The 144,179-nt window shown below is 43.8% G+C and overlaps 2 protein-coding genes and 1 pseudogene across 6 annotated transcripts; all 3 read right to left on the bottom strand.

Annotated features, from left to right (window-relative positions):
* Positions 1 to 20,831: 20,831 nt before the first annotated feature.
* LOC311242307 (CCR4-NOT transcription complex subunit 6) lies at positions 20,832 to 61,540 on the bottom strand. Of its 2 annotated transcripts, XM_084331250.1 has the most exons (14): positions 61,405 to 61,540; positions 60,140 to 60,261; positions 59,350 to 59,536; positions 56,280 to 56,365; positions 55,936 to 56,040; positions 53,821 to 53,865; positions 53,311 to 53,379; positions 52,410 to 52,567; positions 45,051 to 45,205; positions 37,498 to 37,652; positions 34,910 to 35,143; positions 30,541 to 30,743; positions 26,412 to 26,594; positions 20,832 to 26,337 (listed from the first exon to the last, which is right to left on the bottom strand). In XM_084331250.1, the coding sequence occupies exons 2-14, from the start codon at positions 60,249 to 60,251 to the stop codon at positions 26,125 to 26,127; spliced, it is 1,905 nt and encodes a 634-aa protein (XP_084187376.1). In that variant the 5' UTR covers positions 60,252 to 60,261; positions 61,405 to 61,540; the 3' UTR covers positions 20,832 to 26,124. The 2 variants fall into 2 exon arrangements, with proteins under 2 accessions (XP_084187376.1, XP_084187377.1); XM_084331251.1 differs by lacking the exon at positions 53,821 to 53,865.
* A 16,772-nt stretch (positions 61,541 to 78,312) lies between these two features.
* On the bottom strand, positions 78,313 to 88,663 carry LOC311242894 (cilia- and flagella-associated protein 58-like; annotated as a pseudogene). Its single transcript has 4 exons — positions 88,599 to 88,663; positions 82,573 to 84,359; positions 81,646 to 81,998; positions 78,313 to 78,803 (listed from the first exon to the last, which is right to left on the bottom strand). The product of its transcript is annotated as a cilia- and flagella-associated protein 58-like (transcript).
* On the bottom strand, positions 88,229 to 139,495 carry simc1 (SUMO interacting motifs containing 1). Of its 3 annotated transcripts, XM_084332388.1 has the most exons (12): positions 139,351 to 139,495; positions 135,886 to 136,035; positions 134,190 to 135,428; positions 113,482 to 114,810; positions 112,389 to 112,633; positions 109,006 to 109,075; positions 106,389 to 106,549; positions 105,630 to 105,716; positions 102,603 to 102,734; positions 99,442 to 99,598; positions 93,273 to 93,357; positions 88,229 to 91,059 (listed from the first exon to the last, which is right to left on the bottom strand). In XM_084332388.1, the coding sequence occupies exons 2-12, from the start codon at positions 136,027 to 136,029 to the stop codon at positions 90,851 to 90,853; spliced, it is 3,858 nt and encodes a 1,285-aa protein (XP_084188514.1). In that variant the 5' UTR covers positions 136,030 to 136,035; positions 139,351 to 139,495; the 3' UTR covers positions 88,229 to 90,850. The 3 variants fall into 3 exon arrangements, with proteins under 3 accessions (XP_084188514.1, XP_084188516.1, XP_084188515.1); XM_084332390.1 differs by lacking the exons at positions 134,190 to 135,428; positions 135,886 to 136,035; positions 139,351 to 139,495 and adding an exon at positions 138,778 to 138,844; XM_084332389.1 differs by lacking the exons at positions 88,229 to 91,059; positions 93,273 to 93,357; positions 99,442 to 99,598 and having other exon boundaries at positions 102,606 to 102,734; positions 106,394 to 106,549.
* Between the last annotated feature and the right edge of the window lie 4,684 nt (positions 139,496 to 144,179).

Below are 144,179 nucleotides of genomic sequence, written 5' to 3'. Positions count from 1 at the left end.
CACAGCATCCATACTCTACCAACACAGTGCAATAGCATTGTTGTCGTTGTTAACCTCTTATCAAGCGGGCAGAAAAGTGGCCATTTTTTAACTTGAAATGAGGACTGCATACTTTTCTTGCAAACCTGAGCCTGGTCTCTTTTGAAAGATGACATTCTGAAGTCTCTGATTCCAGCAAAATATTTCACTTTTAGTGCTACCGTAATAGAGTAACATAGGTCTGAACTTGAGTTGTAGAAAAACTTGTTACTCAAGTTTTTCTGTAGTAGTTAGTAGTCCAGATGTAGTATTTCCCCAGAAGGTGGTATGGCTTACAAATCCAGACGGAGCCATAGCCTGAAGCCTTATGTAGTACATATCCAAATTTCATAAAGATCCATTCAGAAATGAGTGATTAGGAGTGATTTTGGTAAACTGTGTACAAAGAAAAACTCAGTTTCCTCATAGACTTCAATTAATTCTGCTGTTTTTCTCTTCCTGTTTTCGTTTTTTTTTTGTGGGGGGTATCATTGGAAAGCCACACTCATTGGCTACAACGATCCACAATCATTTTGGAGATCGGATCTAGATATAATATTGTATTACAAAATATGCACACCCAAGCCACTAGGGGTCGCCAAAGTGCCGGTTGCAAAAAGTCCGAAAAACTTCCCACATATGGGCTGTTGCAGGCTAAGAGGTTTTAATGTCCTCATGCCATGTACTGTTTTAAAGGGTCACTCTACGATCCAAATGTTAAGACCACAAGAAAATAGAAAAACAAGTATGTGTTTTTAATTGTATTTACAGTATTTTGGGCCTGTTTTCGCTTCCCCAATAGGAATGATTGTAAATATGGGGGGGAGGACATAATGATATTTGGGTTTACAACCTTTTTTGATTTCATAAAGCAAAGGTTCCATCTACGGATCAAACTCTTGAAGAATGTACAGTATGTATACAGTTTATACCTCACAGTCATGTGGTTGAAAACAGTCCAGTCCTGTGGCTCTAAACAGTCCCCCCAGCCGCCGGGACCGATCCCTGGTGTACAGATGTAAAGGTTCCTCTGTGGGCCAAGTGGACTCTGACGTCACCTTCCCGGGCTCCGGAAAAAAAACATCCCATTCAACTCCTCGTTTTATCTCCAGATTCTACGGTTTTGTTTTGTTTTTGTTTTCAGAGAAATTCCTTTTTCGGCTGCAGCGCCGTTGATTACAGGCTGTGAAAGTGCGGGTTAAGTGGCGTTTAAATCAAAGTGCTCTGGAGGAACGATATCGTTTGAGTGGAAATTACGGCAGTAAAATGTTTACTATTTCAAACATCTCGTGCGCGAGACGAACAACACGTGCAATGGATAACAGGCTTGTTGTGAATAATGCACCATGTGTGTGTGTATATATACAGCCACTATATGTATATATTAGATTAGATTGGATTCGGTTACATTACATTATATTAGGACAGTGGCTCGGGAGGTAGAGCAGTCGTCTGGCAATCCGGAGGTTCCCTGTTCGATTCCCGCTCCTCCCGGGCAGCGTGTCGATGTGTCCTTGAGCAAGACACTGAACCCTTAATTGCTCCCGATGAGCAGGTCGGCACCTTGCATGGTCGCCTCCGCCGTCGGTGTGTGAATGTGTGAGTGAATGGGTCAAATGTGAGTAACAAATTGTAAATCGCTTTGGATAAAAGCGCTATATAAAAAAGCAGCCATTTACCTTATTAGATTACATTAGATTAGATTCAAATGTAATGTCATTATACAGCACAAGTACAGTACAACAACAAAAGAGGTTTGGCTTACTTACTCATAGTAAACATTCAGATTCTAATTCTTTATTGCCTATATTTATTGTAACATAAAAATAAAAATAAAAAGGTTTACTTTTCTCATCATTTTATATTCAGATAAAATTGTATTGCCTATATTTATGTCTTTCTACTACTACCCTGCCCATATCTGTACCTCCCTCCCCCCCCCCCTCCCCCATGCTGCTATGACTCCCGAATTTCCCCAAGGGGATCAATAAAGGAATATCTTCTCTTATCTCATCTTAAATAAAGATTGGGCCTTCAAGTGTTACAGCATCATCACTTTACACCATAAACCATAAACCATGAACAAAGAGGCCTATTGGGACGTTAGATCCTAATGTGATTTGCCTTACCTTGTCCACTTTGCTACAATCTATTTCATACCCGTTTTATATGTCTGCACTTTATGTATTGATCTGCCAATTTTGTGCTCATTTTGTGCCTGTCTTTTTTACTGCTGTGAAGCACTTTGAGCTGCAATTCTTGCATGAAGGGTGCTATACAAATAAAGTGTATTATTATTATTATTATTATTATTATTATTATTATTATTATTATTATTATTATTATTATTATTATTATTACACTTCAGTTTGGTAGCTAAACAGCCGGAGTTACGTATAATATATATATCGGACACAACGCGCAGCTCGGATGGCGCTGAGGACGGACTCTCCACCGAACAACATCATCAGGCGAGCAGGAAGCAGAGCCAGGTGTCCGACACGGTGAGCCTACCCTCTAAACACGCCAGCGGTGTCCGCTGTTCACCTCTCACCTGCCCCCGTGACCACGGGCGACTCTGTAGTAAAAGCATTCCACAGGTGGCCTGGCCCCCCCCCCACCTGACCACCCTGCTCTCACAGGGCCCTTAACACCCATGCACACACGTGAGCAGATAAGACAGACACGCGTGCGTACACACAAGTAAGTATGCACGTGCTAACACACAAACACACACACACACACACACACACACACACTTCCAGAGCATTCGTTGTCTGCTGTTGGCCAATAAGCGTATCTTCCAGGTCTCACCTTCCCCTTTAATAAAAGTAGAGGGCACACACCCGGGGTTTAACAGGAGGCAACAAGCACACACACACACACACAAGCACACACACACACACACACACACACACACACACACACACACACACACACACACACACACACACACACACACGTGTACCGTTTATAGGACAGAAAAGGTTCTGTTGTCGTTCCCGCCGCATACCTCTTTGGTCTCGCATGTTAAAGCGTCATTAGGAAACGTACCTATCGTTTGGTTCCCGCCGGTAAAAATACCAAATCGGTGATCCAAAACATAAACAAGTGGACAGGACACCACCCAGCAGTAAGAAATGAGACGAGTTTGTATACATTCATGTTTAGTCATTTAGCTCACGCTTTTATCCAAAGCGACTTACAGATTGTGAACAACAAGTCAGCAGGAAAGGTACAACTCTGGCAGCTAATGGTCAGTAAGATTGTTCGTCAAACAGTGTTGAACTTGAGTGTTCCACTCAAGTGTATAGTAGCATAGTAGTATAGATTAGCATGATAGCAGGGGTGCAAAAAGTACCCAGAAATTATACTTAAGTGAAAGTATGGGTACCGTCTCAAAATCTTACTCAAGTAAAAGTCAGAGTATCTGGCTGAAATACTTTTACTTTTAAATGTACTTAAGTACTAAAAAGTAAAAAACGTTTTCTATTCTTCCGATAGCAGGTGTTTAATCAAAGATCCCCGCTTTCTAGTCTTGCACAAGGACCAATCAGCATTGAGTATGGGCGGGTTCATTTTCCATTGATGGGGATTTGATTGGCTGTTTTTAAATAAAGTGCGGCCGCAGGATTAATAACGTTAACGTTAGTTCGGCCAGAGAAACAAATATACGAATTAAAATGGTTGGACCTGCGAGATTTGTACTTTGTACTTTGTAGGTCTGCATTTTAAATGTAAGGAGTAAAAAGTATGTTTTTTCCCCCCCTGAAATATAATTGAGTAAAAGTACAAGTATACAAACCTAATAATACTCTAGTAAAGTACAAATCCCCAAAAAGAGTACTTAAGTATTGTAACGAAGTACAATTACTCAAGTACTTTACACCCCTGCATGATAGGTAGTAGTATATGTATAGTAGCATAGTAAGACATATTAGCATGATAGGTAGTAGTATATGTACAGTAGCATTTCGGATATTGTTTGAAGAGGAGTGCTTTTAGTTGACGGTGGACAATTGGCCGGATTTCGTCCTGACTGTGGTGGGTCACGTTGATACAAGGACACTAGACAACACATAGATAGGAGTTCTCTATTGTGTTCCTTGTATTTTGTGGCTGTGAAACGTTTGTTTACGTTGGTAACGTTTATGAACACTGGAGTTTGTCTATATTTTGACTTACAATGTGGTTGAGAGAGTTACAAATAACATATCTACCATCTACAGATATAACTATTCATGAACACGAGTGAATACACACCCCACATTGATGTGGTAATTTTTTATAAATAAAAATAGATTAAATAAAAAATACTAACCTTCGTACTGTCTTTTACTGTTATTATGCACTTTGCTACTAAGGAATCTTCCTTGCCTGTATTACTACCTACTATGCTAATGTATTTACTACTATGCACTCAAGACTGCAGCACACATGTTATCTACATTGTTATTGGGTTGTACCCTTCCTGCTGACCTGTTGTACAGAACTTGTAAGTCGCTTTGGATAAAAAAAAAAAAAAAAGCATCAGCTAAATGACTCAAATGTAAATGTAAAAAGAGAAACACCTGGATTGGTGCTTTAAAACAGTTATGAATTATCCCTCGTTTTCTGCCAGTGTTCGGGAATAGCTGTGACCTAATGTGGCGTGGATAATTTCCACCATACGGTTCTCCAGGCTTCACCCGGGAGCTCGGGGTGGCTGTGTTGTGCAGTGGTGGGCCCCGCTGTGCCGGCTCCGTGTCTGATCTGCTCTGTGTCTGATCTGGCTGTGTGTCCGGTCCGGTCGCTTGCTGCTTTTTTTACACACAGCCGTATTTCAAGCTTCCAGACTTGAACCTGCAACAACAGCGGAGCCCAGGGGTGAGAATTGAAGTCAGTGTCAGTATAGGAGTTGTGGCTCAGCATCCCACACACACACTACTGTAAGGTCACACACACATATACATGATACGCACAGGGGGGCGTGCATGTACACATGCACACAGTTTGGTCTACTGTAAGGTCACACACATACACAAGGGTGTGCGCACGTACACATACACATAGTTTACTTACTACTTACTATGCCTGCACAAATGTACACACACACATAGTTTACTTACTACGCCTGTACAAATACACATTCACACACAGTTGGCGTACTGTAAGGACACACACAGTTTACTTACTATGAGTACACACACACAGTTGGCCTACTGTAAGGACACACACACACACACACACAGAGAGGAAGTAGTGAGAGTTTTATAAAAAGGGGGAGGAAAGATTGATAGACATGGGGTAAAGAAGATATGAAGAGAGTGAGAGACATAGCGAGAAACAGGGGAAAAAAGAGGGATGAGAGAGATACAGAGGGAGACAGTAAGAAACAGATAGTGAGAGAGATATAGAGACAGAGAGAGATAGAGACAGAGAGAGATAGAGAAAGAGAGATATAGAGACAGAGAGAGATATAGGGAGGTATAGTCTGACGTCACTTTAGACCGCCCGCGAGGTCCACCCGTATAGGGATTTATCATTGGGAAAATGAATTATCGGCTATTCTTCCTCATGAACATTGAAAAGCTTTCAATTTTTCCCTTCTATCACTAACATTATTGTTTAAGCATTTGTGGTTGAAATACAATTTGGCGGTTTTTTTTTACGATTAATTGCAAATATTTTCATGTTGAGCTATAGATTGTGGATGAATACGCACAGAAAGGTACACCATGCAAATGTTCATGCTTTATTTGTTTTAAACGAGACGATTTAGAAAAGGGCAATGGGGAAATACGTTGCAATTTTGCGAGGTGGACCGGCCGGAAACAAGCAATGATGTAACCACTACACCTCCCTATAGAGAGAGAGATATAGAGACAGAAAGAGATATAGATTAGAAGAAGAAGAAGTCTTTATTTGTCATGCAGTTTTTTAACACACACACGCGAGATGGGCGACCCACAGGAACACACACACACACATGCACTGAGTCGCCGATGAAATGTCTCTCTGCACTTTTCAGAGAGACATAAAGAAACAGAGATAGAGAGCTGGGGCATAGAGAGACAAAGAGAGATAGGGACAGATAGCCAGAGAGATACTGAGAGTGAGAGACTGAAATAAACAGAGATATAGAGAGATGGATAGAGAGAGATAGAGAGACAGAGAGAGAAAAGGACATCCTACGGAATACAACCACCATAAAGACTGTCAATCATACAGAAAATTCCTTCTGTAATGTACTGATTTCTTCCGATTTCTCTGTTTGATTGTTTTGTTTGGCTTTGGCAATGTGAACATATGTTTCCCATGTCAATAAAGCCCATTTGAATTGAATTGAATTGAGAGAGAGAGAGAGAGAGAGAGAGAGAGAGAGAGAGAGAGAGAGAGAGAGAGAGAGGAGAGAGAGAGAGAGAGAGAGAGAGAGAGAGAGAGAGAGAGAGAGAGAGAGAGAGAGAGAGAGAGAGAGAGAGAGAGAGAGAGAGGAGAACATCTGTAAGCTCTTTACAGACTCTGGACACACGCTGCCACGTCAACACAACAATGACAGACTGCCAGACCTGGGGTGAACCAGAGACCATTCTTGTCTCTCTCTCTCTGTTTCCTTCCGTCTCTCTCCCTTTCTCTCTCTCTCTGTTTCCTTCTGTCTCCCTTTCTCTCTCTCTCTCTCCCTCTCCTTCTGTCTCTGTTTCCTTCTGTCTCTCTCTCCTTCTCTCTCTCCTTGTCTCTCTCTCCCTCTCCGTTTCCTTCTGTCTCTCTCCCTTTCTCTCTCTCTGTTTCCTTCTGTCTCTCTCCCTTTCTCTCGGTTTCCTTCTGTATTTTTCTCTCTCTCTGTTTCCTTCTGTCTCTCTCTCCCTTTCTCCTTCTGTCTCTCTCCCTTTCTCTATCTCTCTCCCTCTGTTTCCTTCTGTCTCTCTCTCCCTTTCTCCTTCTGTCTCTCTCCCTTTCTCTCTCCCTCTGTTTCCTTCTGTCTCTCTCTCCCTTTCTCTCTCTCTCCTGTCTCTCTCTCTGCTTCCTTCTGTCTCCCTTTCTCTCTCCTTCTGTCTCTATCTCTCTCCCTCTGTTTCCTTCTGTCTCTCTCTCCCTTTCTCTCTCTCTCTCCTTCTGTCTCTATCTCTCTCCCTGTCTCTCTCTCTCTCTCTGCTTCCTTCTGTCTCCCTTTCTCTCTCCTTCTGTCTCTATCTCTCTCCCTCTGTTTCCTTCTGTCTCTCTCTCCTTTTCTCTCTCAAACACACAAACATGCACGCGGTCACACTGACAACCTCTCACTCCCTCCTTCTCTCTCTCGCTCTCTCTCACACACACACACACACACACATTTGTTCCAACAGCAACAAATTCCACTTTAACGACAAATAGTTCATGAACTAGATAGAGGAGTGAAATGTCATCTTGGATGAGCTTTGATATTCTCTTCCAACCTCATAACTCTTCAATTTCAACCAATTTCAAAAAGAGAAAGTATTATTATTTTCTTCTGGGGACACAGGACGCTGCCGACGGTCTCTCGGGTCACTCCAGGCGCAGCCTCCTCGTGGGTCTGTGTGAGGAGGAGGAGGAAAGCTGGTCGTTTATTTGGCAGAGGAGCGAACAGGATGACGGAAGCCTGTTTGGGTTGTTTGGCCGTGACCCGGTGTGAACTGAGGGGCCCCCTCAGTGCACAGAATCAGATCAGCATCTCGAGTGTCGTCAGCCTGCAGGAGAGGAATGAACCACGTAGAGACTCCTTCTTTCTTGTTACGCCTACGTGTCTCTCCTCTCCCTGTTCACCAGTCGCGCTGTCTGTGACGTGCAGATGGGGTGCGTGTTTATCTACAGATGCAACTCTTGAAGAGTCTGAATACACCCCCATGTTGATGTGGTAAAAAAAAAAATACAAATCAAATAATAAATGACACATTTTTTAATAGATGTAATTAATTTAAAATAAATATATAATAATACAATTAAATTAAATTAAAAAAACTGCTAACCTTCGTACTGTATTTTTCTAGTATGCCCTATGTTACTAAGTAATCTACCTTGCCTATATTGCTACCTACTATGCTAGTATGTCTCTACTACTACTGTATGCTCTCAAGTCTGTAACACTCAAGTTCAACACTGTTTGACGAACAATCTTACTGACCCTTAGCTGCCAGAGTTGTACCCTTCCTGCTGACTTGTTGTTCACAACTTGTAAGTCGTTTTGGATAAAAGCGTCAGCTGTCATGTTTTTTGTTCTTTAACTCAATCTGCGCCATCCACGTATATATATGTGTTTGCTCGCCAACCGTTGAACGGCAATCACGTTTATACATTTGGTCCGTTTTCCTTTTATTTTATTTTAATATTCTATTCAGTGTTACGGACCTCTATGTTACCGTTAAAAGCCATACTGAGACCCCTAGAGTGCAGTACCGGCCAGATCCTGCTAGGTGGCAGTATCGCCCACCATTTGAAACCCTGTTCCAGACTGTGTGTCACATCTAATCTCGTCCGGGTGGAGAATTTTGGTCCAGGCAAGTCTAGCGGTTCACCCGATCACATTCGAACGCACCCATGGCCCCTCGATGCATGTGTTGTGCCGGATTATGTCGGGGACCCGATGGACATCAATACTGGAAATCGCAATCAGACAATTAGAATATTATTTTTGGAATAACCCTGATCAAAGGTAAGGACTATCTGACTTCAATTCGACCTTGATCCTACAATGATTTCATATCGATCCAGGCAATCAACGTATGTAGTATTCAAAACGACTGCCATTGATGGCGATCAGAGCATCAAAAAACGCCCCCCCCCCCCCCCCCCCCCTTTGATACATTCATGATGAAACATAATACCTATTATATACCTTTGATTTGGAAACAGTAGCATGTCCAGGCAAGCAACGCGAGCGCATTTAGCAAAATTCACATAGCGCTCCATAGCGCTGTTTCCATGAATTAGCCAGGATCACTCTGAAACTATACAATATTCACGACGGGATAACACGCGAACGTATACATGAAAAAAATTATTCTTTTTCACATGTTGAACGATGGATAGTTACTGTCAAATGAGTATTGTCTCCATAGCTATAATATAGAATATAGATATAGCCCTGCAAACACTGCGACGCACAGTGAAAATGCCTATATTTTAGCGTGGCGCATTTACTACAGGATGAGGATAATAGCTGGCAGAGAAAGAGTTAATAGTGTCATGTATGTCTCTTGTTCTGTCTTGGATGTGTATAAGTGCAGCTGTTTGCTGTATTCATGCCTTAAATTGCCCCTTGTGGGACTAATAAAGTTCTTTGAATTAAATTAAATGTAAAAATAAAATCCCTGGATTGGTGCTTTAAAAGCGTCGTGAATTCTCCCACGTTTCCTGCCAGTGTTTTGGAATATCTGTGACCTAATGTAGCGTGTCTGATGAACAAAAGAAAAAGTATTATTATTATTTTCTTCTTGGGAAACAGAACGGTGTTGATAGTCTGTTGTGTCATTTCGGACGAGGCCTCTCGTGGGTCTGTGAGAATGAGAACAGCGCATCGTTTCTCTTGGCAGAGGAGCGAACAGGATGACGAAAGCCTGTTTGGGTTGATTCACTGTGATCCTGTGTGAACTGAGGGAACGCAACGCACAGGATCAGATCAGATCACAAGTGTCGTCATTCTGGAGGAGAAAGAAACCCACGTTGAAGCTCCAGTTCCTCCTGGCTGTGCCTACGTGTCTTCCTCTCCCTGTTTATCATTCCGTCAGCAGACGAGAGAGAGGGAACATTAAAAAATAAATAAAAATAAATGCATTCACTCAACACACTGTATACTGTGTGTATATATATATATATATATATATATATATATATATATATATATACACAGGTGCAGCTCAATAAATTTGAATATTGTGGAAAAGTCTATATATTTAGCTGTATTGATGCAGTAACTTGTGCAAAAGGAGCACGAACCAAGTACTGAGTGAACATACATGAACATACTTTTCAGAAGGCCGACATTTCTATATACAAAAGAAAAATACATCTATTTTTTATTTTGTATTGGTGATACAGACTTTTGGGCTTTCATGAGCTGTAAGACATAATCATCCAAATTAAAACAAATAAAGGCTTGAAATATTTCACTTTGTGTGTAATGAATCTATAATCTACAAGAGTTTCGCTTTTTGAATTGAATTACTGAAATAAAATAACTTTTCCACGATATTCTAATTTATCGAATATATATATATATATACAGGTGCAGCTCGATAAATTAGAATATACACGTGGTAAATAAAGTAAAATGGTAAATAAAGTTTGAAAATGCAACAACATTTGTCAGTAAGCTACTTATGTATTTCTTTTTTTTATAAAGAAACGCCCACTTGCGTAGCCTATCGGTTAAATTTTTTAAGCTGATTTGTTACATCCCTTGTAACAAATCAGCTTAAAAAATGTAATCCATAATCTTATCTATGGCACCAACAGGACTCAATGAGGACTTTGATATTAGACCTTATTTGTAAATTTTACTTATAGAGGGAGACAGTCAATAGATACTTTGTTTTTTCGTTTTTGTTTGCGTTTTCAGTGGCTAGGACCCAGACCGGGTCCAAAGATAGTACCTTACACACTGCTGCCTATCTTTAAATGATGTCTAATACTGTATTTAATATATGTAATATATATATATCTCTAAAAAAATCTCCTTCTAAAAAATGTCAAATGTAAAAGATAAATTGTAACTAAATCATGTATAAAATGTATAAATCATGCAAGTCTTGGGACCGCCCCTGATCACCAGGTGGGGCTGATATCTAATATATTTAATTTCCTGTATATAAAAAGATGTAATTTTGTGTTGTGTTCATACTTGAAAAAGACCGGAAGGGTCGAAAAAAACGTTGTATCTACTGCTATTATTTGTCAATTAAAAACACCTTGGAGCATCAAACGTGAGTGGCGAGCCCCGCTTTGTTCTTTGTTCCAAGATATAACATTTATTTTGTTCAACCACAATCCAAAATTATCCAAAATGTCTCCGATTGGCTCACACAGCACATAACTCAGCAGAGTAAGGTATCAAGGGGGGGAAAGTATCATTTTGGTATCAGTATCGAATCCCAGGTATTGGCACCGGGATCAACTATCTTGCTTACTAGCTTGGCCCTGGGTCATCATCAGTTCCACACCCCCCCCTCTACTTTTTCTTGAACCACATACCACTTTAACATAATGTTTAGAGGTCAAAGGATTGAGGATTGAAACGCTCCCAAGCACTGGAATACACAAACAGTTTGTGGAATGCATACTTTTACTTTAGATTCTCTTTACTTTAGTACATTCAATGGCTAATACTTCTCCACTCTATTTTATATGGGTATTTCTACTTTTACTTAAGTAAAGGAACTGTGTACTTCTTCCACCACAATCTGAATCACAATATCTGCCAAAATACTAGGAATTGTATAGTATAGCCATGGTAACTAAGGACTCTGTGGCAGATCCACTGGATGGCGCTTTGCGTAGACACTGGTCTAAGCTGGTCCTTTTTCTATCACAAGATCACCCTTTTAGACCAAATTAACCAATCTGTGTTGCCAGTAAATTACCAGTGACTTGCAAAAATGACAATATGCAAGAGATATTCTTCAGTGTGATGCCAATCTTGTGCCGGATAAAATACGTATATCGACTTTTGAAGCTAACGTGATAAACTAATTATAAATCAGAAACTTTATATGTAAAGTTTATTGTTCAAAGTTCATCATTTGCATTTCAACATGGTAACATCAATCTGTCATCATAGGTACAATCAGTAACAATTTCATATCATCTCAGTTTTGTTCGCTAACGGTTAGCTAGAGCTAACATTTGCTTCTTTATAAAGATTCTAAATACAATGGAAACTGATTGTATACACAATGACAGATTGGTGTTATAGTTTTAAAATGCAAATATGAACTTTATATAGTATTGTTAGTTTATCATGTTATGCCTCGTCTCCAGTAGGCAGGGTTTAGCCGTGCTGTGGCCTGTCTCCATTGTCTTTGGAACATGGCTGGGACTGTTGCATCATCATGGTTTAGCTCGTGTACCACAGCTGGTGGTGTGAATTTTGAAAGGTTGCCTAGCAACCTGGAGAGTTAACAAGAAACGCAATGGAGACACAAACCCAACTGTATCATACCCTGCTAGACCATGGCTAGAACCCACCTCACCCCTGCCCACTTTGACAACCTAGGATGGCTTAGAGTAGACGACAGAGTACAGCAACTTGCAATGGGCCTGGTCTACAAGATACACTACACGACCAAGGTACCCATGTACATGTCAAAATACTTCCCAAAGGTCAGTGAATACCATGATCACAACACCAGAGGGAGCTCCACAAATCATGTTAAACCCAGATTCGGCTCAAATAAGGGACTAAACACGTTTCGCAATTATGCCACATCAATGTGGAACGCCCTACCCAAAGCTGTAAAGGAATGTGGATCACTACCCACTTTCAAAACCTCTCTCAAGGGACACCTACGGGAGACTGCAATTCAACACTGGCCCCTGTAAATATCCTAACCCAACCCCCTCCAATGTACAGTCATTTACCTAGTATGGTTTTGTCAATAGTCCAATGTACAATTTTGTTTGTTTGTACAGTGTCTCCCCCCCCCCCTCAATGTACAGTTTTACTTGTTTATACAGTGTGCCCCCCCCCAACCACCTCCAATGTAAATTACCCAGTATGGTTGTCAATATCCCAATGTACCCAACCCCCCCCACCCAACCTCCTCCAATGTACAGTTTCTACGTCAAATGTATATACTCCCTTTTCTTGACTGTATCACAAACCGTACTGTATTTGCAAATCTGGTATGTCATAAATGTATAGATGTAGCAGTACTGACTATCTGTATGTCATGTATGTCATATATGTCCTGATGAATTGAAAATGGGGGACCCTGATGTAAACAAGACGAAAGTCTTTCTCTGGTCTGCATCCGCTTAACAATTGTGTGTATTGAGCTGTACTGTATTGTACCCATTCTGCAATCTGTTAAATAAAGTTTTCAATCAATCAATCAAAGCCCCAGCCAGGCTGAACCTTAGCTAATGGAGACACAAACCCAACCATACCATGGCTAGCCCCAGCCTGGCAGAACATACTGTAGCTTAGGGAGACACAAACCCAACCATACCATGGCTAGCCCCAGCCGCCTGAATACTTTAGACAACAAATGTTTGTTTCCGCGTCTCTGATTGGCCACGCGCGTTTCTGGTCATGTGACATTGCGCCAATCGTGGGACCGCAAGTTTCTACACTGGTTAAGCTTAGGCGCTCTTTCGAAGTTGGTTAAGGTTAGAGTTTGTCTTAGAGCATGGCGATAGAACGCCAGGTAGTTTGCAGGCTGTTAGACCCGGAAATAGGCGCAGAACTTGCTGTCCCACGATTGGCGCACATGTCACATGACCTGGCCAATCAGAGCGCAAAACTCGAACGCAGAAACAAACATTTGTTGTCGAAAGTATTCACGCGCCCCAGCCAGGCTGAACATAGCTAATGGAGACAAAAACCCAACCATACCATGGCTAGTAGCCCCAGCCTGGCTGAACATAGGTAATGGAGACTTGCATTATTTTCAACCTGAAAGAAGGGTCGGAACAATTTTTTTTACCTGATGGCACTTCATTAGATAGTCGGATATGGAACAACATTACTAGTGTGAAAGCTGGCTGGCGGGGGAGTGGAGATGGGGGGGGGGGCAATTGTACTCAGGCACGGTACGAATCGTACCTAATGTGAAAACACCCAAAGGTGTCGTCTTCCTTCAGGGTGTCTGCTGTAAGTGCTGATTCTCGCGTCTCTATTTCCTGTTTTCGTCTGTAAGAGACTATAAGAAAACTTTATCCCTGGCTTGCAGTCAACACACTTTTAACTCTTGGAATTGAATGTGAAAAAAAACATGATGGAAAAAGAATTTGAAACAAGGCACAGGATTCCTATTTACATATCCCGTCAGCATATTATTCAGAATAATATTTTTGTTTTAATTCTTTAAAGGATCAATAGGCGGCAGCCGATTTTGGGCTACATTTTAGATGTCTTATTATATCTCAATAGTAATCAATAGTACTCAAAAAAGAAGACATTGAAATTAAAAACATCTGTCGTTCCGATAAAGGGCCAATCAAACGAATGACCAAGTCAAATGATTGGGAACGAGCAAGCTGTCCATCAAACCCTGTAGTGACACACATGCACTTGTTATGTGCATAACAGTTGTGCACATACACAACTACTAGCTAGCTACCTAGCGTGGCTTTGGAGGCATCTGGCTGGGAAGGGTGTTGTCGAATTCAGTTTAAGAATTTAAAAATATTTCAAAGTTCTGCCCAGAATCAACAGCCATCTATTGCTACTCTAAAGCTACAGTGCGGAACGTTTGTCTTCAGCTACTGGCAGTGAGAGTAATTACGCAAATATTGTCGTTGTCCTCATCACTGATCACCGTTTCTTTCTTTTTCTTCTATATTCCATTGTCTGAATGCCAGGTTTCTGTTTTAGCTGGAGCCTTCTTAAGTGTTTCCGCTGTTGTTCTCCTCTTCGCTTCTGCTCCAGGCTCTGACAGACTAACCAATCATTGCTGGCTGATGTAAAACACATCACCACTGGTGTGCTTCCCCCCCATATTTCATCCCCAACCGCAAACCAAATCCTCTGTAGAAGATGACGGCGAGACATTAGTGTCTTAAATCGCTCGATTTAAAAAAGGAAGTTGAATGTTTAGTTTTGACATGGTCTCTGGAGAATGACGGATCAGATCGCTTCATGGAGGAACGCGCTATAGTAACAACTTTCACGACAGGGATATTATTTTACTACTCCGGTATACTGAGAAGTACAGAGTGTCCCCTGGAGGTGCTAAGGCTTAATCAGCATTGTTTAACACATTGGGCTGCATGTTAACAGTCAATATGACTTAATTTACTTCATATAATAGCCACTAGGAAGAGAAGTATACCACCCAACAAAGCATGTAGGCTAAGATGAGTCGTCCCCGACACCCACCACCACCTCAGGTCAAAATCGACAACAGACACAGCCTGGTTCCCATACGCAGGTGGGGACAGGAGGACTGACCGACTGGGACTAATTTCACGGGGCACAGCTGTCATTCTGCACAGCGGTAGACAAAGACCATAAAAAAAAAAAAAATCCCCCAGGATGGGCCTATGCTGCTAAATGTTAAAACAGTTCTGAGCTGCACGTCGCTAATTCAAGGCTTCCACAAACATCACACTCCGGGTTCCCATGTGTTTTCTTTCGCCGTTCAAATTCCATGACAAACATTTCCAAATATTCGTCAACGATAACCCCGCGAACTTTGGAAATTACTCAACAACCAACTAGGCTGCAGCAAAAAGCTTAAAACCAGATTTACAAACATAAAGACAAAAAACACTCATCACAGACAAACTGGATGTGGCCAAATACCTAAACATATTCTTTGCAAACATAGCCACAACACTGTTTAATAAACTACCCTCCCACTCAGGGCATTTTGGGGTAGAACACATAGTAGCATACTACAAAAACCTAGGGGTCCGCAAAGACAACTTCAAACTTGAAATGGTAACAACAGATGAGGTACTAAAAAAACTGAGCGCCCTCCAACCTAACAAGGCCACTGGCCATGACAACATCCCCTCCAAATTCCTCAGAGACTCAGCAGCCGCCATCACCCCAGTCATCACACACATAATAAACCTCTCCCTAAAACAGGGACACGTCCCCAAGGACTTCAAAATTGCGAGAGTGACCCCCCTGCACAAAAAGGGCAGCAAATTAGACCCAGGCAACTACCGCCCTGTTTCTATTCTTACCTCAATCTCGAAAGTCATGGAAAAAATTGTCTACAAACAGGTCGAAAAGTACCTTGCAGGAAAAAATCTAATCTACGAATTCCAATCTGGCTTCAGAACATCCCACTCCACTGACACATGCCTTCTCTATTTGAACGACCACATCAAACAAGAGGTGGACGCGGGCAAATACTGCGGTATGGTCATGCTGGACCTACAAAAGGCCTTCGACACTGTCAACCCAAACATGCTGGATGCAATCCTACCTGGAGGGGAGAGAACAGATGGTGGAGGTAAACGGTACTCGAGTCTATCCCCCCCCCCCCCCCCCCCCTCACAGTGAGCTGTGGTGTTCCACAAGGAAGCATTCTAGGACCGCTACTGTTCCTAATTTATGCAAATGCCATGTTGCGGACGACTCAGCCCTGCTGGTCTCTGACAAGAACAAGTTACAGGTTGAAAAAACCCTCAGCTCAGAACTCGGCAGAATCTGCACATGGCTCGCTGATAACAAACTATCATTACACCTGGGTAAAACAGAGTCCATTCTCTTCGGATCAAATAACAAACTCAGCAAGACCGACGGCTTCTCAGTTACAGTGGGTGACAATATTGTCACAAGGAAAGATGAAATTACCTACCTGGGTTCCATCCTAGAGGCAAATCTTTCCTATGAAAAAATGACATCCAATGTAATAAAAGAAAGTCAACCAACGAACTATATTGTACCGGATCTCCTCTATGGTAAACAAGAATACCCTGATTCAAGGGTACTACGACTATGCTTGCACCTCATGGTACCAAAGCACCTCAAAGGCGCTAAAAACAAGATTACAAACATCACAAAACAAACTGGTCAGACTACTACTTGACCTTACTCCTAGAACCAGGACAACAGCCTGCTCCTGAACATTGGTAAAACCAAGGAGCTGATCGTGGATTATAGGAGAGGACAGCAGGAGACACACACACCACTGAGGATAAACGGGGCTACCGTGGACAGGGTGAGCAGCTTTAAGTACCTGGGGGTCCACATCTCAGAGGATCTGACATGGACAACACACATAGACTCAGTCGTAAAATCTACCACCTGAGACAGTTAAGGAAGTTCAGAGTATCTGGGAAGATACTCCAGTCCTTCTACTCCGGAGCTGTAGAGAGCATCTTGACTGGAAACATCACTGCCTGGTATGGAAACAGCACAGGACAAGAAGGCCCTACAGAGAGTGGTGCGCTCAGCCGAGCGTGCCACGGGTATTGCACTACCTCCCCTGCAGGTTCTATACAACAAGAGGTGCAAATCCAGAGCCTGCAGAATAATGAAAGACCCACACCACCCCAACAACAGCCTGTTCATAAAATAGTTGTACAAATACCGATATGCCCTACTATGTTACTTGTTTATTGCACAATGTTGTTTTATTGGATTCCATTATATGTTGTTAGTACTGTATTGCACATCGTTGCGGGCAAGACCACCCGCATTTCATTGTATACTTGTATGCCGTGACAAATAAAACTCTTGACTTGACTAGAACCCACCTCACCCCTGCCCACTTTGACTACCTAGGATGGCTTAGAGTAGATGACAGAGTACAGCAACTTGCAATGGGCCTGATCTACAAGATACACTACACCAGTGGTTCTATTTGATATATTGAAAATATTTTACTTTTTGTGTTTTTTTTAACAATAATTTGTGATGCCATCAGACAAACTGGCATTTAAAGGGTAAACATTCAAAAATGCATTGAATATGCGTTTTCTTTTCTTTTTTACAATAATTTGTGATGCCCATCACAAACACTGGCAGGGTAAAAATTCAAAAATTCCTGCACCAGAATGCAGGAAATTAAGTTTTTGTAACAAAATAATTGTGTGCGTGTGTGTGGCTGTGTGTGTGAGAGAGAGAATGACTGACAATTGCTTGCTGTGAGAGAGAGAGAGAATTAAGTACATTTGCTGAAATACAGTTGTTCTTAATTTTCTCACTTGCTATGTGAGTTATTATGTTCTCAATGCCCCTTGCATTGTATGAGTTGTGTGGAAGCGTTTGCTAGTTCTAGTGCTATCCCTTTGTACATTGTGACTGTGTCTGACAAAAGTTAACAATAAATAATGGTATTAGGAATACATTTGCCTCCTGCGTGAACTGTGCATAGCTGAATAGACTGTATTTTAACGCCGGTCATATGGTGGTACTTTGAGAGCCAGCTACGTTCTCAGGTGGTACTTGGTGTAAAAAGTTTGAGAACCACTGCACTACACCACACAGGTACCCATGTATATGTCAAAATACTTCCCAAAGGTCAGTGAATACCACACCCACAACATCAGAGGGAGTTCCACAAATCTTGTGCAACCCAGATTCGGCACAAACAAGGGACTAAACACATTTCGCAACTACGCCACAACAATGTGGAACGCCCTACCCACAGCCGTAAAAAGATGTGAATCCCTACCCACATTCAAAATCGCTCTTAAAGAGCACCTACGGGAGGCTGCAATTCGAACCCCCCCCCCCCCCTAATGTACAGTCTCCTCTCCATCATGTGTATATAATCTCTGTTAGGATCTATGGGTAACAGTACTGTATGTTTGCATAATCGTATATGTCACAAATGTAACAGTACTATATATACCTGTATGTCATGTATGCCATAAATGTCATGATGTCATGTATGTTGTGTCATAAATGTCACTGAATTGAAAATGGGGGACCCTGATGTAAACAAGACGAAAGTCTTTCTCTGGTCTGCATCCCCTTAACAATTGTGTGTATTGAGCCGTACTGTATTGTATTGTACCCATTCTGCAATCTGTTAAATAAAGTTCTCATTCATTCATTCATAACTCCGGGTTCCCACGTGTTTTCTTTCGCCGTTCAAATTCCATGAGAAACATTTCCAAATATTTGTCAACGGCACGCCTTGATTGATTGAAAACTTTATTAACAGATTGCAGAATGGGTACCGTACAGTACAGTACAGCTCAATACATACAATTGTTAAGGGGATGCAGACCAGAGAAAGACTTTAGTCTTGTTTACATTAGGGTCCCCCATTTTCAATTAATCATAACATATACGACATACAGATAGACAGTACTGCTACATCTATACATTTATGACATACCAGATTTGCAAATACAGTACTGTTTGTGATACGAAAAGAGTCCAGAAAAGAGTATTCATTTGACATAGAAACTGTACATTGGAGGAGGTTGGGTAGGTGGGGACTGTACATTGGAGGAGGTTGGGTAGGTGGGGACTGTACATTGGAGGGGGTTGGGTGGGGGGGGGTTGGGTAGAAGGGGTGGGTGGGGGACACTGTACAAGCAAAACTGTACATTGGAATATTGACAAGACCATACTTGGTCATTTACTGTACAACAGGGGGGGGGGTGTTAGGACATTTACATGGGGCCAGTTTCGAATTGCAGTCTCCCGTAGGTGTTTTTTTAAGTGGGTAGTGATTCACATTCCTTTACAGCTTTGGTAGGGCGCTCCACATTGATGTGGCATAATTGCTAAACGTGTTTAGTCCCTTGTTTGAGCCGTATCTGGGCTTAATGTTCTGTTGATACATTGTTTAATTTCCGTTTGAACGTCCCCCGGCTTTACTACGCCAAACTCTTGGGTGGGGCTGACTGACACGTGATCAGGAAGCATGTTTGGGTTGTTATCCCTTCAAATTCAAACATAACGAGATCCTCCCCACGGCCAGCTTTGACATTTATCATTCGACTGGGTAAAAAACAAAATGACAAAATGTCCTTGACATTTCCAAAACCTCTTTGGTCTGCTAGTGGTACCGTTTTTACATAATCTCCCCCCGGGGCTCGAGAAGAGTTTTGCTTTTCCGGGTTCTCTCCGTGACCGTTGGAAAGAGCCGTTGGAACGAACCACCATAGTTCCAGAGCGCGGCTGCTGTGTGCAACAAGCCACGGATCAGAGCCGGTCGAGAGTGGTCTTGTGGCTCCACCTGGTGGCCAAAAAGTAAATGTGTTATTTTAACACAACACAACATTTTGTTCCATCGGCTTGGAAAGAACATTGGTTGAAAACGTTATTAACAGATTGCAGAATGGGTATACACAGTACGGCTCAATACACACAATTGTTAACCCTTTCACTGCCACACAACAGCAGGTTAACCCTTTCACTGCAACAATACACAGGTTAACCCTTTCACTGCCACAATACACTATCAGTTAACCTTCTGTAGTGTGGCAGTGAAAGGGTTAAGGGGATGCAGACCAGAGAAAGACTTTAGTCTTGTTTACATCAAGATCCGCCCATTTTCAATTCATCATGATTCAAGAATGACCTGGAACTCTCTGACTATGTATCACTGGATGCTTTTAAATGCCTCATGAAGGGACTAGAGGTTGAATCAATGGTCTGTCATTATTTTGATTGGCCCTAATATATTGTTGTTGCCTGCCCTGCTACTAGGTTGCCTCTAGCTCCGATATTAGTTATTTAAAATCTCAATGCGACTTTCCTGGTTAAATACACATTTTAAAATGGTGCATTTATTGATGTTTTATCCAAAGCGCTTTACAATTTGTTCGTCACATTTGGCCCATTCACTCACAGACGGCGGAGGCAACCATGCAAGGTGCTAACCTGCTCATCGGGAGCAGTTAGGGGTCAAATGTCTTGCACAAGGACACTTCAACATGCTGCACGGGAATCGAACCGGGAACCTCTGGATTACCAGAGACGACTGCTCTACCTCCCAAGCCACTGTCGGCCGAAATATATGCTGCAAATAATATATATTTAATAAACCAGTCTATTAAAAAAAAGAGAAAGGGAGAAACATTAGTACCAGAAATGCCATCTATAGCCACTTTACAACTCAAGTTGTAAGTATAGGTGGAGGGTAAAGATTAAATAGAATTTAATAGAGGAAAAAATAAGCAAAAGGAGGCGAGACGAGGAGCACAGATAATAGAATTTATTTCTTCCAATATCCGTTGCAAAAAGAACAAGAGGTGACACAGCTTGAAACAGATAATATAGAATTTATTTTCAACCAGAAGTAGGAAAATACATAGGTAGGTGTAAAGGAGACGAGCAGAACTGGTAGTCAAAACCGAAAGGAAAATAAAAATAAAACTAGAGTCCAAAGAGAATCATGAGGACGGCTATAAGGGACAGAAAAGAGTATTGTTTACCATTCACTTTCACGTTTCTTTTAAAACGGTATGTTATGTTATTGATTTGAAAACAGCTGCCTCGATTTCTCATCTTGGTTAATGGACATTCTAGAACATTGTGCAAGTGTGTGTGTGTGTGTGTGTGTATATATGTGTGTATGCGTGTCGTTATGCTTTTTTTGCTGGTATTCCATGAATGGTAAACAATCGTTGGTCCAGTGCATTAACACAGTGACGCAGATCAAAAAACGGTAGCTGGCTACAGATACAATCCTGATCATTGAACAACTATCACTATTTAGAGATCGGCAAAGGAGGAGGGGAGGGGCGAGTAAATATACAAGATGGATGAGAGGGGGGGGGGGGGGGGGGGGGGAAGGATGAGAATGTGAGAGGAAAACGCAAGATGAGGCCCATGACGAAGAGGAGAGAGAGAGATGACCTGCCAGGTCTACAGATGAGAACATAGTGAATTAGCTACAGTTTCCACATCAAATAAAAAGAACTACAAAAACTCTCATTCTAAATGTGTTTCTGGATATTATTGCCAAGTTTATGGGGGGGGGGGGTTAAAAAAAAAGAGAGAAGGTATGAGCCTGGAATGAGCTGAAATGGTTTTTGCGAGCCACCTCCCCCGACTGGGCCACGGATGGAGGTTGTGAAGGAATTCATGAAAATGTGTTTCAAGGAAAAAGAAAAAAGGTAAAGAGTACCTGGATTTTTCCTTACAGCCCTACAAGTTGATGGAAATCTATGACCTGATAACAGCATGCAGTCGCCGATGGGTTTGAAGAAGAGGGGGGAGAGCTTTCCACTCTTAACGTGTCAACGGATAACTGGACTACCAAGCAGCTTTGGTGTGGTGCGCGCCGTTACAAAAGGATGCAGCCTAGGGAGGGGGAGAGGGGGTAAGAGCACCCCTACATGCCTAAAAATAAAACAAGAATGCAATAGTGAAGAGAAAAGGAAAAGAAATTACAAAGCGTACATCATGTGACCACTCACTGAAAGTTTATAGGGTGACACTTTTCACCCATTTTCATACGATCGTTAAAAGCCACATTTTGTGGTGGTGGTGGAGGGAGGGGGGAGACAACGAAAAGAGGACCACTCGAATCAGTTACCATCGACAGCAGCTAGCTAGCTAGTGTAACAGATTTAACCCACTGTGATGCACGACGGCAGTGTGAGATGGGACTAAATAAGTACTTGTTAAAAAATCACCACAGGACCAGTCTAGCTACCAGCAGCACGTCTCTAGCGGTTACTTTTCTTTTGACACAAAAACATTTTATCTAAACACCAGTCAGGAAACGGTGCTCTCTAGAATTGAACTGCAGCCACGAAAAAGAACACAAAAAAAAAAAAACACATGGGACAGCGCCGCTGACCCCTATCCTAAAGGGGGCGCTAGTGCTAGCTCCATCTCAGGCTAGCGCCACTGACCCCTATCCTAAAGGGGGCGCTAGCTGAGTCACAGGCTAGCGGCGCTGACCCCTATCCTAAAGGGGGCGCTAGTGCTAGCTCCATCACAGGCTAGCGCCGTGAGACATCGCCAAAAAATAAAGCTCAAGGAGGAAATAAAAGAATATCCCTGTCGTGAAAGTTGTCACTATTAGCGTATTCCTCCGTGAAGCGATCTATCCTTCATTCTCCAGAGACCTCGTAAAAAATAAACCATTCAACTTCCTTTTCCTTTCTTTTTTAAATCGACCGATTTTAAGACACGAATGTCTCCGCCGTCGTTTCCTACAGAGGATTTGGTTTGCGGTTGGGGATAAAATATGGAGGGGAGAGAGGTGGGGGGATAGTCAAAAATAAAAACAATGTAGCAATCATAACACCGTCATATTCATGATTTACACAACAACACAATAGGTTTTTTTCTTTTTTTCTTTTTTAGAAAGGAAACATGAGATACACCTTTTTATTCACACTTTACAAAAAAAGCTAGTCTTTAAATCTACTACAATAATAATGCAATTCAGGAAAATCAAGCTGGACACATGGTTTCCGTTGAAGACAATAATAATAATAATAAAAAAAAATACATAAGGGGAGGGAGGGGGGGACAAGAAAACTTGATTAGAGGCTAAATTTATACGTTCCTATTTATTTACTGGTTTCCCTCTCGCTTTGTAAAACGTCATAAAATTTACATTAAAAAGTGGTGAGATCTTTTTTATTCACTAATAACATCGTGTCAGGGGGAAAGGGAGTCGGGGGGGGGCATCTGGGTCTACTTCTTGTTAAGTGCTCATCATCATCATCATCATCGCTCCGAATCATCCACTTAAAAACACAGACGGCTGCAATAAAACAAGTCTCGCCGTGTAGACGAAGGTTTCGTGTTTTTTGGTCCGAGTGGTAACAAAACAGTGATAGATTTCTCTCTCTCTATATATATATATATATATAGATATATATATATAGCAACAGGTTAATCTGGCCTATCAGAGAGAGTGAGAGAGAGTGAGAGAGAGGGAGAGAGACAGGCGAGCACTCCCTGCCCCTCGTCCATCCTGTAAGCTGGACAGCGGGGGTGAGATAAGGGGGAGGAACCACTAGATGGCACTATAGCTGCAGTGGGGGGGAAGACTCCACAGAGTGGTCCAGAAGAAGAGGGGAGGGGCTTAAAAGTCACGGCTGGAGTCTTAGGGCTGGGGGACACAGACTGGGTGTGGGCAGATTCTAAATTCTGATTTGAGGCGGGTGGGGTAGGGGGGCTAGGAGCTGTGCTATGGTACAAGGAGGGATGCGTTCCAAACAGAGTTATGACCATAAGACCATCCTAGTCATGTTGCAGAAAGAGAGAGAATGGGGGGGGGGGGGGGGGGGGGTATAAGCGTTACCTGATTACTAGAAGAGCTCAACCAATAGGAAGGATATACACATCGTCATCATAACATTGTCACAGCTCATGAAAAATTTAAATTAAAATAAGTAACCAAACCAAAAAGAAAAAAAGAGACATAAAATGTTCACAAATGTCGACAGTATTTAAAAATAAAAAGAGAGCAGACTGTCCGGGCGTTGGCTGAGTTGTTAAAATAGTGCAAGACAACGACCAATCTAGTGGAGCACAATGCATGTGTTTTCTACACAACACTGTGTGGTTGGTGTCCAGTAGGGGGGAGGTTCTGGGCTGTCAAGAGTCATTGCACCACACTTTAACGTGCGTCTATGTACGTGTGTGTGTGTGTTTGAGGTCACGGGGTGGGTGTGTGTATGTCAGGTGTGTTTGGAGGGGATGCGAGGTCACGGGGTGGGTGGTGGATGTCAGGTGTGTTTGGAGGGGATGCCAGGTCACGGGGTGGGTGGTGGTGTGTGTGGTTTTGTCTTCTTGACAGCGGTAGTGTGGATCAATGGCTTTGTTAAATGGTTCAGAAGCAACGGACAGGGTTTTACTCAGGAGTCTATTTACAATCTCAGCAATTATGCTTGCAAATCAAAATCGACGGTAGAGAGAGGAATAGGAATCTAAACAATACTGATACATTAAAAACAGTGAATCTAGTTTTTTTTGGATGGTGGGGGGGTTCAAACTTGTGACAGCAAACGCCCGAACAAACCCGCTCTTACGTCTTTTGTACAAGCTGGTAATATTAATTAATCTGAACATTAAGTGGATAAAAATTTTGCCATAATTTACAATACAATCTTCTGTTTTTTTCTCCTTCTTCAAATCTGATCATAATTTACTCTTAGTACAAAAAGCGCCAGAAAACTGGTATTTTTTGTTGTTTTTGTAGTTCATATACAATCATGTAACGACTGAATCTAGATCTGTTCTGTACAAACACTTGTGAAAAAAGACCCACGGCTTCTGCATATGGAATTTATGGCTGGAGGGGGGGGGGGGGGGGGGGGGTCACTACTGGCCTTGGAGACAGTGCTACAGATCTGCCTGCAATTAACCTCTGTGTGTGCGCGTGTGTGTGTGTGTGGAGTTGCAAGGCAGCTCCAGACAGCGAGAGGACTGCTGGTATTACTCCCATGCATCAGCCAGATTACCCTCTGCCTAAAAAGCGACCAGCAACCATGGAAAAACTAAAAAAGAAACAAAAAAGAATTAAGAATGTCCCCCATCGCCTTGCCCCGCCAGCCAAAAAAAAAAAAAACAAAAAAACGCTTGCCCCTCTCCGGCCAAAAAAAAGGTGGTACGTGGTCCATATGAGCTCAACGAAAGAACATGACTAGCCTAAATTACAACTATACAAGCAGGGGGGGGAGGGGGAGAACAGTCCGACAGACTGGATGGTAGCTCGCTCCCGATATCTGTCGCCCCCGCAGACACACACACACACACACACACGTGGGGTCAGGTTAAGTCGTCGGCCGTCTAGTCGTACAGGCGTCTGTAAGTTGGGGCGAGGGGGGGGGGGGGGGGGGCTGGCGGTGAAGGCCGGCTCGTTGTAGCACCACAGGACTTTCAGCACCACAGGACTTTCAGCACCACAGGAGTGACGGCAGGAAGTCTATCTCGCCCTTCTTCCGCCTTAAGCACTACACTGTGAGGGAGACCGCCAACAACCACAACAAGGTGCTCTACCCGGGGGGGGGGGGGGGGGTGGGGGGGAGGGGGGGGCTAGTAAGGTCCCCCCGGATCACGAGAGAGACCGGTAAAGGAGCGAGCCGGTCGGGGGGGGGGGATAACGAGTCCAGGGCCTCCGATGGCGGTCTGAGACAGACCAGTCTGCCGTCTTTGCTGGTTTGAGATTTGTACAGGACAGACAGACGAGACCAACGGTCGCCAGGGTTACGTCACCCCCTGCCATGCGCGGTGAGCGTCGTCACGGTTACGGCACCCCCTCCCTCCCTCCCGCGCACAACGACACGGGGGGCCCCTCTCGCTAGCCGAGGGAGTCGCTCCTACTGTGACGAGACATCTGAGAGTGAGCTGCCATCACGCCTGCTTAGGGGGGGGGGGGGGGAGGGGGGCAAAACACAAGATAATATACACGACGAACGGGATTGACTCGAGCAGTTCAAAAACAATCAAAAAGGAAAAAGAAAAAAGGAGAAAGAAAAAAAATATATATATAGAATATCTATAATAACATCATACGAAATCCCTGTCGGCCAGACCTCACTGTACGATTATTTTACAGGTTGCGTTTATCTTTTTTCTCTCGTTGTTGTTGTTGTTGGTGTTGTTTCGTTGTAGTCTTCCTCCTCCAGTGCAGGGGGAGGGAAGAGCTGGTAGGTTGGGAGGGAGAGGGGGGAGGAGGGGTGGGGAGAGAGGCCGTGGCTGCTGCTGCTGCTCCCCCTGGCGGTGGGTGGGTGTGTGGGGATGGGGGGCTCACTACCAGGCAGGTGGAGCCCGTTGACCTGGGGGGGAGGGGGGGGGTTCAGGTGGGGGGGGGGGCTCACTACCTGCGGGCGGGCAGGTGGAGCCCGTTGACCTGGGGGGGCAGGTTGGGCAGGAGCAGCTCCATCTGGACGAACAGGGAGAAGTGGTCAGAGGGGATGTGGGGGTGCGGGCAGCCGCTGACATTGTTCTCTAAGAGCCAGTGGGGGTCCAGGGGTCCCAGGAGACCCAGCACGTTCAGCTGGGGCTTGGAGTAGAAGATGTAGTCGATGACGCCCTGCGGGTGGGAGAGAGAGAGGAGAGGGAGAGAGAGACACCGAGACATCAGAGACATAGACTTCCCACAAACAGTAAACACCCAGAGAGAGACGGCAAATTTGAAGACACGGCAAATAACTCAAAACTCTCATAACCTACTGGGAGAAATACAAGAATGTGCAAACACACTCGGCAGCCAGATTTGTGAGCTGCTGTGACAAGAAAAGGACATCCAATGGAATACAACCACCATAAAGACTTGTCAATCACACACACACAAAAATCCTACTGTACTGGTTTCTTCCGATTTCTCTGTTCAACTGTTTTGCTTTGTTTGTTTAAAGCCTGGCTTTAGGGCAATGTAAACGTATATTTCCCATGTCGATAAAGCCCCTTTGAATTGAAATTGAATTGAGACATTTAGTCATTTAGCTCGTTATTATGTCTTCATCACATGCCATCATATTTATTTATATATATAAATAATTGTAATTATTATGCTATTGAGAGACCAAGGACTTCCAAGGTTATTCCTCTTCATTGACATTTAATTGGCAACTAAATGTGCAATAATCTAATTAAATAAATTACAGCCATATAGTCAATAAAAATTAAACTGCTCATAAGCGTATTGAAAAATAAACGGCCTGTGCAGCCTATGCCAAGAAATAAAATACTATCCAAAACACAGACGAACGATGTACAGCTTTCCAGATGCACGATTATTTCCACGTAACATTAACATTATTAGGAGTGGCGCGTGCCCCCTGGTAACCAAACAGATACACTGCCTAGGAGGCTGCACAGCCACAGACTGACAGGAAGCTACTCTACCACCTAGGAGGCTGAACATCCACAGACTGACAGGAAGCTACTCTACCACCTAGGAGGCTGAACATCCACAGACTGACAGGAAGCTACTCTACCACCTAGGAGGCTGAACATCCACAGACTGACAGGAAGCTACTCTACCACCTAGGAGGCTGAACATCCACAGACTGACAGGAAGCTACTCTACCACCTAGGAGGCTGAACATCCACAGACTGACAGGAAGCTACTCTACCACCTAGGAGGCTGAACATCCAGACTGACAGGAAGCTACTCTACCACCTAGGAGGCTGAACATCCACAGACTGACAGGAAGCTACTCTACCACCTAGGAGGCTGAACATCCACAGACTGACAGGAAGCTACTCTACCACCTAGGAGGCTGAACATCCACAGACTGACAGGAAGCTACTCTACCACCTAGGAGGCTGAACAGCCACAGACTGACAGGAAGCTACTCTACCACCTAGGAGGCTGAACATCCAGACTGACAGGAAGCTACTCTACCACCTAGGAGGCTGAACATCCACAGACTGACAGGAAGCTACTCTACCACCTAGGAGGCTGAACATCCACAGACTGACAGGAAGCTACTCTACCACCTAGGAGGCTGAACATCCACAGACTGACGGGAAGCTACTCTACCACCTAGGAGGCTGAACATCCACAGACTGACGGGAAGCTACTCTACCACCTAGGAGGCTGAACAGCCACAGACTGACAGGAAGCTACTCTACCACCTAGGAGGCTGAACATCCAGACTGACAGGAAGCTACTCTACCACCTAGGAGGCTGAACATCCACAGACTGACAGGAAGCTACTCTACCACCTAGGAGGCTGAACATCCACAGACTGACAGGAAGCTACTCTACCACCTAGGAGGCTGAACATCCACAGACTGACAGGAAGCTACTCTACCAACTAGGAGGCTGAACATCCACAGACTGACGGGAAGCTACTCTACCACCTAGGAGGCTGCGTGCACATCTACCGTACTACAGACCGACAGGAAGCTAATTCCCCCCACATTTCGCATTCAGTCGGACTGGGCGCTGCACAAAAAACTCCTAGGTCTTATAATGGCAGGGGAAACACCTGTATGCAGTGTATACCTATTTATAGTTGTTCAAAGTAACAAAACAATTGATTTGAACCATAATGAAAAATGAGAATTTATGATGTAAACAATTGGCATTGAATTATTGGGACAGAATCTTCACACTCCTGCGTGCATGGATCAAAATACCGCTGATTAAGTTAACTTGTACCGATATTGAATAACGCAATATCTACCAGCATAATGCAAAGGCTGCAGAAAAAAACGAAGAATATCAAAAGATAATTGCAATATAATAGTTCCATATTGTGCAGCCCTAGATCGAAGATCCCTTGGTATCTTGCATCATAAAATCTATTTGTTGCAAGCAATCTATGATCAAAGACTAGGATGTTTGTTCAGAGTCAAAACAACACGAGATATGAAAGAAATTACTTTCACTACCACACTACAACGGGTTAACCCTTTCATTGCCACACTACAGAAGGTTAACCTTCCACTACCACACTACAGAAGGTTAACCCTTCACTACCACACTACAGAAAGTCAACTTTTCACTACCACACTACAGAAAGTTAACCTTTCACTACCACACTACAGAAAGTTAACCTTTCACTAGGGGTGGACGGTATGGTCTAAAATTTATATCACGGTATAATTTGAAGCATAGACGGTAACGGTATATATCACGGTATCATCGTTTTTGATAATTTTTTTTTTTTTTTTTATATAATTTTTTTTTTTTTTTTATAAAATATATATATTATATAATTAGACTTGTACTTGTATTATCTGCGAGACATCGCCACCACGCAACAAGCTCCACTGTCTGTGTGTACTCTAGTAGCCTCCAGCTACGGCCAGGATTCTCCAGAGCTGGACCTATACTCTAGTAGCCTCGAGCAGAGCTACGGCCAGGATTCTCCAGAGCTGCACCTGGACCTATACTCTAGTAGCCTCGAGCAGAGCTACGGCCAGGATTCTCCGGCGCTGCACCTGGACCCTATTGTATTGGTACTATAACGTTAGCAAGCCCTCAGCTCGAATACGCATCGAATCAGTGTTATAAGACATTGATATCAGGAGCTATCTGTAGCTACTGCTAGCCGGATATATAACGTTAATACAACGCCTCAGTGAATTATTTAGTTCAATGGGACATTTCGTTTTGAACGGTGAACTAATTTGCGTTAACGTGAGCTAACGGCTAACGGAGCTATCATACACGTCTACTCTACTAGACTTGATGGAGCGTTTGTTGATGTCAGGAGCTATCGGTAGCTGGCCGACTAGATACCGTTCGGTTAGACAATGCCTCATCATGTATTAAACTAAAAGTGAATAGTTGACTGGGTCATTTTGTAACGGTAGCTAAGCTAACGTTAGCTCAGGGAGACGTCCCGTCCCACTAGACTACTAGTAGACCCGTGTTTACATGCGTGCGGGAGGGGCTGGCACGCCCACTGCGCGAAGCCTCCTAAATAACTTTTTCTAGTTCGCACATATCTATTATCTATGACTAATTCTATCTATTTTTAGGGGCAAATGCGAGTGAAATAGTCGCGCTGTGGTTACATGACGTCATTGCTATTTTAGAGCTGCACTACCGGTTATACGGTATAGTCAAAATCCATACCGTAGAGCAAATTCATACCGTTTATACCGTATACCGTTTATACCGTCCACCCCTACCTTTCACTACCACACTACAGAAAGTTAACCTTTCACTACCACACTACAGAAGGTTAACCTTTCACTACCACACTACAGAAGGTTAACCTTTCACTACCACACTACAGAAGTTAACCATTTAACTACCACACTACAGAAGTTAACCATTTCACTACCACACTACAGGTTAACCTTCCACTACCACACTACAGAAGGTTAACCCTTCCACTACCACACTACAGAAGGTCAACTCTTCACTACCACACTACAGGTTAACCCTTTCACTACCACACAAGGTCAACCCTTCCACTACCACTACAGAAGGTTAACCCTTTCGCCACCACACTACAGAAGGTTAACATAACTGTAACCCCAACTCAAAGAGAAAGCCCCAGGGGGCCACTGACCTTGAAGTCGAAGGTGTAGTTGGTGTAAGGCATCATGCCGTTCTCGTAGGCGCTCTTCAGCTTGAAGCCGTGGGTGATCCTGCCGCTGGACGAGCTGTTCTTGCCGTTGCAGTTGAAGTTGGTCAGGCTGTCGCTGTAGCGCAGCTCCTTGAAGTCCTTGTGTGTGCAGTCCACTCCGCCCGTGCTCAGGTACTCCACCACGCCTGCAGGGAGGGAGAGGGAGGGGTTACCCTGCGCAGCTTCACCAGGCACACCAGCTATGTTCACATTAGGGCTGGCCGATATGCCTAAAAATTTAATCTCCTGATTTTTTCACACCACATCCTATTTTAATCGATTTTTTTTCTCTTAAAAACTAGAAACGCCAAGGAAATCATTCAAATAAGCTTTGTTTTTATTTGACACAAAACAATCAAACCAAGATGAATTTCCCTATTGGGGTTGAAGTGCAAACCTAACTTTTACCAATCTTCACTTAAAAAAAAAATATATATATATAAAAGGTTACTCTTGATCAAACAAAGATGAATGTCCCTATTGGGATTAATAGTGCAATAACTTGCTTTTTCACCAAACTGCACTTAAAACAAATAAAAGGTGCCTCTTGATCATCAAACAAGAATGAATTTAATAAAGTGCAAATCTAACTTTCACCAATCTTCACTTTGTCAAATAAAAGTTGACTCTTATTTTTGTATTCGATAAAATCGATTAATCGCCCAGCCCTAGTTCAAATGTAGCCTAGTTATAAAGTGCCTAGTTATAAAGTGCCTACTAAGTGCTGATGTATCCATGACTATAAACAGAATGGAGTCGTCGTGCAAAGATAAGTGACGATGCAACTCCATGATGTACGTATGACATATCATGCCAGTTAGGGTATCTTGTCGTGTATACTGCACTTTGTACTATACTATGAGTAAAAGTAAACAGTATACACAAATCAGATTCAAATGATTCATTGCTTATATTTATTGTAACATATAATAGAACCAATATGGCACAAAGACCGACAGTTAATTATATGGTTTCCTGCCATGACACCCGGATTTCACCAAGGTGATCAATAAAGGAATAGATTTATCTTATCAAATAACAACTAAATATTGACATATCTTAGGTCAGCGGTCAGGAACCAATTTGCATGCGGCTCTTTGACCTGATCGCAGCAGTGTTGTCCCTTTATTTTTAGGCCAAAACTAATATTCATAAACTTAAATACAATTATTAAAAAATGTATTATTGAGGAACTCATTGTGTAGTTATAATATAGTATAGAGTATTTATATATAAAATAAATATAAAATAAATAACACCAACTAGATTTTCCGACTACGCCCATGTTTTTGAGAGTTTGAAAGAGAATCCCGCCACACGCAAATGTATATTACCAGACCAATGTGTCTTGTACTTGAACTGTTAACTATTAATAATAAGCACAGACTCTGGCACAGTGCGTTACTACGGCTTGGTCCATGTTTACCATCATCACTATTACTACTGTTCGATTGAATCCTGCCACTAACTACTGTTCACTACTACTACCGATATCACCATTATCGTCATTACTAAATGGCCTGCATTTACATAGTGCTTTTATCCAAAGCGCTTTACAACTTACGCTTCACATTCCACCCATTCACACACCGATAGCGCAGGCAACTATGCAAGGTGTCAACCTGCTCATCGGGAGAAGTTAGGGGTCAAGTCGAGCGTCTTGCTCAATGATACTTTGAGACACTGCCGGGAGGAGCCGGAATCGAACCGGGAACCTTCTGATTACCAGACCACCGCTCTACCTCCTGAGCCACTGTCACCCCCATTACTACTTGCACTTTGTTCTATGTTCTCCATCTTACCTGTACCCCCACCCCCTATGCTGCTAATGCTATGACACTTGAATTTACCCAAGGGAATTAATAAAGGAACATTTGACTTGATCTCAGCAGTGCATTTCCAGTCCAATGATGTATGAAACCCAAACCAATGAGTCTACCATTAACACTGGCCTCTAGTGTGCATTAGGGGTGGAACGGTACGCATTCGCACCGTGTACCGAACAATACACACATGCCCCGAACCGTGGAGGTCGTACCGAACGGTACGCATTCGGGGCATGTGTGTATTGTTCGGTTATATAACATTACGTTAGCTACGAGCTAACTAACTTTAGCCGCAAGCTAACTAATGTTAGCCGAAAGCTAACCGTGGAAACGCTCACAGAGAAGTGACTCCACGACACCAGTTCGATTAGTGGGGAAAGGGGGTATATTGACGAGTTAATACTTTGACAAATGTTGCCTATATTTTTCAGTCAGTTCGGTCTTTGTGTGCCAAACATTATTAAAAAAAAATTACCAAATAAATGAGAAGCATGTTTAAATCAGCAATGCCTCCCCTCTTGCTGTACAAAAATCTCTCCTAGCTCCAACCATCACTGTCAAAATAATGTGCGTGATGTCAAATGGCCTCAATTCTTTCAGTTTTTGCATGACTACGTCCTTGAGAATAACTGAAAAGTTGGATTATTTTTAGGCTATATATCTTATGTTGCTGTATGGTATTTTGAGTGCTAAATTAAAAATAATAAAAAACGTATACCGAACCGAAAACCTAAAACCGTGATACAAACCGAACCGTCGATTTTGTGAACCGTTCCACCCCTAGTGTGCATGTACACCACTACATCTGGTTCCATAGTGTATGGTATTAGCCCTACTTTGGTTTGCAAATTCAAACAGAGGCCACCTGTTGAGGTTGTGTCGGACAGACTGGGTCAACCTCAAAAGTAGATTTTTCTGGGTCTGGCACAGTCAGGGGTGCCACTGCTAACGGTAAAGCCCAGAATATACTCGAGAATACGGTGCAGACAAGAGCGGTACCAACGCGCATCCACGGACGTGGGAAGTATATTCAGGCCTTAAGGCGTCGGCCAATTATTGTGTCTCAGTACATTGTGAAATGTATGATATTGTTCAGTCAGACAGCTGTATTTAGGACATGCGTGCAGGTTTGTGTACGAGCGAGGGGGAGAGACGAGGAGGACAGAGAAACTGACGCAACCTTACAGTGAGTTGTGAACATGTTCTTCTGACGCTACAGAGTGGGTTTTGCAACTTTGGCTCCTTCTTTGGAAAAACATCATCTTTGAGATGGTCCTCAAGGTCCCCCCCGAGTTGAACAGGGTGAATCTGCATTTTGCTATGATGCCTCTCTAGCTCATGGAATGAACTCCAACAAGTCCTTAAAGCTTGAGATTCTCTCCTCTGTTGCAGAGTTTAAAACCTTGATCTCCAACCTTTGTCAATCAAGTTGTACGTGTTTTAATTGGTTATCCTTACTCGTCTTATTGTTATTTTACATTTTGTGTGATTTTATATGCCGTTTCTTTTTGCTCAACTCTGTATGTACACTCGAGGCGACTGTAAATGAGGGAAACTCTCAGTTGCCTTTAAATAAAAGGTTTGAAATTAAATGTCGTGTCCATCAAGTGAAGGTAAATTAATCTGTGCTGCTTCGCGGAGCTTCCGTCTGTTTCCGCAGCTCGTCCTCTCACGGTCTGTTGTTACGCCGTCTACTAGGGTTGCCGTGGTGATCATGTGAAATGTCCCATGGCTAATAAACTCATGACAAAACCGGTATTACCGGTGACACCGGACATATTACAAAATGACTCAATATATGTGTACAGCGCTTTGCAGCTACAGCACGTTGATCCACTGTGTCTGTCCGTCTACATCTGTTTTTAACTCATTTTCAATGACTGGCATCCATTTGTTGTAGAGACAGAGTTGACGTTATGTTCTAATTAAAAAATAAACCAAGGGACAGTAATACCTTTAAAAAATATATATAATAACAATCTGTTCATCGCATAACATACAAAAAGGACTTTATAGTCCATAAAAAATGCTCATAATGATCTATGAAACTATGACGAAAATATGAATATCAAAGCCCATTATCGGGCATACCAATAAATTGATCGAACCCTAATCTGTACACCTCTTCGTGTGTATGTACTATGCCACTTTATCAATACCGGCCTACCGAGGCAAGCAAGCAGTTACGCAATTGACCAGTGACACTGATCTCAGCAGTGCAATTCCAGTGTAATGGATGTATGAAACACAATGGGATCACAATGAGATCATAACCAAGAAGAAAACAGGAGCCAGGCCACCAGTGTGTCTACCATTCATTAATTAAGTGCCACTGATCTCCGCTGTGTGTCATTTCCTGGCCAGCAACGTAAGCAAGAACTCTGTTCCGATGGACGGACTGAAGACACAATCCTGCCCACTCCCCACACACAATCCCGTCCTCTCCCCACGCACACTCGATCCCATCCACTCCACCCCTCACTCACCAGAGTCCGGCAGGGAGTTGAGGTCGGCACACATCACCAGGGGGATGGCGTTGGTCTCCCCGGAGATGGAGGAGAGCTTGAGGCTGCGCGTGGCCTTGTCCACAATGTTCTTCACCTCAGACAGGAACATCATGGTCTGCACCAGCTTCACGTCGGAGTACTCCGGGTCCCAGTGCATGTGGGCGTTAGCCACAAGGAGCAGCTGCTTCTCCATGCCGTGGAGAGACTTCCCCGCTGGGAGGGAGGGAGGGAGGGATAAGGTCACGGGGGAGAGGGGGGTACAGAGTCAGATAATTTATTTAAAATAAAGAGGGATCGGTCAACAGGAGTTGGGGAATGTTAAGGAGGTGCCTTTATGGCACCGATCTTTTAAAACCGACAATGAATAGATTAACGCAGCGCTGAATCTGTATTTTCCCCTTTTTACTCAGTGTTTCAGTCACTGCGCCACTACAGAAAATATGCTGCAGCATGGCGTGTGTTCCTGTCCCCCTCAGTGGTCTGTTAAAAACTGATGCCAGGGTGAACAGGGAAGCTAGCTTAGTGTAATGTAGGGGCCACTGGTTATGTTAGAACTGGTGAAAAGGGAAGCTAGCTTAGTGTAATGTAGGGGCCACTGGTTATGTTAGAACTGGTGAAAAGGGAAGCTAGCTTAGTGTAATGTAGGGGCCACTGGTTATGTTAGAACTGGTGAACAGGGAAGCTAGCTTAGTGTAATGTAGGGGCCACTGGTTATGTTAGAACTGGTGAACAGGGAAGCTAGCTTAGTGTAATGTAGGGGCCACTGGTTATGTTAAAACTGGTGAACAGGGAAGCTAGCTTAGTGTAATGTACTAGGGGCCACTGTTATGTTAGAACTGGTGAACAGGGAAGCTAGCTTAGTGTAATGTACTAGGGGCCACTGGTTATGTTAGAACTGGTGAACAGGGAAGCTAGCTTAGTGTAATGTAGGGGCCACTGGTTATGTTAGAACTGGTGCCAGAGAACAGGGAAGCTAGCTTAGTGGAGTGAGAGAGAGAGAGAGAGAGAGAGAGAGAGAGAGAGAGAGAGAGAGAGAGAGAGAGAGAGAGAGAGAGAGAGAGTCCACGTGGCTTTATTGTGGGACAATGAAGAGTCATTAATAAAACAAACGAGTTATAGAAAACGAAAAAGAGCGGCGTAGCCAACAATCAATCAATCAAATGGGCTCCTCCATTAAATGTCTCTCACTCCATGCCATGGAATTGTAAACCATTAACCCCCCACAGTGCAGCAGCACATAGTAGCCTAGCTATACATCAGGCACGTTCAGCCAGAGCCTGAGCTGAATGAGAAGAGCCAAACTACAAAAGCAACCGTGATCGAAAAATCAGGGAGAGGTGGTACTTCATCATTTTAATACCATTTGTGCGTGTGTGTGTGTGTGTGTGTGTCATCTTCTGGCCCTCGCTCAACCAGGTTGTTGTAGTGAGTAGAATGTTAACATGTTAGCCTGAATAAATAAACATTCAAAATTATCTTATTTTATATCTTAATTATCAAATCAATCAATTGAAACATATATTTTTTTTTAAACAAAAAAGTAAACGGCGTAAACAAAACGGGGCCAACTTTTAACCTACGTGACGATTTGTGGTTTTTAGCTTCCGGTCCAGTCATCCCTGCATAGACCTGAGTATTAATACACCTACAGTACCTGTGCAGCAACACAAGCTCCCAACTTGGCAGCAGACTCTCCTCCACAGATGTACGTACCTCTCTCTCTCTCCCTCTCTATCACACAACTGTCAAACTGACAGCGCCTTGTGCGTGTTTAGAATCATGTCTTTGGTTTAACAACCATTTCTGATGATCTGACGTTAGTAAGGCTATTATATCCTTTACTATGATTACCGTTCTGCCATTCACCCGTCCCATCATTCTCTTCCTATAGTAGACTTTTATCTAGACAGCCATGACAAATGCCACAGGGTTTCAAATATCCGCTAGTTCTTTTGTGTTGACGTTATGGCTCTTCTGGCTGTGGTTGTTCTCCTGCACGGCCATCATCACTGTCCAGCTCCAGCCAGCAGAGCCACACATCAGAGCTTAGCATTCGCTTGTATTCACGTTGTTCATTCTATTGTGCGATCTGTATGATTTAACTGGCTTCGATTTCTTCTTACTACCAATTTTTACCAGCCAAAAATGTAAAAAACGCATTTGTCACATATATATAAAAAAAAATCAGTACATTTCAAGTAGATAAGGTATTACGTTCAAGTCGATAAAAGAGTTAAATAACAGGCACATGACAATAAATCATCTTGAATGGAATCTTGATGGCAACAGTCAGATATTGGTCTGCTTTTGTGGAGACAGAGATGCATACTGTACATACATAATGTTCTCGACTGCCTGCAGCTACATTGTGACTGGCTAACCCACAAAAAAACAAAAACAATAGTAGTCCACTCCAAGCCGTCAGTCAGTCAGTCAGTCGGGGACATTCGCTATTGCAGGCCGGCGCCCTCTGGGTCCGTGTCGTGGCAGGTAAACAACCATCGTACAGAGGTGTTACTTTGTTCTACGGCCTGCAGACGTCATTGCAGCGCGGGGGTCATACTCACAGGAGAGCTCCATCATCTCCTTGCGGACCTCCAGCAGGACAGCCACGCCGATGTTGTCCTTGGTCATCACCCTGTTCAGCATGGCTTCTGAGCCCTCGGAGTTGGCCATGGCCAGCTGGTTGAACTCCACGGTGTGCTTCTGCACCACGCTGAACCTGGAGGACGAGAGGGAAGAGGCGCGGTGCAGTTATTTTATTTACCTTCAGTCAGACCATGACACAAGAGAGTGGAAGGCCTCGTGCCGAGAGGTATTTGCATTAATTTGCATCCTTGCAGTTTTCCTTCTTTGCGATGATGGAAGAGAGAAATAAGTTAAAAAATTAAAATTAAATAAATAAAAACTGATCACCTTGAACAAACAAGACGGACAATAAGCGAGCAAAGAAATGATCAAATAAGTGACGGTAATATACTGGAATTATTAGCGAAGGATATTAAAGACAAAAAGTATGAGGAGGAAGAGATGGAGAAAGGAGGGTGGAGAAAGGAGGGTGAAGGTGGAACAAAGAGTGGAAGAAAAGTATAAAAAAAATTTTTAACACCAAATCACCAAAAGTGCTCGTTTGTGCCACTGAAACAGAACGTTTGCTCTGAAATCGCACAAGGAGCGAGAGTGGAAGGAAGACAACACTGGTCAGCTGTAGAGCATGAGGTTGTTGCGTTGGAATACAGCCAGCTTAGCGTTAACTAAAAGATAAAAACAGTGGACAATTGGAATTGCGTTCATAGACTAATATTATGCATGAGCGGAGAGACCTGCTGCAGACAGAGTGGAGGTGATGTAATTATTACAAATGGTAACCGAGCGTTTTGACTGACGATACACATTAAGCATTGGTTATATTGCTGTGCATTGTTATGTCCGCGGAGTGAGACAAAATAAAAAATCTGTAGATGTGTGCGACTCCGCGCAATCTCTCGCTATTACTGCTGCGTTCTAAAAATAAATGTTCCTAAACAAGTACTGGAGCACTACTGGAGAGTAATTCATGAGAGTACTCGATCTGGGGAAACATGACTTGTGCCCATCCCCTTACTACCAGGTCCAAGCTTGGAGTTCGGCACAGGGATCAGTGAGTCTCCCAGCAGTTACTGCACTCGAGGTGGAGAATATGGACGTTTAAAAGTGTCAATCTCTCAACTAACGTCCAACGTTCCTCTCTCTTTGCGCACCTCAAACCCTGCATTATGTCAAACGCTCACTTAAGACCTCAAACCATACATTATGTCAAACGCTCACTTAAGACCTCAAACCATACATTATGTCAAACGCTCACTTAAGACCTCAAAACATACATTATGTCAAACGCTCACTTACGCCTGCACCCGATGTACGCCGACCTTAATAAGCGGTGTAGTCTGCAATCAATCTATCTATCACATGGGCTCCTCTGTGAAACGTCTCACTCCGTGCCATGGAATTGTAAACCATTCACCCCCCACAGTGCAGCAGCACATAGTGTCCTAGCTACATCAGGCATGTTTAGCCAGTTGCTGAGCTGAATGAGAAGAGCCAAATTACAAAGGGAACAGTGATCGGAAAATCAGGCAGAGGTGGCACTTCATAGTCGTCACCATTTGCACGTGTGTGTGTGGGGGGGGGGGGGCACCATCTTCTAGCCCTCGCTCAACCCAGTTGTTGTAGTTAGTAAATTCTTAACTTGGTAAAATAGCCTTAATAAATAAACTCTACCCCAAATCATTTAAAATCGTCCTCTTTTTTTGCAGAACCTCAAACCCTGCATTATTGTTGAACGCTCACTCAAGACCTCAAACCCTACAATATGCTGAACGCTCACTCAAGACCTCAAAACCATACATTATGTCAAACGCTCACTTAGAGCCGTGCCTGACGTACGACGGCCGGGACTCGGGAAGACGTTTGTTCTACTGAGGGACCTGAAATGACTGTTTACTACATCACACCGACGGCTTCTGGTTCGAGTTCTAATCATCTGCATTGCCTTGACCTATGCGTATCGAGCGTGGAAACCACCCATTCCTCCAAAGCACTTCATTTCAGGGGCTCTTATCTTCCCTCGTCCAGCAGTGGTGGTGGTGCAGCACCGGTGTTATGATTTAACGTGTTATGATTAACTGGCACCGCCTCTTTATCTGGTAACTCTCCATTAAAATGGTAAATGGTGCATTTATATAACAGCTTTTATCCAAAGCACTTTACAATATTCGTTCCTCACATTTCACCCATTCACTCACACCGACGGCGGAGGCAACCATGCTGCCAACCTGCTCATCGGGAGCAATTAGGGGTTAAGTGTCTTGATAGAGGGGTTCCAGTTAAATCACAACAGTATTGAGAGGTTTGCGTTTGTTGTTTTGAACGAGGCAGAGCAAACAGGCACCAGATAGAGGGGTTCCAGTTAAATCACAACAGTATTGAGAGGTTTGCGTTTGTTGTTTTGAACGAGGCAGAGCAAACAAGCACCAGATAGAGGGGTTCCAGTTAAATCACAACAGTATTGAGAGGTTGTTTGTTTGTTGTTTTAAACGAGTCTTCAGATGTTTCCGCTTGTATACATCTGCTTCCCCCCCCTCTTTTTAAACAAACGCTAACTAAAGCCATGCACAAAAAGATAAGTCTCCCGAACATGCTGCTTTCCATGTAGCACACTAGAGCCAATGAGGACGACGACCCCCTCAGTGGGAGGAGCTTCCCAGCTGGCGCCGCCATGGATGTACGTGCTCATGTTCATGGGGCGATAGGCACGTCAAACTTAAAGAAGGTGCTGCAAGTGGCATTTTCTTTGTTAAAATAATAGCTCTACACTCCCGACAGCCATCACTGATAAGAGTGTTTGGTCAGTAACATGGGTCTCCCAGTCCCACCGCTCTGCAGTAAAAACTAAATACATTTATCTGGTATCCTGTTCTCACTTTATCCAATCAGGAGAGAGAACTCCACACTGCAAAAATGGTCTGAGAAAAATAAAAAATTTAAAACAAATACGTGCTTGAAGTCAAATAATCTGTCAGCAAATTTGGTTTGGCAAGATTTCTTGAAATAAATTAAAAAATATATCTAGGGTTCTCTCTCCTGGTTGGATAAAGTGGGAAGGGATAATGTATTTTGCGTTTACTGCAGAATGGAGGGACTGGGAGACCCATGTTACTGACCAAACACTGATTGCTATTGGAATGTAGAGCTATTTAAACACTTAAAATAAATACCACTTACAGGACCTTTAACCCCTTTACCGGGCCCAGATTTATTTAACGCTGCACAAATAGATCAATACAGTCCGTATTAAGTGATGTTGCGTTTCCTTTTCAAATGTAGCCAAAAGCAAAGTCCCTAACCCCATCAAAACAGCAGTCAAAGTGTGTATTTCCAGCACTACGTTTGTTTAGCAATGAATTTAAGTGTCATCTTATGTACTTTTAGGCGAATCTTTTGAAAATATGGCTAGGGTTCAACAGGTTATGGATGCTTTGCGCCACATAATGAGGCCAACAAATGTTATGAATTAATCATTTGGCCGTATGGCTATAAAGCTCCCATGTACACACAGTATAGCCCGTACTCTACCCAGTCTGGCTATAAAGCTCACATTTACACACAGTATAGTCCGTATCCTCCCCAGTCTGGCTATAAAGCTCACATTTACACACAGTATAGTCCGTATCCTCCCCAGTCTGGCTATAAAGCTCACATTTACACACAGTATAGCCCGTATCCTCCTAAGTTTGGGGGAACTAATGGGATAACTGGGGATGTTGTTTGGTCCTGACAAGAGTCTCAAAGCAACTCTGAGGTCATGCTCAATGTCCAATCTGTTCCTCTGCTCTGTCTTCAGCTGGACCAGAGCTGAGAAGCCACTTTCACAAAGATAGGTAGTGCAAAAGAAAAAAAATGTATATAATTGTTTTTCGATTAGTCGACTAATCGAAAAAATAAGACAGATTAGTCGACTACCAAAATAGTCATTAGTTGCAGCCCTACTGGCTATAAAGCTCACATTTACACACAGTATAGCCTGTATCCTCCCCAGTCTGGCTATAAAGCTCACATTACACACAGTATAGCCTGTATCCTCCCCAGTCTGGCTATAAAGCTCACATTACACACAGTATAGCCCAGGGTTAGAAAAGAAAATCCAGGGCTTTTTTTGCCCCCCTTAAATTGATTTTCGGGGGCTTTTTTTGTATTTCGGGGGCACAGAATTTTTATGATGAAAATTAACATTTTCTTTTTACAGTCTTCGTCCCCATGTTTGATAACGTAATGTTAATGTCTCCATATATAGGGCTCTACGCTAACCTTTTTCCCAAGGAGCACATGTGCTCCTAAATAAAATTTAAATAAAAATGTAGGAGCACACAAATTTAGGAGCACAGTGAAAATTGTTCAAGTAACACAAGAGTTTATTAAACTATTTATTACATGCATATTATACTGTGCCTGTGCATACTAAGGGATAAACATCTGTGCAAATAGCACATACCACCAAAATCACAAATTGGCCCATGCCTAGACGCAAAGGATATCGGTTGTCAAGCTGCTTTTGTATGTTGTAGTCTTGTCACGATACCAACATTTTGACTTTGATACAGATAGGAAAGGCATGACAGAACATGGAAAATTCTTTATACAATTATTTAATTCATTATAATTGAAACGCTAGTGAATAATAGTTAATTAACACTTTGTATGCCACTCACGGCTTTTCTCGGGTTTACGCCCCGACCGTTGAATGCCACGTCACGAGTATTCTCGTTTTTTTTTTTATAATTTTTTTTTATTTATTAGCGATCTGAAATCATATTGCATCACGCGAGCCTACCGTTGGAGATCCAGGGACCGCCGGCGCTCAGATGTGAAAAAAGCGCCGCCTATCGTCTCCCAGATGGTAAATCACCCTTTTGGAATAGACTCAATGAAAGTAAATGGGAGAACGGATTTCTGACTCCACATTTTACTTCTCACTGATGCAGCCAGGGTCTACCAGAGTTCATTCTGGAGCCTCTGAGCCACAGCGAATATGGGTTATACTGTACACACGATGGATCAATACAATTATCGATTTTTTCGAATGGCGATCGGAAATTGGAATAAACGTTTATGTGATATGGCTGTTTCGACTGTAAAAGCCATGAGGAAATAAGAGCAGCGATTATTAGCGCACGGCACAAGCATGCGTGTGCACACATATACTCGATCATCTAGAGTTTATTTGAAAACGATTCATAAATAGGCCGACAAATGACAACGTTCTGGAATATTCCAGTAAAAGGCGATTATCATAGGCATGGGTTGTTTTTTCCCCGAAAACGGGTGATTTTCAAAATGCTATCAAACGGAAATGAAGCGATAAAAATACAATCTGCCTTGACAATGTTGACTGGAAAATGATTCTTTGATAAGCGACGGGCAGATTAGACACAGCCATAAATTAAAACATAGATTAGGCGATATTAACGTTAACATTGGCCGTGGATGGTGGCATTCAAGGGGGGAAAAAGGAAAACACGGCTGGTGCTCAAAGTGTTAATAGTTAATACAATGATTCTGTTACAGCTACAACTGAGCTATATACGTAGAGATGCACGATATATCGGCCGCCGATATAATATCGGCGGATGGCGGATATGGCAGTTTTTTTTTTTTACACGTCGGTATCGGTCCGATATCAAGATAGGGCCGATATGAAAAAATATATATATATTTTTTCTTATTTTTTTCTTTATCTTTTATTTTTACATGTTTTGGCCTTAAAGTTTCAAAATATCAGTCATTTTCTGAAAATAAGTTACAAAAGTATAAAAAAAAAAAAAAAAAAAAATGCTTTGGGAAAATAGCTCTTTATGATTATCATAAAAAAGTGTTTTCTATACAGATATCGACATCGGTATCGGCCAGAACAGCAATATTAATATCGGTATCTGCCACAATTTTCACATCGGTGCATCACTATTTATACGTATAGCTACTGTCCATCAATGTCTTCCTTTTGAATGAAATAGGTTCAGGAGAGAGAGATGTAGAGACTAGAGAGGGAGAGGGAGAGAGAGCGAGACAGATATTCTCAGCCCCCCTTTCCTCTGGCGTTCCCCAGTGATGGCTTACTATGTGCGTGTGTATGTGCGTGTGCAAACGGGAACGGGACACACATCTGTGCAATAGCACACACCCGTCACACCACCAAAGTCACTGGCTGGCCCACAGACAGTGTGCGTGTGCTAACTTCGCTAACGTTATCCGCCTCAGTAACATTAGCTGCCTCGATTCCTCTTTCTCCTAGTCTCTCTTTTGCTCAAAATAAAAATGAATGGGCTTCATGGCTGGGTGAATCTTTAGCGTTGTCTGATTCTGAATATATAACTTGGCGACATTCTGTTCCAGCGCGTACTGTGTTTATAGTTTCATTTCTCTCATGAAACCAGCCCCGTCACCGCAGGAAACTCTACTGTGATTGGACGTTTATGCGCCTTGTGGGACTTGTAGTTTCTGAACTATTAACAGCGGAGCTTGTAATCTTCACTCGCACACTGCGAGTAAATGATTTTTCCGGTTCGCACACACATTATTAGGGGCAAATACGAGTGAAATGCTCGCACTAGAGCATTTAAACTGTCTGGGGCTTTTCTTGCCCCCCTTAACTGATTTTCGAGGGCATTTGGTAAATTTTCGAGTGCATTTTGCCCCAAGCCCCCGTTAATTTCAAACCCTGGTATAGCCTGTATCCTCCCCAGTCTGGCACCAAAAGCTGGATCGCTGTTGTGAAAAGGTTTCCGTCGAGTGCACGTGTAGCACATGTCCAGTGGGCCACACACTATGGGGCAGTGACACAGCTCCCTGGTTGTGATTTAGTGATGATCAGCCACTATTCAATGACAAATCGCCTCTCGCCCTGCGACCAGTCATCGGCAGACCCCCACTATTGATGCACGTCACCGGCATTGATTTGTTGCCTCGATATTCACAAAGGGCATATACCGGTAATGCAGTGGCTAGCATTTATACACATGTGCTTAAATCAATTATTCTGTATAAGCATTATATGCTTTCTAGTATCAATTATTCTGCATAAGCATTATATGCTTTCTAGTATCAATTATTCAGCATAAGCATTATATGCTTTCTAGTACAAGAAAGATAAACTAGGCATGACTTCACAACAGCTATAGTCCATAACATACTGGAAGATACACATACATATTATTGCCTGTATTTATGTCTTGCTACCATTACCCTGCCCTGTACCTCCCCTCTCCCCCATTACCCTGCCCTGTACCTCCTCTCCCCCATGCTGCTATGATGCCTGAATTTCCCCAAGGGCTCAATAAAGGAATACATTATTTTATTAACATGTGCAACCGAAATAAAAACATCTCATTGGTAATTTGAAAGGATGCACATCTGTATTTTGTTGAATTTTCTTTTAGGAAGAGTGCGAACGGAACTGAAACTAGGCGTTTCAACCGTTTTGTTTGGAGTCGGGTCAGGCCTCAGTTAATCATTCATTAGTTTCCATGGTAATTTCATATCAAATGTGAGGAGAAGAGAGAGAGAAAAAAAAACAAGCTGTTCCTACTTTTCCGTCCTGTAGAAAACTGCACATCCGTCCACGTGCTTACGGTCCAACTCGGACATGGTCCTGGCCCGGGACTTTGGACTGAAGAAGCCCTCGTAACCCTGCTCCTTCAGCTCGGGCAGGAAGAAGCTGTAGTACTGCTCCGTCTCCACTTCCTGTCGGTGACAACAACAAATCGGCGGCAAAGAGATTAGAGCTGGTAGGAGGGCAGTTTGTCACCGCGCAGGTAAAGCGGCCCCACAGCGACGAGAGGCACATTCAGAAAACCCCACCCGGTTTCTACCCAGAAGACATCACTCCTTTCAGCGGCGGTTGGAACATTACGGACACTAATTGGAAAGTGATGGGGTTCAGTAATCTCATTACAGGATAGAATCAGAGCCTCCAGCTGGTGACACACACATGAGTTATTTTCCCCGACACATCTGGGGTGGGGGGGGGGGGGGTGGATACAGCGGATATATCGCAATACTTTTGCGCGCAGATATAACGATTTACACAGTATTTATTCAAATACATTTTCTTTTGCTTGACAATCCCATTTTGCTGCAATAAAAATTATTGGCGTGAGGTGAACAGACAAAAAATCGTATTAGAATTATTAAATTTTTTTCTTCTTTTTTCTTTTTACTGCTGATGTTGACAAAGTTTTCCATTGGGGACATAATTCGACGGTGAAAAAAAAAGTAACGCATCAAAATACAGCGATATTCCAATATGGTGACTCCAGTGTGGTGATAATATGGCATCGCGGGGCCTGTGGTGATCCCCACCCCTACCACACACTGAAGAGGATCACGTGATGGTGGTGTTATGAAGCGTCCTGTTTCTCACACTATAGGGTGCAATGCACAAAGGTCACCAGTAGGGCTCCTGCAATAACTGAACAATCGAGTGATGGCAATTATATGAGCCAATAGCAACGTGCACGGACCAACAACGTATATCATGCCAGTTAGGGTACCTTGTGTATACTGCGCCAACAATTCTTTATTGCCTATATTATATATCACCTGCACCTTTGTTTACACAGTTAATTTTCCCCTCAGATTTATATATTCACATCCAATTGTATTGCCAAGATTTATGTCTTTCTACCATTACCCTGCCCATACCTGTACCTCCCACATGCTGCCCGGATTCCCCCAAGGGATGAATAAAATAAATATCTTATACCATGATCTTCCTTCTTTAGAATTCCAACTCTTCCATGTTAAGTTTCAAAATAAATAAAATAAGTTTGCAAACTGGTCAAAATGTATATCCCATCATCCACAAGTTCATTACTTAAGGCCGAGCTCAAGCTGCCTGCTCCGAAAGCCTAGATCTAGGTGGAAGAGAGGTCACGGAGAGGTTACACACCGTTTCAGTCTGCATGCAAACCCTTTTTGAAGTTCACAAGCGCTATAATTACAATGTAAGAGGGAGCGACGTGGGGGGTGCATTCCAGCCGGGAGCTGGTGACTGAAGGGTAGCTTTGTTTGTCTACACAGTACCAACCGCAGAGTGCCATTGGGCAAGGCACCGAACCCCCAAACTGCTCCGGCGGGTGCTGCACAACGGGCAGAAATGCATATATGCGAGGTGGCTGCAGTGTAGGTGTAGCTGGGAGGGATATGCTGTGTGTACGTGTAGCTGGGAGGGATATGCTGTGTGTACGTGTAGCTGGGAGGGATATGCTGTGTGTACGTGTAGCTGGGAGGGATATGCTGTGTGTACGTGTAGCAGGGAGGGATAGGCGAGGTGGCTGTGTGTAGGTGTAGCAGGGAGGGATATGGGAGGTGGCTGTGTGTAGGTGTAGCAGGGAGGGATATGGGAGGTGGCTGTGTGTAGGTGTAGCAGGGAGGGATATGGGAGGTGGCTGTGTGTACGTGTGGCTGTGTGTACGTGTAGCAGGGAGGGATATGGGAGGTGGCTGCAGTGTAGGTGTAGCAGGGAGGGATATGGGAGGTGGCTGTGTGTAGGTGTAGCAGGGAGGGATATGGGAGGTGGCTGTGTGTAGGTGTAGCAGGGAGGGATATGGGAGGTGGCTGTGTGTACGTGTGGCTGTGTGTACGTGTAGCAGGGAGGGATATGGGAGGTGGCTGTGTGTAGGTGTAGCTGGGAGGGATATGGGAGGTGGCTGTGTGTACGTGTAGCTGGGAGGGATATGGGAGGTGGCTGTGTGTACGTGTAGCTGGGAGGGATATGGGAGGTGGCTGTGTGTACGTGTAGCTGGGAGGGATATGGGAGGTGGCTGTGTGTAGGTGTAGCTGGGAGGGATATGGGAGGTGGCTGTGTGTAGGTGTAGCTGGGAGGGATATGGGAGGTGGCTGTGTGTACGTGTAGCTGGGAGGGATATGGGAGGTGGCTGTGTGTAGGTGTAGCTGGGAGGGATATGGGAGGTGGCTGTATGTACGTGTAGCTGGGAGGGATATGCGAGGTGGCTGTGTGTACGTGTAGCTGGGAGGGATATGCTGCAGTGTTTCCCCTACCATTGCCTTGGCGGGGCGGCCTGCCCCTGGATTTGCGCAAAATCTTCCCGTGAGAGGTGAAAACAATCCATCTGGCAGAGTCAACAACAGCAGTAGCACGTGAAACGCCTGTGTATGAAGACGTTACAGCAGGGCTCCAGAGTGCGCCTATTTGGTCGCAACGCGAAATAAGTCCCTGCTTTTCCCCCCCGCAACGGGTCAAATGTATCTAACATGCTTTGCATTCTCGCCATTCCTTTATGCCCACGTTGTGTTAAATACCTAAACTAACGTTAGCTGCTTATGCTAACTAAGCTAAGCTAAGCTAACACTGATCAGAGGCATAGAGAAAACAGCAGAGGTCCATTAGTGGGGACTGGGTAAGGGGGGGCATTCTCCCTTTCTGTGTGTGAGTTCGCGTCCAATCTCTGGTCTTTGGAAAGACCAGATGAGGTCAGAGGAGTTGGATAGTATTTACGGAGGATGGGTTCCCACGCTTGCCATGACATTTTTTTCCATGCTACCTCCTGATTTTCCAGGTACCATATTAAGTGATGATCTATAGGCCCCTGAAGCTTTCCACTCCCCCCCCCCCTCCCCTCTCACACACAACCCCCTAGGACACCTGACTACTTACTTGATTTAAAAGATGTGCCAGTCAAGTCTACATTGTAAATGCTTAGAGATTATGTCTTATTGATAATATCAATGCATGAAATAATGCAACAAGCTGTAGATGAACAACAATTTATTGAACTGGAACTTTGAAACACATGAGCACTGGGATTGATATATGTTCTCTCTTCCACTCCTCTCCCATCTCATCCTGTCCTCTTCTCTGCACACCTCCCCTCGTGTCCGCTGCCGTCTTCTCTTCCTACTCTTCTCAACTCCTCTCCACTCTTCTCCCTTTTCCTCTGTCATCCTCTACTCTCTTATCCTCTACTCTTATCCTCCTCTTCTCTTCCTCCTCCCTCTTTCCTTTATTATTAGTCTCATTAGATTATGAGTCTTACATAGAAGGGGTAGTATGCCTACTCTTACTCTTTTGTAAATCAAACTAATGAACCTAAAAGGGAAAACATAAGGCTGGTTCCCTGTGGTTCCTCAGTACAGCAACCCCACTAGTAAGTTTAGCTTAACAGTATAGATGTATAGAATCAGTCTAGGCATGATCAATGATTTTTCAAAAATGTCTCACCCCAAATGTTCCTATTTAGTAGTATAATCTTTTTTAAGAAAAAACAAAAAATCACAAAATAGCTAAAAGTAGATATAACAATGAATGTTACAAAATGTATCAAGACTAGACTTCATGTCAACTAGTATAGAAGTAATGTCACAGCCTAATGTGGAAATGTATTGGTAGTTAGCTAGCAATGCAAGCTAGCCAACACTAGCTAGTAGCTAGTTAGTTAGCAAACTGAATGTTGGCTAGCAAGATTGCACTCCATGTGCTTGCATCATTAACAAAATCCAAAACAAACTCAAACTGAAGTTGCTAGCTAGTTAGCAAGATTGCACTGCTTACTAACTAACGTTGATAAACCCAGGTTTACAACACAGTTAAAACACAGCTACAGTAATTACATTTGAGGATAAACTTGCATAAGAAGTTTCACTGTAAATGTCAAGGCTCCCGTGTTGGCTGGGAAATGCATGTATTTGACCCTTCCATCGAGATCGCGAGTAACGTTATTATTCCTGAAGTCCACCAATCCGAAAATACTTTTTAAAGTCCATATCACCAAGTTGCCTGCATCAAATTCCAACACCCAATATAGGATGCCAAGAACATGCTCTACAACATGGGATCATCCATTTATATCTACAGTAAACGCTGTTCACATGTAAAGGGTTTTTATAAACTCATCTTAATTTTGTGCTCAATAGTTTCATTTTATTACTATTTTACACATCATCCAATAAAAATTTCCAGGACAACTGTTTCTATTTCCATGCAAGTGTTCACTTTTGCTCAGTTTCCATGACTTTTCCATACCTGAAAAATGAAAAAATTAATTCCATGTTTTCCAGGTACCGTGGGAACCTATATTGTTGATATTTAACACTATCAATGCCAACGACGCGATATCTAGTTTGTTCATGTCGACCGTTCGTTGCCAACGACGCGATATCTCATTTGTTTTTTTATTAGCGATTTGAATTCATATTGCATCAATCTAGTCTCACGTCAGTGCTGCAAACTCTGAGCTCCATTGGGAAAATAACGCCCCCTATCGTCTCCCTGTGGTACTTCACCCCTTTGGAATGGATTGCATGAAAACACATCTATTTGACCAGTCTTAGGATAATCAGAGCTTTTTTCACAGCGATATCAGCATGTGCCCTGTGTGTGTGTGCGATCAGGAAATAAGAGATTCGATTTTTCAGCTCGCTTCTCTAGCGTGCATAAATACACATATACTATCGATAATCTAGCGTTTATTTGAAAACGATTCATAAATAGGCCGAAAAATGACAACGTTTTTTGTGTATTCCAAAATATTCCAGTAAAGGACGATTATCACAGAATCTTTATATTTTCCTGAAACTTTCAAAAACGAGTTTTTCAAACCGGTATAAAACGGAAATGAACAGATTAAAAAACAATATGTTTTGACAATGTTGACTGCAAACAAGTCATTGATAAACGACGGCCAGATTAGACACATAATTTAAGATTAGACCCATAATTTAAGACATAGAGCTCTCTCACGCATAAACTATCATTGAAGTGGGTGGTGGCAAGGAAGCACTAAATCGTGCACCGAGATCCGGCATTGAAAGTGTTAAACATAAATGTATACATGCTCATGCAACATAAAAAAAAATTGTAGTAGGAACGGTTTGAGATAGGAAGGGGTTTTAGGTTGAGAGTTCCAAATAATGGAACTTAATAAAAATGTCAAATGATATTTTCGTTGCCTTTTTTGAGTTGATCTAAATGTTACCGATTGTTAACACTTTGATCACCATGGGTTAAATTCATAATTTACCATCCCTCGCCATCTCTATTTGTCTATGGAGAAGTTCCCCTTCTTTGCAGGGCTATAACTTTTTAAATTCTATTGCTAAATTGCCATTATTATGGCCCATTCAATGTCCTATATGTATTGTTCAGGGTGTAGCAACGTTAAACTTTTTCATTCACATATTCATACTAAAATATGGTCTAAAGTATAAGAATGTTTTTATCGTTTTCTGCAGCTTTCTTCAGGACGTGATTTATAGCCCTAAATGCATTATATTGATGATCAAATACAGTTTGGTAGGAATCTGTGCGAGATAAAAAATGTCAACTGGATGTGCTTCTAGAAGTTTCTACGTATGATCTGATGATGACAGGATGGGCGGGGGATCGTTTATAAATCCGTGGGCAGCGTTAGATGATTCATCCAGAGTGGGTCATATGTTCATCATAGCAGTTTATATGGAACACGTTAGAATATAACGCTGAATCTTACCGTGGCTTCCTCACACCGCTGGCAGATGATCCATTTCCAGGTTGTATAATAGTATATACGTCCAAATCATGTTGTTTTTTCGAGTTATTTGCACCGATCGATGTTCACTGTGTCAATACGGAGTCTCTAACGATAGCGAGTGCCCGGACCACATATGGATGAGCACTTCCGGTTCAAAGGGTAATTTCCGGTTGGCGATCTGCCGATCGGCCACCAGATGGCGCTCTTGAACCGCTAGAGAGTTGAGTGGAGCTTTGCAGTGTGTCTCAGGGCTCCGGAGGGGAAATATGATTTCGATCACAGATTTTTGAAATATTGACATCAAAGACGAGTTACGGCGTCTTCGGCAGAATGAGCATGGCTAGGAATGACGTCTTAACTCGTCATCGGCGATCATAGTGTTAATATTGTTCATATTTATTTACCTAATTTATGTGCAATCGTTTAATTTCAGCTCAGTGTAGAGAAATGCACCGATGCTAACAACCGCCGTACTGTGTGTCTATGATGACACTGTTGACACCAAGTATCCGTGACACACAAGCCCTGCGACAACACTAGTAGTTTCGGGGGGGGGGGGGCCTACCACCCCCCCTGAAAAAAATCAGAGGGGAAACACTGCTGTGTGTACGTGTAGCTGGGAGGGATATGCTGTGTGTACTACTAACTACTTTAGACAATAGAAATTGTTGTTATGCAATTATTTATTTATAAAGGCAATAAAAGATCGCTGCAGACCTAGACGCTCAGTGTAGTGATCGGTCGATGAAAGATTTTAACGGGAACACTTAAAAATCGTTTAAAAGTAAAGTGGTTTAACCCTTTCACTTCCACTACAGACCGTTAACCGTCTGTAGTGTGGTAGTGAAAGGGTTAACCTTTTGTAATGTGGCAGTGAAATGTTAACCCTTTGTTGTGTGACAGTAGTTTAAAAAAAATTAATCCACTTTTTCTCCCATCCCAATTTCGCTGTGCCAATTCTCCCCTCCAGTCTTGAACGTTGCTCGCATACGCCCCCCCTGGCCGGTCGTAGGGAGGATAGAAGCCTTGCAGCCCGTCACATCTTTTCACCTGCCAGCGCGGACTCTCATTGGCGAGGTGTAACGTATGGGAGGCTCACACTACCCCCGCCATTTTCCTGTCTCTGCTGTGCAGGCGTCCCCCCAACCGACCTGTAGGAGTCGCTGTCCACCACGTCCAGATTACCACCCATCGACTTCCACCCGCTAACTGCCAAGTGAGTTAGTATGACGGCCGGCCCAAGCCGGAGGCAACGCCGACAGCCGGAGTCGAACCCGGTGTCTCTTGCGTTGGTGACGAGCGCAATGTCCGCTGCACCACCCAGCCGCCCCTCCTTCTGTAGTGTGACGGTGAAAGGGTTAACCCTTTGTCGTGTGTAGCAGTGAAAGGGTTTGAAGTCCACACATCCCTCTCTGTACCTGTAAGCTGATGACGTCTGCGTTGCATCCCAGGATCTCCTGCATGATGGACTTCTTCCTGTACTCCCAGCTCAGGGCCCATGAGGGGCAGTAGCCGTACAGCTGTCGCGTGGCGTACTTGTCACACAGCACGTTGTAGCACATGACGGAGAACAGCGCTGAGAGAGGAGACGCAAAAGTGGAAATTTTCTCTTAAGAATTCTATAACGTTTTTACCCCAAACAAATTCAACCGTAGGAATATCTACAGGGTTCCCACAGACATTTGTAAAATGGAATTCAAGGACTTAAGTACTTGCACTATTTTCATTTAATAAAGCACCTTGTTAAAAATTGGCCGTTTTCAAGGAGTTCCAGGCCTTGACTTTTTTGTGTGTCAAAAATCAAGCACTTTAAGCACTTCAAGGACCTTGTGCGAAGCATGCATCTATATATCTACATGCATCTACTGTATATCTGTACATATCCCTTACATACTCTTATTAGTTGTGCTGCTGGCCAGTATGACTTGCTACCATAGTGTCTTTATACCTGTATCAATGTACATATTAATACTACAACGAACTCTGTACATACATCTGATTAGCACTATTACTCAGTGGTACTCATTTATATATTTTATACCCAGTTTAATCACCTGTACATTGTATATTACTATTGCACTTTACGGTTACATTTGCACTCTGGTTGGATGCCACACTTATTTCCCTTGTACTTTACTTGTGCTGTATAATGACAATACATTTAATCTAATCTAATCAAAGTGGCTCATTTCTCATGCTTGGAAGAATTATTGTAGCGATAAAGTAAGTTCTTCAGAACGTCCTCTTGGGACTCCCCAAGAGTAGCTGAATTGTTCTAGTGGTATAAAATGTTAAGTCGCTACAGTTCTTCTGCCTTACCTGAGGGCCGCGCTCTGTCTGGCTCCAGGAGTGAGATCCATGACCGGGGAGGAGGTTGCTCTGTAGATACTGTGAGGAGGGGGAGAAACACGGTTCAGTACAGGTCATGACAACACAGGGACATAACACGGCTAACACAGTAAGCTGTGTTTTAATATCATGTATATATTCATGTCATCTCCCTGAGAACTTATGGGAATGTTGTTGGTGTAGTTGCACACCCATAACAAAATCCTCTTCAGACTAACTAGTAACTACAGCTTGTTATAAGTATAGAACTAAAATGGTAAATGAATGAATTAATCTTTTATTTCGAACATGATTTAAAATAAAAACTAAGAATAAACAACAATAAATATACATATCACTGTTCGAAAAAGAGTAGGAAGAAGCCTAAGCTTATCATGCCCTACCCTACCTAAATGGTGCATTTATATACCAGCTTGTGTATACCAGCTTGTATCCAAAGCGCTTTACAATTTGTTCCTCACATTTGACCCAGTCACTCACATTCACACACCGACGGCGGCGGAGGAGACCATGCAGGTTGCCAACCTGCATGGAAAAATAACAGTACATTAGTGCAGAAGGACATAGTCCTCTTAAGGAAATTATACAAATTGCTAGAATTGAACAGACCCAACGACCACCTGGTTGTAATCACCTAGGTGTAGTTTGGGAGTTCCTTGGGACTCTATTGGCTCTAGAAGCAAGTTATTTGAGTGAGCGCACAATCTACTACTAGTAGTAGTCGTTTATTCAGTCATCTCACACAATACAATATGCACAATCATTTAACAATATTTGATTTTACAGTGACTGAAAGGTACAAACTGAAGAATAATGCTTATACATGCCTGTCCTATATTCTTAACAAAAATTAAGACTCAAACAGTATTCTAAAAGAAAATAGCAGAAAAGAAACTGTATTTATTCACCTTTGTAGTTTTCAAAAGTAGCTTTACAAACAATTTTCTTAAAAACCAAAAGCAAATCATAAAAAACATTTGTTTGTGTAGACAGTGATGACGGGGCTCAAAATGTGTGACCAAAATTATGATTTTCTAAGTGCGAGTTCATGTTTTACTTGGTTGAGTCATTACGAAAAATCTAACGGCACATTCAAACAAGGACGCGCAGTCAGTCATGTAATGTTATCCATTGTATTGTTTTGTGTAAATCTTGACATAATTGCACGAGGCATCGACTTCTCTCGATTATAGGCGGCACGCATAACTAACTATAGCCTTTGTATAGTGATGTTATCCCCACTCTAATGCCTAATTTATACTCAAGACGCCAAAGTGGTCGCGAAGGTTGCAGAAAGTCTGCAGAGCTCCTACCAGCGACGCCTAAATAAAGCTGGCCAAAGTTTTTACTGCGCATTAAATCTCCTCAAGCTGACGTAGACGGCGCAGAGCTGAGTTTGGCCGCTGTCCTGGTCGGTGCCTGACATACTTCCATATTTACCATTTGTCATCTCGGGTTGGCATGGATGGGCCGTTTGTGTGATGTCACGCTGTGATGTTTAATAATCATGGTTTCAATATCAATCAAAATAACAGTAGATATATTTTTTGCCCTAATCGAGCAGCCCTGGTGTTGCGTTACTGCAAACGTTGACTTGGAGTTAAACTTCCTTGCGGAACGCCACTCCAGTCTTCCTGGTGGACCCCACACGGTAACGACTGCTGGAGCCCAACGCAACTAACAGGCGATCAACACGTTTCAACAGGTTACAACAGGTTCAATGTGAGACTTTTTAATACTAGCAAATTAATTCTTCTGGCGTGTTCCATACAAGCTCCCGTCAGACGTAGAGACTAGGGATGCCCCGATCACGATATGAGCCATATCGGCCGATACCGATGTGTTTTTACATTTTTATTAATAAAAGAAAGTCAAACAACAACACAATATCAACAACAATAATGACAAAAACAATAAGAAATAACAAATGCAAAAAGTTTTTGGTTTTGTTATAGCAGCTGGCAGTATTATACTGTAGGTCTAACACAAGCACTCAAAGTCCGGACTCCGGTCCAGATCGAACCACAACTGTCTCTGGAGAAATTATACTTTTCATATCTACCGTATTATCGGCGAGACATCGCCACAAACGCAATTCTCTGCTCTCTCTACTCTACTGCAAGTAGAGTCTTTGCATGTCTGACTGCACTGTGTGTGTGTGTGTATGTCTGTCAACTCGATTCCTGTCAGCGATACCAGACAGTAGGGCATCATGTGGTAGTCTACACCCTTCCCAGACCCACAGTAGAGCAGCATGTGGTCGTCTACACCCTCCTCAGACCCACAGTAGGGCAGCATGTGGTCGTCTACACCCTCCATAGACCATCAGTAGGGCAGCATGTGGGCGTCTACACCCTCGATAAACAGTCAGTAGTTTAGGGCAGCATGTGGTCGTCTACACCCTCCTCAGACCCACAGTAGGGCAGCATGTGGTAGTCTACTCTACACCCTCCCCAGACCCACAGTAGGGCAGCATGTGGTAGTCTACACCCTCCCAAAACAGACAGTAGGGCAACATGTGGTGGCCTACACCCTCCACAGACAGACAAGACAGTAGGGCAGGCTAATTAAATAAAATGAAGAATGAACACTCACTGCGCTTGATGGCCCCCGCCAGGTTATCCAGCAGGTAGTTGAGCAGTCGCCGCGTGCCGTCAGGTTCCTGATACAGGCTCATGATTTCTTGTGCGAGTGGGTTTCCTGGTGGGGGGGGGGGGGGGAGCAAAGCGCGTTGAGTAGTCACTAAAAACACACGCGTGTGCGATTCTCTCGGGCCATTTGGAACGAGGATCATGCGGACGTGGAACAGGCACGCCACTTTAACGACTCTACATGGTTCTCGCTTCAAGTGATCGAAAATCTCCCGACATGACGCCCCCCTCTTTGAGGAAACGCAGACGGGACCGGCAATGGTTACAAAGACTAAACGTGCCACTCACCTTTCAACCCCAGTGTTTGTAACTGAAACAGTTTCCCCAATTCGAATGGCAGAACCCGCAACTGGTTGTTATTTAAAAGCAGTTCCCTGTTGAGAAGGGGGGAGGGGATATTAGAGAAGGGGGGAGGGGATATTGGAGAAGGGGGGAGGGGATATTGGAGAAGGGGGGAGGGGATATTGGAGAAGGGGGAGGGGATATAAGATTAGAATCAAATATATTGTACAATATAACGGAAAAACTAATGTAACAGTAAAGTGCAAATGAAATATACAATGGACAGGTGATTAAACTAGGTATAAAATATATAAATGAGTAATAGTGCTAATCAGATGTATGTACAGACGGAGTTGTATTAATATGTACAGTGATACAGGTATGAAGACACTATGGTAACTAGTCATACTGGTCAAGAGTAGGTAAGGGATATGTACAGATATAGTATCACTATCTACAGATATGTAAAAGGATTTTTTGTACAGACATATATATATACACGGTAAGAATAAATATCTATATACGGTATATACAGCATTATTGTACACGCCATCATACAGTTACATGGTTATGTGCAGGTGTACAAGTAGGTACATAGGATTATATAGGTATGTACAGACAGGCGTGTATATATACACACGGTATATACAGCATTAGTGTACACTAGGGCTGTCTTAAATACTTCGAAGCTTCGTTCGATGCCGTTTGTTATTTAAGATGAGGTCGGACTCGGCACCGACAGATTTGTGTTCATTGTGCTGCTTTTATAAAGCCTCAAATGACGGCTTACAATATTTCATGAAAGCAAAGTGTTTAGTTTGTCTAAGATTTAAAAAGGTTTAAACTTTACAGCACTGACAAAGTTGAACAAAGTGATGTACAAGTCCCACAACATAAAAAAAAATATATATATATATATAAAAAATATATGTTATTTTTTTTATTTCGAAGCTTCGAATTAACACTTTAACTGCAGAAAACGCCGTAACTCGTCATGCTCAAGTTGCCGCGGACGCTGTAACTCGTCTTTGATATCAATATTTCAAAAATCTGTGATCGGAATCATATTTCCCCTCTGCAGCCTTGACACACAGTTCTGATCTCCTCTCAATCCTCTAGCGGTTCAAGAGCGCCATCTGGTGGCCGATCGGCAGATCGAAACCGGATGTCATCCTTTAACCCGGCAGGACTCACTCCATATGTGGTCCGGGCACTCACAGTTAACATCGATCGGTGGAAATAACTCGAAAAAACAACATGATTTGGACGTATATACTATTATACAACCTGGAAATAGATCGGGTATTTCGACATCCCATAATGGAAAACTGTCTACTCCACGCTGATCGCCCAACGGCCCGAGGAGACTGGGGTGAGTTTTAGCGTGTAGTATTACCGTGTTCGATATAAACTGCTATGATGAACAACATATGACCCACATTAGATGAATGGTATAACGTTGCCCACGGAATTATAAACACCCCCTCGCCCATCCGGTCAACATCAGATGACGTGTAGTAACTTCCAGAACCACATCCAGTTGAAATTTATTATCTGGCACAGATCGCTATCAAACTGTATTTCATCATCAATATAATGCATTTGGGGCTATAAATCACGTTCTGGAGAAAGCTGCAGAAAGAGATGAAAACACTTATACTTTAGACCATATTTTAGTATGAATATGTGAATGAAAAAGTTTAACGTTCATACACCCTGAACAATACATATAGGACATTGAATGGGCCCTAATAATGGCAATCTAGCAATAGAATTTAAAAAGTTATAGCCCTGCAAAGAAGGGGAACTTCTCCATAGACAAATAGAGCTGGCAAGGGATGGTATATCATGAATTTAACCTCGGCAGTTAAAGTGTTAAAATCGAATCTCGGCCCTGAAGCTTCGAATTCCAAAAAAAAATCGAAGGTCAGCCCTAGTGTACACGCCATCATAGAGTTACATGGGTTGTGTACAGGTGTATAAGTAGGTACATAGAAGGATTATATGCAGGTACAAGAACAAGGATCAGCTCTCAACCATCCTCCTCACTTTTCTCACACACGTCATCAACGTGGAAGCCGCCGTCATAATAACGCCAATGGACCTATGGTGCGCTCGGGCTATAACTCAATTACCCTGCCATTATGGATGCCGGTGGAGGATATCGAATGGCATATCAAATTTGGAAATCTGGGTTGCCTGCCACAAAAGCGAATGGTGTCACCTTTCCACCGGGGGGGGGCAACAAAGCCCAGCCCTGAATGGGGGAGTTGACGTGAATGCTGGGGATTTGTCGCGGCTAGGGTTGGGTACCTTTCACATTTGAACCGATACCTGTGAATCGATACCGGTACGCAATGGTACCCTTTTTCTGTACTTTAGTCTAATTTTTTTTATATCTACCTACCTCAGTTGTGAAAAAAAATAAATACAAACTTCAAATAACCACACGTTCGACCGCTTTCGGCTTGCCATGGCCCCGACTGCTTTGTTGTTGAATCAAGTCAAATCCTAGGTGAGCGTATATTGTGCGTGTGAACGTTTTGAAGTGGGGCGCACTTCACAGGTTTCGTTGTAAACGAAACATTGACGTCGTCAAAAATAATTTGGCACCGACGGATCTCACGTGATTCGGTGGGTATAGTGATGCACCGATGTGAAAATTGTGGCCGATACCGATAACCGATATTAATATTGCTGTTCTGGCCGATACCGATATTTACCGATGTCGATATCTCTGTATAGAAAACACTTTTTTATGATAATCAAATAAAGAGCTATTTTCCAAAACGCATATTTTTTTTTACTTTTGTAACTTATTTTCAGAAATTACTGATATTTTGAAACTATTTAAGGCCAAAACATGTAAAAAAAGAAAAAGTTTTTTTTTTTTTTTTTTTTTTTTAATATCGGCCCCATCTTGATATCGGACCGATACCGATGTGTAAAAAAACGGCCATATCGGCCGATATTATATCGGCGGCCGATATATCGTGCATCACTAGGTGGGTACCTTTAAAAGTACCCAATTCGGTAGCCATCCCTAGTCGCGGCCCCCGGCGGGCGGCTCACTCACCTGAGAGACACCATGTTGCCGAGCTCCGACGGCAGGCTCCTGATCTTATTGGACGAGAGATCCAGGTACACCAGGTTCTGTAGTTTGGCAATGTCGGGTGGGATGCGCGACAGGGAGTTGTCGCTGAGGTGCAGGGCAGTGAGGTGAGTCAGCGACCATAGGGCTGTGCTGAGACTCCTGACTCGACCTGCGGTGGGGGGGGGGGCACAGACCAATGAGCTTCCTTCCCTCGCCACACATGTGACACGGCTATGCAAAGCAGGAGTTGTAAGTTCAGCGTTTCACCTACATTCACTTATTCGTCATTGAAACCAGTAAACACATTTGTGTTATGCAGGCTATATAATGTATTTTAGGTCTAAATGGGTTAAGAGCCGTTTGAACATTACCACCACAGCTAGAGTGTATGAGTGTATGAATTACACTCTGTGCACACAGTGGATTTTTTTAAACCATAAATCAAGTATTCAAAAGGCAACGGTTATTAATGCCACAACGTGCAGTGGCATCAAAACTAGAATCAAAACATAATAAAACCAGGGGATGGACGTTGGACGTTTTTGGATCAGGTGCCAAAAACTGTTTTAAGCGTTGGCGTGTCGGTTGAACCCTACGCCAACAACACAGAGAGAGCACTTTCAATAGTTCAAACACTTTGCTGTGAACATCTGTACAGGAACTTCACACAGGATGAATGGCACGGCCCATGAAAATACAGTCATAAAGAGCGCCTCTCTTTTCAGTGTCGATTGCTACACAAGATCCATGTGCTCCCTGCCAGTTCTCTCACCACTGATTTCGAGCTCAGCCCAGTATGACTTCTTCCCGTTGGCTGCCTCCTCGCTGGACATAATTGTGTACATCCGCCTGGGGTCTGGCGGGTCATATTTTTCCTTGGGCATTCCTGTAACACTGTGGGAATAAACACATATAACCCATGCATTCATTCGTTAAAGAGAAACATCGGCTTACTACATGTTGTAGTGTCAAAGCGATTGAAGTGATCTTTGCCTAAAAATCCTAAGCAGAAATGGTGAACGCCAGGAACTATAACGTTACTGATTCCAGTTACAGTAAAGAGTTGCCCTGCATGTGTTCCCAAAATCATCAACTACACAAACTTTGAATCACAAAGTAGTTTCCGAGAATTCATGGGTGAGTGAGACGTTAAAAATTAAGCAATTAAAATGTCAACAAATGGGGCATCGAGATCAAGCCGACATGAGATGCGTAATTAGTTAATAAGACACAGTGCGATTAACAAGTCAATCAGCTTCCCTTTGATAAATGATATCCACATAGTTAGTTACATAATACAGTAAACATGACATAACGACAACAATAATGTTGCAAGTCAAACTCAGACAACGGATCAAATGCACCAAATAGCAGAGCATAAAACTACCTGGCTTAGATTGCTAATAATGTAACGTTAAAAGGTGGATTTTTCTTTTCCACTTTAGCTATCTCATTAGCATAGCCTAAATCTGGAGTAGCTGGTAGCTTCCTAGCAGTTAGCCTCTGTCTCTGAACACAACATTATTAGGTGGAGGATAGCTAGAGCTAAACTGGCACAGCTAACTAGCAGAAGATAGCCAACTAACGTAGCATAAAAAGAAAATGTGAAATGGGGTCAATTAAGTTGAGCTGACGTTATTAACCTCGCAGGACCAGGCAGTGAAGTGAAAAAAATACGAAAGAATAATATAGAGAAGAGAAATTGCACCTTTTGTTGTTTACATAATGCCAACAACACACACAGACTTGCGCATTAACGTTAGGCCACAGGAAAACAGCGCATTAGCTAGCTTAGCTAACGTTAGCCAGCTAGCAAGTGAGCTAGCTAACACACAATGCACCCAGCAGCAGCACAGCAAGGCTATGTAGCTTAGCTCGCTAGCGAAATGCTAACACATCCTCATTTCTTAGAAGCTGACCCGACTTCCTTATCAAAAATAAGACTCGCTTCGGGGGGAATAATTAATAAAACGCTGTCAATGTTTTGGTTAAATGTTAAAACAACGCTAAAACAACCCGGATACCTTTTCTTTTTACCTGCAAGAGCATACCAAATCGCGAGGACGAGTGTGTGTGTGCGTGTTCTCTTTTGTTTTCTACCAGCAGCTCCTCGCTACTTCTTCACGTCCCGTTTCCGCTGCTGTATCATGGCGACTGTCAGGCTCGTTCTCTCCGCTGCTGCCAATGATAACAGCGCTCGTGCGGAGGACGCTCCAACCAGCTGTTGTTGAACCAGAGATCCTCCAAAGGGAGACTACTGCGCAACTCTGACTCACTTCCTGTATGAGTCACGTGGGGGAAACACACAATGGCGGCGGCATTGGCTGTCTTATTATACTGCCCCCGCCCACAGGAGCCCAGCGATGTTGTTGTTGTTGTTGTAGTAGTAGTAGTAGTAGTAGTAGTAGTAGTAGTAGTAGTAGTAGTAGTAGTAGTAGTAGTAGTACATTTACATTTACATTTAGTCATTTATAGCTGGCGCTTTTATCCAAAGTGACTTACAAGTTCTGTACGACAAGTCATCAGGAAGGGTACAACTCTATCAGCTGAGTAACAATGTTAATCAAAGTGTTGCGTGTTACAGTGTAGGTTAGTTTATTAGGACAGTAAGGTTAGTTAGGGTTATTTTTTTTTTATTTTTTTTTTAATTTCAGATAATGGTTGAAGAAGTGCGTCTTTAGTCGATGGCGAAAGATTGGACGGGATTCGGCTGTCCTAACTGGGGTGGGTAGTTCATTCCACCATTGTGGGGCAAGGACTGAGAATAAGCGGCTTCTCTTTGATGACCCTCCCGGAGCTTGGATAGGAGTAGGTCTGAGGCGGCCAGAAGATGCAGAGCGTAGGGGTCTTGAGGGTGTGTACTAGAGACCATTGACCGGAGGTAGGCGGGAGCGGTTCCCTTTGCCGCACGGTATGCTAGGTCGAGGGCCTTGAAGCGGATACGTGCAGCAATGGGGAGCCAGTGCAGGTCCCTAAGAAGTGGGGTGACATGGGCCGACTTCGGTAGGTTTAAGATCAGGCGGGCCGCTGCGTTTTGAACGAGTTGAAGAGGCTTGGTGGCGGTGGCCGGGAGGCCAGCGAGCAGTGCGTTGCAGTAGTCGAGGCGGGAGATGACTGTTGATTGGACGAGGAGTTGGGTGGCTTCTTTTGTCAGGAAGGGGCGGATCCTTCTGACGTTGCTCAGGAGGAATCTGCAGGTTCTGGTTGTCGCTGCGATGTGAGCAGAGAAGTTCAACTGGTCGTCGAGGACGACACCAAGGTTCTTGGCGGTCGGGGACGCGGTCACAGCTGCATTCTCGACTGTGATGGAAAGGTCGGTCAGGGGGGAGGATTTGGCCGGCAGGTGGAGCAATTCTGTTTTGCTTAGGTTCAGTTTGAGGTGGTTGGTCGTCATCCAGGCGGAGATGTCGGACAGACAGGCCGAGATCCGCTCAGAGACGTGGATATCTGAGGGAGGGAAGGAGAGGAAGAGTTGAGTATCATCGGCATAACAATGATACGAGAAGCCATGAGACGTGATAATGTTACCCAGTGATTTAGTGTAGAGAGAGAAGAGAAGGGGTCCTAGTGTGACGGATCATACTGGGTCTGCGTTGTGTTGATGTTAAATGTTATGGCGCTTTTCCACTGCATGGTACCTACTCTACTCTACTCTACTCTACTCGGTATTTTCGGTTTTCCATTACCAAAGTACCTGGTACCAGGTACTTTTTCGGTACTTTTTGGGTACTATTTTAGTCCCTGCTCTGTCGTGGTTCCAAGCGCGAGCCAAGCGGGTAGAACTGGTACTAGAAAAGTCACGTGAAACACTGCAGACCACTGATTGGTCAGAAGAGAGATGCGTCACTCGTTGGAGAGTCTGAACGAAAACAGAAAGCCGCCATCTTTAATGTCTTGCATAGGATTTCATTATGGTTGCAGCAGGCACAAGTTCAATAAACAAACGATACAGTCACTGTGTATTCTGCCTCATTTATTGATTAAACAAAACCGACATCAACACAATTTGCCACAGAGCGGAGAGTTTAGTCTCGCAAAAAGATCGCTGACTTGTTAAGGTTAAGGTTATGTTGTGCTAATGTTGTGCTAGCGTTTTAGCATGGCTATCGTACATAGCGTGATCAATATAACTCGCTATTGATTGTTTGTATGAGTAACGTTAATGCTAGTAGAATAGACACAACGTGAGGTAATCATCACCATCCATTTTAAACCGGTTATTACCTAATGCTAACGTTAGCAAATAGACGCGACTGGTAACGTTACAGCTTGTTAGCCTAATGCTAACATTAACGTTAGCATAGACAGCCTAGCTAACGTTAACGCTTGTAGAATAGACACAATGAGAGGTAACGTTAGCGTTAGCAGAATAGACACAACGAGTCTCGTTAATGTTGTTATTGATTGATTGATTGAAAACTGTGTTTACTCTGGCTTGCGCCTACTAGCTCACGGACATAGCTATGCTGGAGCTCTCACAGAGCTATGGAGCTCTCAGCTGTACACCAGCAGCCCCGCCTCCCCACACGGAGACAAACTGAGTACTTTATTTTAGTACCTGCAGTGGAAAAGGAACAAAGTACCAGGTACCTAAAGCGAGTAGAGTAGAGTAGAGTAGAGTAGAGTAGAGTAGGTACCATGCAGTGGAAAAGCGCCATTAATGTCCCGAGGGGGAGTCGAACAGGGGGCTCCCGCGTCCACGGGCGACGACACAGGCCGCTGCACTAAGAAGTGAATTCACTCCTAACTACCGTACCTATGCGTCTGTTAACCCTGTTATGGGGAAGTGAGTTTAATTTACCAGCCCGCATTGCCACAGTCACTCGTCAACACACCTGTTTCCGTGACTGTGGACATACCCACGGGCTTCCCCGTTACACTAGGACCGAGCCCTGGGGGACAACCGTCCGCAGGGGGCGGGTGGCCCACAGGGTCCCTCTCCATGACACTTGGTAAGAGCGGTCATTGAGGTATGATGACAGCCATGTCAGCGCAGTTCCAGCCACTCCCATTCCTGCGAGGGCCGCGAGGAGGTTCTGATGGTTGACTGTGTCGAAGGCTGCAGATAGATCTAGGAGAATCAGGACAGAGGAGAGGCTTTTGCTAAGTGAAGTGCCTCTGTGACCGCAATGAGGGCCGTTTCTGTGGAGTGGCCAGTCCGGAAGCCAGACTGATTAGGGTCTAGGAGATCATTCTGTAAGAGATAAGCAGTAAGTTGGTTGTATACAGCACGTTCAAGTGTTTTAGAAAGGAAGAGAGAAGGGACGATAGTTGCCTATGACGGTGGGGTTCAGGGTTGGTTTTTTTTATGAGGGGCGTGACTCTGGCGAGTTGAGTGAGAAGTTGATGGTTGCAGTTAGGAATGGGAGGATGTAGTAGTAGTAGTAGTAGTAGTGTAGTAGTAGTAGTAGTAGTAGTAGTAGTAGTAGTAGTAGTAGTAGTAGTAGTAGTAGTAGTAGTAGTAGTAGTAGTGGTAGTGGTAGTAGTAGTAGTGGTAGTAGTAGTAGTAGTGGTAGTAGTCGTAGTAGTAGTAGTAGTAGTAGTAGTAGTAGTAGTAGTAGTAGTAGTAGTAGTAGTAGTAGTGGTAGTAGTAGTAGTAGTACAGTATAGTAGTAGTAGTAGTACGGTATAGTAGTAGTAGTACAGTATAGTAGTAGTGTACAGTATAGTAGTAGTGGTAGTAGTAGTAGTAGTAGTAGTAGTAGTAGTAGTAGTAGTAGTAGTAGTAGTAGTAGTAGTAGTAGTAGTAGTAGTAGTAGTAGTAGTAGTAGTTTATTCAGTCATCATCTCACACAATACAATATACACCATCATTTAACAATATTTGATTTTGACAGTGACTGAAAAGGTACAGACTGAATGCATAATGCCTGTACTATATTCTTAACAAAAATTAAGACTCCAAAACAGTATTCTAAAAGAAAATAGCACACAAAAAAACAGTATTATTCACCCTTGTAGTTTTCAAAAAATAGCTTTACAAACCATTTTCTTAAAAACCAAAAGCGAATTACTCATTCTTAACTGTATATTGATTGATTGAACACTTTATTAACAGATTGCAGAATGGGTACAATACAGTACGGCTCAATACACACAATTGTTAAGGGGATGCAGACCACACGAGAAAGACTTTCGTCTTGTTTACATCAGGGTCCCCCATTTTCAATTCATCAAGACATTTATGACATACAGATAGTAGGCTTACTGTTTCATCAAGACATTTATTATGTAAAAATATACAGTACTGTTTAACTTAAACTTTAAGAGAAAGAGATCATCATATCAGCATTGTTCCACAAGTTAACCACAATAATAGAAATACACCTCCTTTGAATCCCTTTGAATGAATGAATGAAAACTTTATTTAACAGATTGCAGAATGGGTACAATACAGTACGGCTCAATACATACAATTGTTAAGGGGATGCAGACCTGAGAAAGACGTTTGTCTTGTTTCCATCAGGGTCCCCCATTTTCAATTCATATAGAAATTTCTTAGCTTTTTGAACAGTACATTTACAAATATCTCTCAAATCATATTTTCTTTCATGTATTGAAAAAAAACCTTTGTCAAAAGTGAACGAATGGGGGTTGGCGTTTAGTGTGACGATCCCACCCACTTTAGGAGACCGGTTAGCAGTGAGCTCGGGGCGTAACTGTTCCGTTTTCGCCCCACACTGGCGCCGCTTTGAACGCGTTATCTTTTCTTGTCTACTATCTTTGGTTGAACCCAAAGTAGACGCTTGATGAGTGACGATAGACCACACGGCCCGGGATGGATGGGAGACCACAGGTGCATGGACAGCTGTCAATTCCTGCCGTCTTATTCACAACCTAAACTAAACATATTCAGAGCCTGGAGTTCAACTTATCAATAGCTTTATGGATTAATGATCAATAGTCAACTAAGCTTTTGGGTGTTTCAGTGTCTAAAAAGGGTAATAAAAAGAGGCTCGATATAGGTCAGGCCACATACACAATCATATTACATATACACACACATGAATGAATGAATGAATGAATGAATGAATGAATGAATGAAAACTTTATTTAACAGATTGCAGAATGGGTACAATACAGTTACGGCTCAATACACACAATTGTTAAGGGGATGCAGACCAGAGAAAGACGTTTGTCTTGTTTACATCAGGGTCCCCCACACACATATATCATTGAAAGACTTATTTGTCTTCCAGATTAAAATGAATCAATTAAATGAAAACATGTTAACAATAAAATAAGGACCCATTCAACATAACACTTCACCAAAAACAATGCTGATTTATTTTGCACATAATCACACACATCCACAAACTCAGAAGAATTTAATCCTTGTGTTGTGTTAATAACAGCTCCATGAAATTATAAGGTAGCAGTCGATCGCTATAAGACAGATGTAATTAACACAATCGGATTCAATGTCCCATGACATCACACAGGTGGCCATATTCAAACTCATTTACTCTCAATAACTGTCAAACTAAATGAATGTGTGCAAAACGTCATTTAGAGTTTTTGGATGTGTGAGATTATATGTAAAATAAATCAGCATTGTTTTTTTTTGGGTGAAGTTCCCCTTTAATAACAAACAGGTCTGCATTGCAAGGGTATATTATGCAGTTAGTGGGTATAGCTTGGCTGCCACAGTGGTTTCAAAGCAGCTCAACAAGCTACATGCTAATATCCACATAGAACAGAAGGTAAACATAGTAAAGGGAGATCCTGATTAGCTTATCTCTTATGCCAAACTATAGCCTTTACTATCTGAGCTGCAGTTGATAGAGAATGCTACTGGACTGAGTCTGGGCCTGGACTAGCCGTGTGAACCAGACTATGTGCTATAGGGGACTGTATAGAGAGTCACTCTGGGCCTGGACTAGCTGTGTGAACCAGACTCTGTGCAATAGGGGACTGTATAGAGAGTCACTCTGGGCCTGGACTAGCTGTGTGAACCAGACTCTGTGCTATCGGGGACTGTATAGAGAGGCTGGACCTGGACTAGCTGTGTGAACCAGACTCTGTGCTATAGGGGACTGTATAGAGAGGCTGGGCCTGGACTAGCTGTGTGAACCAGACTCTGTGCTATCGGGGACTGTATAGAGAGGCTGGACCTGGACTAGCTGTGTGAACCAGACTCTGTGCTATAGGGGACTGTATAGAGAGGCTGGACCTGGACTAGCTGTGTGAACCAGACTCTGTGCTATAGGGGACTGTATAGGGAGGCTGGACCTGGACTAGCTGTGTGAACCAGACTCTGTGCAATAGGGGACTGTATAGGGAGGCTGGACCTGGACTAGCTGTGTGAACCAGACTCTGTGCTATCGGGGACTGTATAGAGTCTGGACCTGGTTCACTCAAAAAACGGTAACAAGTTAACAACCCGCCTAGAGGCACTTAATCTATTCCAGTCTTCTCCAGAAACTCACCATGGACAGATCAAATCCTCCTCTTCCCAAAAATAGTCAAGTTTTTAGTCCATAAATCAAATCAAATTTATTTGTAAGGCCTGACAACACACGTTTAATGTCCCCATGGGCCGGACACGTCTTCTTTATTAAACAAGTCAAGAAGAAACATCACAATGAATCAAGAACAAAACAAAAAATCACCATGAATCACCATCACACAATGCAGGGCTTCTATCGATCCCTAGGGTTAAAAAGAAATCCGCCGGCCACAGAGCCTTTGTCTACCGCGCTCCCTACCTGTGGAACAAATCACCTGCCGTCGTCAGGGGCGCCTGCTCTGTCGAAGCTTTTAAATCCCTGCTTAAGACCCATCTTTTCTCTCTCTCCTTCAACCTACCCTGATCTCACCTGGTCGGGGACTGACCTTTAGATGAATCTGTCTAGTTTAGTTAGGATGTCTATTTTCTCCCATCTCTGCTTTTCCGCAGCACTACAAACATGGGAACTCTCTAACCCCTGTCTCCCCCCCCTCCCCATCTCTCTGAGTGCCTGCTGTCTCGTAGTGCTGACCGAGGTGATGGATGTCTCGGGGTTTTGGCCAAGATTGCAGAGACTGCTCTACATGCACCACCGAGGCCACGGATCAGCTCCTTACCATCTTCTGTCCGTGGTCTGTCAACATGTTGCTGTCCCGGAGTGTTGACCGGAGTGTCGGACGTCCCGTGATGAAGGCCGGGAGGATGCGACCCTCTCTGTGTGCCCTCCTGTCTCCCTGTCTCCGGCGGTCTCGGAGCGATGACCGGAGTGTTGAACGTCCCGTGATTAAGACGGGGAGGACGCGACCCCTGTGCCTCAAATAGATTCACTATCAGCTCTATCTTTAATCTTTCAAAATGTTCAGTTGCTATCGCTATCAGCTCTATCTTTAATTTTTCCAAATGTGCAGTTGCTATTGCATGCACTCATCTGTGTTTCACTACACACATGAGTGCATGCTTACCAACTGTTAGTCTGCAACTGTGCAACACTACTATCACCGACATCTAAGAAGGGAGTTGAATGGCCCTTCTAAGGTTTCTCTCCTCCACACTGCCTGTGGTGCATTTTCCCCTATTGTTAGGTTTTAGTGAGTTTTTCCTTACCTTCGCGTGGGGTATGTCTGGGAGTGCTTGCATTCATTCATTTATTTAAAATTTGTTGGACCTTATGGTGTTCTTGTTTTGTTCTTGACTTATTGTTATGTTTCTTCTTGACTTGTTTAAAGAAGACGTGTCCGGCCCATGGGGACATTAACGCGTGTTGTCAGGCCTTACAAATACATTTGATTTGATTTGATTTATGAAATCCAAAATAAAATGTAAAATATATAAATGCAACACTCCCAGAAATACCAGAAAAACTCACTAAAAACCTAGCAATAGGAAAAAAGCACCACAGGCAATGTGGAGGGGAGAAACCTTAGAAGGGCCGTTCAAGGGGGGACCTCCCTTCTTAGATGACGGTGATAGTAGTGTTGCTATAAAACAGGCGAAACAGTTGGTAAGTATGTGCATATACGTGTAATAAACCACAAATATGTACATGCAATAGCAACTGGGGTACATAACATTTTGAAAGATAAAAAATAGAATAGAACTGATAACAGGTCCATTTGAGGTATGGGGGCGACGTAGTTATTATGGGGCATAAGGTTCAATGGCGTTAAGGTTAGGGTGGGTTTATACATGAGATACCATGTTTTTAGGGAAACCCCATAGGCATCAGGGCAGGAAACATAATTTTAATGTTAGCTGACAACAGTAGCTGGTGAGTTCCCAAATTCACTTGCCAACTACATGTTTGAAACATAATTGGTCCTGAATAGTTACAGTATTTGATCTGTTTAAGATTAGATTAGATTAGATTCAAATGTTTGTCATTATACAGCACAAGTACAGTACAACAAAAAAAAAGTTTGCCATACCAGCCAGAGTGCACATGTAGCAGTAAAGTGCAATAGTAATATACAATGTACAGGTGATTAAACTGGGGTATAAAATATATAAATGAGTACTACTGGGTGTAGTGCTAATCAGATGTATAGAGTTGTAGTATTAATATGTACAGTGATACAGGTATAAAGACACTATGGTAGTAAGTCATACTGGCCAGCAGTGTAACTAAGAGTAAGGGATAAGTATACAATAAAAATAAATATATGTATACGGTATACAGAATTATTGTAAATACTATCATACTGAGTTATATGGGTTATATTATATGCAGGTTTATAAGTAGGTATATAGAAGGATTATATGCAGGTATATTCAGACAGATATGGATATATATATAATATATATATATATATATATATGTGGTAAATATAAATAGTGTCTAGTACGGTTGATAGGGACATTTAACAACACATTTCTCTTTCTAACACACATACTATCTCTCGATTTTGACTCTTACTATCACACACACACACACACACACACACACACACACACTGCACAATCGCATACACATGGCCTTCACTCAATCTACTCTCTCTCTCTACGTATCAACTTGTACACACATATGCATACAGTTGTCTCATAATTATACGTCATTATCCAGATATCTCTGTACATGATATCTATAATTCCAGATATCTCTGTACATGATATCTATAATTCCAGATATATCTGTCTGTACATGATATCTATAATTCCAGATATCTCTGTACATGATATCTATGATTCGTACTTCAATGCTCCACTTGTTCCATCTAATCTCCTGTATAGTTTGTAAGCTTGCCATTCTACAGCGAGCTATGCTAGGCCATTACTGTAACCTAGTCTATCTGTTGGAACAGTACTGTTCAGTACTGTTCCAAGATACACAATGAGATCTTCTGAGATAATTGTTGAATTGATTCACAAATGTTCTAGAATGATCTAGTATGACATCATACTGTGACATCACAATGGAACATGTTTGAGTTCCATTTTAATAATATAAATAATATGTATGGTAAGGCTGTCCCCGAAGCCTGTTTTTGGGGTTCAAACTTCGCCAGGGTTCTTGGAACAGACGTTCAAGCCTTCGTTTTTAATTAAAAAAGTTAAATAAAAAAAAATCACATTTTTTTTTCTAAATTATTATTATTATTATAATCTTTTTATATCCTCAAACTAAATCCTCAATTTGAATAAAGTGATTCATCTGATTAAATTAGTATTTTTTCTTTTATTAACTTTCCAGCCCCCTGTCAACTGTCAAATGATGTCAACTGTCAACCTGAATTAACATTCAGTATTCAATATTGTCTGATTCGATATTAACGTTCAGTATTCAAGTAGAACAGCTAGCTAGCCATTGTGGACACTCACCTTTCCACAGCAAAACGGTAGGGAAGGCTATACATGATACATGCAGGCTTCAATCTATGTTGTTTAGTCTATCTGTTCAGTACTGTTCAGTACTGTTTCAAGATGCACAATGAGATCTTCTGAGAGAATTGTGGCATATATATAGAACACAAATGCTCTAGACTGTTTGATTATGACATCATACTGTGACATCACAAATGTCATCGCTCAGGTCTTACTGTTACTGAACAAAACCAACTGACAACTCTCTCATGTGGTCATATTTTATTTTTTCAACTTATTGTTTTTATTCAGCACAAAATCAAGACAGTACAGATATACAAATATCTTTTACAACACGTTCTCAATTACCAGCATGCCCAGGGGCGGACCTAGCACATTTGGCGCCCTAGGTGAGGTTCACCACTGCGCCCCCCCCCCCCAAATCAAAACATTGCAGCGCTACCAACCGGTTAACCCTTTTCACTCCGACAATACACATAAGGTTAACCCTTTCACGACCGTCGGTTGTGTGATAGTAAAGGGTTAACCCTCTGTCGTGTGGCAGTGAAAGGGTATTTTTTACAAGCAAGAACAAGAGCTAAGAATAAATGTAAAGTGCACACTAAAGAATTAAAACAAATAAACAACTTAGCTAACACACAATAATAATAATAATAACAATAACAAACAATAAAAGAATGTGCAAATTTGCTTTCAAAGAAAATTAAGAAGAAATGTAAAGTGCACACTAAAGAATTAAAACAAACAACTTAGCTAACAATCAATAATAATAATAACAATAACAAACAATAAAATAACGTGCAAATTTGCTTTAACACTTTGATCGCCATGGGTTAAATTCATAATTTACCATCCCTCGTCATCTCTATTTGTCTATGGAGAAGTTCCCCTTTTTTGCAGGGCTATAACTTTTTAAATTCTATTGCTAAATTGCCATTATTATGGCCCATTCAATGTCCTATATGTATTGTTCAGGGTGTAGCAACGTTAAACTTTTTCATTCACATATTCATACTAAAATATGGTCTAAAAAGTATAAGTATGTTTTTATCGTTTTCTGCAGCTTTCTTCAGAACGTGATTTATAGCCCTAAATGCATTATATTGATGATCAAATACAGTTTGGTAGGAATCTGTGCGAGATAAAAAATTTCAACTGGATGTGTTTCTAGAAGTTTTTACGTATCATCTGATGATGACCGGATGGGCGGGGGATCGTTTATAATTCCGTGGGCAGCGTTAGATGATTCATCCAGAGTGGGTCATATGTTCATCATAGCATGACAACAGATTGCAGAATGGGTACAATACAGTACGGCGCAATACACACAATTGTTAAGGGGATGCAGACCAGAGAAAGACTTTCGTCTTGTTTACATCAGGGTCCCCCATTTTCAATTCATATCGACATTTATGACATACACAACATACATGACATTAGGGATTAATAAGAACGAGTCGCCTCGGAAGAAGACGGCCGCTGCTGCTGAAACCACCGCCTCGCGTCGCCTCGCTGGCTCTTCCGCTTCACAGCGCGGCAGCGGGCGATAAGGGGGGCGTGCTAGCCGCGGTCACGTGGGCTTAGTGGCCAATCAGAGGAACCCGGAAACCGAACTGCGTTGTATTTGGCATAGACGCCACCTGTCCCAGGACTTTTCTCCCCTGTCTGTACTCCTCAAGAGCCCCCACCTTTTCACATTCTCTTCCATGGACTTCCTCCACCTGCTGGACAATTCCCAACATGGCACCTTGTTCAGTTATGTCTGCTCAATACCTTTGTCACCTTGTTTACCTTAGTAGTTTCTTTGCCTGTAATTCTGTTGTCTGCCTTGTTTTCCCTGCCTTAGGCCATGGTTACACCATTGAATACAGGAACGTTTTTGTTGCTGAATGATTACGTTTGCTGTCCTAGTTAAAAAGAAACGCCGTTTTGGCAGGATAACGCGTTGCCATTTCCGTTTTGGATACTCGCCAAAACTCGCCGACAACGTGTCATGTAATCTGTGCGAGCCGGATACGGAGCCGTTGTTGCTCAACGCCCATGTGCAGTAGAGACCCGCACGGTTATTTCCAGTGTTTACAGCAGAGCTGTCCCAAATAGCTGCAGCTACCATGTGTTGTCAAGTTATTGTTATAAGGAGCCCAGTCCAAGCTACAACAGTCTGCATTCCCTTAATAATTGTGTGTATTTAGCCGTATTGTATTGTACCCATTCTGCAATCTGTTAAATAAAGTTTACATCCATTCATTCTGCTAGCATTAACGATTGCATGAGCAGCTGGCTAACGTGAGCTAACGTTAGCTACCTACCGTAGCTACCTAGCTCAGAGCTCCTCTTTCAACATAACAAGCATTAAACAAAATGGCCCAGTCATCTATTCACCTTTGTTTAATACATGAGGCGTTGTCTCTAATGTTATCTAGCTATAGCTTCTTATATCATCAGTTTTGTGCTGGCTGGCTAAACATGAGCTAACTTTAGCTACCTAGCTACCAGACCCTGTTAGCTCAGAGCTCCTCTTTCAACATAACAAGCATTAAACAAAATGGCCCAGTCATCTATTCACTTGTTTAATACATGAGGCATTGTCTAATGTTATCTAGCTACTGATAGCTCCTGATATCAATGTCTGATATCATCAGTTTGGCTGGCTCGTCGCTCGTGAGCTAACGTTAGCTACCTAGTTAATGTTAATTTCAGACCCTGTTAGCTGCGGCTACCGTGTTGTCAAGTTATTGTTATAAGGAGCCCAGTCCAAGCTACAACTTTTGTTTATGAGGCGTTGTCTAATGTTATCTAGCTACTGATAGCTCCTGATATCATCAGTTTGGTGCTACCTATCTAACGTTACTTCCAAACCCTGTTAGTTGTTATAAGGAGCCCAGTCCAAGCTACAACAGTCTGCATACCCTTAACAATTGTGTGTATTTAGCCGTATTGTATCTGTTACAAAGGGTCAGATTAAACCGAATATATATATTTATTGCCTGAGATCCCATGTATAATATTTGTATATCGTTTGATATCCCTTGTATATTCTTTGTACATATACACTGAATATCCCTTTAGTCTACAGGACAGACCATAATATTCGTTCTCCTATTGGAAGCGATCCCCTAGGCGCCAATGACTTACCCCCTAGACCCGACTTGAAAGGTGCCGACGAACATGTCCCAACTAGCCCCGGTTCCGCGTAGGAATACGGCTACCAAAATACGAATGGTACTATTTGTTCACCGTGCACATAAATAGGGCGCAAGAAATGTAGAACTCCTCTTAGTCCCTTGTCCCGTTCAGTCTCGTTCAGTTCCAGTTATCCAAGTGACGTCTCTCCCCACTACGCAACGTGGGCAGAGTAGGGCTCGCATCGCCCCAAGATAGAGTCTCGTGTTATCCTAATACGTTTGTTTAACGTATCGTTCGCTATTTATTAGTAAACCTTCATTACGAGTCAAAGACCACGTGAAGTGGGTAATTGTGCGTCTACATAGAGCATTTATTGCCGCGTACTAATAGGATAGTAACGTCAAGTTCAACCGTGCACTACCGCGCACCGGAGGATACCTACATCGGACCAGCAGAGCCACTTTCCGGCAAGGATTATTATTCTTCATTGCTTTGACCAAGCTGCTGGAGCAGAGAACCGCCTACCCCACTGCTGTGGGATCTACACCTGCCCGTGAGACCATCACTCGAGCCCGTCTCTGTCGTACCAGAGACTCCACGGCTTCCACCTTCACCTGCACGGCGCGCACCCTGGGACCAGGCTGCCTTTCCCCGCTGCTCCAGGGAGTAAGATCGCCTCCGTGGACCATTGACTTTCATAGAGCATTGCCTCCCCCTGCTGGCTTACAACCGGTAGTACACCCCCCTTCCCAGAATATCCCTAGATCTAAGTCCTAACATTCATTATTGATTTGCCTGCACATTCTTTGCCTTATAAGCGCATCTAAAGTGACCAAAGTAATGTAATATAATATTCTTTATGTAATAAATATTCTAAACGAGTATTTGTGTGGAAACCGTTTCATTGTGGAAGTGTTGTCATCTAATATACTTGTGTACAGTAAGGCCAGTAATGTACATACACGGTAGTAGTTTAATGATACTAATACTTGATTAATACAGTCAGGGAATTGTACCCCTCAGTTACAGTATCCATTCTGCAATCTGTTAAATAAAGTTTACATCCATTCATTCTGCTAGCATTAACGTTACCAAGCTGCTAGCCACAATGCTATACTGTTGTACTGGCATATTCCATTCACGTTAGCATGTAGCTAACAACATCGGAGATCTTTTTGTGAGACTAAACTATCCACTCTTGGTGGTCAATTGTGTTGATGTTAGTTTTGTTTCATCAACAAATGAGGCAGAACACACAGTGAATGTATCCGTTTGGTTTATTGCACTTTCTTTGCTGAAAAATAAATGCTACGTTAGCTAAATGGCTCACGCGAGGCATTTAAAGATGGTGTTTTTTTTTTTTTTGCAGGAAGTGTATTGGCACATTCAACTTCTGATTGGTTGAAAATTGCCTTCATGTTCACCACCTACTGCCACCTACTGCTTTGGCATTGTACTACATCACTGTGCTCAGAAGGCAAAACCAATGTCTAACTTGCCTGCCATTACGTTGCGTTCTGGAAAGCGAAACTGACCCTGAAAACGAAATGAAAATAGCCCTGTGTGTAACCGCAGCCGTAGTCTTGTGTTCCTGTTTTCTGTGTTGTAGTTATGGTCAGTCTGGTGTTCTCTCAGTAATTGTATTTTGATTCAGTTTTGTGTTCTAGCCTAGTTTATTCCCCAGTGTGTGTTTGGCCTTGTGTTTTCCTGTACCCCTGTGTGTTAGTTTTCCCTCAGGTGTGTCTCGTTCCCAATTACCCTCTTGTGTCAATCAGTGTGTGTATATCTGCCTCGTTTGCCATTCTCTCTTTGTCGGTTAATTGTTGGGTTTCCCTACTAGTGTTTGCTGTCTTGTTCCGTTAGTTACTCTGTTCCTGTGATCCGGTGACTCCTTCCAGTATTTTTGTAGTAAGTGTTTCCTAGTGTTAATTTGTTTGTGCACCCTTCTTTGTTTTTCGTGTAAAGTTCATCTTGTTTGTTAGGGTTTTATTTGTAGACAGTTTGTTCATATTTTTTCCTTGCCTGCCTTGCAGTGTTTTGTTTGTGCCTTTGGGACTTGCTCTCATTTATGAGACGATTCTTTGTTTTTGTAGTTTGCCCTCTGCCGGCCAGTTTGCTGTGCCCTCTGTTTGTTGTGCTCTAGTAAAGCATAATACTTTGACATTCACCCCTGGCTCCGTGTCTCGCTTTACCTATCTGCCTATTCGCTCCTCGTTCTGTTCTGCAATTGGGTCCTCCGACAACACTATCCCTAACAAATAGACAGCTATGCTTGGGGAAGGGCAGGGGGGGAGAGAAGCATAAAAACAGATAAACCAGAATATACTACATGTGTGGATGAAACCAGTAAGTGTTGAAACAAAGACAGATTTAAGAAGTAAAAATAATAATAATGATGATATACAAGTGATATTGGTAGTGACAGTTTAGATGGTTGTGTATTGAAGGAATGAAAAACACATTTAGATTAGGTAAGTATTAATGGTGAGATAAATAAAAGAAAATATAAAAGAAAATGACAATAAAATAAGAAATAAGATAGAAAATAATAAAATGACAATTCAAATAATATGGTGCCTTTTATAGCCCTATTATATACGCTCTATACATGCCCACTTTCTATCGAACTGTTCACCTTGCCATGTGGTCATATTTTATCCATCATCACTACAAACTATTTTCTGCCGAAGTACACCTGCCATATATTATTACGGGGCGTAGAAAATAGTTCATTAGATCGGAGGGGTTCTCAAACTTTTTCATACTGCGACCCCATTTTATTTAGGATTTTTTTTTGGGGACCCCACACTTAATGTATTGCATAATTTCAATGTGGAATTAAGGAATATCAAAATAAAAGCACACGTTGTTGAACTTGATCATGCATATTTATTAGAATATTTTATTACAGCACTGTTATCAATACACATTTATAAAACAAGGCATATTTAGCCAGAATATGTTGCCAGACCATAATTATTTTTTTTAATAAAACTATTTATTATTTTTTACTTTCCAATGCGCCGGTCACCTACCCGCGACCCCAATTTGAGTCGCGACCCGTAGTTTGAGAACCCCTGAGTCAATTCTGTTCCCTGTCGTGTCACTGCGCTGTATTGAATAATTCCTGGGTTCACACGTTCCAACTCAGTAACTCCTGAACCAAATGGATTCACACAGTTTTGTAGCAATAACATGACATGTCAACATTTTGAAACATCCGCGGGAACATCCGTCTGTTTCATCATTAACTGCTGGTTTTGAGCAGATACTCCGAAATGAAACCGTCTATCTATCTTCACAGTGAGACTTCAACTGGGACATTGATAAGAGTTGTTGGGATGTGTAAATAGAAGTTAATTAAATTGATGAGACCATAATGACCATTTCAACAAAATAATGTATGTTGCTTGCAACAATCATATTGGACACTAGAGGGGGCTAGAAACTAAATTGCTAATCTTGGTAAGCCAAATAACTTTGAATGGCACCTGCTGAGTTGTGTTCTGATAATGGTTTCACTATAAGCTTATATTCCTCTACTTTTCAGCCAGTCCCTATGTCACCTATTGTGATGATGCCACCATAGTGTTGTGAATCCTTTTTTATACACATGTTCTAATATGCACACACTGTTCTGCGTTGATCATGCCAAAGGTGAAAATAACTCTGACATGGGTAGCTCAACCCCTGACCCACACAATTATTACCCAGGTATTAATACAGACTCAATGATACCATATAACAAAAACATTAATTTCCTTTTTATGAGAATCCCCAATTTGTATAGAGGGGATACAGTACGTTTGTGTGTGTGTGCCAGGGAGAAGGCACCAGCTCTTGCCCATTCCCATCAATTCAGTTCAACACAATCCAATTCAGTTCAATGGGCTTTATTCGTATAACATTTTACATGTGTTTGCACTTTGCACCCATTTTAAATAAGAAAATAAACCCACTACCCATTCTGCAATCTGTTAATAACATTTTCAATCAATTGTCTCTCTCTGGAGAAGACGATAAGCTAATTTCCCCAAATGTTGGCGTGTTCCTTAAGATTGATTAACGGATGATTCGTTTTTGTTGAGGCTGAAGCCCCCTCCAGTGAAGCGTGGTCCGTCTCTGATTTGGGGCAGGATCAGTGGCTGCTCTGCATGGACCTTGCTCTTCTCCCTGTGCTGCTGCTCCTTGCGTTTCTGACTGAGACAATTCTTCTTGATGTTCTGCAGCTTGCCCTCCAGCCTCTGATTCTCACCCTTGTATTCTTGAACCATAGACTGCCACATGTTCAGCTCTGCCATTAAAGCCTTCAGCTTCTTGGTCTTCTTCCTGAGCGTCCCCTGGTACTGCTGGAGCTGCTCCACTACCTCTGAGCCAGGTTGCAGCATCAGAATGTGCTTTAAATCAACATACAGCTTCTCCTTCTCCTGCAATAAAAGCTCTTTGTTCACCATCGCTTGGTTCTTGGTGATCAGGAGCCTCTGGAAGGAGTGAATCTTCTTGATCAGCTCATATTTGCTAGGGTCACTGGCCTCCAAAAAAACTAAAACAAAAGGCTGGCTGCCACAAAACAGTCACATCTAGAGACCTCAAAACCTACTCTAGCGAGGCCTTCAACCTTGAACTGGAGAGTCTGGACTGGTCAGATGAACTCAATGGTACACTGGTTGAAGAAACATGGCTTGGTTTCAAAACCAAATTCTCAGCAATACTAAACGACATGGCCCCCCTAAGAACCACCAGGGTAAAAAATCGCGCTGAGCCGTGGATGCACTCCGAAATACTGGCCGCTATGAAAACCAGAGACAAAAAATGCTCTGAGTTTCGTAAAAGTCAGTCAAAGCTTACTAAAAGCACGAGCAGTGAACTCCAAGCCCACGTGACTGAACTCAAACTAGAAAGAAACAGACTAAGAAACGACGTAAACTCCATGATCAAAACTGCAAAAAAGAATTTCATCAATGACAAAACTGAGGAAAACAAAAACAAACCACATGAACTTGGAAATTACTCAATAATCAACTAGGATGCAGTAAAAAACTTAAAACCAGATTCTCAAACATAAACATAAAAACGGACAACACGCTCATCACAGACAAGCTGGATGTAGCCAATTACTTAAACATTTTCTTCACAAACATAGCCACAACACTGGTAAACAAACTACCCTCCCACTCAGGGCTTTATGGGGTAGAACACATAGTAGCTTACTACAAAAACCTAGGGGTCCGCAAGGACGACTTTAAGCTGGAAATGGTAACAACAGATGAGGTACTCAATAAACTGAGCGCCCTCCAACCTAACAAGGCCACTGGCCATGACAACATCCCCTCCAAATTCCTCAGAGACTCAGCAGCCGCCATCACCCCAATCATCACACACATAATAAACCTCTCCATAAAACAGGGACACGTCCCCAAGGACTTCAAAATTGCGAGGGTGACCCCTCTGCACAAAAAGGGCAGCAAATTAGACCCAGGCAACTACCGCCCTGTTTCTATTCTCACCTCCATCTCGAAAGTCATGGAAAAAATAGTCTACGAACAGGTCGAAAAGTACCTAGCGGAAAAAAATCGAATCTACGAATTCCAATCTGGCTTCAGAACATCCCACTCCACTGACACATGCCTTCTCTATTTAAATGACCACATCAAACAAGAGGTGGACGCAGGCAAATACTGCGGCATGGTCATGCTGGACCTACAAAAGGCCTTTGACACGGTCAATCACTCCATTCTGATTGACAAGCTAAAAGCAATTGGTTTTGATAGTCTATCAGTGAGCTGGATGCAATCCTACCTTGAGGGGAGGGAACAGATGGTGGAGGTAAACGGTACCCTATCCCCCCCCCCTCACAGTGAGCTGTGGTGTTCCACAAGGAAGCATACTAGGACCGCTACTGTTCCTAATTTATGCAAATGACATGTCGTCAGCTTGTGACTGCAACTTGTTCCTGTTTGCGGACGACTCAGCCCTGCTGGTCTCTGACAAGAACAAGTTACAGGTTGAAAAAACCCTCAGCTCGGAACTAGGCAGAATCTGCATATGGCTCGCTGATAACAAACTATCATTACACATGGGCAAAACAGAGTCCATTCTCTTCGGTTCAAATAACAAACTCAGCAAGACCGACGGCTTCTCAGTTACAGTGGGTGACAATATTGTCACAAGGAAAGATGAAATTACCTACCTGGGCTCCATCCTAGAGGCTAATCTCTCCTGTGACAAAATGGCATCCAATGTAATAAAAAAAGTCAACCAACGAACTCGATTCTTGTACCGGATCTCCTCTCTGGTAAACAAGAACACCCTGAAGACTCTGGCAGGAGCACTCATTCAGGGGTACTACGACTATGCTTGCACCTCATGGTACCAAAGCACCTCAAAGGCGCTAAAAACAAAATTACAAACATCTCAAAACAAACTGGTCAGACTACTGCTTGACCTTACTCCTAGAACCCACCTCACCCCTGCCCACTTTGACAACCTAGGATGGCTTAGAGTAGACGACAGAGTACAACAACTTGCAATGGGCCTGGTCTACAAGATACACTACACGACCAAGGTACCCATGTACATGTCAAAATACTTCCCAAAGGTCAGTGAATACCACGATCACAACACCAGAGGGAGCTCCACAAATCATGTTAAACCCAGATTCGGCTCAAATAAGGGACTAAACACGTTTCGCAATTATGCCACATCAATGTGGAACGCCCTACCCAAAGCTGTAAAGGAATGTGGATCACTACCCACTTTCAAAACCTCTCTCAAGGGACACCTACGGGAGACTGCAATTCAACACTGGCCCCTGTAAATATCCTAACCCAACCCCCTCCAATGTACAGTCATTTACCTAGTATGGTTTTGTCAATAGTTCAATGTACAATTTTGTTTGTTTGTACAGTGTCTCCTCCCCCCCCCCTCAATGTACAGTATTACTTGTTTATACAGTGTGCCCCCCGCCCCCCCCCCCAACCACCTCCAATGTAAATGACCCAGTATGGTTGTCAATATCCCAATGTACCCAACCCCCCCCCACACAACCTCCTCCAATGTACAGTTTCTACGTCAAATGTATATACTCCCTTTTCTTGACTCCTTCTGTATCACAAACAGTACTGTATTTGCAAATCTGGTATGTCATAAATGTATAGATGTAGCAGTACTGACTATCTGTATGTCATGTATGTCATATATGTCCTGATGAATTGAAAATGGGGGACCCTGATGTAAACAAGACGAAAGTCTTTCTCTGGTCTGCATCCCCTTAACAATTGTGTGTATTGAGCTGTACTGTATTGTACCCATTCTACAATCTGTTAATAAAGTTTTCAATCAATCAATCAATCAATCAATTCAATCAATCAATCAATCCAGCTTTCTCCAGCGATGCACATTCATAGGGGTTTCCGTTTGCTCCTCTAAAATGTGACACCTTTTCCTCTCTATGTTCAGCTCCCTCTGCATGTAGAACACCTCACGCCTCGGGTCCTCCACGTTGGACACGGTCTTGTCTAGGATGCCCTTCTTGCTGCGGAGCCCCTTGATCTCCAGCTTGAGAAGGTGGATGTCCTCCACCCTCTGCTTGTACTCGATATTGCTTTAGTTGAGTATGGACTGTTGAATCTTTATCCTCTCGTACAGCAGTGCCTGCTCATTGTTGCGGCACAGCAGCTGGGTGCCCAGGATCTCCCGCTGGCTGATCACCTGGTCCAATTGCTGTCGTGGATTTCGACTGGTCATCATTGGTTAATGAATGCAGAATAACACAGGACAGGCCTTATGAGCGCATCTAAATGTACAGACCACGATGGTTCTCGCCCGGCATTAAAAGCAAATGGCAACAAGGTCGGACAAGAATCAAGTAATCGAATGAAGCAAGGAGATAAAGGTTCTGAATACTCGCATGTTGGTTTATTTGAAAAAGGTGTACAGTACATCCATGGAGGGACTTTTAGTCTGCCAGAGTGTATATCACAGGTTTGTCAGAGCAAAAGTAAAAACAAAAAACAAAAGCTAAGTGTATTAGTTTATAAACATATGGAATAGAGATGTATCATTGGTTCGTTTAGTTTTGGGAAGATAGTTCTGATTGGGTCAAGTTTTATATGGGCATCCGGAAGACCGGTTTCTGATGAATCGGGGCCCCTCTCCCAGGAACATGCTGACCTTGGATGTTGCAAACCTTATCACGCCTGCTCATGATTTTCTGAGTATAATGAATGGCTGCAGTGTTTTGTAGCAAGAGTCTTGTAGCAAGCATACGCATGACTTCATGGGGAGAACATATGAAATTACACTCACATTGCTTCCTTTGTTGAATCTGCTCAGTGTCAGCATTGGCTATGATCTTAAGCAGCTTTCGCTCCTCCGCCTCCTGGCTGTCGATGTACTGTTTCGTCTCCCCTGCCTGCTGCTTCATCATCTGTAGGTCAACCTTGAGGGCGTCCTTCTTTCTCCAGACGCTGGTACTCGAGGCGCTCCTTGCCCAGTGCCGACTCCTTTCCAATGATCTCCTCCTTCAGCTGTTCCATCTGGTGGTTCATGAGCTTCAGCTTTCTCTTCATCTCTGTGATCTCATCCTGAGCTTCGATTAGGTTCTTACTGTAGAGGTTTCTGTCGGACCTGACGGCCTCGTAGAGGTTCTGCTGCTGCCTCAGTGTGCTCTCCGCCTCTGTGATTTTCTTCTTGTACTCAAAGATATCGGTCTCTCTTAATCTAATGTCATCCATGTGCTGCAACACTTTGTGTGAGGTCACTAATCTTGTTAATCTGGCGGTCACGGTCTTTCTCCAGCTGGTAGATGATCTTATGCTGCTTCTGGGCCTCCTCGCTGTAACTGCGGATCTCTTGGTCCAGGTTCTTCTTGACCTGTTCCTGGAGCTTCACAATGTGCTGCTGCTTCTCTGTGGCGTCCGCCGCTTTGATCATGTTCTTATTCAAGACATCTCGCTTGCGGACCAGCTCCTCATAGGATTTCTTGTCCACGTCTGATAGCTTTTGGAAAGCCTCGATTTCTCTCTCCAGGACAGCTTTCTGTGTTTTCAGCGTCTCCCTCTGAACCTCAAGCTCTACCTTCTCCTCCTCCACCTGGTGGTACTTCTTCTGGATGACCTCATCTTGGTCAGGCGCATTTGAATCACCTCCTCCTCTTTAATCTTCAGGTTGGATGTTTTATGTTGATTTTCTGCTGCAAGATGGTCTATGGTCATTAAGTGCTGCTCATTTTCCTGCTGCAGCTTGGTGTTCCTCACTTGCGTCTGTTCCAGCTCTTTGGTGGCTTTCTCACTCTGGTTCTTTAGCTCCCTCAGCTGTTTCTCCAGACTCTGCTGGTCCTCTTTGGCCCTCTGGCCTTGCTGGGTCAGGGTTTTGATGTCCACCATCTTTGTCTCCTTGTCTGTGCGCAGCTGCCTTGCCTCCTTCTCTACCTTCTCCTTCTGGCGCGTCACCCGGGAGATCTCGTTCTGTTGGACCTGGAGCTCCTGCTGGAGCTGAGAAATAGTCTCTGTGGCACATTCTTTCTGGGAGTCCTTCTCTAGCAGGGCAGCAATGTTCTTGGTTTCATTTTCTCTCAGAGTTACCACAGTCATCCTCAGTTCATCCCTCTCCTTGGTCAGTTAATCTTTAATCTTCAGCAGATCATCATGGTCTTGGCCGAGTGATATGCCAGCTCCTTGTTCAACCAGTCTTGTCAAGTTTGTGATTTCTTGTTTTAAAGTCAGAACGGTCTCCTTGGCCGTTGTCTTTTTCACGAGCTGTATCAAACACTTTCCAAGCCTTTTCTATCTCCTTCTTCAGATAAGTAATTGTTGCTTGGTCTTCCTGGGACAAGTTGAGTGCAGTAGCAACTTTGGCAGAGTTGGACACTATCTCTCCATTAAGCTCTCTGCATTTGGACATCAGTCTCTTCTCACTCTCATGGGACTTCTTCAGGGCATTGGCGAGCTTCTCATATTCCACACAGAACTTGTCCTGCAGGCTCTTGTCCCCAACAAGCTCATTGAGGACTTCAAGGACTTCAAACTCCAATAACTCAAAAGAGTTGTCCTCTGCCTCGTTCCGTCCTTCTTTATCCTCTTGTTTTTCCAAAATAAATCTTAACAATTTCAAAATATATGTGTCATTGCATAATAATTAGCATTGTATTTGTGATCTGTGTTATACTTATACCCGTTACCATTTCATATCCAGCCGAACACTGTTGTTGTCTTGGTTGCTAAGCGTTGCTAAGCTACTCTCTCTCTCCTCCCCCACCCTCTCTCGTTCTCACATTCCCAATAGGGTCCAGCTGCAGCGCCGGAGAATCCTCTCACTGATCAAGCCTGTGGCAGCCACGAACCTAGATTTAGATTTAGTCATTTAGCTGACGCTTTTATCCAAAGCGACTTACAAGTTCTGTACGACAAGCCATCAGGAAGGGCACAACTCTATCAGCTGAGTAACAATGTTCGCCAAAGTGTTGAGTGCTACAGTGTAGGTTAGTTTATTAGGACAAGTGCATGACAGTATGGTTAGTTAGGGTTAGATATTTTTTATTTTATTTTTTTTTATTCAGATAATGGTTGAAGAAGTGCGTCTTTAGTCGACGGCGATAGATTGGACGTGTTTCGGCTGTCCTAACTGGGGTGGGTAGTTCATTCCACCATTGTGGGGCAAGGACTGAGAATAGGCGACTTCTCTTTGATGACCCTCCCGGAGCTTGGATAGGAGTAGGTCTGAGGCGGCCAGAAGAAGCAGAGCGTAGGGGTCTTGAGGGTGTGTAGTTAGAGACCATTGACCGGAGGTAGGCGGGAGCAGTTCCCTTTGCCGCACGGTATGCTAGGTCGAGGGCCTTGAAGCGGATTCGTGCAGCAATGGGGAGCCAGTGCAGGTCCCTAAAGAAGTGGGGTGACATGGGCCGACTTCGGTAGGTTTGAGATCAGGCGGGCCGCTGCGTTCTGAATGAGTTGAAGAGGCTTAGTGGCAGTGGCCGGGAGGCCAGCGAGCAGTGCGTTGCAGTAGTCGAGGCGGGAGATGACTGTTGATTGGACGAGGAGTTGGGTGGATTCTTTTGTCAGGAAGGGGCGGATCCTTCTGACGTTGCTCAGGAGGAATCGGCAGGTTCTGGTTGTCGCTGCGATGTGAGCAGAGAAGTTCAACTGGTCGTCGAGGACAACACCAAGGTTCTTGGCGGTCGGGGACGCGGTCACAGCTGCATTCTCGACTGTGATGGAAAGGTCGGTCAGGGGGGAGGATTTGGCCGGCAGGTGGAGCAATTCTGTTTTGCTTAGGTTCAGTTTGAGGTGGTTGGTCGTCATCCAGGCGGAGATGTCGGACAGACAGGCCGAGATCCGCTCAGAGACGTGGATATCTGAGGGAGGGAAGGAGAGGAAGAGTTGAGTATCGTCGGCATAACAGTGGTAGGAGAAGCCATGAGACGTGATAATGTTACCCAGTGATTTAGTGTAGAGGGAGAAGAGAAGGGGTCCTAAAACCGAGCCCTGGGGGACACCCGTCCGCAGGGGGCGGGTGGCCGACAGGGTCCCTCTCCATGACACTTGGTAGGAGCGGTCATTGAGGTATGATGACAACCATGTCAGCGCAGAGCCAGCCACTCCCATTCCTGCGAGGGCCGCGAGGAGGATCTGGTGGTTGACTGTGTCGAAGGCTGCAGATAGATCTAGGAGAATCAGGACAGAGGAGAGGCCTTTCGCTTTTGCTAAGTGAAGTGCCTCTGTGACCGCAATGAGGGCCGTTTCTGTGGAGTGACCAGTTCTCAAGCCTGACTGATTAGGGTCTAGGAGGTCATTCTGTAAGAGATAAGCAGTAAGTTGGTTGGATACAGCACGTTCAAGTGTTTTAGAAAGGAAGGAGAGAAGAGAGACAGGACGGTAGTTGCCTATGATGGTAGGGTTCAGGGATGGTTTTTTTATGAGGGGCGTGACTCTGGCTTGTTTTAGGGAGGTGGGGACCACCCCCGAGTTGAGTGAGGAGTTGATGGTTGCAGTTAGGAATGGGAGGATGTCTGGTGCTATGGTCTGGAGGAGTGGGGAAGGTAGCCGGTCCAGCTGGCATGTAGTCGGACGGTTCGACGTTACCAGTGTCAGGGTCTCGGCTTCTGTAATGGGAGAGAAAGATGACAGAGTGAAGGATGAGGTTCTCGATTCAGCATTTGGAATGGGTGGGGGTTGGGAGAAGGAGCTGCGGATGTTCTCCACTTTTTCCTCAAAGAAGATCGCAAAGTCTTCGGCAGAGAAAGATGATGGAGGGGGGGGTGGGGGGGGGAGTGAGGAGGGAGGACATGGTAGCATGCAGTTTGCGAAGATTCTTGGCAGAGGCCTCGATCCTATGGTGAAAGAAAGAAGCTTTGGCATTAGTAATGGTTTTGGAGAATGTTAACAAGAGGTTGTGATATGTGTCGATGTCAGCAGTGAGGTGTGACTTTCTATACTTCCTTTCAGCTGCTAGTAACCTAGTTGTTTAGGTCACTCCATGTTGCAACATGTCATTCTGTCAGTAAACTTTATAATTTTTTTTGTTAAAATAAGTGGTCTACAGGTTAAAATAATAGCTCTAAATTCCAACAGCCATCACTGATATAGAGTGTCTGGTCAGTAACATGGGTCTCCCAGTCCCTCCGCTCTGCAGTTAACAGGAAATACATTTTCTGGTATCCCCTTTCCACTTCATCCAATCAGGAGAGAGAACTCCACACTGCAAAAATGGTCTGACAAAAATAAGAAATAAAAACTAGTTTTAAGCAAATGTCCTTGAAACAAGTACAATAATCGACCAGTGCAGTAAGCTAATTTGGCTTTGCAAGATTTCTTGAAATAAGTAAAAATATCTAGGGTTGCCTCTCCTGATTGAATAAAGTGGGAACGGATATCTGGAAATTTATTTTCTGTTTACTGCAGAGTGGAGGGACTGGGAGACCCATGTTACTGACCAGACACTCTGTATCAGTGATAGCGTTTGGAATATAGAGCTATTTAACACTTACAGCACCTTTAATCAAAGTCTCTGTTGTCCACCTCTGTGAATAATTATCTGGTCAAATGATTCCACATCAGTGGTAAATTAACCAGCATTTGGCCAGAAGTGTTTAGTGGTATTTCCCCCATCCGAGTAATGTATCATGACATAGTCACACTGGGATTCCTAAAAGTTGATTGAATAATCAGGCTGAATCTGCTGCCTCGGATCAGATTGGTCCCGACTTTTTGACCCAATCAAATAAAAAATATACAATCAATTGTATACAACTTGGGTTTCGTTCGCTCAATTCAGATTTATTGCTCAGATCTGATTATTTTGTTTGGCTGTTCACATAATAAAAAAAAAAGATTTGGCCAATATCAGATTCCAGTGTGAACTGGTCACGCTCCTGAACTGACCCGCATGTGCAAATGAACAATAAAGAAGATGGACGTAAAAAAATCTTACAAATGTCAATCTAGAGTGACTTAAAAGTCACATGACTGTTCAGTGAGGTTGCATTGCAAAAAATCAGACCAGTATGTGATTTAGGACCACATATGAAAGTGGCTCAAATGAGAATTGATACGATCTGATTCCATGTGAGTCGTGAAAAAAAACAGATCTGAGTCACATATAAAAAATATCTGATTCGGACCACTGTTGCCTGCAGTGTGAACGTAGCCTTGGTCACATGATAAATGTACAACTATGACCAAACAAGTTGACAAGGACCGATCGCACCATTAGCTACAAAGCGTCCTTGGAAAAACCATTCCCGTCACGTTTTCAGCTCGTAGATTCTACTCGAGAACTTCCCCTGATCCCTCTCCCTTCTAAAACCTGACGTCACCAACGTAGAAACATCAACAGACAACATGCAGACGGGCATCTGTTTTTGTAGTCAAGTACAAGGAATAAACCATTTATTTTATATAAAATGTTTAATTTTCCTTTCAGCACAAAACATTTTAAAAGCATTTTAAATGTCACAACAGGTGCCACGTTTTTTAAAAGTTTTTTGTGTGCTTAACATTGGAACATCAGCATAAACTGTAACACTGAGAAGATAAATCCTAAAGGCTGAGATACGCTTCAACGTCGGCTGTCGCCGATATTTTGCATGTCGTTAGCCTCGTACGATAATTAAAGTAATTTTTCAAGATTGTTGGCAAAGAGCCACAAGTCACACGAGTGAGTTAGGCAGATGGTGATTTACGTAACAAGCGTTATGATTGGCTGAGGACATAGACACTAAGCCAGGGCGATGCAGCAGTGTGAGGAGAGTACAGTTAGGCAGAAATCTCAATTTGACCAAAAAAATTTACTTAGGCAATTATCGTACGAGGCTAACGATGTGGGAGCTAGACAGACATACTTCCACATCAGTTCAAGGTGTGGGCTGCAGTACACCTCCAAACCACTAGGTGGCTTCTGCTGCATTGTGTCGTACAAATGGAAAAATATCAGAATTATCACAACTTCAAGTATAAAGCATCTGGGGGAAACTGTCAGTCAGTCATATCATTTCAAACGCGGTAAGCAAAAAAAATAAATGGGAGGCAGGATGGCCTAGACTAAATAAAGAGGCCAGCCAGTAAACAAATGGTCGCTGGTTCGATCCCCGTCTACCGACAGGAGGGTGTATTCCAGCTGTGAGCTGGTGACTGAAGGGTGGCTGGTATTACGTCTACGGCGCCCACCATCCTGCCTAAGAGCCCTTGGGCAAGGCATTGAACACAAACTGCCCCAGGGGGCACTGACCCTGCACTCTGACCTCTCTGATGAAGGTCTACGACTACGACTTTAAAACGGTTTTGGTTAAATCCAAAGGAACAAATATAAAATCAGAGAAATCCGAAAACAGGAAAATTCATATCCGGAAAAGATAAAAACGGATTTCATAGGGTGTTGTATGTGCCTCCCTGTATTGTAAATAGTTCGTATGTGTGTTGTCACTACTGTATGTATAATTGTAAATAAGTTAATTTGTGTTGAAAATAAATAGTTAATATTTATTTACCAAATTTATGTGCAATCGTTTCATTTCAGCTCAGTGTAGAGAAATGCAGTTAATGCACTGACACTAACAACCGCCTTACTGTGCGCGTCCGCGACAACACTAGTAGTTTCGGGGGGCCTACCACCCCCCCCTGAAAAAAATCCTAGGGGAAACACTGGTGTGTATGTGTGTAACTAGGAGGGATATGAGGACTGTGTGTATGTATGTAACTAGGAGGGATATGAGGACTGTGTGTATGTAACTAGGAGGGATATGAGGACTGTGTGTATGTGTGTAACTAGGAGGGATATGAGGACTGTGTGTATGTGTGTAACTAGGATGGATATGAGGACTGTGTCTATGTGTAACTAGGAGGGATATGAGGACTGTGTGTATGTGTGTAACTAGGATGGATATGAGGACTGTGTGTAACTAGGAAGGATATGAGGACTGTGTGTATGTGTGTAACTAGGAAGGATATGAGGACTGTGTGTATGTGTGTAACTAGGAAGGATATGAGGACTGTGTGTATGTGTGTAACTAGGAGGGATATGAGGACTGTGTGTATGTGTGTAACTAGGAAGGATATGAGGACTGTGTGTATGTGTAACCAGGAGGGATATGAGGACTGTGTGTATGTGTGTAACTAGGACGGATATGTGAAAAGACACATTTCAATTGCCTGTAATTGTGTACATTGACAATCTTCTTCTTCTTCTTCTTCTTCTTCTTCTTCAAAGCACACACGGATACAGATCAGCCAGCCTATCTTAAAAATCAGGGAGAGATGTTTTTGGCCAACAGCTAGGGGTAGCTGATCCGTATCCACTTCCATTCCATTGAGCTGTACTGTACTGTACCCATTCTGCAATATGTTAATTAAAGTTTTCAATCATTCAATCAATTCATGTGTGCTAAGCTAGGCTAGCAGTACAGTACAAAGGTACTAGCATAGTGTGCTAGCCTGGTCGCGATTGAAAATCAACACCGCCAAAGACGTTATTAGCAAACCATCGCATGTGTGCACCTACAATTGTCTGTAATTGTAATATTGCAAATTAAATATTTTCTTATTTCAACGTTAAAACTGGCCACATAGCTTAGGCTAGCTTACCCTCTTTGGTTGTACATTGTCATCACAAAGGGAGAACGTGTCATCGATATTGTGACGACCCTCCCCCACATTGTGTTTGCTTGCTCTGCTCTGTGTCCTTGATTCACAGGATTGGTGGGGTGAGCTGGCAGAGCAGAGCTGGGGGAGGCTCGTCAGGCCTAATTGGGGCACACCTGAGTCGGTGTGTCCCAGCCAGGATATGAGAGAGAGGCTGCCTCTGGTTCTCTGGCGAACTCCCCATTTGGTTTTTGGTTCTTTGGTTGCTATTTATGGTTAATTTGTTCTGGTTGCTTTCTTTGCTTTTACACCTACAACATTCATGCTGCACATACACTCATCTGACACACTGATACTCATATATATTGGCTGCTCATTTAGTTCATTATAATACATTCTTTGTTATTTCTTAAATTGTGCCTGTGTCTCCCTATTCTTGTTGCGAGCTTGAGCCAGTTCGTAACAATATGTCCCCCCCCCCCCCAAAAGAGAACAACAAGTCCTTCTAAAGGTCCTTCTATTGACAGATGTCTAGCAGGTGGTCCTGGAGGTAGCTGAGGGACTCCTCGACGTGGGGGGGCAGGGCCTGGCCCTGGTCCGCCCACGACCGGGACAAGAAGGACTCCATGGCCTCGTGGACGTCGGACCTGGTCACTGTGTCGTGTGGCGTCTGGACCGCAGCGTGGACAGCAGCTGCTCGCTCTGTGATGGGCTTGTGCAGGTGACCTGTGTGGGTGGGTGGGGGGGGTGGGGGGGGGGGGGGTTAAAGGTTAGAGCTGAGCCGGAGAGCCTAATCTGTCATTCCTAATCTCTGTAGATGAGAAGACCCGTTTACCTCATGTCTAATCTCTCTACATCAGGAGAGCTGTGGGAGAGTTATTTTTATGTCTAATCTCTCATCATATCTCACTAGATGTCTCCCGTGTTAACACTCTCCCTCCTCCTTCCTGGTCAATCCTCATTCCAAGATGAAAAAATACTTTGGAAATGAACAAATTGATCCGCCCTCACTAAATCCCTTTATAGAAAAGAGACCGTGGTCATTTTGGTTGTTTGATGCGTGTGTTAATTATTTCCCTTGCCTCTGATGTATGTATCGTCTTAGCCCCTTTCGTGACTTTCGGTTTGCAAGCCTGTGGCTTTTGTGACCGGAGTCACTTGCCCACCCGCCCCGATCACCCAGTAGAGAAACGACCAAGCGCCGTCAAGGGGCTCGCGGTGTGTCAAGAATACATCAGATCTGAATTTCAAAGATACCCAGCGTACAATATGGGTCCAACACAGCTCCACGATGGGGTCTGGAAGCTCGCAGTTGCCAATAAACAGTTTAAAACATTGTTACTCGACGAGTGGTATTTACAGACCGAACGTCCATCTCCGCCGTTGGTGTCACAGCGCATGCGCACCATGCCGCGTTCACGTTACTGGGAAGAAGCGGAAGAACCAGCTTCCGACTGGGAAAAACCATTCACGTCAACCTCCTAGTGGTAATTCCTACTAGGACATATGGGATTCTTTTATAGACCCCATATCTCCCACTTCGCGTCACGAATTGCGGAAGTATGGATGTGGGCGTTTCATCCATAGATATATATAGAGTCAAAGCGTGAAGGCTTCCTAGTTGTAGCAACGAGATGTCCTCTGGTTCTTCCGCTTCTTCCCAGTAACGTGAACGCGGCATGGTGCGCATGCGCTGTGACACCAACGGCGGAGATGGACGTTCGGTCTGTAAATACCACTCGTCGAGTAACAATGTTTTAAACTGTTTATTGGCAACTGCGAGCTTCCAGACCCCATCGTGGAGCTGTGTTGGACCCATATTGTACGCTGGGTATCTTTGAAATTCAGATCTGATGTATTCTTGACACACCGCGAGCCCCTTGACGGCGCTTGGTCGTTTCTCTACTGGGTGATCGGGGCGGGTGGGCAAGTGACTCCGGTCACAAAAGCCACAGGCTTGCAAACCGAAAGTCACGAAAGGGGCTAGTATCGTCTATAATATATCTTTATTTAATTTTGTGGCCCTTTTGTCCTCTCGCCAGGCCGCCATCGTAAATAATAATTTGACCTGCCTCGTTAAATAAAGGTTATACGTCTAATCTCTCTACATCAGGCAAACCGTGGTGAGTTATTTTTATGCCTGATCTCTACATCAGGAGAGCTGTGGTGAGTTATTTTTATGCCTGATCTCTCTACAGCAGGAGAGCTGTGGTGAGTTATTTTTATGCCTGATCTCTCTACAGCAGGAGAGCTGTGGTGAGTTATTTTTATATCTGATCTCTCTCTCTGTGGTGAGTTATTTTTATGCCTGATCTCTACATCAGGAGAGCTGTGGTGAGTTATTTTTATGCCTGATCTCTCTACATCAGGAGAGCTGTGGCGAGTTATTTTTATATCTGATCTCTCTCTCTGTGGTGAGTTATTTTTATGCCTGATCTCTACATCAGGAGAGCTGTGGTGAGTTATTTTTATGCCTGATCTCTCTACATCAGGAGAGCTGTGGCGAGTTATTTTTATATCTGATCTCTCTCTCTGTGGTGAGTTATGTTTATGTCTGATCGCTCTCTCTCTCTCTGTGGCAAGTAGTTTTCACGTCTGATCTCTCTCTCTCTCTCTCTCTCTCTGTGGTGAGTAGTTTGTATGTCTGATCTCTCTTTCTCTGTGGCGAGTAGTTTTCACGTCTGATCTCTCTCTCTCTCTCTGTGGTGAGTAGTTTGTATGTCTGATCTCTCTTTCTCTGTGGTGAGTAGTTTGTATGTCTGATCTCTCTCTGTGGCGAGTAGTTTGTATCATGTATGTCTGATCTCTCTCTGTGGCGAGTAGTTTGTATCATGTATGTCTGATCTCTCTCTGTGGTGAGTAGTTTGTATCATGTATGTCTGATCTCTCTCTGTGGTGAGTAGTCTCTCTCTCTATCTCTCTGTGGTGAGTTCTCTGACCTCCCATCACTTTCTTGTGCCCCAGCAGTAGCATCCAGAGCAGCTGGACCAGCTCGTCCCACTTGTGCCACTTCTCCACGCCGTCCTGCAGGAGACACACAGGTCACATCAGTCACTCAGCCGCTCCCTCAACTCAACCACAGGTCACTCAGTCACTCAGCCGCTCCCTCAACTCAACCACAGGTCACTCAGTCACTCACCCGCTCCCTCAACTCAACCACAGCTTCTACAGTCTGTCGTTTATAGGACTGTATCTTTTCGCCCGTGTCACGTTTGAACAAATCCAAAAGGGAGAGAAAAGTCATTTGAACTTTGATGTAATCAGATTCCTCTGGTATATAAACCCCCCCCCCCCCCCCCCCCCTCCCCCACAGCCCCATTGCATTTATGATCGCAACCAATCCCAACAGAATTACTACTGCCATGGGTTTGGATGGTTGTAGATGCGTATCTGGACAGCACACACACCTGAGAGAGAGGGAGAGATAAAGAGCTGGAGAAAGCTAGTGTGTGAGGGGGGGAAGAGAGTGAGAGAGAGTGAAATAGAGAGAGAGTCAAATAGAGAGGGAGAGAGAGATAAAGAGGAAGAGGGAGGAAGAGAGTGAGAGTGAAATAGAGAGAGAAAAAGAGAGAGGAAGAGAGTGAGAGTGAAATAGAGAGAGAGAAAAAAGAGATGGAGGAAGAGAGGAAGAGTGAGTGAAATAAAGAGGGAGGGAGAGAGTGAGAGTGAAATGGAGAGAGAGAGCTACTAGCAGGCACTTCACAATTATGAAAGCTAGGGGTGCACGATATTGATTTTGACCCTGATACCGATAACTTTCTGCTCCTCAAGGCCGATACCCGATATTTATTTTTTTAATGTATATTCCTGTAGTTTTGACCTAACCAGATTTATCATGACATGAGCGTTACTACTATGAACAAAACAAAGCCAAGACAACAGTTTTGACTGATAAAGTGACCATATTTATTTTTCCAAATAAATATAATTTGAATCAGAAAATTCACAATCCGTCAATAACTTATAATACATCCAACCTAACAAGTCACCTGCAACATCACCACCGTTGCAACTCCTGATGAATTTAAAATGGGGGACCCTGATGTAAACAAGACGAAAGTCTTTCTCTGGTCTGCATCCCCTTAACAATTGTGTGTATTGAGCTGTACTGTATTGTACCCATTCTGCAATCTGTTAATAAAGTTTTCAATCAATCAATCCACTACGATGGTGTGTTAAAAGCCTGCGACGACGGTGTGTTAAAAGCCTGCGACGACGCGCGAGCAGCTAAAGCTGCTGTGAATCCAAAGCCAGCTACAAAGGAACCCGCAGCGCTTGTACCTATTGACGAGGCGTTTGCTAAATTAAAGAAGTTGACAGAAATGACCCAAGGGCTCAAGCCGCTAGCTTTTAAGCAGTGCTTGGTGGTGCAAATAACCTGGCTACTACGGAGCAATAAGTGACTGCGTATTCAACAGAGGGTTGCATCACAGTCATGAAAGGGGCTAGATTTGCAGCAGCTTTAGCTGCTTGCGCGTCGTCGTAGGCTTTTAACACACTTGTTAGGTTGGATGTATTATAAGTTGTTGCCCTTTTCCCTCCTCGTGGAACTTCTGCATTGCATTTGTTACAAATAGCAAGCAAACTTTTTTCCTCTGAAACTATTCCCACACTACTGACGCCATCTTTGTTTACATCCGCGCTGCTTCGAAACTTACGTGGCTACGTCACAGCCAAGAAAGGGAGCGCTGGATTTGTGTAAAACGCCCTCTTCCTAAACCACACGCTATCAGTCGTACCACAGTACTGGCAAAACGGGAGGAGCCTACAGTAAAAACAAACGCCCTTCATCCCAATTCACCCACACCGCATTTCTTTTTACCAAAAAATATATTATATTATCCGAGCTATCAATAACGTTATCGGGATGACGTCATAATTGCTGATATCGGCCCGATAATTATCGTGCATCCCTAATGAAAGCACTTCTTTTTTACTGTCTATGGCATGCACTCAAGGTTCAATGTTCAAGTTTATCATATGCATAATAATTTTTTTAAAGAAACAATGCATTCATTCATTTCGGGTGAAAGAACATCACGGTTGAGGATGACAGTCGTCCTTTTATCTTGGTGCAGAAACAGAGTTGTTTTGGCCTGCGGTCACAGGATCTTTTAACTCTCTCTGTACCATTTGCCCACAAAAAACTCGGAAAAAACAGCCTTTACCTATTCTGCCCCATCTACGTGGAACTTATTGCAAAAGGAACTGAGGCTCCCGAACCTAATTCCCAAATTACAAGCGTTTTTTTTTTATCCACTTTTTCTCCCATTTTCTATTTTTCTCCCATCCCAATTTCGTATCATCCAATTCAACACAAAAGCCACAGCTCTACACAAGATACACAACACGAAAGACAGAGTTTCTACTATAAAGATGAACGCAAAAGATATTTCCTATACTAACAACAATGCAAGTACCAGAGCCTTCACCAGCTCTAGCGTTTTTTTTTTATCCACTTTTTCTCCCATTTCCCTGTCTCGAACGCTGTTTCTTGCCTCCCACAAGCCGGCTGCAATGTGGACTAAGTCATACATAGCACAAGTCCCCTCCGATACTCGAGGTAACAGCAGTCGCATCTTTTCACCTGCACGGTGCGATCTTTCAGTGTCGGGGGTCTGCGCTCTGGAGGGGCGCCGCCCCCATCGCTTCCTGATTCTACTGCGCAGGCGCACCAACCGACCTGTAGTCGCTGTCCACAACGCCCGATCCCCACCCATCAGTTTCCCACCCCCTAATACTGCCAATTGTATTAGTACGGACGACCAGCTAAACTGAAAGCAATGTGGAGCGCTGGGCTCGAACAGGCGAACCCAGCGTCTCCAGTATTCGTGGTGAGCGCCTTGCCCACTGCACCACGTAGCCGCCCCCAAATTACAAGTGTTATGGACCCTGTCCTTATGTATATATATATAGAGGGAGTTATGTATAATATCTGTTGTGTATATAGGCATGTTTTGTTTGTTGTTGTCTTTTGTCTCCCTCTTGTGTCTACATATCCCCATTCTCAGATGTCTCCCAGTTCCAGCACCACCAGCAGCAGCTGGTCAATCAGGATCTCACTCCAGCAACAGCAGCAGTGCAACGGCAGCTGTTGCTGATCTGCAATCAAGCCCTCTCTCCCTTCATATATCCCATTGTGTGCAGTGTTAGTTAGCTCTCTGGTTCATTGTGGTAAAGTAGAGCTCTTGGTGTCTTTTGTGGTAACTCCCTTTGTGTCTTCTGGTAATAGAACTGATGCTCTTAGGGTACATTTGGTAGAGCTGGTGAAGGCTCTGGTACTTGCATTGTTGTTAGTATAGGAAATATCTTTTGTGTTCATCTTTATAGTAGAAACTCTGTCTTTCGTGTTGTGTATCTTGTGTAGAGCTGTGGCTTTTTGGGCATTAGGAATGGTGTAGAGCTGGTACCTGAAGCTCTGGTTCATTGTATTGTGTTTAAGTCATTATAGTTTGTTGCACATTTCTGTTAACCCTTTGTATATTTGTTCCCTGTTCACCCAGCCTATGGTGATTACTTTTCTATGTATTAACCTTTTTGTTTTCGCACACAGGGAGAATTGAGGACAGGAAGATACCCATGGTCTACATTTTTGCATCACGTAGGTGACCTAATGTTCAAGTCAAGTAGAGTTTTATTTGTCACGGCATACAATCATAGTGAAATGCGGGGGGTCATGCCCGCAGCGATGTGCAACACAAGTAATAGACAGGAATAGGACATTTGTGCAATAATTAAAGACGCCAGCTTTAGAGTGAGCACCACCACCTGTACTTTTGGCCGTTCAGCGCCTGTAAAGGGGAGGGTGGGTTTTCATTTCCTTTTGTATTTTATTTGGTGCAGAATCGACTGTCAATCAAAATTTCATTGGTTGAGAGCTCTGGTTGAGAATAGTATCCAGCTGCAGCCCGGTTGACCATACTGGTAGAACTAGTATCTAGCTGCAGACCATACTGGGAGAGAGACAGTGCTATTTCTTGATGTTTCCTTATTTTAAGTAAGTAAAGAGGCCTATGTTCATATCGGTGAGCACAATTTGTAACACAAATATACAGTAGTTTCATAAAAAAAAAGAAATTACAAAAAAAAATTAAAAATTAAATAATTTTTTGCCACAAATATCGGTATCGGCCGATTGTGTTAGTTGAACAATTGGTATCGGTGGCTAATTTTCATATCGGTGCATCCCTAGTTGCAGGTGTGTGTAAACAACTCTGCAATAGTTCTTTTTTTTGTCCCCTTTCCCTGTTACCCTTCGAGAGGCCCTCAGAATTCATACATTTTGAATTTTAAACAGTTAACATTTTTCCAGGTTCGATCATTTACATTTAGCTGAAGCTTTTATCCAAAGTGTAACTGAGGGGTTACAAAACCCTGACTGTATTAAAGATTGTGATAGATTAAACCACTGCTAGTTATGTACTTTAATTACTGGCCAGACAGTACATCAAATATAGATGGTGAACACCCACAAGAACACGGCATTGACACAGAAATAGTATTTGAGGGTAATTTATTATTATTAGGCAACGTTAGGTTACAGACTGAGAATTAGGGTCGCGCTTGTATGGCGAAGAATATACGTAAAGTCAGTCAAGAGCATGAGTCACTAAGAATAGCAGGAATCCTACGATGGGTCTAAGTTGACACCACCTGTCGTATAGTAGCAATTATATAGGGCAACACTGGTACCGACTGAGACAATGGGTTCCCTCCGGGGTGTAAGGCCTGGAGGGTAGAGGAATGTTCGGGTACTCCGTCTGATTCAATGAGGAATAAAGAGACTCCAGGTACAGGAGTCGGTCCTTGTAAACTCCCTTGATCAGCAGCAAAAGCAATAATTGTAATCCAAATGCCCGACAGCATTGATGACAGCTAGCCAGCCCCGTCCACGAGGCAGGCCCGAGTTGTAATCCTCACGAGGTTGAATCCCAAACGATAGTGGAAATCAACGATGCTCTTCTCCGGATACCACGTTCCAAATCAATACAATCCAACCAGTAATGGTTCTGCAATCGCCGACGCCGATTCTCCTGTGTACATGTCCAACGGTTCTCCGCCTAGGACTCCTCGGGTGTGGGCGACGTATTTAGACCACACAGCCTGGTTAAGTGCACTAGCTAAAGACACGACGAACCGCTGGGTAATGCTACACACGAAAGAACTGTGGCCGCACGATATACAATAAATGATCGACTATTTACTTCACATTAGATTAAGTCGAACTCAACGTTACTTCATTAAACTCTGACACGTTTACCATTCTATTCGCACGCGGTTCTCAATGCTCTGTTAGACGCAAGGTTGCTCACTTCACTGCACGTTGACTCGTGGTGAAGGTGGGTAAGGTACTGAACATAACTGAATTGAACTAAGCGACTAAGCACGGTGTGCGCACCTTGCGCTGTATTTATACTTAAGTGAATATCTAGTCCCAACCTCAGTCCTTGTCTCGTATTACTACGCTGACTCCGGGCATGTTCCGACATGCCTGCAGTTGTCTTTGAACTTGCCGTTGGGGGCAAAACGTTTTTTTTTTTTTTTTTTTAATTTTTTTTCTGGTTTCTTACTTGATTCGATACTCTGTAGTACCGACGTGTTTCGGTTCGGTACCTCAAAAGTACCGAATTCGGTACCCATCCCTAGTGTTGAGTGCATAGTAGTAGAGACATATTGGTATATTAGGTAGTAATATAGACAAGGAAGATTAATTAGTGGAAGAGCATGATAGTAGAAGACAGTACGAATGTTATATATATTATTTTTTCCCCTTTCATTTCAGATATTGATTGAAGAAGTGTGTTTTTAGTCGACGGCGAACGATTAGTCGGGTTTCAGCTGTCCTGACTGTGGCGGGGAGTCCGTTACACCATTGTGGAGCGAGGACAGAGACTAGGCGGCTTCTCTTTGATGACCCTCCCGGAGCTCGGATAGGAGTGGGTCTGAGACGGCCAGGAGATGCAGAGCGTAGGGGTCTTGAGGGTGTGTGATTATTAGAGACCATTGACCGGAGGTAGGCGGGGGAGCCGTTCCCCTTCCCCGATCAATAGTTTGAACAAAAAGAAAAGCGACAGCCCCACTCTGTACCGAGTGCTCTCAGATACTCACAGCGGGGTCTGGTGGCAGAGTGCAGTTTTTCAGGAAGTGAAGCAGCAGGCTGGGAGACGTGGCCAGAGGGCTCTTCAGGGGGCAGGCGCAACGCAACAGCAGCTCCACCAGCTTACACCTCAGCAGCCAGCTCTGCATCCCCTCCAGCAGCACCATCCTGGGGGGGGGGGGGGGAGAGAGAGATGAGTAAGAGGAGCAACGAGTAAGAGGAGCAACAGAGAGACAGACAGACAGACAGAGAGAGAGGAGAAAGATGAGCAACAGAGAGATGAGTAAGAGGAGCAACAGACTGACAGAGAGAGAGGAGAAAGACGAGCAACAGAGAGACAGACAGAACAGAAGTTACTACTTATCATCTGATGTTGACCGGATGGGGGGGGGGGGGGGTCGTTTATAATTCCGTGGCCAACGTTAGATGATTCTAGTGTGGGTGATATGATCATCAGAGCAGTTTATATCGAACACGTTAAAAAATAACGCTGAATCTTACCGTAGAGACTCAGCAGCCGCCATCACACCAATCATCACACACATAATAAACCTCTCCATAAAACAGGGACACGTCCCCAAGGACTTCAAAATTGCGAGGGTGACCCCTCTGCACAAAAAGGGCAGCAAATTAGACCCAGGCAACTACCGCCCTGTTTCTATTCTCACCTCCATCTCGAAAGTCATGGAAAAAATAGTCTACGAACAGGTCGAAAAGTACCTAGCGGAAAAAAATCTAATCTACGAATTCCAATCTGGCTTCAGAACATCCCACTCCACTGACACATGCCTTCTCTATTTGAATGACCACATCAAACAAGAGGTGGACGCAGGCAAATACTGCGGCATGGTCATGCTGGACCTACAAAAGGCCTTTGACACGGTCAATCACTCCATTCTGATTGACAAGCTAAAAGCAATTGGTTTTGATAGTCTATCAGTGAGCTGGATGCAATCCTACCTTGAGGGGAGGGAACAGATGGTGGAGGTAAACGGTACCCTATCCCCCCCCCTCACAGTGAGCTGTGGTGTTCCACAAGGAAGCATACTAGGACCGCTACTGTTCCTAATTTATGCAAATGACATGTTGTCAGCTTGTGACTGCAACTTGTTCCTGTTTGCGGACGACTCAGCCCTGCTGGTCTCTGACAAGAACAAGTTGCAGGTTGAAAAAACCCTCAGCTCAGAACTCGGCAGAATCTGCACCTGGCTCGCTGATAACAAACTATCATTACACCTGGGTAAAACAGAGTCCATTCTCTTCGGATCAAATAACAAACTCAGCAAGACCGACGGCTTCTCAGTTACAGTGGGTGACAATATTGTCACAAGGAAAGATGAAATTACATACCCAGGGTCCATCCTAGAGGCAAATCTTTCCTGTGACAAAATGGCATCCAAGGTAATAAAAAAAAGTCAACCAATGAACTAGATTCTTGTACTGGATCTCCTCTCTGGTAAACAAGAATACCCTGAAGACTCTGGCAGGAGCACTCATTCAAGGGTACTACGACTATGCTTGCACCTCATGGTACAAAAGCACCTCAAAGGCGCTAAAAACAAGATTACAAACATCACAAAACAAACTGGTCAGACTACTACTTGACCTTACTCCTAGAACCCACTTCACCCCTGACCACTTTGACTACCTAGGATGGCTTAGAGTAGACGACAGAGTACGGCAACTTGCAATGGGCCTGGTCTACAAGATACACTATACGACTAAGGTACCCATGTACATGTCAAAATACTTCCCAAAGGTCAGTGAATACCACGACCACAACACCAGAGGGAGCTCAACAAATCATGTTAAACCCAGATTCGGCTCAAACAAGGGACTAAACACGTTTCGCAATTATGCCACATTAATGTGGAACGCCCTACCCAAAGCTGTAAAGGAATGTGAATCCCTACCCACATTCAAAACCGCTCTAAAAGAGCACCTACGGGAGGCTGCAATTCTAAACTGGCCACCGTAAATGTCCAAACCCCCTCATCCCCTCCTAATAGACAGTCTCCTCCCCACCGCATGTATATATTCTCTCCCCACCATATGTATATTTCTCTCCCTCCCACCCACCCACCCCCTCCTAATGTACAGTCTCCTCCCCACGTATGTATATATTCTCTCCCCACCATATGTATATTTCTCTCCCACCAACCCACCCCCTCCTAATGTACAGTCTCCTCCCCACCGTATGTATATATTCTCTCCCCACCATATGTATATTTGTCTCCCACCAACCCACCCCCTCCTAATGTACAGTCTCCTCCCCACTTTATGGATATATTCTCTCCCCACCATATGTATATTTCTCTCCCACCAACCAACCACCTCCTAATGTACAGTCTCCTCCCCACTGTATGGATATATTCTCTCCCCACCGTATGTATATTTCTCTCCCACACACCTACCCCCTCCTAATGTACAGTCTCCTTCCCCATCATATGTATATACTCTCTGTCAGGATCTATGGGTAACAGTACTGTATATTTGCATATCATATATGTCACAAATGTAACTGTATGTCATGTATGTACCTATGTCATGATGTCGTGTATGTTGTGTATGTCATAAATGTCACTATGAATTGAAAATGGGGGACCCTGATGTAAACAAGACGAAAGTCTTTCTCTGGTCTGCATCCCCTTAACAATTGTGTGTATTGAGCCGTACTGTATTGTACCCATTCTGCAATCTGTTAAATAAAGTTTTCATTCATTCATTCATTCATTCATTCATGTACATGTACCTAATATGTGACAAATAAAACTAAACTTGAAACTTGAAGCGACAGAGGGGGAGTGGATTGGCTCGACGAGACGAGGAGCGGCAGCTTTGTGTATTCCAGGTCCCTCCGCCTGGATTCTGAGAACGGTTTTGCGTCGATCATATCGAATGATAATCCCAACCGGAGTGACCGATAATAGACAATATAATAGTAGAAATGTTTCAAGGTTGTGCAAAAGTTATGAACAGCTTCAGTGTGGAATTCTAACGTTGTCCAATCTTGCCTCTCTCCTCACTCATCTCCTCTCCTGAAATAAAGAATTGTGTTGAAAATCCACGATGGATGGATGATGATGAATTATGGATGGATGATGATGTTGTATATGATGATAGATGATTATGGATGGATGATAGATGGATGGATGGATGGATGGATGATCACCTGTGTCCTCTCAGCAGGGCGCCACTGGTGAGCATGCAGAAGAGGTCCTGGGACAGCTTGTCACAGCTCTGAGTGGGACATCGGTCCACCTCTACGGCCAGGGACAGCATCCCCTGGAAGATGGACACCATCCTACAGAGAGAGAGAGAGAGAGAGAGAGAAGTCGACAGGTGTTAGTCATTAATGATATACCGTACAATATAACGTATCAGTATAGAGTAGGGCTGTCACATTATTTTCGAATTTCGAATTGTATTTCGAATTTACATAAAAACACAAGATTCAAACTTGAAAGGAGAAATTCGAATTTGAAAAAAAATATATTGATTATAATAATAATAATAATAATAATAATATTCTTTTTTTTAACGGTCAGGTCATATAGGTGAGACTCTGCTGAAAAGAATGATACCAAACTTTTTTTTTTTTTTAAGTGACAGCCCTAGTATAGAGTAGCGCAACTTCTCACAAATCTCACGGAATGACTAAAAGGTTAAACAAAACGTTCTTGAAAAGCTGTAAATGGGTTCTTACCCCGCAGAACAAACGGGCAGAGGAGGCAGAATGGTAACACACCAAGCCTACGCTCTCTATTTTAGAAAATATTTTCTCCACGTGAACTCCGTAGAAATAGGGAAACACGGCGGTGCTCCTAGAATGTATCCCTACTCCTCCATGCGCCGAAGTCCATGCCGTGCACAGCCGGTGTCAACAGCAGCGATAGCAGTAGCTTATTAACCACACTCCAACACAGAGGCCCTCTACAGGAAGAGACAGAGCAAGCTGTTCTTCCAGAGGAGACTCGGGTCCTTCAACATGTGTAATAGACTGCTGCAGTCGTCCTACCAGTCTGTAGCGGCCGGCGTCCTCTTCTTTGCCATTGTGTGCTGTACGTTGTACATCAACTCAAGGGACACCAACAAACTGAACGAGCCGGTGAGGAAGGCTAGCTCCGTAGTGGGAGTCGAGCTGGTCAGACTAGAGGTGGTGGCAGAGAGGAGGATGAGAAGGAAGCTGGCCGCTATCCTGGAGAAACCCTCCCACCCCCTCTATGAGGAGCTAGCCAAGATGAGGCGCACGTTCAGCCACAGACTCATCCCCCCCCGACACTCCACTAACCGCCTCGGTGGGTCCTTAGTGCCAGCGGTCATCAGGCTCCTCAACCGTGGTCATGGACTGCTGACAGCAGCTGGAGAACTAATGGCTGCAGAACTCAAGAGGAACGTCTGACCACTAAGTGTGTCTGACTCTTAACCACCAAAACCTGCACGGACTACAACGTGCCAGTTAGGGTACCTTGTGTATTCCATTTACTTCTACTCTTAACTCACTGGAGGCCATGCTCTGGGCGCCAAACGCGAGAAATCCCGGGTTTTAATCCATATTTCTTTTATTAGCGATATCCATTCATTTTTCATCCATCCAGCCTGACGTTATCATTGGGAATGGGTCTGAGCTCGCAAAGGGCAAATACCGCCGCAAATACCGCCTATCGTCTCCCGGATGGTATTGCACATCATTGGATTGGATTGGCTGGGACTGTGCAGCAAAAAAATTTGTCCGGTCCAGGTTTTACTTCTCGGGGATGCAGCTGGATACTATTGCATTGATTGTGGGGACTGGGAGCAGCGTGGATCTATGTGTTTTTGGATATAATGTTGGATCAATAAACGCGATCAATATTTGGAATGGCGATCAGGAATTGGATTAATCTTTTTGCATGACATCAGATGTGAGGTAAGGCCTTTATGTTACGAGTCTTGGGGTAATCAGATGTTCCTATCACCACCATCGGAGACCGATTTTTCAGACCCCGCTGCTCTTCGTGCATAAGTACACATATAACAGCGATAATCTAGCGTTTATTTGAAAACGATTCATAAATCAAGCGACAAATGGCACGATTTCTAAGGAAATACATTTAAGCTCGATTTGCTGATGAGACAGAACGCTCTAGAAATATATTGATATTCATCACGGTATAAAATGGAAATGTATGAAAAAATTATCTGTTTCGTGCATGTTGACTGGAAGCAACTCATTGACGACCACTGTGTTATTTAGATCTATTGCTATTATATTTTATATGTTTTAAGTACTCGCAAATAAGTCCTATTCTCCATTGGATACAGCGTTGGCCCAGAAGGGCATCAGCAGAGGGCGCTGTTGGCCCTGAATGAGTTAATCATAGTATATATTGACATTTTATATTGCCTATATTTATTGTAATGTATAATATAACCAATAGGGCATACAGACAGACTCATGTTTTTATTTTCAGAGTTAATTATATTGTTTACACCGTTTATTTTCCTCATATGTTTATATTCAGATCCAATTTCATTGCCTATATTTATGTCGTTCTACTATTACCCTGTGGTTTCATCTCCTGACAGCTGGGCTTGGGGGGGGGGGGGGAATCTCATTGGCGACCCCAAAAAAAATGCATGCCTGTGCTCCTATGTCGCCCATCCTGCAATGTGTGTGTTCGCTGCATGACTACGCTGTAGGGCTGACCCCGATTAGTCGACTAATCGATCGAAAGGAGCCATAGTAGACTGCCAACCTCTTAGTCGAATGCAAAAAAAAATATATTATAATATTTCTTTTTTTTATCATTCATTCCAAAAGCAAAGAGGCCTAGAAGCGTGGCTAACGCTAATGGCACGCATGCCAGCGAGGCTAACTGCCTAAGAAAACAGGCACAGAGGCACTGTAAGAGGATTTCACCCGTCTAATGAACACACCAATTGCATGCTTTTGCAGAGGACAAGAAGCCTTCAGTCGACTCCTTCAGACATTAAGCACATGGCATGATTTCAAATGATTAGAAAACTATTAAGACTATCGGCAAATTTCGGCAAATCAAAGTCGTCCTTAGTCGGGGACGGCCCTACGACGCTGCAATGTGTGCTACGAATAAAAACGTCTTCAAGTACAGTTTACTACTCAATAAAGCCTCAATTCAACAAAACTCACACCTAAAGTCAAAGATTGACATTTCTTGGAATAATCAAATGATATTACCTTGTGTGATTATCTCTCTCACTGGCCACAGCCCCTCCGCACGGCATGGACTTCATAATGGCAGTAAACAGCCAGTTGACGACATCTCTGTGGATCGAAGAATAAACGTTTTCTTTTTACGGCAACAGCCAGAAAAACACAAAACCCAGTACTCCCAACTCCTCCGCAGATTATAATAATAACTCCCCACCGTTGCTTTTCGGGGAAGGAGTGGTTAACCCTTTCACTGCCACACTATAGAAGGTTAACCCTTTACTATCACACTACAGACGGTAACCGTCTGTAGTGTGATAGTAAAGGGTTAACCTTCTGTAGTGTGGCAGTGAAAGGGTTTACCCTTTGTCATGTGGCAGTGAAAGGGTTTACCCTTTGTCACGTGGCAGTGAAAGGGTTAACATTCTGTATAGGGATGCTCGATATTGGCTTTTTTACCGATACCGATATACCGATATTGTCCAACTCTTAATTTCCGATACCGATATCAACCGATACCGATATATGCAGGGTTTCCCCCCCCAAAAACGGAATCATTTCAGGTAATTAACATTACATATATCTTGTTGTGTAATTAACACAACATTATACATACTTTTGACAATAAATAAAATCTGAATTTGTTCTTACTTGCTTGCCTGGGTAAATAAAGGTTATAGAAATATTGTCGCAGTGAAAGGGCTAACCGTTTGGTAGTGCGGCAGTGAAAGGGTTAATGGAAAAGCTTGCCCCCCCCCCCCCGCGGACAACAGACACTGAACTCACTTGACCTGTGCGTAGCGCAGACTGCAGGACAGGGCGTCCTTGGCGATGGAGCGGTGGAGGGCGGAGACGGAGAGCTTCTCTTTGAAGTCGTCCTCCAGGGTCTGCAGGACGTACTCCAGCAGCAGACGCGTCGCCTCGCTGCGGTGTCTCTCGGCGTCGCTCTGACGGGAGGACAGAGGGAGACAAACGGGTATGAGGACTTTTTCCACCGCCGACAACCTTTTGGTACGGGCCCAATATCCATGGCTTTTACAGAACAGTTAAAAGGAACACGCCAACAAATTAGCGTACCGTCTTCTCCAGAGAGAGACAAGAAGATAGATACCAGTTTCCTCTCTGTGCGTTCGGTAGAAAGCTATCTGGCTGCATGTTAGCCTAGCCCCTAGCCAGTGGCGTAGCGGAGGCCCCCGGAGCTTAGGGGGCCCCGCCCCCACTGTAGACTATCCTCTTAGATTTTTTAGTACATGGTTCGCGAGTGCTCCCACGGGCCGAATATTGCCCCGATCCTCGCGAGATTAAATCCACGGGTACCTCTCGGCTTGCGACCCTGAAAATGTCACGTGATTTTAAAAACGCTGTATTAAGTGAGCCTATTATGGGCTCCACGCGAGCTTTCTACCGTGGGTACATCTGGGCGTCCCGCAACTTTTACTCATTCACATGTAGCCCCGAAAATGCTTAGAAAAGGAAAGCCGAAAGCGTGGAATAAACTCGCCGAAACGGAAAAGTGTCCCACGGGCGCGCCGTGATTGCTCCCATGCGGCGAAAAGAAAAACAATTTTCTCACTTTATTATTGATTTAGGGGAGTGGGCGGGGCCTCATGGTCTGACCTGCGGGGGGGCCCCGACATATTGCGCAACGCCACTGAGCCTAGCTTAGCACAATGAATGGAAGTGGACAGTGCCGGTTAGCCTAGGCATTGTTCAACTAACACCTCTCCCCGAAGGCTAACCGGCACTGTCCGCTTCCATTCATTGTGCTAAGCTAGGCTAACATGCAGCCAGATAGCTTTCTACCAAAACGCACAGAGAGGAAATTAGTATATATATATATATTTTTTTTTAACTTTTTCTCCTCCTTTTTCTGTGATTTTTCTCCCATCCCAATTTACCTCTCGTGCCAATTCTCCCTCCCCTGTCCTGATCGTTGCTCGCATGTGCCCCCCACTGGCCGGTCGTAGGGAGGATAGAAGCCCATCACATGTCCCCTCCGATACATGTGGAGGCAGCCAGTCACATCTTTTCACCTGCCAGCGCGGACTCTCATTGGCGAGGAGTAACGTGTAGGAGGCTCACACTGCCCCCGCCATTTTCCTGTCTTTGCTGTGCAGGCGCCCTGACCGACCTGTAGGAGTCGCTGTTTACAACGACCAGACTACCACCCATCGACTCTCCTCCCGCTGACTCTGCCAATTGAGTCAGTATGACAGCCGGCCCAAGCCGGAGGCAACGCCGACAGCCGGATTCGATACCAGTGTCTCTTGCATTGGTGACGAGCGCAATGTCCGCTGCGCCACCCAGCCTGGTATCTATCTTCTTGTCTCTCTCTGGAGAAGACGGTAAGCTAATTTCCCAAAATGTTGGCGTGTTCCTTTAAGAAGACGTAGGTCATCGGTTTGGGGTCATTGGACAAAAGTGACTTGAGATATACAGTATAACCATTACGTAAATATGTGTTAAAAGATGCAGAACTTTTGCTTTGTAAATGTTACACATTTACATTTGTAGACAGAAGACCATTTTGCTGTGATCACACAAAGACATCTCACATTGAGGAAAATTGAGGTTTTGCTTGTGGCTGGGTACTGGCACTGATTACCTGATTCGATTGTGATTCACAAGGTCCCGATTTTTTGCCACCGATTACCCGATTCTATATTGTTTTGGTTAGGCTTAAAGGAACACACCAATGTTAAAGTAAAGGGTTAACCTTCTGTAGTGTGGCAGTGAAAGGGTTAACCTGCTGTTGTGTTGCAATGAAAGGGTTAATGGTGCTGGTTTCAGGAGGCCAGCACCTGCCATTGTTGTCAAAAGATCTAATTTGGTCACCTGAGTTTTCTGAGGTAAAGAAATAATAAAATATTTAGACTATTTGAAAAAAATTCTTTTTACTTAAAACAGATTTTCACAGATTCACGGAAATCATACAAAATTGTTGAAAGGAAACAATACAAAATAGCAGGACCTTTAACATTCTGGTACAGTAAATCATCAATGAACCATACAATGTCATGGGATAAGCACGTGACTTAGTGGTCGAGTCTAGTCGAGTTGGTCCCTTGAGCAAGGTACTGACACTACAACTGGAGTTGGTCCCTTGAGCAAGGTACTGACACTACAACTGGAGTTGGTCCCTTGACCAAGGTACTGACACTACAACTCCTTGACCAAGGTACTGACACTACAACTCCTTGACCAAGGTACTGACACTACAACTCCTTGACCAAGGTACTGACACTACAACTCCTTGACCAAGGTACTGGCATCACAACTGGAGTTGGTCCCCGGGCGCCGCACTGTGTGTGGCTACCCCACTGCTCCTGAACAGTTAGGAACGGGTCTAATGCAGAGGATGAATTCCCCCCTAGGGGATTAATAAAGGTTCAACGTAACTTACCTGATTGAACATGACTGACGATAACAACTCCCAGTCCCATGGAACGGTGGCGTTATCGGCGATGTGGTGTCTGAAAACGTAAGGCACAGACTTACAAGATGGAACGAGAGGAATAAAAGGAAGAAGGGAGTAAGGAAGGAAGAAAGGAAAAGAGGAGTGATGGCCAAGGTGGCGTGATCTTCTCTACGTCGCCCCCATACTTCAAATGGATCAGAGCGGAATACATACATACATACATACACATACATTCATCCAAATGGAATACGACTGATATTTTGAGCTCTGAGCCTTGACATTTAGCCTTTACCTATATATATATATATATAGTGCTTGTTTCCCTATGGTTTTTCTTTTGCTGTTGTTGTTCTTAGCTATATTTTATATATTATAATTTTTTTTATCAAAAATGTTCTTATGTACCTTAGTTGCTATTGCATGTACATATAGATACAAGATACTTTAATGCCACACAACTATGGTTGGTGGTAAATATATGGGTTTTATTACATGTATATGTACAGTACATACACACTATCCGCCTATTTTATTCTCCACCCATCTATCATCCATAGCAACACTATATTATCACCGACATCCAAGTTGGGGGATCCCCTTTGAACAGCCCATCTGAGGTTTCTCTCCTCCACATCGCTGTGGTGCTTTTTTCCTCTTGCTAGGCTTTTCCTCATCTTCATTGGGGAAAGTCTGGGAGTGTCGCATATTTGGATTTTATGGTGGTTTTTTGTTCTTTTTTTGTTTTTGTTTTTACATGTACAGCCCATGGGGGCATTACCTTGTGATTTCGGGCTTTACAAATACATTAGATTTGATTAGGAGGAAAGGAAGCATGTAAACTTGTGTAGCCAGATCTACAGTCATGTCCGGAAATATTTCAACACAATTTTCCTAATTTTGACACCAAGACAGTGGATTTGAAATGAAACAATCAAGGTGTGCTTTAAGTGCAGACTTTCAGCTTTAAAAGCGGGGGGGGGGGGGGGGGGGCACATGTAGAAACCGCTTGGGTATAAATAACCCCCGGATGAAAGCGGAAAGTCTGCACTTAGAGCACATCTTGATTGTTTAATTTCAAGTCCATTGCGGTGGTGTATTAGTTGTTGTTTTATTGTGGATCCCCATTAGTCTACACCAAAGTGAGACTACTCTTCCTGGGGTCCAAACATTAAAAATACAAACACACACACACAAAAAAAAGTTAAATAAAAATATAAAACCACAAACATTGAAGTACTCACAAGAAAACATCACAAAACAGTGAATCAAAGCTCACTCAATATTCATAAGTCAGATATCACAATTATCCAACCATAAAATACAAATTACATAGTCAGTCCATAGGAACAAAACAGATACAAATTATTTATATGATTTTAACTCATAATATAGCATAACTTTTCTCAAGTCACCGATCACCTTTATATTTCCATACTAATTTCCATAATAAGTCAATGACCAAAATGTAACTCATTATTCATGAGCCAACATTGTGAAAGATGCATCAATGACGTCCAAATATTTATGGCCCTGACTGTATGTCAAGCTTCTCAGTAGGTCTGGGGAACATCAAGCACAAAATCACACTACTAAACCTTGCGTGTTGATCGTGGGTTCGTTTGGTCCTCGTCGACTTGTAAAGTCGGGAGTTTGCAAACAGGAAGTCGCACTTGAGCAGCTGGCCGAGTGGTAAATACCGATGGTAAACTCGGGCAGCCAGGTTCCATGACGAGTTCACGAGTTGTGAGGTACTCTCAACTCTCAACATACTCTCTTAGACTATTTTTGTATCACAAACTGTACTGTATATTTGTAGATCTGGTATGTCATAAATCAATGTCATATATGTTATGATGAATTGAAAATGGGGGACCCTGATGTAAACAAGACGAAAGTCTTTGTCACAACATCATCGGAAATGACGTTGACACGCTGGGATATCTAAAGATCGCTCAAACCACCTGCATGGAGAAGGAAAGGTTGAATAATCTGTCTGAATCTGCTGCCTGGAATCCAATTGGTCTTGACTTCACAACCTAACTAGCGCCATCACCCCATAATATACCGTTTGGTCACATGATAGATTTTCAAGTTGACAAAGACAGACAGTGGCTCAGGAGGTAATCGTCTGGTAATCGGAAGGTTCCCGGTTTGATTCCCGCTCTTCCCGGGCAGCGTGTCGAGGTGTCCTTGGGCAAGACACTTGACCCCTAATTGCACCCGATGAGCAGGTCGCCACCTTGCATGGTTGCCTCCGCCGTCGGTGTGTGAATGTGTGAGTGAATGGGTGAATGTGAGGAAGAAAATTGTAAAACGATTTGGATAAAAGCGCTATATTAATGCACCATTTACCATTCAATTCCAATGAGAGCGGAGCTGGTGCTCAGAAAACTAACCAGAGGTACCGTTTCCAGAGGCGTTGGTCTTTCAAACCTGCAGTCAATTGATTGATTGAAAGTTTTATTAACAGATTGCAGAATGGGTACAATACAGTACAGCGCAATACACACAATTGTTAAGGGGGTGCAGACCAGAGAAAGACTTTCGTCTTGTTTACATCAGGGTCCCCCATTTTCAATTCATCATAACATATATGACATACATGACATACAGATAGCCAGTACTGATACATCTATACATTTATGACATACCAGATCTACAAATACAGTACTGTTTGTGATACAAAAATAGTCTAAAAAAAAGAGTATATACATTTGACAAAGAAACTGTATATTGGAGGAGGTTGGGGGGGGGGGGGGGGTGGGGTGGGCTGCCTCAGGAAGGGCCGTCTCAGGATTTCCAAGGTCTCGTTATTCATCTTGTCCACGGAGGTGTTTACCAGACCCATCGCGAAGCTTGGCGAAATGGATGTCTGGCTACGCAGGATTAGGCAGCGGGTAACCATTCTTCTAACTCATACTCGTGTTTTGATGTTAACCTGGTCAACTCTATGCCCAAGTAAATGAAAGATTGCTCCACTTCTACAAGGTCAATTAGCATGTTCTTGGTATCTAGGGACATCTATGGATCTCGGGGAACGTGTTCCCAGTGTCCGAAATATTGTGTATGTTACTATGCTTGAGTAAATTGTGATGAAACAGAGGAGAATGTAAATCGTAATTTGTCTTTGCATCTTTGACAGTGAATAACACCGTGCTCAAAGTGCGGGTGTTCAGATTTTCACTCACTGAGCTCATTCAGCACCTTCTTGAGATCAAGTGTACAAAAAACATAAGCAAATTAATAAAGGGAAGATGATTAAACAGAAGGATTAGTAGATACAGTACTGAATTATAATCCATTTGAATTATTATACAATTGGGGGACCCTAGGGCTCAACAGGTTAATGTCCTAGGCCACTATCTTACCTCTGGGTCTTCATCAACAGTCTGTAGGCCTGCGAACAGAGGTGCTGGGAATACAGGGGATCCAGCAGGACGTCCCGGAGCAGGTGAGAGGTGACGTCCTTGGGTGCGTAGAAGCCTGGCTCCAGCAGGTTCGCCAGGAGCTCCAGGGTTCCCTGTGGGTACCGCTCCGCCATGGTGTTGTAGACCCCACTCAGGCTCCGCCTGCACAGCTCCTCTGGTGCACCAAGGCCATCCTCCTCAATCACCTGGGAAAAGAGAGGAGAGAGATCTAGGGATTATATCTGTCCTTGAATAATAATATGTCTCCCACATGCAGGGCTTGACATTAACACGCGCCAAATGCGGGTAGAATTCGGCAGTGGCGTGTAACTCTGCCCCTCTTAGCAGCCACTTTACCGTGCAGCGTCACCGTTTTAGAGTCGTAGTGAAGAGTCTCTCTCGGAACGCAGTGTGCGCTTACTTGCGTTGCGCGTAATGAGTCTCTCTCTCTCTCTGAACGCAGTGTGAGCTTACTTGCGTCGCGCGTAATGAGAGTCTCTCTCGGAATGCAGTGCGCGCTTACTTGCGTCACGTGTAATGAGAGTCTCTCTCTCTCTCTCTCTGAACGCAGTGTGAGCTTACTTGCGTTGTGCGTAATGAGAGTCTCTCTCGGAATGCAGTGCGCGCTTACTTGCATTGCGCGTAATGAGAGTCTGAGTCTCTCTCTCTCTCTCTGTCTCCGTCTGTCTCAAGTAGCCAAACTTTACACTATAAAAACTAACTGGATATTTGGATAGTGTGTGTGCTATACTGAGTGGCTAGTGACTTTGGAAAACCACTAGCCACAGTGGCTGGTGAGCCAAAAAGTCAATGTCAAGCCCTGCCCACATGCAATAATGCAGAGGGACTTCTTTCAAATCAATCGCTTACCAGAGGAAATAACTCATTCCGCATGGGTGAAAAGCATAAAAATGTACTAATCAACAACAGTCTTGGTCTACTAAGACCAAACCGACCAATTAACCGGCCAATCGACCCCGAGGGGGCAGGACAAGAGGTCCTTTAGGAATGAGTCCAAGAGAAAGACAAAAAAGGAGAAGAGAAAATGACTAACCAATCCGTGAGCTGCAAACATCACCTTCCTGAGTTTGACTGGACACACGTAGCACCTGTCCTCTCGACTGACGTCTCTGAAATCGATCTCGAATCTCCTCTCTCCACCGTTCACCTCCTCTCCATCGGTCCCGTCCTCCCACTCTCCAAGCACCGGGCTGCCGCCTCTCATATTCCACTCTCCACCGTTCACCTCCTCTCCATCGGTCCCGTCCTCCCACTCTCCAAGCACCGGGCTGCCGCCTCTCATATCGAACCCCACCACACCCAGGCCCTCCGTTCCGGGCAGCAGCAGTGGAGGAGGGGGCTCGGCGCGGATGCCGTCGTCGTCGCACGGACCGGCCGGGCTGTTCATAGCCAGATCGGCTTCGCCGTCCTCCAGCAGGCTCTCGGGAGAGTCTCCAGCGAGTATCTCCGTAGAGGTGGGCGAGTGGGTCCCGGCGGCTTGGCTTTTAATACTACCACAAGGAGAGGCGGCGCTCGTGCCGGGCCGGGGGCTGGAGGCAGGGTGCTGCTCCTCCTGCGGGGTCGTCCGAGGGTGCGGCGTCGGGGTAGGGGGGCGTGGAGGAGAGGCCTCGGAATGGGGCCTGTGAGAGGACTCTGAGGGTTTCAAATCCAGAGGCGTAGGTCCCGAGTTTGTGACACGCTGGAGGGAAGGGCTGGAGCAGCGGGGGTCTCTCGGGTATGAAGTTGAACCACCCCGCGTTTGCTCTTGAGGCGGCGACGCAGTAGGGGGTGCTTCATTTGGGCCAAGTGGGGCCGAATACGAGGTGGTTCTCTCTGCCTCACACGTGCTGTGATCTTCTGAGGACATAGTAGGACATGTTTGTTTATCTGAACAGTGATGGGGGCTTCTAGAGAGTGGATCATCTGAAGGTGACTGTGCGCTCAGCGGTTCTTCCTGGTTCTCTACCTGTTCCTGAGGAGTTACACATCTCTCCGAAGACTCGCCCACTGGAGGGTTTAACGGAGATTCGTTTGGAATCGCATTGGTACTCGGTCGGTTGACACATCCCGCTGCGTTGCCGACACTGTCCGGTTGATCGGGGCAATCCGAGCTTCGTTTATACCCAGCTTTCCACTTCCCGGAATGGATTTCTGATAAAGGCAACCTTCTTAGTCTTATAACGAGTTGGCTGTAATCGCCTGTCTTTGTGTCCTTCTGATCTGATACTTCCATCATCGAAGCTCCACTGAATCCCTGCTCTGGTTCTGGAACATCTGTGTCCTGCGCTGGAGAAGCAACGGTCGAGTCTCCTACTTGGACTGGAGTGGGTGCGTTTCCTCTTTTGTGTAGAGCCCATCCACTTTCTGTGAGGGCGATCCGAAACTATGGAGAGAAATACATGGAGAAGTTAGCTACTGTGTTTGCCGTGTTACCTGCTGTGTTTATGCATTCCTAAAGAAAGACATTGTAAAGACAAATTCAAATGAAAAACAATGCCGATTTATTTTGCACATAATCTTACACATCCAAAAACTCCAACGTTTTCCACCAAAAGCTTTTTCACACATTCATTTAGTTTGACAGTTATTGAGAGTACATGCGTTTGAATATGGCCACCAGTGATGTCTCCTTCTTGAATATGTCTCCTTGCAAATGATTACCATCACCAGACCAGATGTCTCCTCCAAGCAACTTCCTGACCGAGTAGAGGAGGAGTAAAGGACCAATGGGGGTAAAAGCTTAAGGAAACGTCTTCCTGTCTGTTACACACTGTTTGTTTACATGTCCCGCATCATGCCAATCATGCTCTGTAGCAACAACAGGAGACACATAACAACTTACCGGTATCACCTTATATGCCCAGACGACTGTTTTGATGAATGGTTTTGAATATGGCCACCAGTGATGTCATCGGGTACATTTAATCCTTGTGTTAATTACAGCTACATGAAAGCATTCAATGTCCCCGATGACATCACTGATGGTCATATTCAAACGCATTTACTCTCAATAACCGTCTAGTTTTTGGATGTGTGTGATTATGTTCAAAATAAATCAGCATCGTTTTTTGGTGAAATGCCCCTTTTACTTCATTTCATTTCATTTCAAACCTTTATTTTAACTCGAAAGGCAACTGAGGTTTCCCTCATTTACAGTCACGTCCAGTGTACATACAGAAATGAGCAACAAAAAAAAGCATATAAAATCACAACAAAGAGACAACAAGATGAGGCAAAAAGCAAGGATAACAAATCAATTAAAACACGTAGCTACAACTTGATTGACAAAGGTTGGAGACGAAGGCTCCAAACTTTGCAACATAGGGGAGAATCCCAGCTCCAAGGACTGTCTTAGTTCATTCCATGAGCTAGAGGGGCATCATAATAACAAAATGCAGATGTACCCTGTTCAGAGCAAACTCAGGGGACCTTAACACTTTCAGAGCCGTTGCTTAACCTTGATTTACCTGTTGAATGCCACCATCCACTTCAATGTTAGCTTAAAAACGCCTAATCTATGTTTTAAATTATGGCTATGTGTCTAATCTGCCCGTCGCTTTATCAATGACTCATTTGCAATCAACATTGTCGAAGCGGATTGCTTTTTTATCGGTTCATTTTCGTTTTATAGCATTTTGAAAAGCCCTCGTTTTCAAGGAAAATATAAAGATTCCATGATAAAAGACATTTACTGGAATATTCTAGAATACACAAAAACGTTGTAATTTTTCGGTCTATTTATGAATAGTTTTCAAATAAACGCTAGATTATCGATAGTATATTAGTATAGTATATAGTATTATTTTTTTTTATTTTATTTTGGAGATCGATGTCATACTGTGACACTGAAATGAAAAAATATTTCATCAACTAAAATATTTAGTCAACAAAAATATTTCATCAACTAAAATATACAGTATGTCACACCCTGTGCCTCTCCCTGCCGTCTGCAAGTGGCTAATCTTGAGTTTCCGACCCCCCAGTAAGATAACCATGGATAAATCCAAAAAAAGGAAAGTCTGAGGAAAATAGAGGGTTTAATTCAGCGTGGACAGATTAATTTGCTTTCACGACTAACAATGCAGGCTTACCTGTATGTAGCCTATGCCTGATAGCTATGTGGTGCGAAATTTGCGAACAATGAAACATTTACTTTTTATTTTATAGATTTTCCACAAATAAGGGAAGGACTCAAATAGAGCTGCATAGTTCAGGGTTTTATTTCAAAGTAGGTCTACAGATGCCAGTGTTTTTTCTCCTTTTCTGTGTTTTATTTCAAAGTAGGTCTACTGGTAGTTTTTTTTTTTTTTTTTTTTTTTTTTAAAGTGGACTACTTTTTATTTTATAAATGTTCCACAAATAAGGGAAGGACTCAAATATACCTGAATAGTTCAGGGTTTTATTTCAAAGTGGGTCTACACCAGTGTTTTGTCTCCTCTTCTGTGTTTTATAAAAAAAATAGGTCTACACAGCCAGTATTTCTTCTCCTCTTCATAAGAGTTTGAGGTTTTCCTTTGTTATAACAGGTAAAAACGGCAATAAAAAGTCAAAACTTTTCTTTTTGTTGCTTTATAATTCCATTAATGCAATAAGTATAAAGTATAATAAATCGCAAATTACTTTGGGTATGCAATTGTCCGGCGTTTTATGCTAAATGTGGGGTATGCTTGGGGATATATAAAACGTTATACACTGTGTTATCTTCATTTTAAGGGTAAATAGGTTGTGCGGCTCCCTGAGCATTTTATTTTGTGGGAGGGGGGGAAAGTGGCTCTTTTGATAGTAAAGGTTGCTGACCCCTGGACTAGACGTATAGGGAGGGCTGGAAATCTATAGTGCTCCCTCTGTCCTGTGGAGGGCGGCAATACGCCTAGATGCGTAGTCCGCCGGAAATATACAACAAGAAGAAGAAGACTAGACGTAGAATCTGCTGTCCCACCCGCATCTCCACATCCCAGCCCCGACACGAATGAGGCAGATTGGGATCATGACAGACTAGGGCTGGGCTATATGGAAAAAAATCATATCGCGATAACGATATGATAATGTTATCATATTTCTCGATATCGATAATTATCGAAATTGTTATGAGTATAAAAAAAAAAAAAAAAAAAATGTAAACTTTTTTTTTATTTTAATTTTTTTTAACAACAGATGTATGTTTATTTTGCAGAAATTCTTTGTTGTTGCCGCCATCTTTAGTGTTTTTTTTTTTTTTTTTTTTAATTTTTTTTATTATTGCAAAACAAAACTTATTAAAAGTCAGTACTCAACACACAATGTATAATGAAACTTTCAGTAAAGGTGGTTAAAATATATGCAAGTACAGAAACAGGATAAAACAAAAATAGTCAATAATAACATTTTAACCGTATACCGTGTATATCCAGCGAAGTTACAATTATATAAATGTTAGTATATAATATACCCCGAATACCTATTTTCTAAAACCCTACACACATATGCTCCAGCTCAAATCCCCCCCTCCCGGACCCCCTCTTGGATAGTACCTCCATTATCCCTCACTCCTAACCAGACATCACCATTATAGGCTAGCTTTTATTCTCTCCACCACTTCTAACCACATTAACATTTTGGATTCATTGAGCCCTAAAATTCTTGCTGTTGATATTTCTTGATATATCACATCAAGATATGTAAGAAACCACACTTTCCGGCACATTTTTTCCGGTTGAAACCAACGTGATGCAATCAGTTTTTTAGCTACTGTGATACCCGATAAAACCAATCTTTTTAGTTGTGGGTTCACTGCAAACTCAAAAACATCATTCAATAGCAATACAGCGGGGTGTACAGGTATATTCCAAAATACGAGTATTGATAATTGTTGGGACACATCTTCCCAGAATGTCTTAACTGGTGGGCAGTCCCAATACATGTGCATAAATGTTCCTTCGTCCCCATTTGTACATTGGGAGCATTTGGAGTTTTGTATAAGCCCCATTTTGCACAGCCTTATAGGAGTCAAGTATGTCCTGTGAATATAGTTCAGATTGATTTGTTGATGATCCGGGTTCCTTGATGTAAGTCGGACATTTGCCCAGGCTCCTTGCCAATCAAAGTCATTTTCCAGGTCTGGTATATCCCTCCTCCAGACATTGTCTAGTTGAAGGGTTTCGTACGAGGACGTTAGTAATTGTGAATAAAAACCTGATACAAAACCTCCCAATGTATTTCTGTCATAGAAAAATTTGTGGTATCTGTGGTGTTCAATTGGTATGTGTAATGGAACACCGTGGGATCTCATACAAAGTTTTAACTGTATGTAAAAAAGCCATGTGGACTCGGTGAGGTTAAACTTTATGCATATTTCGACATAACTACAGAGGCCCTTGTTATTAAAAATATCCCCTAATGAGTGTATGCCTCTTTCTTCCCATACAGGGAATCTTATAGGTCGTTTTCCCATTAAGAGAGCATTGTTATTGAATATGGGAGTGTGATTATGCCATACTTGATTGTTAGGAAATTTCCTTTGAGTTTCCCGCCATGTCCTGATTGCATGGGTTATTATTGGGCCAAATTCTCGCTCACAATGCTTGATTGAAAGTTTAGTGTATGCTATGTCTTTCAATCTCTGTGGGGCTACTATGTTTTCTTCTAATTTTCTCCAAGATACCAAAGCCTCGGGGTCAAACCATATCTTCTTCAATGGTCTTAATGTGAAGGCATTAAAATATTGTAAAAAATCTGGGACTGCCATGCCACCGTCTGCTTTACTTCTCTGTGCGGTGGATCTTTTTATGCGAGGTGGTTTGTTATTCCAAATAAATTTGTATGTGGAGGTTTGTAATCTTTTCCAGTAGCCCTCTGGAGGAGGTAACGGAAGCATTGAGCTGAAGAAATTGATTCTTGGTAATACATCCATCTTAACTATTGATACCCTTGCCTGTACTGAGTTTTTAAGTTTTGCCCACCTGTCCAGGTCGTCCTTGATTTTGTTCTGTATTTTTGTGTAATTGTGCTTCACCGTTTGTCTTATGGTGGGGAATATTTCCACTCCCAAGCATCTGAAATGTTTTACCATCGGTATCGCACCTGGGAGGGTTATATCTTTTTTTGCAGGGGTGTTAAGTGGAAGGAAAGCCGACTTCGGCCAATTTATCTTAAATCCCGATAAATCACCAAAGTTCTCAATCAACTTGAGCAGATGAGGCAATGTGGTGTTGGGGTTTTGCATGAACAATATTACGTCGTCCGCATATAAACTAATTTTTTGTTGTGTGCCCTTGATTACGATTGGTTCTATGGATTGGGATTGTCTTATATATTGTGCTAAAGGCTCTAATGATAAATTGAATAGTCCGGGACTAAGAGGGCAACCCTGTCTGGCAGAGCGTGATACCGGAAAGATTTTGGAGATGATTGTGCCTGTTGTAATCATGGCCGATGGGTCCTTGTATAGTACTTTAATCATATCAATGAAACCTTTTCCTAACCCCATCCTTTCCAATACTGCCCATAGAAACGACCATTCCAACCTGTCAAATGCTTTCATAGCATCCAGGGATAGTATCGCCTTAGGTGTGATGTCCTCTTTGTCTGTATCTAGTACGTGCAGTATTCGCCTTATGTTATCATTGATCAGGCGACCTTTTATGAAGCCTGTTTGGTCCGTATGAACTAAAGACGTCATATGCTTTTGCAATCTGATGGCTAATATCTTAGAGTACAGTTTGACATCGGTTCCGAGGAGGCTTAAAGGACGGTAACTACCGCATTCAGTGGGGTCTTTGTCTTTTTTGTGAAGAACTGAAATGAGTGCGGTATTTTGGTGTTCGATGAAGCTTCCCTCTTTGACTGAGTATAAGATCATATTTAGTAATAAGGGTCCAAATATGTCCCAGCAAGAAATGTACATTTCTGATGGGATACCGTCAATTCCCGGAGCTTTGCCGTTTTTCATTCCGGATATGGCCTTCTTGAGTTCTTCTAATGTGATCGGTACTTCTAACTGTTTAGCGTCTTCATCTGTAAGTTTAGGGAGAGTAATTTGATTAAGATATGTGTCTAATTTGTCTTGATCAAAGGTCGTTTCTGAGTTATATAAATCGGAGTAGAATTCTTTGAATGTATCGTTTATTATTTTGGGTTCTGTTACTAGAGCTTGTTGTTTCCTAATGGCAGTTATATCTGCAAATTTTGCATTAATTCTTAGTCGCATGGCTAAAAGGTGACTAGGTTTAGAACCTTGGAAGTACTGCTGTTGTCTAGTGCTGCGTATTTGCAATTCCGATTTTTGTCTGTACATTGCTTTGATCTCGGTCTTTAGAATGTTAACTTGGTTATCTAGTCTAGTAGAGTTGTTGTATTTTAAAGAATTAAAAAGCGTTGAGTAAAGCGTTTCCATTTCAGACAGTTTTGTGTTTTGATTTTTGCGCAATATGGAGGTAAATCTATCCGAGAAATCCTTGATCATACTCTTTACCGACATCCATAATATTCTGGGATCTTGCACCGAGTTAGCATTAACTTGTAGGAATACTGTAAGAGCTTCTTTAATTTGTGTAATGAATTCCTTGTTGTTAAGCAGCATCGAATTAAAACGCCATCTTGGGGCCCGGGTAGATAATGTACCAAATGTTGCTTTCAGGATTAAGTAGCAGTGATCTGATAGCGCATTGGGTGTCATTTCCACTTCGTATTTATCAAATATTCTCGGGGATGCAAAGACGTAATCAATTCTGGATAGTGTGTTGTGTCTCGCCGAACGACAGGAGTACTTGCGGGTCATGGGGTTAAGTGAACGCCATAAATCAGTTACTCCTGTTGATTTCGACCAATCTTTTAATGCTTTAGATGAATTCTTTTGTTCGCTGGAGAAGGAAAGGTAAGTTTTGTCCATCCTTGGGTTCCAAATGGCATTAAAATCCGCACCTATTATGTATGAGTACTCGGGATGGTTTAACATTTCTCCTGTTAGTGAAGTGAAGAAACCCACTTCGTACAAATTCGGGGCATATACCGCTGCCAATGCAATTTTCCTGTTATTGTGTATAATCCTAGCTATAGTTATGCGCCCCTCAGCATCCGACCATACCCCTTTCAATTCGATATTTAATTTGCGTCTGACGACTATGGCTACCCCTCTAGTTCTCGTAGCAAAAGAAGAGTGACCAATATTATGGTATATGTTATCCGCTAACGTATTTATGTCTCCCTCTAAAATGTGCGTTTCGCTTAATAGTGCCACGTCCACATGTTCTTTTTTCATCAGTGTAAGCACGCTTTTGCGCTTGTGTTGTTTGTTTATCCCACCGGTGTTCCATACCATTATATTCAAACTAGCCATAGTCTATGCATGTTTTCGTGTAGTTTTTGGTAATGTTTCTGGAGTATGAAGCTACAATAGATGCACATCCAATTAATGAGGTCCCGTTGAGAGCTGAGCTTAAAAACATATATATATACAAATAAAAATCCCCTATTTTCCCCTCTCCCAGAAAGTCGAACATGCCTGTGTTCCAAGAACACATCCTCCGCGATTGACTTTCTCCCATGGTCCACCGGATTGCCCAACCTGAGCATTGTAATCCTAATTTTCCTATGCTCATTGCCATAGGATCTAACATTTCCATTCTATTGCAATAGAATGTCGCTTTTGGTCTTGCACCTTCCCTTACTGTAATGAAGTATTGTGATAAATAACCTAAAGATAAAAATAAAAAATAAAATAAAAAGAGAATAAACCTTTATCGACATATTCCTTTGAACCCTCCACCAACGTGTGAGGGAAAAAAAAAGGAAAAGATTGTAGATCAGTATTGACACTTAATGTGAAGAACATTGGAAAAGAATAATGTAAGTTACAATATATTTAAAAAATATATAGTAATATTGACACCTTAATGTGAAGAACATTGGAAAAGAACAATGTAAGTTAAATTATATTTAAAAAATATAGGGTGATGAGAAGAAAAAATTTAATAAAATAAAAATCAATGGAAAGATATATATAATGAATAAGAGATAAATAATTATCAACGTGGAGAAGCCACTAGAACCGATTTAACTGATTAGATAAGATAGAAAAGCAGCGCCTTTTAGCGCTTCAATGTGCCTTTAATGGAGTGATTACTTAAATTGTTAGAATAACCTTGCTGTGCCCATACGTTTATGTGTGGATAATTTTAAAGTATTATTAAGGGCTGATTGCACTTAATTTAATTTATATATGCTATGTGTATGCACACCGAATGTTATTGTTAGAGTTGTATGCTTCGTTGTCATGGTGCCTTATATTCTAGAAGGTTGTAGAATATACTAGTGCCTAGACTATTTTACTTCGTTGTCATGGTGCCTTATATTCTAGAAGGTTGTAGAATATACTAGTGGCTAGACTCTTTTACATTCCAGAATGATCTAAGAGACCCAGGGCATTTGAGCGATAAACCCAGAATATTCCAGATAGATCTTTTTGCATTGATATTTATTTGTCCCCTCAGAGACCAGAGACTGAAATTATAATGTATTATGAATCGTATTATACACAGTAAACATTGTTATAGACGACTTGCATATCGTTTGCTACTTTGATGAACACAGCAATGTTATTCCAACACTGGTGGAATGACCTCATTGATGAACACAATAAAGTCATTCCTACACTGGTATATATTTAGAGAGAGGCTTAACTGATTCCGGCATTTCCGTCATGCTTTGGGTTATTTGCTGCATTTTGAATCAGGAAATCCTCAGCATCAAAGGGTGTAAATGGACCTGACCTGCGGCCGTTATTGTCCAAGAATGATAACAGCGCCGGATATGCTAGCCTTGGCTTGTGGCCGGCTGTGTACAGCTTTTGCATCACAACTTTGTATGGTTGACGTCGGATGATGGCCTCTCTGCTCAAATCTTCGTAGATAAATATTGGTTTATCACCATACTTCAGCTTCCCACGTTGGTTGCGAGCATATTTGATGATTTCATCCCTTGTTGTAGTTTTCCGCAGAGTGACAATGATGACTCTCGGCCCGTTGATATTTTGCCCCTGGGAACCAATTCTGTAAACTTGTTCCACTTCTGGCACTTTGTTTGGATCGGAGTTATTCAAAATCGTTGATAACTCGTTTGGAAAGTTGATGTCATCGCAGTTCACTGATTCATCAAGCCCCACTATGCGGATGTTATTCCGCCTGTGGTAACGATGGGTTTCTAGTTGCCTCTCCATCACTTCGTTTTTAAGCAATTTTATTTCCCTCCGGTATTCATCTTTAACTTTTTCCATCTCTTCTCCCATCACTGTCATGATACCTTCGTTCGCCTTGACTGCTTTTGTGTTTTCTGTCACCGAAATCTCCACTGTCGTGATTCGCTCTGACTGTGCATCGAACGCTTTCTTGACTTCTTCTAATTTCTCATCGATGTGATCGAATTTAGCCTCGATGCGATCGAATTTAGCCTCGACGTTTGCCTCGAGCGCCTTGATGTGTGTAATCTGTTCTTTCATCAGGTTAGACTGTTCTACCATCTGTTCTTTCATCAGGTTAGACTGTTCTACCATCTGTTCTTTCATCTGGTTAGACTGTTCTAACTGTTCTTTCATCATGTTAGACTGTTCTACCATCAGGTTAGACAATGTGTTGAAATCGGGTGGATTTCTGCTTACTTCAGTTGACGGCAAATGGTAGATAGATGCAGTGACGTTGGAATCCATAAATCTGGCTGCTCTCCCTCTCACGGAGCTTGAATCTGTACCTTCTTTTATGTTGGTCTCTATTGACTCTCTTTCGGGGACCGTAATCGATGATCCCGGTACGTTGTCCTCTTCCTTCTCCTCCTCGGAGCTTGTCGCCGTCGGCTCAGAACCAGCGACGGTTCGGACGCGTCTATCTCGTATTTTTACGTCCTGCGCCGTTGAAGTTGCCGTAGTTATTTTCTCTGCCTTCTTTCCACCTTTAACCATATTGTCTTTTGATATGGTTAGTAGAGGGTCTTAACAATACATACGATGTGGTCTATTCTCTTTCTTTACTGTCCAAATAATGTTTTTAAACTAAATTAGCGTTAGTGGGAGCGGAGCAATTGCAAAATGCGTGTGCTACATGTTGTAGCGTAACCGGAAGTCCTCTTTAGTGTTACATCCCCTCACACTCCAGTTCTCAGGCTGCAGCTGGTTTAAAAGCTAAAGTAAACCGGCTTCTCTGCTGGCTGTGGCTCCAGGGGAGTTGAACAGTTCTGGCTCTGCTAGTTTATTTTTGATCTTTTGGCGCTTTTTTGGTGGACAAACCACTGCACATGTGCACCGTGACTCGTGACTGGAGTCTAGTTCTGCTAGCACACATAGCCTACTGTGTACAGACGGTTTCAAACTGTATTTTAAATTAGAAAGCAAACAAAATAAATGGACAAGAGAAAAATAAATCTCAATTTGGTCAGTATTGTCATTTGGACAAGCAAAGCCATTACTTTAAGTTGGAGGCAAGTCTGTCCACTGTCTCTGGTTTTAAAACTACCCTGTTGCAGTTCACAAAAAAAAAATAAAAAAAAAATACTAAAAAATAAATAAAAATAAAAATAAAGATTTTTCGATTTTTTTTTCTTCGATATTCGATATCGATTATTAAAATATATCGCGATATTTATCATTATCGTTATATCGCCCAGCCCTATGACAGACAGCAGAGACCCGCTGGTGCTGATAGCGGATATCCTCGAGCTCCCCCTAGTGACTAGGGGCCTCCACTACACACTAGTAAAAAAAATAAAAAAAATACGAAAAGAAAATATATATAATCAGATCCAGCATTTACTTTCACAGCATCTATAGTGACTACTAGTATCATCTCATCTCTATCTATTTTTATTTAATTTTTTGTATTGCAAATAAAAATATGATTGATTGTTTGATAATGAGGGGGTGAGAGACGTTGAGTCGACGTGACACTGACGTCCAGGTCCAGGGGTCACTGTCAGGTCAGGTGACCACTGACCGCAAGAATTGCACTTGCAAGTTGATCAAGTAGGCTAAGACTCGAGTAGTACTGTATCATATGAGACTCAAAAAACATGGATAAAAAAGTTAAACGGTGGGAAAGCGGAGCTGCTAAGTTAAAATCTAAACAGGAAAAGGACAGAAAGAGCGCGTTACTTCGGCAAAGCATACTGACTATCTCAACTTTTTTCACCCTGTCAGGTAAGGCTAGCCTGGCTAGTACTAGTAGCAGCAACGTTAAAGAGGCTGAGCCAGGCGCCGCGGGCAGAGAGGACTAGAATGCTAACGTTATTGATGCTAGCAACAGAGAAGAGGCAGCGGTGTGTGTGGGGGCCTCCACAAGAGTCTGGCCCAGAGGCCTCTGAATTCTTAATCTGGCCTTGCCTGCAGTTACACAGGGATAGACGATAGGGGGCGCTTTTTTCCATTCTGAGCTCCTGCGCAGGCGTCCCCCAACCGACCTGTAGGAGTCGCTGTCCACAACATCCAAAGCCCCACCCATCGACTTCCACCCTCTAACTCTGCCAATTGAGTTAGTATGACGGCTGGCCCAAGCCGGAGGCAATGCTGACACCCGGATTCGAGACCGGAGTCTCTTGCATTGGTGACGAGCGCAATCTCCGCTGCGCCACCCAGCCGCCCCCCTGACTTATAGTAATGTTATAATTCTACCCGCTCTTTAGGAAGCAATTTTACCAGTATGTATATAGTGATAACCTAGCCTATTGAGTATAACTTATGTTGTTGATTATAGTATTTAGTACCTGTAACACCGTTTATCCCTGTAATTAGTATATGTAAAGCACTGTTTATCCCCATTGTTAGTCCCACTCATGAGGTCCATGTTACTTGTAGCAACAGTATAGACTAGGGATGTTCAATATTGGCTTTTTTACAGATACCGATATACCGATATTGTCCAACTCTTAATTTCCGATACCGATATATGCAGGGTTTCCCCCGCCCAAAAAACTGAATAATTTCAGGTAATTAACATTACATATCTCTTGTCGTGTAATTAACACAACATTATGCATACTTTGACAATAAATTAAATAATAATTTGTTTTTCCTTGCTTGCATGGGTAAATAAAGTTTAAATAAATGTAAATAAATGTGTTTATTTTTTTTTAAACCGATACCGATATTTTCCGATATCACATTTGTATGCCAATATCGGTAGGCCGATAATATCGGACATCCCTAGTATAGACTGATTAATAAGTATTAGTAACATTGATGTCTTTGTTTCCTCCCCATTTAGAACCACACACACACACTCACACACTCCCACCATGTTAATGGGAAATAGAAAAGTAACAAGTGCCTTTGCATCTGTCTGATAATTGGTAATAAAACTCCTCAAAGGACGTTCCTGCCTCCCGTGTCCTGACTAGACACCCCGTGTCGTTGACTACATTTCCTAACCACCAAGAGCTTCAATACAAATGGTCCTTCGAGCCGGATTGAGTCAACGATATGGCAACCAGTAAGAAAGGAACTAGTCTCCCCGCTTTACCATCCGTGCGCCCCATATGCACAGTACAGCGCCCGAGATACCTAGACGGGTATTTAGTGCAATATACACGCCAACGTGACAAAGAGCAGCTGCACAGGCATGAAGAGGATAAAACACAGCTCAGTCCCGCTAGAAGCACACCCTCCATGCCACCAATGCAGAATGTGCATGAAGCGATAATACACCAAGTCCTGGAGACTGTGCGGCAACAGAGCGAGACGGCTCAGAAGCAAACTGAGCTTTTGGAGCTTGTCCTGCAGCAGCATTCCTCCCGATCCTCAGCTCAGTCGCCAAGGAGATCATCACGGCGTCAGACTCCAGTTCGCCAACTCCACCCAGAAAGAGTAGGCGAACCGCAGTTCTCCCCTGCCTGTGCACCTCACTACTCCCCAGCCGAGGATCACCTAAGTATAGCTGCAGGACTAACTCACCAGCTAGAAGAGTTGAGTACCGACGAGCCAGAGTGGAAACTTCCCCCACCTCTGAGCCGAGCCACTCACCCCCTCCAACATGCACTTGAATTACCCCACAGCCTTCAGGCTAGCAAGCAGGAGAACCAACACAACCAAGGCTCCCCTCTTCAGCCTAGCCATCTCAATAGGCCAACCCAGAATCTGCAGGAATCAGAGGACCTGGCAAGAAGCGGACCCTCATACCGGTCACCGACCTCCTACCCGAACCCACGAAGCACATCCAATGTGGCTTCGCCTAGCCGCAAGTACGAGCAAAGGAAGGAGCCTCAGCAGAGTTACTCGCCACCAACCTGGGTGACACCTCAGGTCATGCAGCAGCCCATGCATCAGCACATGCCTCAGTCTGCGCACCAGTCAGCACATCAACCTCCGTATGTGCCCTACCTCGCCTACCAAGGGAACCCAGTCATAGCGGGACCATATCCCTCCACAGCATACCGCATGCACCCCCCAATATAGAAGGTCCAACATTCCCAGACTTTAACAAGGAGGATAGAGCCCAATAAGTGGAACTATGCCTTTCCCTCAGTACACTCCTCAATCCTTCTCACTCTGAGCACTACAAGTATGCCATTCTGCTGACGCATATAAAAGTGTCGCGTGCCCATCACCTGGTGCTGGCTTATGCAGAGTCAAGTATGCCCTACTCGAACGCCATTGCCCAGTATATTGCTAGCCAATGTACAATCAATTGACAATAAACTGGATGATATCCGAGCAAGGATTCAATACCAAAGAGACGTTAGGGACTGCAACGTTCTCTGCTTCACCGAAACGTGGCTCACGCCGGAGGTTCCAGATCACGCGATTCAACCAGCGGATCATTTCTTTATCCATAGGAAAGATCGGACACAATCAGAGTCCGGTAAACAACGTGGTGGAGGTATTGCCTTCATGTTTAACAAAAATTGGAGTGATCCAACGAATGTGAAGGAATTATCCAATCACTGCTCCCCAGAACTGGAATATATAACCATCAAGTGTCGTCCTTTCTTCCTCCCGAGGGAGTTAACGGCGATCATCCTGGTCGGAGTGTATATTCCACCGCAAGCCAACAACAACGCCGCGCTCTCCAGACTACACGACGAGGTAAACAATATACAAACGACGAACGTTAACGCCGCCATTTTAGTACTGGGAGATTTCAATAGCGCCAATCTGAGAAAGGTATTGCCTGATTTCTACCAGCATGTGACTTGCAACACCAGAGGCGGTAACATCCTAGATCACTGTTACACGCAATTTAAAGGTGGCTACAAGGCTCATTCTGATAGTGGCTTTGGCAAGTCAGATCACGCATCCATTTTCCTTACACCCAAGTACAGACAAAGAATTAAAAGTACTCCCGTAGTCTCGCGAGAGGTGCAGAAATGGGATGTGACGTCAGAGGATACACTAGTGTCAGTGTTTCACAACACAGACTGGATTGTATTCCGCGACACAGATAACATTAATGCCTACACGGAGACAGTGCTGGACTATGTCTGTACTAGGGTGAAAGAAACAATCCCCACTACCAAAATGAAAGTTTACCCAAATCAAAAACCCTGGGTAGACAAATCCGTCCGTGAAGCTCTGAGAGAGCGCACCAAAGCATACAATGACGGCCTAGTGGCAGGCAACATGAACGACCACAAGGTGGCGCAACACAACGTAAGGAGGACAGTGACAGAGGCCAAACGACGCTACAGGGATAAAATTGAACTCCAGTTTGAACAAGCTGACTCTAGAGCTATGTGGCAGGGGCTCAAAACGATGACAGACTACAAAGGCGCCTCCCTCAAACTGAACAGTGACATCTCCTTAGCAAACGACCTCAATACCTTCTATGCGAGGTTTGATGCTGGTAATAACAACACCAGCTCACAAGCCTCGGCAATGGGGGGGGGGGGGTCGGCTGCTGATGGAGGCGCAGTGTTCAGGGTAACAGAGCATGAGGTGAGGCGGACCTTTAAAAAAGTGAATATCAGGAAGGCAGCAGGTCCGGACGGCATCCCCGGCCGCGTCCTAAAAGTCTGTGCCGACCAACTGGCCCCAGTATTCACTGACATATTTAACCTGTCCTTAGAACAGGCTGTCATCCCCACCTGCCTGAAGAAGTCCACTATTATCCCTGTACCCAAAAAATCCAAGCCTGCTTGCCTCAACGACTACCGCCCTGTAGCTCTCACCTCCATAGCCATGAAGTGCTTTGAGAAGCTAGTAAAGGGCTACATCTGCTCCTCCCTCCCCATCAACATGGACCCCCTGCAATTTGCATACCGCCCCAACAGGTCCACGGAGGACGCCATATCCCATGTGCTGCACACAGCAGCATCACACCTGGACAAGAGGCAGGGGAACTATGTGAGAATGCTATTCATCGACTACAGCTCGGCATTCAATACCATAGTCCCCTCCATACTCATAGCCAAGCTCAGGGACCTGGGCTTGGGCTATGACCTCTGCCAGTGGGTCTTGGACTTCCTGACTGGCAGACCCCAGGTGGTGAGAGCAGGCAACTGCACCTCCTCATCCATCACCCTCAACATAGGGGCCCCCCAGGGCTGTGTTCTGAGTCCCCTCCTCTACTCCCTGTACACACACGACTGTGTGGCTCAGCGGAGTAGCAATACAATCGTCAAATTTGCTGACGACACAGTGGTGGTGGGCCTGATCTCTGCCAACGACGAGAGGGCCTACCTGGAAGAGGTCAAGGTCCTGGCGGGATGGTGCCAGGAAAACAGCCTCTCCCTGAACGTCAGCAAAACAAAGGAGATGATTGTGGACTTCAGGAGGTCGGGGGTCAAGGACTACAGCCCCCTCAGCATCGACGGGGCACCGGTTGAGAGAGTCAACAGCTTCAAGTACCTCGGAGCCCACATATCCGAGGACTTGAAATGGACCATACACATTAACAGTGTGGTGAAGAAGGCACGACAACGCCTCTACTTCCTCAGGCGCCTAAGGAAGTTCCAAGTCAGCCAGAAGATCCTTAAGAACTTCTACTCATGTACAATAGAGAGCATCTTGACCGGCAACATCACCTCCTGGTTTGGGAATAGCACTGCAAAAGACCAAAGCAGACTACAAAGAGTGACACGTTCAGCCGAACGCACAATCGGAGGGGGGCTCCCCACCCTCCAGAACATTTACTACAAGCGTTGCAAGGGGAAGGCTAAGAGAATTATTAAGGACTCGAGCCACCCGAACAACTGCCTCTTTGAACTGCTGCCGTCAGGCAAGCGATACAGGAGTCTCAAGGCGAGCACAGAAAGACTCAGAAGTAGCTTCTATCCCCAGGCCATCAGGCTGCTAAACGAACAATGAATGAACACTACACAACAACAACCACCAAACACACATAGCACACACATCCACACGCACACACTCACTTTAAACAAACACACTGCAGCACCCACTACACACACTTTATAGCACACACCCACTTTAAACAAACACACTGTAGCACCCACTCCCCACACTTTATATTTATGGATGAAGGATTGCACTACAACTCGTACACCTTACTGTAAATTGTACCTAAAATTGTACCTCATCCCATTTCTGCTTTGCACTAGATAGTACTGTACATTAGTACACTGCATAGTTGTGTATTGTATATTATATGGTAACTCAGAACATTGTACATATGTCTATACCGAACAACTGTGACCTCATTTTCTTCTTCTAAATTCATGCTATATTATGTTATTATGTTATTTGATACTATCTTGTCTAGCACAGTCTCTGGAGCGTAACAGTAAGAAGCATTTTGTATGAAAGTATTCTGTACTTCTGTATGACAACTATTAAAGAACTTGAACTTGAACTTGAGCTCTGAGGGCACTGGACGAGCGATACGGACGCCCATACCAGTTTGCTCTGAAGGAGATAGAGGACATGGAACACAGAGTGCAGTCGCTAGTCGGGATGCTGAAGTCTCTTCAAGGTGAAGGTCATGAGGAACTCCATTGTGGCTCAAACGTGAAGCGCCTCCTCAACAGGCTTCCCAAGCACCAGCAAGAGAGGTTCCGTCGCCAACAGTACAGGGAAAACCCAGACAAGACGAAGCTGTCGCTCACCTTCTTCGCAGAGTGGCTGAGGGTAGAGGTCAGATGCCTGGACATTGAGCCCTCCCTTCATGCTCACAGTGAGAACGACAAGAGAGACCCCAAGTAACAGCCCAAGATAAAGGTCACTACGGTGATGCATGGTACAGACAACCCCAAAGATCCTCCACCTGAAAGGCCCTCCAAAGTATATCATCCTGTCCAGACCCAAGGGAAGGGTAAGATATACTGCCCCTACTGTGAGTCAGAACACTACCTCAGCCAATGCGAACGCTTCGCTAAGTTGACCAAAGGGGAGATAGTGGACTGGATCAAAGCCAAGAGAAGGTGTTGGAGATGCGGTCGTCCTCACCTAGCCTCTGCTTGTGACCTGAAGAAGCTGTGTCGACTCTGTAAGTCCAAACACCTCTCCGTCCTGCACGAGGTTAACCAGAGGAGTGGGAATGAGCCCACCATCACTTCGACAGCAGAGACTCACTACCTGGATCAGCCAAATGGATACAATCGAGTGCTTCTGAAGATCGTCAGAGTCAACCTGCACTACATGGTCTTCAACACCTATGCAGTGCTGGACGATGGCTCAGAAAGAACCATCCTGCTCGCTTCAGCAGCACACCACCTGGGAATATAGGGTCAAGCTGAAGACCTGACCCTTCGTACTATCCGCCAAGATATTAAGACCCTGTCAGGCTCACGCGTCTCCTTCACTATCGCCCCAGCATCCCAACCAAGGAAAAGGTTCCCTATTCAAGGTGCCTTCACCGGTGAACAGCTAGGTCTGTCCCAGTACAGCTACTCAGTCGCCCAGCTCCAGGAGAAGTATCGCCATCTACGAGGCCTGGCGATCCCACCAATCGACAGAGCTCAGCCAACCCTCCTGATTGGATCTGATCACGCCAACCTGATCGTACCGATCGAGCCAGTGCATCTGGGCCCCCACGGCAGTCAATACTAACTTCGGCTGGACACTCCAAGGTCCAGCAAAGTACATGCAGCAACAGCTTCAGACCACACAGTGCTTCTTCACAGCTGCTTCCTCCCCTTCTGCTGAGCTATTCAGTCAAGTTGAACGGCTGTGGCAGTTGGATACACTGCCTTTCAAGAGTGAGAGGTTAGTGAACAGATCCAAACAGGGCAAGTACTCAGTGGAGCTGTTGGAGGCAGAGACCACCTGTGTAGAGGTCAATGGAGTGCAGCGGTATGCTACTCCCCTCCTGCGAGTCCAAACCATGCCCAAGCTGCAAGTTTCAAGGGAAGTTGTGATGAAGAACCTGCAGAACACAGAGAAGAGACTAACTCAAGACCCACAGCGTGCATCTATCTATCAAGAAGAGATCAATAAGCTAGAGATAGCTGGGTACATCACCAAGATTAACCCCAGCCAGGCTGACACATCCGAAGAGTCATGGTTCCTGCCCCATCACATGGTCAGGCACAATGGCAAAGACCGGATCGTCTTCAACTGCAGTTTCCAGTACGGTGGACAAAATCTGAACAACTACCTCCTTCCAGGCCCAACACTAGGACCCTCACTCCTTGGAATCCTCCTGTGTTTCAGAGAGCATCGAGTGGCCATAAGTGGGGACATAAAGGGAATGTTCCATCAGGTTCGCCTGTTGGATAGAGACAAGCCCCTACTGAGGTTCCTCTGGAGGAACCTGAAGACAGACGAACCACCATCAGTGTACCAGTGGGAGGTCCTGCCCTTCGGGAAAACATGCAGTCCCTGCTGTGCAATCTTTGCCCTCCAGAAACATGTCATTGAGTCTAGCCAACCAGCAGAGGATGTTCGCCACAGTGTAGAACAGTGTTTCTATGTGGATAACTGTCTGCAGAGTCTGCCCACCAAAGAAGAAGCAAGCAGCCTCGTGAGCAAACTGAGAGCCCTCCTAGCCACAGGCGGCTTCGAGATCCGCCAGTGGGCCAGTAACTAGGGATGCACCGATCCGACTTTATCAGTCCCGATACCGATACCTGGGTTTGGGTATGGGCCAATACCGATATCGATCGTCCATTTTTTTTAACAAAAAAGTAATAAAGAAAAGAGGTGATCGGCAACCTGCCCAAGGAGGCCAAGGAAGATAGCAGTGAGAGATGGGTTTCCCAGACCCATGGGGAAGCTCAAGAAATTAAGACTATAAGAAATATCTACAAGATACTAGCAAGCCAGTATGACCCCCTAGGTCGCATCCTGCCCTTCACCACAAGGGTCATTGATAAGCGACGGGCGTATTAGACACATAGCCATAATTTAAGATATAGTTTATGCGTTTGCAAATGTGCTCGCCCTCCCATTGACTACAGCGCTGGCACTCAAGCGCTAAATCGTGCGCCCCCTGCTGGCACTCAAAGTGTTAATGGGAAATAGAAAAGTAACAAGTGCCTGTGCATCTGTCCGATAATTGGTAATAAAACTCCTCAAAGAACGTTCCTGCCTCCCGTGTCCTGACTAGACACCCCGTGTCGTTGACTACATTTCCTAACCACCAAGAGCTTCAATACAAGGTGATTCGGAACGAAATGCGTGTTCAGAAGCAGGTCCAGAGAGAGAGCCACAGAAATGTGAACGTTTTCGCTCTGAAGTTGCTATGGCATCCGAGACAACGCGACTTCCGCTAAAACTATCACTTATATATAGAATCACTATAAGTCACTTTAAAGGAAGGAGGTACTAATAGTATAGTTTAGATACATTAAGAGTTAAAATTGTAAATTGTATATTGTATAGTAGTGTATATAGGAACCAGTTTCTCAGGAACTCACCACACCCAGGCCCTCCGTTCCGGGCAGCAGCAGCGGAGGAGGGGGCTCAGTGCTGATGCCGTCGTCGTCGCACCGACGGGCCGGGCTGTTCATAGCCAGATCGGCTTCGCCGTCCTCCAGCAGGCTCTCGGGAGAGTCTCCAGCGAGTATCACCGTAGAGGTGGGCGAGTGGGTCCCGGCGGCTTGGCTTTTAATACTACCACAAGGAGAGGCGGCGCTCGTGCCGGGCCGGGGGCTGGAGGCAGGGTGCTGCTCCTCCTGCGGGGTCGTCCGAGGGTGCGGCGTCGGGGTAGGGGAGCGTGGAGGAGAGGCCTGGGCGAGGGGCCTGTGAGAGGACTCTGAGGGTTTCAAATCCAGAGGCGTAGGTCCCGAGTTTGTGACACGCTGGAGGGAAGGGCTGGAGCAGCAGGGGTCTCTCGGGTATGAAGTTGCACCACCCCGCGTTTGCTCTTGAGGCGGCAACGCAGTAGGGGGTGCTTCATTTGGGCCAAGTGGGGCCGAATACGAGGTGGTTCTCTCTGCCTCACACGTGCTGTGATCTTCTGAGGACATAGTAGGACATGTTTGTTTATCTGAACAGTGATGGGGGCTTCTAGAGAGTGGATCATCTGAAGGTGACTGTGCGCTCAGCGGTTCTTCCTGGTTCTCTACCTGTTCCTGAGGAGTTACACATCTCTCCGAAGACTCGCCCGCTGGAGGGTTTAACGGAGATTCGTTTGGAATCGCATTGGTACTCGGTCGGTTGACACATCCCGCTGCGTTGCCGACACTGTCCGGTTGATCGGGGCAATCCGAGCATCGTTTATGCCTGGCTTTCCACTTATGGATTTCTGATAAAGGCAACCTTCTTAGTCTTATAACGAGTCGGCTGTAATCGCCTGCCTTTGCGTCCTTCTGATCTGATACTTCCATCATCGAAGCTCCACTGAATCCCTGCTCTGGTTCTGGAACATCTGTGTCCTGCGCTGGAGAAGCAACGGTCGAGTCTCCTTTTGGATAGTTGTCGAGTGAAGTGGAACCTCCTCTTTGTGCGGTTAGTCCTTTGTCTGCTGGCCCCTTTGTCCCGGTGCTTTCACTGTCCTCTAGCAGGTCGAAGTTGTTGTTGTTGTTGTTGTTGTTGTTGTTGTTGTTGTTGTTGTTGTTGTCGTCGTCATGAGTCAAGTCTCCTACTTGGACTGGAGTGGGTGCGTTTCCTCTTTTATGTAGAGCCCATCCACTTTCTGTGAGGACGATCCGAAACTATGGAGAGAAATACATGGAGAAGTTAGCTACTGTGTTTGCCGTGTTACCTGCTGTGTTTATGCATTCCTAAAGAAAGACATTGTAAAGACAAATTCAAATTAAAAACAATGCCGATTTATTTTGCACATAATCTTACACATCCAAAAACTCCAACGTTTTCCACCAAAAGCTTTTTCACACATTCATTTAGTTTGACAGTTATTGAGAGTACATGCGTTTGAATATGGCCACCAGTGATGTCTCCTTCTTGAATATGTCTCCTTGCAAATGATTACCATCACCAGACCAGATGTCTCCTCCAAGCAACTTCCTGACCGGAAGTGAGTAGAGGAGGAGTAAAGGACCAATGGGGGTAAAAGCTTAAGGAAACGTCTTCCTGTCTGTTACACACTGTTTGTTTACATGTCCCGCATCATGCCAATCATGCAACAACAGGAGACACATAACAACTTACCGGTATCACCTTATATGCCCAGACGACTGTTTTGATGAATCGTTTTGCACCAGCCTTATTATCCTCTGTGTAGTTACCGAGGATTTCAACATCAGAGTCGTCTGTGTCACACCCGGAAGTGAGTGTAATCACCACATCGTCCATCCCTCCCTGTCAAGCAACTAGTGTCAGTTGGCTGATTGATTGATTGATTGAAAACTTTATTAACAGATTGCAGAATGGTACAGTACAGCTCAATACATACAATTATTAAGGGGATGCAGACCAGAGAAAGACTTTCGTCTTGTTTAGGGGTGGACGGTATAAATTTGCGCTACGGTATGGATTTTGACTATACCTTCATACCTTGTGACCGGTAGACTAGAGCAGCTAGTCACAGCAGTAGCAATGATGTTAACGTTACTTGACGATTCACTCTACGTTTGCAGTGGTCGTTGCATAGTGTTTAATTGTACTGAGATTTTCTCCACTTGCTCACGGACCTTGCCATATTATAGTTTGGGCATTTAAATTTGGCTAAGGAGGCTGAGAGACTAGCTTTAGCGCAGCAACAGGCTAACGTTAGCCGCTAAGCTAACGTTCTAACGTGACTCTGCGGCACCAGTTCCTTAGTGAGGAAAGGGGGGGGGGGGGTTATATTGACGAGGCTTGACAACAGAGGTTCAAAGATAACTTCACATTTATTGGCTATTTGTTTCTTTATATCGCGTTATCCATCGGGCTGCTCTCGTTTCCAACTCTGTGTTGACAATGACATCCTGGTGTGACATCATCAACTACGGCAACTTAGGACGCTCAAACCTCAAACCTATTACATCATGCTCTCTTGCTCTCTACGTTGTCAAACATTGTACTAAAGTTAAGTTATGTTGGAGTTTTATTGTGTTTTGAGTTGTTTGAGGCAAAGAAACCTCCTGTCCTGCAGTAGTTTTTATTTTCACTTTGTGCCGCTTGATTTTATTGTATTTCATGAAAAAAGTGTTTTTTAGAGATGGAAGTAACTTGAGAAAAGGTTTTGCATTTTTCTATTGCAGTTTTGCACAATACATTTTCTTAAAATACCTCTGTACTATGTGACATATGTCCTAGTAATACAAGAGATAGCTGCCAGTGTTTTACCCCTTCAGAAGCATTTATATAGACATTTTAAGATAAATGAATACTGGGCGGCTAAGTGGCGCAGTGGGCAAGGCGCTCGCCACTAATGCAGGAGATGCTGGGTTCGAGCCAGCTTGGCTGGTCGTTCATACTAATACAATTGGCAGTATTAGGGGGTGGGAAGCTGGTGGGTGGGGATTGGACGTTGTGGACAGCGACTCCTACAGGTCGGTTGGTGCGCCTGCGCAGTAGAATCAGGAAGCAACGGGGGCGGCGTGTCCCTCCCACGCAGACCCCCGCCGCTGAGAGATCTCACTGTGCAGGTGAAAAGATGCGACGGCTGCCTCCTCGAGTACCGGAGGGGACGCGTGTATGCTTTCCGCAACGCAGTTGTGTTTCCGCGTTCCCGTTTTGCGCTCTGATTGGCAGAGCGCGCGCATGAGCCGCGACAAGCCCTTCAGCCAGGCAGGAATACTCAGCTCCGCTTAACGCAATTCATACAAATGGAAGTATTGATTTCGCCGTAACGAATCATTAAAAAAAGATACCGTTAACTGGAATATGTTGTTTCTTTACACATATGTTGGATTATGTAATTGGTTTGTCATGACAAACCAATAAAAAAATCGCGAATTAACCGGTGGCTACAACAACACACAGTAACTACATGCATCATTGTTTACAATGAACGGTGGGGCTAATCGAAAGGACTGGACACAGACAAGTTAAACTAACCTAAAGTTAGTTGTTCACCAACAATCTACAGACACAAATAAAAAAAATTCATTCATTCTCCTCCCGATGTGTTCGTTCAACTCGCGTCTCTGCGACCAGCCGCTCTATCGTACAATACAGTACGGCTCAATACACACAATTGTTAAGGGGATGCAGACCAGAGAAAGACTTTTGTCTTGTTTACATCAGGTTCATTCATTCATTCTCCTCCCGATGTGTTCGTTCAACTCGCGTCTCTGCGACCAGCCGCTCTATCGGAGATAGGATCACATTGTGTCATGTTTTGCTAGAGGGTGGCGATGTTTATTATTCCGAATAGATCTACACGGGCTTATAGCCTATAATACGTGACATTTTAAGCAGGCACCACTGCTGTTGTAATTGTCTGGTAATAGCTGTTTCGAGTGTGTTTATTATTACTGCCCAGTTAAATCTGTCTTCATATCTCACGCCCCAAAGGCGATAGCGAGGGGGGGCGTACACGTGTAGGTCAGTGGCCAATCAGAGCGCAAAACGGGAACCCGGAAAAACAACTGGGTTGGTAAAAGCATACACGTGGAGGGGACACGTGATGCAAGGCTTCGTCCACATTGCAGCCGGCTTGTGGGAGGCATGGTCTAGCAACGTTCGAGACAGGGGAGGGTAGAATTGGACGATACGAAATTGGGATGGGAGAAAAATAGAAAAATGGGAGAAAAAGTAGATAAAAAAAAAATGATAAATGAATATACCGTGATATATAGCGAATGAATGAATGAATGAATTAATGAAAACTTTATTTAACAGATTGTAGAGTGGGTACAATACAGTACAGCTCAATACACACAATTGTTAAGGGGATGCAGACCAGAGAAAGACTTTCGCCTTGTTTACATCAGGGTCCCCCATTTTCAATTCATCATATTACAGTCTATGCTTCAAATTATACCATGATAACAAATTTAGACCATACCGCCCAGCCCTACATCAGGGTCCCACCTTTTTCAATTCATCATCATAACATATGACACACACGACATACAGAAACAGTACTGCTACATCTAGACATTTATGACGTACCAGATTTGCAAATACAGTAGCTGAGTAGCTAACGTTAAATGAAGTTACCTTAAAGTTAACGTTAGATATAGTTAGATAACTTAGCAAGACACCAACACATTAGAATTCGGTTAGTACTACTATTTCGAGGTGTTTCGGAACGAAATGCAGTGTTCAGAAGAAGCAGGTCCAGAGAGAGAGAGACACAGAAATGTGAACGTTTTCGTTTTCTGAAGTTATGGTTTCCGAGACAACGCGACTTCCTCGTCCCGACAGGACATGTATGCACCTGCCAAAAAGCTCAAATTGAATTTAGTTTTATAAATTATAAATATATATATAAATATAAATTATTTTATTCCACCTTTTTATTTTACAGTTGTAGTAGCCTACAGCCCTGCCCTATTTGTATTTCACAATTATATTGAGTATTGTGCTTCTATTTCAACGTAGTCCATTATTCCATTTGACTTTATTCCACCTTTTTATTTTATTATCTGTACGTTTTTGTCTGTCTATAATATAATGTCGCACCGAAAAAACTACCAAATTAAATCCCTTGTAATATGTGAAAACTAACTTGGCAATAGAGACCTTTCTGAACCGGTGTCCGCCCGCGTCGCTGCGTCTTCTTCTGACATGAAGGGTATTTGTTACAAGACGATTCCCATTATGTTTTTTTTGTAATTTATTTTAGAATCGTTTTAGTCCGCGGAGTAAAAAAATGCACACGATGATGTTGTCCATGTTGTAGTTGTGAATCGATGCAAGGTGTGTGTGTGACTTGAGATGACGTGGACTTCCTGGAGTATCTGAGCCCCCCCCCCCGAGCTCGAGCTCCATGTAACGCGGAAGTGCAGTGGTCGCTATACGCGTGATTACAAGAGCTTTGTTGATTATGTGTAACGTCATATGATCGCCGGCAGAGAGCGCTCTTGTCGTATTAACAGTGTGTTAGCATGTGTGTGGACTTGTGGCGCGTGTGTGTGTGCGTGTGTGTGTGTGTGTGTGTGTGTGTGTGTGTGTGTGTGTGTGTGTGTGTGTGTGTGTGTGTGTGTGTGTGTGTGTGTGTGTGTGTGTGTGGAAAGTAACCCACGTAATAATAATATATAGCAACGTCTGCATGTAATCATATAATTATTGATTGATTGATTGAAAACTTTATTAACAGATTGCGGAATGGGTACAATACAGTACAGCTCAATACGCACAATTGTTAAGGGGATGCAGACCAGAGAAAGACTTTCGTCTTGTTTACATGATCAGGGTCCCCCATTTTCAATTCATCAGGACATATATGACATACATGACATACAGACAGATAGACAGTACTGCTACATCTATACAGGGTCAGACCTCCAACACCATCACCCTGAGCATCGGGTCCCCCCAGGGCTGTGTTCTGAGCCCCCTGCTGTACTCACTCTACACACACGACTGTGTGGCCAAGTTCAGCTCCAACTCCATAGTGAAGTTCGCAGATGACACGGTGGTGGTGGGGCTGATCTCGGACAACGACGAGAAGGCCTACCGGGAGGAGGTGGAGGTACTGGAACGCTGGTGCCAGGACAACAGCCTGCTCCTGAACATTGGCAAAACCAAGGAACTGATCGTGGATTATAGGAGAGGACAGCAGGAGACACACACACCACTGATGATAAACGGGGCTACCGTGGACAGGGTGAGCAGCTTCAAGTACCTGGGGGTCCACATCTCAGAGGACCTGACATGGTCAACACACATAGGCACAGTAGTAAAGAAGGCGAAACAGCGTCTCTACCACCTGAGACAGTTAAGGAAGTTCAGAGTATCGGGGAAGATACTCCAGTCCTTCTACTCAGGAGCTGTAGAGAGCATCCTGACCGGAAACATCACTGCCTGGTATGGAAACAGCACGGCACAGGACAAGAAGGCCCTACAGAAAGTGGTGCGCTCAGCCGAGCGTACCACGGGTATTGCACTACCCCCCCTGCAGGTTCTATACAACAAGAGGTGCAAATCCAGAGCCTGCAGGATAATGAAAGACCCTCACCACCCCAATAACAGCCTGTTTCAGCTGCTGAGGTCAGGCAGACGCCTGCAAATCCCAGCTACTAGGACAGAGCGGCTTAGGCTCAGCTTCTTCCCCCAGGCCATCAGAGCCATGAACAATGTACATTGAGTGCTCAGAACATTGAACTGTCCACACACAAGCACACATGAACACACACACGACACGCACACTGTGCACGCTCACACACGAGCAGCCACTTAACACTTTAACATGAGCGGGCACACACTCATGTCGCACACACGCACACTTATGGCCAAAGGAAAGGACACTTTAAATTAGAATAACAGGAACAGTGTATTGCACTACCAAAGCTAACTAGCATGTCACACATGCGCTGTAAATAACTATGTACAGATACCGAGATGTCACTCCATGTTACCTGCTATCTGTTACTGCACAATGTTGTTTCTTCTTTTGATTCTATTATATGTACCACTGTATTGCACATCGTTGCGGGCAAGACCACCCGCATTTCATTGTATACCTGTATGCCGTGACAATTAAAACTCTTGACTTGACTTGACTTGACTATACATTATTATGACATACCAGATTTGCAAATACAGTACTGTTTGTGATACAAAAAGAGTCAAGAAAAGGGAGTATATACATTTGACGTAGAAACTATACATTGGAGGAGGTTGGGTAGGTGGGGTGGGGGGGGGGGTTGGGTACATTGGGATATTGACAACCATACTGGGTAATTTACATTGGAGGTGGGGGGGGGGGACACTGTATAAACAAGCAAAACTGTACATTGGGGGGGGGGGGGGGACACTGTACAAACAAGCAAAATTGTACATTGGAATATTGACAAAACCATACTAGGTAAATTACTGTACATTGGGGGGGGTTGGGTTAGGACATTTACTGGGGCCAGTTTCGAATTGCAGTCTCCCGTAGGTGTTAGACTCATTAGAATGGAAAGCATAGACTGCTATAGGAACTGTTGGCACGGCAGCCATCTTACTTGGTCCAGAACCAACTGATAACAACGGGTGTCCAAGGCAGAAAATTGGCAGAGAAGATATAGCACACCATTCTAATGCAGAGGGAATTGTATGTATTATGTGTAAAACGATGTGCAGTGAGAATTCAGTGTAGAAAACTGAACAATAGAATGTAGAGAAATATATATATTTTCTTTATCTACTTTTTCTCCCATTTTCGATTTTTTTCTCATCCCAATTTCGTATTGTCAAATTATACCCTCCCCTGTCTCGAACGCTGTTAGGCCATGCCTCTCACAGGCCGGCTGCAATGTGGACGAAGCCTTGCATCACGTGTCCCCTCCGCGTGAATACTTTCGGCAACCACCATGCCCTTCCGCGTGATGTTACAAATCAGCTGTGACTTTGTAAACAACAATTATGGAATGACCAATTTCAGAGCAAGAAAGTAGACACTGGATACAAGTTGAAAGTCAATGGCTTCAGGTTCTCAGTCGATTTATTCAACAGGGCACCAGCGGACAGCGGTAGAAATACAGCAATATCACAGGATACAAAGAATCTCTCTGACACACAGCTTGTCCTGTCGTGTGTGTGTCCTCTAATGTCAAGATGTGTGGCTTATATATGTTTTCAACCGAATCTAAATGCTGTGATGTGATTTGCTTATCACTACCTGGGTAAACTGGTTTGGTCTCTGTCTGCGTGAGGTACTAATGGGTGAGGGGGTGTGTCATTCATCAATGGTGGTAACTTTTCAGTCTGTCTTGTTAGTTTAGACAATGGTCACTGAAATGTCACATGAGAGAGTGTGTGTGTTTCAGTCAGTCTAGTAACAAAAGGTCATTCAGTCACACCCTAATCAACTGGTTTTGGCTGGTGGGGGCTCTCTCTCTCTGGGGAACCGGTTTGATGGGTAAGCTTTGGTTCCAGCCGTGGGGGCAGATGGCTAAATCCACATTATTGTCTGGTTTCAGACTAGCCAGTATGATTATGCTATAATGTCTAATAACCAATCAACGTTCTCTGATTGGCCAGCGATCGGCCAGCCCTCTACGCTCGTTTTCCCCCTATGCCGGTAACGCGCGCATGCGCATTTCGTACTTGTCTCCCTGTGGGGAGACGGGGGCCGCTGGTGTACAGCTGAGAGCTCCAGCATAGCTATGTCCGCGAGCTAGGCGCAAGCCAGAGTAAAACACAGTTTTCAATCAATCAATCAATCAATCAATCAATCAATCAATCAATCAATCAATAATAACATTAACGAGACTATCGTTGTGTCTATTCTGCTAACGCTACCTCTCATTGCTTTAACGTTACCTAGGCTCTCGTGTCTATCTGCTAACGTTAACGTTAGCATTAGCATTAGGCTAACAAGCTGTAACGGCACCAGTCTCGCGTCTATCTGCTAACATTAGCATTAGGTAATAACCGGTTTAAAATGGATGGTGATTACCTCACGTTGTGTCTATTCTACTAGCATTAACCATTAGTTACTAGTACAAATAATCAATAGCGAGTTATATTGATCACGCTATGTACGACGCTAGCACAACATTATCACCTAACCTAACAACAAGCTTAACAAGTCAGCGATCTTTTTGTGAGACTAAACTCTCCGCTCGGTGGCAAATTGTGTTGATGTCGGTTTTGTTTCATCAATAAATGAGGCAGAATACACAGTGACTGTATCCTTTTTTGTTTATTGCACTTGTTCCTGCTGCAAATGAAATCCTATGCGAGACATTAAAGATGGCGGCTTTCTGTTTTTGTGGAGAGCCTCCAACGAGTGACGCGTCTCTCTTCTGACCAATCAGTGTTCTGCAGTGTTTCACGTGACTTTTCTGGTACCACAACACGCTGTACAGGTGAAAAGATGCAACGGCTGCCTCCTTGTGTACCGGAGGGGACGCGTGAATACTTTCGGCAACCAACATCCCCTTCTGCGTTTCTCTGATTGGCCAGCGATCGGCCAGCCCTCTACGCTCGTTTTCCCCCTACGCCGGTAACGCGCGCATGCGCATTATCGCTGGCCAATCAGAGCAACGCGGAAGGGGATGTTGGTTGCTGAAAGTATTCACGCGTCCCCTCCGGTACACAAGGAGGCAGCCGTTGCATCTTTTCACCTGTACAGCGCAATCTCTCAGTGGCGAGGGTCTGCGTGGTAGGGTCCCTCCGCCCCCGTTGCTTCCTGATTCTGCTGTACAGGCGCACCAACTGACCTGTAGGAGTCGCTGTCTACAACGTCCGATCCCCGTGCACCCACCAGCTTCCCACCCTCTAACACTGGCAATTGCGTTAGTATGAATGACCAGCCAAGCTGGTAGCAATGCGGAGAGCTGGTGTAGAGAAATATTTAAAGATAGAATTAAACACGAAAGGTGACAATTTGTAGAGAGAGACCGACTAGTAACTGGAAG

This window comes from Notolepis coatsorum, assembly GCF_963971535.1.
Source record: "Notolepis coatsorum genome assembly, chromosome: 16".
NCBI classification, from domain to species: Eukaryota; Metazoa; Chordata; class Actinopteri; order Aulopiformes; family Paralepididae; genus Notolepis; species Notolepis coatsorum.
This window is presented reverse-complemented; position numbering and strand designations above follow the sequence as displayed.

What these genes read in the sequence shown, in the direction of transcription:
- LOC311242307 (XM_084331250.1), bottom strand. Translation starts at nt 60,251, where the DNA reads ATGCCCAAGGAAAAATATGACCCGCCAGACCCCAGGCGGATGTACACA. An exon ending in GGAGATGATGGAGCTCTCCT is followed by an intron (nt 35,144 to 37,497) that starts GTGAGTATGACC and finishes CCTCCCTCCCAG; the next exon opens with CGGGGAAGTCTCTCCACGGC. An exon ending in TGCCCAACCTGCCCCCCCAG is followed by an intron (nt 26,338 to 26,411) that starts GTCAACGGGCTC and finishes CCTCCCCCCCAG; the next exon opens with GTCAACGGGCTCCACCTGCC.
- simc1 (XM_084332388.1), bottom strand. Translation starts at nt 136,029, where the DNA reads ATGGACGATGTGGTGATTACACTCACTTCCGGGTGTGACACAGACGAC. An exon ending in GCCCTGCTGAGAGGACACAG is followed by an intron (nt 99,599 to 102,602) that starts GTGATCATCCAT and finishes CCCCCCCCCCAG; the next exon opens with GATGGTGCTGCTGGAGGGGA. An exon ending in GCACAAGAAAGTGATGGGAG is followed by an intron (nt 91,060 to 93,272) that starts GTCAGAGAACTC and finishes CCACCCACACAG; the next exon opens with GTCACCTGCACAAGCCCATC.